The sequence below is a fragment of the Oryx dammah genome, unplaced genomic scaffold (genome assembly GCF_014754425.2).
Source record: "Oryx dammah isolate SB20612 unplaced genomic scaffold, SCBI_Odam_1.1 HiC_scaffold_25, whole genome shotgun sequence".
NCBI lineage: Eukaryota > Metazoa > Chordata > Mammalia > Artiodactyla > Bovidae > Oryx > Oryx dammah.
Genome location: NW_024070209.1, coordinates 97,147,193 through 97,270,030, shown reverse-complemented (window position 1 = coordinate 97,270,030; position 122,838 = coordinate 97,147,193). Strand labels below are relative to the sequence as shown.

Sequence of the window (122,838 nt, the reverse complement as noted above, 5' to 3'; positions counted from 1 at the left end):
TATCGATTAATTTGTGAGCCGAAACCCTCCATGTGCCTGTGCATCATGGCAGTATCACCATTCCTCACAGGCCAGAAGGGTGATTAAATAGCTAATTCCCACCCGTAGGAGAACTACTGACTTACACCCATTCCCTCCCCATTCCCTGCCTCCAGAACCCGAATGTACAGTCCAGCATCCCAGATGTTTGGGGGTAGAAGGGCTTTATGAAATCTAAGATTTCAGCTTCCTTCAGGAAAACAGAACTGGAGGGAGAAGGGGCTTTCCCTGAGTCGTGGCAGCAGAATGAGGAAGGCTGGAATGGGGGCATCCTGACTGGGAGTTCTTGCCTTTTCTCAACAGTGGGAACTACTCACTTCTTTCCAAGTTTTGGAATATGGCCCCAAAAGTGTGTGTGTGTGTGTGTGTGTGTGTGTACATGTGAGGTGGGTGGGGCAGGAATCTTTGAGGAGGGCCTAGAAGGCAGTTGTCTGATTCCGTGGGCAGAAGAGGAGGGCAGTGTGCATCACCACCCCACAGTAGGCTGGAGGCCTGGGGAGCCTGGTCACTGAATTTGAAATGTCTGGGGCCCTTTGCTTCATGAAGCTTTTACCAAGTTCAGTTCAGTTCAGTTCATTTCAGTCACTCAGTTGTGTCCGACTCTTTGAGACCCCATGAATTGCAGCACGCCAGGCCTCCCCATCCATCACCAACTCCTGGAGTCTACCCAAACCCATGTCCATTGTGTTGGTGATGCCATCCAACCATCTCATCCTCTGTCGTCCCCTTCCCCTCCCGCCCTCAATCTTTCCCAGCATCAAGGTCTTCTCAAATGAGTCAGCTCTCCGCATCAGGTGGCCAAAGTATTGGAGTTTCAGCTTCAGCATCAGTCCCTCCAATGAACACCCAGGACTGATCTCCTTTAGGATGGACTGGTTGGATCTCCTTGCAGTCCAAGGGACTCTCAAGAGTCTTCTCCAACACCACACTTCAAAAGCGTCAATTCTTCGGCGCTCAGCTTTCTTCACAGTCCAACTCTCACATCCATACATGACCACTGGGAAAACCATAGCCTTGACTAGACGGACCTTTGTTGGCAAAGTAATGTCTCTGCTTTTCAATATGCTCTCTAGGTTGGTCATAAGTTTCCTTCCAAGGAGTAAGTGTCTTTTAATTTCATGGCTGCATTCACCATCTGCAGTGATTTTGGAGCCCCAAAAAATAAAGTCTGACACTGTTTCCCCATCTATTTGCCATGAAGTGATGGGAGCAGATGCCATGATCTTCGTTTTCTGAATGTTGAGCTTTAAGCCAACTTTTTCACTCTCCTCTTTCACTTTCATCAAGAGGCTTTTTAGTTCCTCTTCACTTTCTGACATAAGGGTGGTGTCATCTGCATATCTGAGGTTATTGATATTTCTCCCAGCAAGCTTGATTCCAGCTTGTGCTTCTTCCAGCCCAGCGTTTCTCATGATGTACTCTGCATAGAAGTTAAATAAGCAGGGTGACAATATACAGCCTTGACATACTCCTTTTCCTATTTAGAACCAGTCTGTTGTTCCATGTCCAGTTCTAACTGTTGCTTCCCAACCTGCATACAGGTTTCTCAAAAGGCAGGTCAGGTGGTCTGGTATTCCCATCTCTTTCAGAATTTTCCACAGTTTATTGTGATCCACACAGTCAAAGGCTTTGGCATAGTCAATAAAGCAGAAATAGCTGTTTTTCTGGAACTCTCTTGATTTTTCCATGATCCAGTGGGTGTTGGCAATTGATCTCTGGTTCCTCTGCCTTTTCTAAAACCAGCTTGAACATCTGGAAGTTCACGGTTCCCGTGTTACTGAAGCCTGGCTTGGAGAATTTTGAGCATTACTTTACTAGTGTGTGAGATGAGTGCAATTGTGCGGTAGTTTGAGCACACTTTGGCATTGCCTTTTTCTGGGAGTGGAATGAAACCAAGAGAGCCTGGATAACATGTTGCATTAGAACTTATGCAGCAGCCAGACTTGGGTTCAGTTCACTAGTTGACTGGCCTTGAATAAGGGGCTTAACCTCCTGGGCCCAGATTTCCTCTTCAATAAAATTGGGTCAATAACAGAACTGATCCCTTTGGGCTATTGTTAAAGCACTTAGCACATAGTAGCTGCTAGGTAAGGGGCTGCCATGTTTCATATGTAATGGATAAATATATATATTTTTGGCCGTGCCCAAGGGTTATGCGAGATCCTGTTTCCCCTACTAGGGATCAAAACTGTGTCCCCTGCAGTGGAAGCACGGAGTCTTAACCACTGGACTATCAGGGAAGTTCCATAATGGATTTTCAATAATCATTTATTGATTACTTTGTGAGCCAAAACACTTCATGTGCCTGTACTTCATGGAAGTATCACCATCCCTCTGATGAGAGGTACTGTTATCATAAGATATACAAGGGGCATGCATTTGTGCTGTCTCTCAGTCGTGTCCAACTCTTTCCGACACCATGGACTGTAGCCCACCAGGCACCTCCTTCTATGGGATTCTCCAGGCAAGAATACTGGAGTGGGTTGCCATGCCCTCCTCCAGGGGATCTTCCCGACCCAGAGATCGAACTCGCCTTTCTTACCTCTCCTGCATTGGCAGGCGGGTTCTTTACCACTCACGCCACCTGGGAAGCCCAAGATATACAAGGCACCATATGTTAAAGGCACATAACAGGTACTCACCAAAAGCTATTAGCGCTCTTCTCTCATATAAAAAGGCGGGGGGTGGGGAGAGTACAAAAAAGGCGCTTTACAAGGTACCGCACAAGTTTTTGCTACAGTTGTTACGTCACCCTTGGTGGTCATAATCCGTCATTTATTATTCTTTCGGGGCTGTGATGGTCCCTCAGTAACCGTGGCCATGGAAACGCAGTGCGCAGTCCCAGATTGGACGGTTCGCGGGCTCCCCCTGGAAGCCGCCTTGCAAAGCCTACGTGAGGGACCACGCGGAGGGCTTTGGAGACGGGAGCGAGGGGCGCTGGGAGTTGTAGGCCGCAGGAGGTGGCCGACGCGGAGCGATGCACGTCGGGAGTCGTAGTTCTCCGCAGAAGCGGTCGGCGGCCCCAGACCCAGCTTCGGCCTCACCCGGATGGCGGCTGCGACGCGCAGCTGCCGGCCCTGGGGCTCGCTCCTCGGGCTGATCTGGCTAGTCTCGGCCGCGGCCGCCTCCTGGGATCTGACTTCGCTGCGCTGCAACTTCGGCTCATTCTGTGAATGTGACTTCCGGCCCGACTTGCAGGGTAAGGAGCCTAGACCGGAGAGCCGGACGGACTAGGGGAGACCTTAGATCCCGGGGTTGTGCCGAGGCCAGACGTGGAGAGTAGACCCAAGGGCAGACCCCACGAGACTTCCAGACGGCCCGGGTTGGAAGTGGACCCGGCGTTGAGGGACCCTGAGAGCCTGGGGCACAGGACTTGGGGCGAGGGTTTAGGGATGCCTGTTTGGAAGTCAGGATGGAGAGATGCCTTTGACAGCAGAGCCCTGGGTAGTGGTCGAGGTTAGGCGGTTTAGACCTCCGCACTGGACTGGCCCATCAGGGGAGAAGCCTGCCTTGAAGGTGGGCAGGAGTCTGGGGCCGACCCTCTTGACAGCTGGCAACCATTTAGGGCTGAGCTGCGATCCAGAGGGCCACCTGGTGGGGGTGCTGCAGAGCTGAGTCAGCCTGAGGCAGAGGACACCCGCCACTCGCCCCTCCCCACCCCCACCCCCGCCCCGCCAAGGGCCTCACTCCCTTGGTCCCAGAACCCAGATTCCCAGACATGACTTTCCTCCTGAAACTGTTCCGCTGCGGACGTGTGTCTTCATCTCCGACATTGTTATTCTTGTGGCCCTAGGTCTGGAGTGTGACCTGGCCCAGCACCTGGCGGGCCAGCACTTGGCCAGGTCGCTGGTGGTAAAGGCACTGAAGGCTTTCCTGCAGGATCCAGCCCCCACCAAGCCGCTGGTCCTCTCTCTGCATGGCTGGACTGGCACTGGCAAGTCCTATGTCAGCTCCCTGCTGGCACACTACCTCTTCCGGGATGGCCTCCGTAGCCCCCACGTGCACCACTTTTCCCCAGCCATCCACTTCCCCCACCCCAGCCACCTGGAGCGCTACAAGGTAGGTGGATGGTGTCCTGGCCCACCCTCTGCCAGCACTGTAGGGTGACTCCACTAGGGTGGAGTGAGTCCTGAGCCCGGAGAGGGGAATCCCTTGCTCCAGGCAACACAGCCAGTTAGCCTCAGCCTTCAGGACCCATCCTAAACAAAGCTGAGGGTGCTATCACCTGGCAGGGAGTTCTTGATTTAATACCTGGGGGCCAGTAAAGTACCTTCGTGCCAGGGTTGTTGTGAGGGACGTGGGATTATAGAATCGGAGGTGTTATTTATCGAGCACTTAACCTTTGCCAGACAACCTGCACTGTCTTCTCTCTGTAAAGCCCTTAGAGTAAGGGCTTTTGAGGCTCGGAGCAAGCACTCAGGAAATATTAGCTCTTTCGACTATTGTTGTTGATTGCAAGGCACATTCCAGGATGATCTGTTTCAGCTGTCACAACTCTGTTTTGAAGGTCAGGGAGCAGGAAGGTGCCTTCCCCTTTTCTAGAAAGCAAGAGGTGTCAGGGAAGGACCCCCCTGACAAGGCAGGTGTGAGGCCTGGGTCTGCGTCCCTGTTCTCTTGTTGACTTGCTGTGTGAGCTTGGATTTACTCTCTGCCCCTCTCTGGGCCACAGTTTCACCATCAGCCTCATTAAGGGATCGGTGCTCTTTGGGAGACCATATCTTCCCGAAAAGATGAATTCTTTTTAATATTTATTTTTAGTTATTTGGCTGCATCTGTCTTAGCTGCAGCACGCATGAGCTTTGATCTTTGTTGCAGCACATGAGATCTTTAGTTGTGGCATGTGGGATCTAGTTCCCTGACCAGGGATTGAACCTGGCCCCCTGCATTGGGAACACTGAGTCTTAAGCCACTGAACCGCCAGGGAAGCCCCGTTAATTCTTGTTTTGGGAAGGAATCTGGGGTTGGGGAAGCAGCTCCAGGCCCCCTCATACTCTTGCCTCTCTCCCACAGAAGGATCTTAAGAGCTGGGTGCAGGGGAACCTCACTGTCTGCAGCCGCTCCCTCTTTCTCTTCGATGAGATGGACAAGCTGGCCCCAGGCCTGATAGAAGTCCTACGACCTTTCCTGGGCTCCTCCTGGGTTGTCTATGGGACCAACTATCGCAAAGCCATCTTCATCTTCATCAGGTGGGGCTAACTTTGCAGTAGGCATTAGTGCAGGAACACTTGTCAGAGGTCTCAGCTATCCAGTCTAGTCCCATGGTCCCATAGCAGAATACTGTTCCCCACCCAGGGCCCATTTGGGTTCCCCCCCAAAGTCCCCCGTACCCTCCCTGGTGACACCGTCATTCAAGGTGTTTAACTCCCCTTTGACATTCTCAAAGCCTGGGTTCAGTCCCTTAATCCTAATTTTTTTTGTGGCACTCCTGCTGGGTTAAGAGTTTTCCCTCTTTTGTGGCCAAGAGGACACAGGCCTGGAAAAAACAGGACTAGGAACCAGTCCCACCTCTGAGAGTTCCTAACTGTGTTTCTTCAGGCAAATCACTTCACTTCTCTGAGCTCCCATCTCCTTTTCTGAACAGCAGGGCCAATCTTAATGCCCTACTGTCCTCCTCGAGGCTGAGTGAGGGAAAGTAGGTAAGGGACTTAAAAGTGGCCTATTAATAGAAACTGTAAAGTGCATGGCACAGATAGGCAAACTTCCAGGGTCGTGGTTATGGATGAGCTCAGGAGAGGGAAAGCGGTTCCTGGGGCATTTCGAGTGAGTTTGGCTCCTGCTGGCACTGAGCTGGGCCCCTGGTTCAGGTCCCCTTAGGAGGCATGTGGGAAGCCAGAGCTACATCCTGCCCTCACTGTCTGCGTCCCCCATGGTTTTAGTAACACCGGTGGCGAGCAGATCAACCAGGTGGTGCTGGAGGCGTGGCGCAGCCGCCGGGAACGTGAAGAGATCGGCCTGCAGGAGCTGGGGCCGGTCATCTCCCAGGCTGTGCTGGACAACCCGCACCGTGAGTTCAGCTGAGGACCCCACGCTAGAGGGGCTTCCAGACTGGAGTCTCACTCCCAGATCACACCCAGGGCTGGGCTGGACTCCCTGGGGGTGGGTCAGGCTCTCCCAGGTCAGATGCTCAGCCCACCAACCCAGTATTTTCCAGCCCAGGCTTTGGTGCTTGGGGCTGAGGGACAGCCTCCCCTGAGCCCAGCACCCAAGCAGGGCTGGGAGGATTCAGGTCAGCAACCTTCCTGCACTTCCTTCCCTTGGGGGGTGGGCGGGGGCCTGGCTGACCCCTGTGAAGCACAGCCTCTTCCCATGGCTCCGCCCTGCAGATGGCTTCTGGCGCTCGGGCATCATGGAAGAGCATCTCCTGGACGTCCTGGTGCCCTTCCTGCCACTCCAGCGGCACCACGTGAGGCACTGTGTGCTCAACGAGCTGGCCCAGCTGGGCCTGGAGCCCAGGGATGAGGTGGTCCAGGCTGTGCTGGACAGCACCACCTTCTTCCCCGAGGACGAGCAGCTCTTTTCCTCCAATGGCTGCAAGACGGTGGCTTCCCGAATCGCCTTCTTCCTCTGACTCTCCCAGGTGGCATCCCTGTCCTCCTCTACCTGGCCAAGCCGTGAAGGAAAGCCCTGGACCCTCTGCTGGAGGGTCCCTGGTCCTGCAGAGTGGGACCCAGAGCATACTGTGAAGATGAGGAGGGCTGTTGGCTGGGCCATGAGACAGAAGGCTGGGGCAGGCCCTGGCTATTCATTGGTCTGAGGGCAACTTGGCCTTTGCCTCCTTCCTCAGGGAAATCACCGGTCACGCCAGAATTTCAAGGAGCCTTGACTGCAGCCTGAGCCTTCTTAAAATGTGAATTGTAACTCAGGGACAGTGGCTCGTGGCTGCTCCCTCCTTTCTCACTCTGTTCCTCTGGCCCTTGCCCCAGTACCATAACCCCACGCCCCGCCCCACCCCCCGTGTCCCCATATGGTAAAACCAGGCTGAGACTTCTGTCTCCGTGAACAGAGGGACTCAAGTTCACACTGGAGCCGAGCTTTTCAAGTTTTTAATTTTGTACATGAAGAGAACAAATACAATAAATTTAGTCACGGGACCAGAGGATGTTGGCCCAGGTTCTGATTGCTCCTGAGGGAGGCTGCAGCACAGAGCAGAGCGGGGAGAATTGCCCTGCACTGCAGCAAGAAGTGGAGGGCTGAGCATCCTGTTCAGACAGCAGCCTCACTGCCGGGGCTGGGCTTCTGTCTTGGGCCCTGGGCGGTCTGCATGTTGCTGAGACTCGGGTTCAGTCCCCAGGTGACCTCGGTCTTGCTGGAACCTGCGCTTGTGCTCTGGCTCTGGGCTGCCTTGGACTGGCTGGGCTTCTGACTCTGAGCCTGGCCCTTGGTGGGCTCAGTGTTGGAGGGGCTCCAACTTGAGTCATAGGAAGTGTTGATCTTGCTGGGGCTTTGGATCATTCTCCAGCTTTGGTCCTGGGTGGCAGCTGCCTTTCTGAGTCTCCAGCTCTGACCATCGGCACCCTTGGACTTTCTGAGCCTCCGCCTTGAGCCCTGGGTGGCCTGGGTCTTGTTGAGCTTTTGCCTTGGGCTCCAGGCAGCCTCTGTCCTGCTGGGCCTCTGGTTTTGAATCTGGGTGGTGTCCGTCTTGCTGGGCCTCTGGCTGTGGATGAGGGTGGCCTCCGTCCTGCTGGGCCTCTGGCTTTGAATCTGGATGACGTCCGTCTTGCTGGGCCTCTGGCTGTGGATGAGGGTGGCCTCCATCTTCCTGGGCCTCTGGCTTTGAATCTGGGTGGTGTCCGTCTTGCTGGGCCTCTGGCTTTGAATCTGGGCAGCGTCCGTCTTGCTGGGCCTCTGGCTTTGAATCTGGGTGGCATCTGTCTTGCTGGGCCTCTGACTTTGAATCTGGGTGGCGTCCGTCTTGCTGGGCCTCTGGCTGTGGATGAAGGTGGCCTCCATCTTGCTAGACCTCTGGCTTTGAATCTCAGCGGCGTCCGTCTTGCTGGGCCTCTGGCTTTGGATGAGGGTGACCTCCGTCTTGCTGGGCCTCTGGTGGTGGCCTGGGGTGGACTTGGTTTCTCTGGGGCTGTAGTTCAGGCTTAGGTCTTTCCTGCTGTCCCCCGAGTCTGAGGACTGTGTCCTTAGCAGTGAGGAGTCAGAGACTGTCCCAACAGTGGTGGAAGTGCTCCTGTATTCCTGACCCATACTGGACGTCTCTGTCTCCGAGGTGGACCTGGTTCTGACTGCGAAGGATGTGTCCAGAGAAGCTATTAGGCTGCCTTCCCCAGACAGTCCCAGGAAAGGGAGGCTTCTAGGCGTCACCTTTGCCTATGACCCAAAGGCCTCGTATGGCCAAGGGGGAAGGCCTCCCAGATCTCGCCAAGCCCAGCCCTCCTGGCACTCTTAGGCCTACAGGGGAGTCATGGCCAGAAGATAAAGGGCAGAGATGGAGGTCCCCACTGTCCAGCACTGGCCTCCACTCTGCTGGCCGCCTCTCACCCTCTGTGTCCAGCCACCACCAGCACCTGCAGGGACCTGGCCCTCTGCCTGCAGCAATTCTCTGTGCTCTACTCTGCCCACACTTCCCCTGGGTCCTAAAAACCCTTCCTGACCCCACTCCAAGGGGGGGCTAAATGCACCCACAGTTCTCAGGACTCCCCTCCACGGTATGGCTCCACTGTCCTAGCTCTCTGTGTCCCTGTGCCCCTTCTTCCCTTCAGGACCAAGCGCTCCCTGGGGCAAGGACTGTGCCATTCATGCCTGCACTGGTGCCCTGCACAGGCTCGGCCCTGGGCACTCAACACATTTGCTGAATGGCAGGAAGGGGACTAGACGCCCCTACGTCCATCCCTCCCAGACCGCCCACAGCTGCTCCTGGGACTCAGAGCCGCATTCCCGGTTTTTTTATTTTGTCCCTTCCATGCTGGCACCTGGCGGAAGTGAGGATAGAAGCCCCCTAGACATGCATAGGCTCTGTGGGGTAGTTTCAGGGAGAGGCCAAGGGGGCAGAGAGAAGAGGGACAGGGTTGAGCAGGGAATGAAGGTGGAGCAGGCAGCAACGATGAAGTGCCTCGAGTGAGAGCTGGCTGCCCAGGCTGTGTGCTGGGCATCCCCGAGGGTTCCCTCGTTCCCCGTCCCTGTACCCACCACCCTTGACCCGCACCCCCAGCAAAGCTGGGATAAGCCCTCCTGCTCCATATATATACAGCAGTAAGCAGCAGAGGCCAGATTCACACCCAGGCCTGGGAGCCTCTGACACCTGACCTTTGCCCTCCCTGCTGCATTGGCCCGTGCAGGGGGACTTACAGCCCAAGGTGGAGCCTAAAGAGGTCTGGCTGATGTAGCTGTCGGTCAAGGATGACTCCTTGCTGGGGGCTGGCTTCAGCTTCTCCTAGGGTCAGAGACAGGCTGGGCAGTTGGCAGGCCATGGGAGGCCGCAGCTCTAGAAGGCCAGCCACTTAGAGCTCCTCGGGGGCTGCAGTTTAGAGCTGGATGGGGATATGGAGCAGTCGACTGGACAAGAGTGGGGGTGGTGGACAGGTTAGACAGGTGTGGCGACATGAGAAAAGCAGTGTCAAGAGGCTGCTTGGTCCTCATCTCTCTATCTGCAAAATGCAAATTCCAGTGTGGGAAAGGCTTCTGTACGCTGTGAAGTGCTGCGCCCTGCCAAATGGCTAGAGAGGGGCCGAGGAGCTTCTCCGCACCTTCCCTGCCTTCATCTCCCGGCACATCTGGGAGGGAATGCTCATTGTTATAATTGCCTGGACCAGGAAACACCTAAACAGCCTGGCACTCAGCTAAGAGGCACACAAGCAGAGCTGGAATCCAGGTTGGGGAGGGCAGGGGGAGAGTCCACGGCCAGGCCCTTGGCAGCTGGTCACAGCTGCAGGCTGCGGCGGGGAACATGTGGTAGTGAGATGGAACGGGCAGGGCTCTGGAGCACTAAGCAGGGAGCCCACGATGACTTCAGGGCATACAGAGACCCAAGGTCTGTAGCTCTGTCTCCTAACATGAGCTGGAAAAATGTAGAGCTCGCCTTTCCCATGTCTGACAAGGGATACTGGCACTCCAAGCATTTCAATGGTTAAAGTCTCCCTTGGACATAATTTACTTGCTGTCCATCAGCAGTGTATCAATAAAATGGTAGGATAGCCACAGGATGGAACTGTCCACAGGAATGAGAAGGACCAATCAACTTGGATGCCTCTTACCCACTTGGAAGCTTAATGAACAGAGCCAGAGGCAAACAGGCAGGCACCATCCTCCGTCGAGAAGGACCAGTGCACTTGTCGGCAGTGTTAGGGATCAGAACAGCCCTGATGGAGGAGGGGCCCAGAGCCAGGTGAGAGGGGCTTCTGGAAAACTGGGAATGTGTTCTTTTTTGAGCTGGAGAATGGAGTCATGGGGAGTATTCAGTTTGTGAAAATTCATCAGTTAGCTGAGGATTCATGTACTTTATGTTCCACTCAATTAAAAGTTTTTAGAAATGAATCCAAGTGTTAAAATTCTGGGGGTTTCCCTGGTAGTCCAGTGGTTAGGAATCCGCCTGCTCATGCAGGGGACACAGGTTCAATCCCTGGTCTGGGGAGAGCCCACATGCCACAGGGCAACTAAGCCGGTGCACCACAACTCCTGAGCCTGAGCTCTAGAGCCATGACCTGCAACTACTGAGCCCGTGGGCCTCGAGCCCATGCCCCGGGACAAGGGAAGCCCCTGCCATGAGAAGCCTGCACACCGCAGCAAAGAGGAGCCCCCCTCACTGCAACTAGAGGTAAAAGAAAGGGAAGTTGCTCAGTTGTGTCCAACTCTTTGCGACCCTACGGACTGTAGGCTCCTGCATCCATGGAATTTTCTAGGCAAGAGTACTGGAGTGGGTTGCCATTCCCTTCTCCAGGGGATCCTCCTGACCCAAAGATCAAACCCAAATCTCCCACATTGCAGGCAGATCTTTACAGTCTGAGCCACCAGGGAAGCTGAGTGTGGGCAAAGTGTAGGAAGCCTCCCTCTGTGAGGGGCCCCCATTCTCACCTGCACTCCTTCAGGTGTACCCCTTTACTGGTACATTCTCCACCTCACAGCAACATGTCCCCAGCCCAGGTCACATAGCAGAGTGGTGGCAGAGCCAGCCTCTAGCCAGCCTGCAGCCCTCAGCCCTGGCTTGGGGTACGGTCCTCCCTGCACCTCCAGGGAACCCAGCCCTGGCATGGGGCACACTTACCTTCTTCCCAGGAACCTGCACCTCTTCCTCTGGGCCTTCTGGCTTTGCCTGCTGGAACTGGAGAGGGGCCTCCGTCTCCTTGGGGGTCTCCAGTAAAGGTGGCTCCAGCTTCCAAGAGAGGATCAGGGCCCGGGCCCTCTGTTCCCGATCCTTGAGCCGCCTGCCAAAGCGAGTTGTCAGAGTGCTAGGTAAGCCTCTCTGACTCACCCTGCCCTTCCTAGGACTGGATGGTGGCCTGAAAAGGCAAGTAGGTGCCTTGAGCCCCAGCTGTGCCCCAACTCTGGGCCTGTGGGCCCTCCTGTAGAAACTTACCCCAGGATGTCCTGAGGGGTGCTGGTGTACACGCTGTGCTCCACCATTCGCTCCAGCTGCAACCTAGCCAGGTTTGCCACCTGGCTGCTTAGCACCTCTTCCACTGACATGCCGGGGAAAAGGTTGGCCATCAGCGGAAGCAGCTGCCAGGAAGGAAGGTGACCAGAGTAAGGTGTGGGCCAGGACAGGGGCAGATGGTGTGGCACTGCCCTGACTGGCAGAGTCCCTTCTCAGGGCCGAAGAAGAGAAGGGTTTACAAATTCAGCATCAGTCGCTCAGTTGTGTCCAACTCTTTGTGACCCCATGAACTGCAGCAACCCGCCAGGCTCCTCCATCCATGGGATTTTTCCAGGTAAGAATACAGGAGTGGGTTGCCATTTCCTTCTCCAGGGGATCTTCCCAACCCAGAGATTGAACCTGGGTCTCCTGCATTGCAGGCAGACTACCATCTGAGCCATCAGGGAAGCCCTTTTATAAACTGTTGTTTCCAAAGGGCCAGACCCTTTGGGCCCGAACTATTGGGAGATCTTGAGAAAGGAACTATTACGTGAGGGAGTTCTGAGTTTGATCATGGGTTCTAGAGTCAGCCAGAGGAGGGTGTGACCTCCAAGCTCTATAACCTGGGGCAAGGGAACTGACTTCTCTGAGCCCTACCCTCTTCCCTCTGTAGATTATGGGGTGACGATAATGTTACCTGTCTCGCAGGTGTTAAAGAGGGTTAAACGGGAATATAAGCTGAAGTGGTTAGAACAGTGCCTGGCTCTGGGTTACCTGCTCAGTTGTGTCCAACTCTTTGTGACCCCATGGACTGTAGCCTTCCAGGATCCTCTATCAGTGGAATTCTCCAGGCAAGAATACTGGCGTGGGTTGCCATTTCCTTCTCCAAGAACAGTGCCTGGCACATAGTAAATGCTCTGGCATCATTATTGTCTTAGCCACTCAGTCGTGCCTGACTCTTGTGACCCCATGTACTGTAGCCCATCAGGCTCCTCTGTCCATGGGATTTCCCAGGCAGGAATACTGGAGTGGGTTGCCATTGCCTTCTCCAGGGGATCTTCTGAACGCAGCAACTGAACTTGTGTCTCCTGCATTGGCAGGCAGATTCTTTACCGCTGAACCACCAGAGAAGGTACATATACTATGTATGCTCTGGCATTAGCAGTGCTTATCACTGCTAAGAATCCAGGTTTCTTTTAGGGACAGGGTGTATCTTTAGGTGGTCAGAGGTATTGACTCTGGAGCCTACCCTCCTGGCCCAGGAAGAACACACCTTGGGTTGCTTGGGGTCAAGGAGCAAAACAGTGGCAACATCCTGGCGAGCTCCAAAAATGTTCTGCATGAGCTGCCGGCTCCTGGCACGGTACAGGTAGTACTGGGGCTTCTGGGGATTGTGCTGGATGGCCATTGAGAAGTGGTTCTCTGCCTTCTGGAACTGCCTGCAGGATACAGTGGGCCACAGGGTGCTCTGAGCTGGGCCACCTGGGAGGAATGGGGGCTGCTGGACCTCCCTGGGGAGTCTGGGGAAAACCAGGCTAGTTTCTGCTCCCTGCCACCAACACCCCTCTTGATGGACCCAACACTTAAATGCTAGTGTAAAGTCCCAAAATAAGTGAACATTTTTATGATCTTGGAATAGGAAGGACTTTCTGAATGTCATAAACCCAGCAGCTAAATATGAAAAAAAAAAAAAACTAATTTGACGACAATTAAATCCCATTATTTAGTAGCTAAAGCACCACAAAAGAAAGCAGCAAATAGGGAAGAATATTTTGCCACATAAGGCAGATAATAAGCAAACTTTCTAGCCTACAAAGAACTCTTATAACCAAAAAAGTTTTTATTGGGCAATTTAAAACCAAATGGGAGAACAATTTAGGCAGACCATAATGGCTAATAAACACATGAAAAATGCTGTCCTGTACCCACAATTTAAATATGCAAAGTCAATCCAATGCAAGAGAACCTTTTTTTTTTTGCCTACAGATTAGCAAAGTTAAAAAATAGTGTTAATACTCTGTGCTAGGGAGGTTTGGGGAAATGAAGACTTTCTTTTACTGGGGGAAGTTTATATCGGTTCGTTGTTTTTTTTTTGAGAACAATTGGGTATCATCTTTAAAATGTTAAAATTTCACACTCAACAATTTAACTTCCAGCAATCTAACTGCAGAATTACTAGTATGAACGGATGGAAACGTATGTCTTGGGTCTCATTACTGCATTATTTATAATTTTAAAAAAAGGAAAACAGCCCACATTCATCAGCAGACTATTGTCTAGAGAAGTTAATTGTGGTACTTCCGCCGAATGGAATACTTTGCAAACAATAAAAGAGAACGAAGTCATCCTATATGTAACAGCCATGGGAAGTAAAAAAGCCTATCAAATATTAGCTTAGCACGATCTCACTTTTGTAAAATGATAGCAATTGTTAATATATGCGTAGAAATCAATCGTGAGGACTCTTTACCAAACTTACCCAGATAGGGGAGGCGTTGGGAGACAGGTATTAGAAGGAACTTCCATTTTCTGAGTCTTATGCTACTGAATACTTACTTTAAAAAATAATAATAATAAAAGCCTAATTACCATAACAATATTCAAAGAAAAGTGAAGGATTTTTAGTGAAAACTTGGAAAATAAAATAGATATTTAGGAGACTTAACTGGGAGAGCAGAGACGTCTTGACCCAGGGAGCCCAAGCAGGCGGCTTCATCCCAGACTTCCCCGGCCCCGCCCATAGCCCAGTATGCCCCGCCCACGGGGCCGCCCCACCCACCGTCGGCTCACACCTGCTCTGATGCTCGCAGAAGCCCAACTTCTCCTGCAACAGGCCCATGCGCAGGTGGGCGCCCTCGTCCCTCGGACTCAGTGCCAGCGCCTGCTGGTAGTCCGCCTCAGCAAAGGTCAGGTTGCCCAGCTGGAAGAAGCAATCTGGAGCGCGGGGACTGAATTGGGGATCGCAAAAACCCAGGGCGCGGGAGCAGCGGCCCAGTTGGCTCCACCCCCTAGGAGGCGGGGCCTGCAGCTGATAATACCCGTGGGCGGTCGCCAGCACCTGCAGCGGCTTTTCGGCGCAGCTGGGCACCTCTTTCTAGAAGCCTGATCTGAGCATTTTGAAGGACTATGTAGCGAGATGGTCTCTCAAACGTTTCCCCGCGCCCCCAACCCCGTAGTGTCTCCGTGGGACACTGAGACTCCTCTTCGGCCCCTTCTCCCTCCCTCCCTCCCTCGGGGCCCTCGAGCGCCCAGTCCAGGCCTTAGAGAGGCAAGGGGCTCACGCAGGGCTCCCCGGGACCCCACTCACCGCCGCGGTTGATGTAGAGGCCTTTCTCCTGCTGCTCGTCCTTGAGCGCCTTGTTGAGCAGCAGCACGCTCTCCTGGTAGGCGCCCTGCATGTAGCAGTGCACCGCGAAGTCGTTGTAGGCCAGCAGCAGTTGGCGCTGGGCCTGCTGAACCAGCTCCTTTTGGTGCTCGCTCATCATGTCCAGCGCCTTCAGGAAGTCCTCCACTGCCAAGTCAAAATCCTGGAGCCGTCGGTACATGGTGCCCCTACGGGAGAGGCATATGAGAGCCAGAGCACCCCCACCGGCTTGGGGTGTCCCAGAGAGTGGATGCAGCTGGGGGTCCTCCGACCTCTGGAGGTGGCAGGGCGGCCTCCCTGCTCCTGTATTAGATTTGGCCTGTGCGGCTCCCTGATTGCTACTGAACTAGCTTGGTGATTCTACTTTCCTTTACAAATAACTTCTCTCTTTCTTTTTGGGAGCAACGTGCCTGCCAGCCTCTCTGCTAAGGCTTTTTGTACACAAGATGAATGTTTTACCTCCACTGTTTGCTTATTGAGAAAACCCAGGGTCAGGGAAGTTAAATGGCCCAGAATGAGGTGTTGAGCCCTTGCTGGGGAGGTAGGGGGCGAAAATTCAAACCTAAGCCTCCTCTCTTGGGCTGAGTTGGGCTAAGCCTCCCAGTATAAACTGTTCAGCAGGCTTGGGGCTCCAGGATTCCCAGGTTAACACGCTGCTGCCTGCCCCTTCTCCAAAAGCAGTAGCAGAAACCACCTCCCATGATCCTTCGGTTCTGATGGCGAGCAGGGAAAGACCATTAGAGACTAGATGGGGAGACTGAGACCTGGGGAGTGTCATGGGCTCTCCTGAAATCACACAGCACATCTGAGGCAAGGCAGGGCCTGGGACCCAAGACAGCACTTCCCCACCCAATACCGGAAGAGGAAGAAGCTGGGGTCCAGAGGGTTGTTCTCAATGGCACAGTTGATGCACTGCAGCGCATGTTGCAACTTGCCCTGCACGGCCAGGACCCCAGCATCTTGGCGTGCCTGCTCGGCCTGGACCACCATCACCTGGAGCAGCACCTTGGCCTGTGGGTGCTTGGGATCCAATAGCAAGGCACTGTGTAGGTCTCGATAGCAGAGGTTGGGCTGTGGGGGTGCAAGGCAGGGATGGCGTCAGGGCTGCACCCAAGCTGAACTCTCCCCTGTTCACTGTGGGGAGGCAGACCTCTGGGCAGGCCAGCATCATGCCACCCATCTTCAGTGCCCCACCCCCACCCCTCCATTGCTGTTTTGCCTTTTCTGTCTCTTGAAGGAGGAAGGGAGCATTGTGGGAAAATCCTATCCAAGGCCCCATCCCTACTGGTCCCTTTCCAGATGTGACCTCAGGTGAGCCAGGTCTGCCTCAGTGGTTTTTGCTGTAAAATGGGGCTACAGATGCCTCCTCCTTGCAGGACTTCTGCGAGGGTCCTTGAGGTAGGGGGAGGTCATGGTCTCCGGATTATGACCATCATGTCCTCCCTGTCCTCCCCGGTACACCCTCCCGGACACCTCTGACCTTTAAGCCTAAGATGACTCTAACCAAGAACAGATTCAGGCCTGGGCATGAGCAGAAAACATCCCTAGGCCAACACCTTCCACTGGGTGAGCAGGTCAGTTAGTCATTCAACAGTTTTAGCAAGCACCGCATGTCCTGTGGGGTAATTGGTTGAGGGCAAAAGAGGCAGTGTAGACACTGGGTGGGAGGTGAAAGATGGCAGAAGTTGAGACAGGGCTTTGGAATAGGTGGACTTGGGCTCAAGGGGAGCAAGTTAGCCAGACCATCTGAACCTGCTTCCTCATCTGCGAGAAGAGGACAGTGGGTTGTATCTAACCTCAGAGGGTTACTGTCAGCCTTAGAGACAAATGTGAGTAAAGTGCTTAGAATGTGTCTATGCATTGTAGGGAGCAGCTGCAATCCCAACACTCAACAATAATTGTCAATAATTACTGGTCTACTACCTTTGAAGGAGACTCTCCCATTGAGTCACCTGTGGGACACAAGAGCCCAGCCCCCAGCAGAGGGAGGCTCTTGGTTCCAGCACCCTGAGGACGCCCTGCTCACTTTAGCCCATCACGTTCCTCCCCTTCCCGAGTCTCCCTCCCCCACCCCCCAAGCACCCTGGCCAAACTGGAACAACAGGCCTTGTTCTGGATGCCTCTGTTTTCCACACTCTCACCTCTCCAGCCCCCTAGTCAGTCTCCAGTCCTGCTTCCAAAGTTCTGAAGAACTTGCCCCCCTCCTTGCCACCATCCTGCCCATCCTCCCCGAGCCCCACTCCTATCCAGATGGATGGTACCCAGGCTTCCAGTCTCCGGATTTGCCCCTCTGCAACCACCCCCCCAGCCCACATGACCCCTGGCAGCCAAAAGGAATTGTCTAAGGCCCACTGCCCCAGGGAGCACCCTTCTGAGGTTCCTGCTGCTCCCCAGGAAGAAGTCAGGGTGCCCCAGTGTTCACGAGATCCTGCCCATCACTCACTCATCCCTGCAGCCCCTCCTTCCTTGTGACCCCAAGTCTCACATCTAAGGGATGCCTGGTGGCCTCTGATGGTGCTTCACATAATTAGGAAGTCAGTCCTTGTGTAATTATTGGCTGGGGGCCATTTCCCCTGACCTGTGAGTTCCGTGAGGGCAGAGCAGGCTGAGGCTTCTCACCTTGTGGTTTTCAGGGATTGGCGCAGGCCTGGCAGAGAGCCAGGGCTGAATGATGCTGGAACAACTACTGGACTGGGCAGGAGTGGTCAGTGCTGGTCAGGGTTCAGGAAGGACAGGGCTCCCACCACACTGGGGGCTGTGGCCTCTGGGCTGGGGGATAGCCTAGCCTCCTCCTATAATCTCAGCACCCAAACAGGGAGGAGGTCCACCCATCGGCCCTGCCCGCCCTGCTCTACCTTCTGGAAGAAGTTGTAGAGCCTTGCCCGGAGGATGTAGACATCCGCATTGGTGGTGCCTTGCTTCACCTCCTTGGTGACGAATGAGAGGCATTCACGATGCTTTTTGAGGGCCAGGAGACAGGCCATGCTGTGGGCGGAGGGCAAAGGTGCTTGGTCTGCCCAGTGAGAGGAGCAGGAAGGGGACGCTGAGGGGGACAAAGGGTAGGAAGCTCTTGATCAGGGTGCTCACCATCGATACCGGAAGCAGAATTTCTCAGGCTGGAGCTCAGAGGCTTGGGAGAAGACGGTCAAGGCATCCAGAAAGGCACATTGCTCAAAAAGGCACTGGCCCTGGTGACACAGGGGATTGTCAATCCTGCTTGTGACCCCAGCCCAGCAGCCTCCATGAATTGAGGGATGGCCATCACTGGGATAGAATGACAAGGGATGGGGACAGAGTCCTTCAGATCAGAGAGAGATTTTAAGAGAGAGAGATACAGACATAGAGAGATACAGAGCTGGGTAGACAGCAAGACACAGAAATATACAGTTAGTGACAGAGAGATAGCAATACAGACGTAGGAACAGGGAGAAAAGAGAAAACCCGAGAGGTGGATCAGAACAGCAGGTCTAACGGTAACAGGCTCCTTCCTGGACCAGGGCTCCAGGTGCCAAGCCCTGTATTAAGAATACAGGGAATTTCTGTATTCTTAGGGGTACATATAACTTAGGGAGTTCCCTGGCTGTCCAGTAGGTAGGACTCAGTGCTTTGACTGCAAGGATGTGTGTTGGGGGACTAAGATCCTGCAAGCTGCCCAGGTGCAGCAAAACACAAAAAACCCTAAATTTGTCTCATTGGGACTAGATAACATTCCCCTTTTAGATGAAGGAACTGAGGCTCAGAGAAGCGAAGTGACCTTTCCAAGGGCACACAGAAAGAACAAGATCGGCCTCAGGACCCCCACAGACAGTTTAAGCATGTGGTCTGGTTTTAAGAATGTTTCTTTTGTCATAGTTGAATAATAATAATTATTATTCCTATTATTTTGGCTGCACAGCATGGCAGTGGGATCTTAGTTCCTGACTAGGGATCTAATCCAGGCCCCACCCCACCCTGCAGTGGAAATGCAGCATCCTAACCACTGGACTACCAGGGAATTTCCAGAATTGAATTATTGACATTAAAAACCAAGACATCAAAGTTGTGAACATGGGGGGAAAATCAGGACTTTTTTTGGGATTTTATGGCTTAACATCATCTTTATTATGCATTACAAATGGGGGATACTCTTGTCTTTTTAGTGCTGGGAGCCTGTGGACTCTAGGGCTGTGCTGTCCAGTACAATAGCCATAGCCATACAAATTCAAATTGATTCAAACTAAATATCAGTACAATTCAAAAATTAGTTCCTCAGTCACACTCTTGTCTTTTTAGTGCTGGGAGCCTGTGGGCTCCAGGCCTGTGCTGTCCAGTACAAGAGCCATAGCCATACAAATTCAAATCGATTCTAATTAAATAGCAGTACAATTAAAAAATTAGTTCCTCAGTCACACTCGCCACATTTCAAGGGCTCAACAGTTCCACGTGGCTGGTGGCCATCAGAATGGACAGTAATCATCGTGCCAAGTGATCATTCACTACTGCAGAAAGTTCTATTGGATGTACCTGGTGGTGGACGAACCTGGAAGGTAGGAGAGGTCATGAGAAGGAGTGGCAGAAGGGGACACAGATGCAGGGACAAGAAGGTCGCCAGGAAGTCAGGGCTGGCTCCAGGAGCAAGGAAAACCCCCAGAGTAGGAGGGAGAGCCAGCAAGCCGGGGGGGGGGGGGGGGAGGTGAGTGCCTTGTATGGGCCTAGGGCAGCGCCGGGCACCTTCAGGTAAAGCACCAGGGCGAGCCGCTCCAAGTAGTCATTGTTCTCTGGCTGGGAGTGGTAGGCCTTTCGAAGGTTCTGCGCGGCCGAGGAGAAGTCGCAGAGCTGGATATAAGCCTCGGCTCTTAAGGCATAGAATTCTACCTGAGGGAGAGGGGACTCAGACTGCTGTTCCCCTCCCCACGATCCGCCCTGAGGTTTGCCACTCGGCTACCACAGGGACTCTGTGGCCCTGAGAGGTGAAAGTGTAAGCGTGGGACAGCAACTGCCCGTGCCCACCCAAACCCTCCCTCTCACCAGCTGGGGGTCCAGGTGGAGGGCGCGGGAGAAGAAGAGCACGGCCATCTCCCAGTCCTCTTGCTCCAAGCAATGATGAGCTCGGTGGTAGCTGTGGGGATCAGGGGGCCACAGGCAGGGGGGTGGCTGGCCCTGACTTGGGACCAGCCCAAGACATAGAGCTGGGGCTTTGGGAATGGGTTGCAAGGAGGGGGGACTTGGGTAGGAAGACAATAGGGGTAGACAGAGACCCAGGGAGAGGAGGATGGCCATTCTTGGAGCTCATCCAGCCTTTTTTTTTTGCTGCTGAGGTGGAAGAGCCCTATTATACCAGCTGAGCTCGCTGAAGCTCAGAGAGGGAGAGTAACTGGCCCAAGGCTGCACAGCATGTCAGTGGCTCTGCAGGGAAGGAACCTGGGACCCCTGGGCAAGGGAGTCACTCACTATTCCCTGACTTTGAGGGGCACGGTTAACCCTGTAGCCTTTGGTTTTATATCATCAAAGTTCTGGAAGATTTGGCTGGTCCCAAAGATGCGCTGGAGGGTCCCCTTTGGCACAGGAATCACCCATGGCTTTGGGATGTGTTGTGAGGGAGCTTTGTCATGCTCCAAGACCATCCTGGAACCAAGCAACAGCAAGCTGGAGCAAGCCTCAAAGACAATCCCCACTCCACTGACACACTCTCCTCGGGTGTTTTACAGGATGGGGGAGGGGGTGGAACGGGGGCCTGGGAGGAGGCGCAGAATGGGGTCTGGCGGCCCTCCCAGCCCCATTCCCCTTAACCTCTCTCCGGTCCTGCCTCTCTCTCCTGTGGTCAAGATCTCACACTCACACTGCTCTCTGCTCTCCTCCTGGTTCCCCTCAGCTTCTACCAGCTACCGACACCCAAAACTCTTGTCTGCAGCTCAGGCCCTGCCCCAAGCCAAAGGCCCTGGGGGTCCAGCAACCTCTTGTGAGAAGATCTGTGTTCCATTAGTCCTAAGTCCTGTCTATCCCACTTCCCACAGATCTCTCAGACACCTCCTCTTCTCTCGTCTGAGTCACTGCCATCTCTGTGTCTATGCCAGCTCCGGGCACCCCTCCGACCTCCCCTCCAGCCGCAGGTCCTAAGACCTCTGTTCTCTGCACAGCGCTAGGGACTTTACAGAATCGCACAACTGATCTGGCCTCTCCAGAACGAAAACCTTCCCTGCGAACGCATACGTGGTCACTTCTCCCGCACCCTTTGCCTTTGCCTTACTTAGTCTTCTCTCGCACCTCTCCGGAGTCTGTCATGAGGCCCCTTCGGGGAGGACCCAGGGGCCTGGACCAGCTTACTCGCGATCCTCACTTTCCTCTTGGCCCCCTCCTCCCGACGTTGCTAGGCATCATCTCCAGGACGCCCACAGGCTCCGCCCCTCTTAGCCACGCCCCCAGAATCCCGAGGCGTCCAATCCCTGAAATCCAGTTTCAAACCGAGACGGAAAGAGGCTGCGGGCTTAGTGGCTCAGTCTTGTCCGACTCTTTGCGACCCCGTGGACTGTAGCCCGCCAGGCTCCTCTGTCCATGGGATTCTCCAGGCAAGAATACTGGAGTGGGTTGCCATGCCCTCCTCGCGGAGATCTTCCCGACCCAGAGATGGAATCCAGGTCTCCCACATTGCAGGCGGATTCCTTACCGTCTGAGCCACCAGAGAAGCCCAAGAATACTGGAGTGAGTAGCCTATCTCGTCTCCAGCGGATCTTCCCGACCCACAACGCTCTAAGAGTTGACACCTTGCAGTGGCTTTAGCAAGTTTTTATTAGCTGGGGAAGGCAAGGAAAAGGCTTGCCGGCTTTCCGCAGCGAGGCAGGGTCCCAGGGGTGGGTCAAAACAAGGCACATTGCTTCCCAATCCAGTGGTCACACAAGGGCTCCGCGAGCCCCACGACAAACCCCGCAGGAGACGGTGACGCGGCACAGCGGAATGCGCGGGGATGCCCTGACTAGGCCACCGCCCCGCCACTTCCGCCCCTCAGAAGGGTGGCGGCCACGTGGCCCGCCCCGGATTGGGCGTTAGCGGCTAGGGGCTGGCTGACGTCAGGGGGCGGGGTCCGCGTCCTGAAAGGGGGCAGCATGGGGCTGCCTGGCCTCTCGCACGCCGGGCTGTGGCTGAGTCGAGCCATGAGCCGCTGCGTTTTGGAACCCCGACCGGCGGGGAAGCGGTGGCTGGTGAGTGGAGTGGGGGAAAGCCCCATAGGGACTCCCGGGCCTTAGCTCCAGTTCTGCCACAGTCTCCCGGACAGAGTTCTCCCCTTTCCTTGTCTTGAGTTTTCTTATCTAAAAATGGGTCAGATGCTCCGATGGGGCTCCAGACTTCCAGGAACTCCGCTCCTGCACTGCGGGGCCCTGTCCACCCACACCTGGGGGCGCTTCCACTTGGCCTTCTGGAGTCTTGGAGTTTCTTGGACTCCTCCTCTTGGCCCTAACCCACTCCGGCCGTTTTCCATTCACCTTCCTCTGCTTTGGGGCCCCTGGCGGGGGCGCGCTGGGAGATAGATTATGGGGAGAGTTGTCGGGCCTCAGTTTCCCTGATGCCCCCCGCAGGTGGCAGGCCTGGGAAACCCTGGACTGCCTGGCACGCGGCACAGCGTGGGCATGGCAGTGCTGGGGCAGCTGGCGCGGCGGCTGGGGGTGGCGGAGAGCTGGGCACGCGACCGGCGCTGTGCCGCGGACCTCGCCCTGGCCTCCCTCGGAGATGCCCAGCTGGTCCTGCTCCAGCCACGGAGGCTCATGAACCTCAACGGGCACAGTGTGGCCCGGGCGGGTAAGTTGAGGGCCCCACGTGTGTGCCGCCCAGGAGGGCGCAGGGGCCCGGAGGGGGCATTTCTGGACTGCAGCAAATCGGTTCACCTAGAGCTCCAGGTACCTGTTGAGCTCCAATTGCTGCCTGGCCTTGGGTGACTGAGAAATTGAGAACCTCAGTTTCTTTATATGTAGTGGTGGTTTAGTCGCTCGGTCATATCCAACTCTTTGCCACCCTATGGACTGTAGCCCCCCAGGCTCCTCTGTCCATGGGATTCTCCAGGCGGGAATACTGGAGTGGGTTGCCATGCCCTTCTCCAGGACATTTTTCCCAACCCAGGGACTGAACCCATGTCTCATGTCTCCTGCATTGGCAGGCGGGTTCTTTACCACCAAGTGGGGTTAATTGTGGCCCCTCCTCATGGGAGCCCAGAGTCGGGACAGCCTTCCTGGGCGGATCAGTAGTAACTGGGGCCACTGTTTCCTGGGCCAAGCGGAGCTGTTTGGACTGACTGCTGAGGAAGTTTACCTGGTACACGATGAGCTGGACAAGCCACTGGGAAAAGTGGCTCTGAAGTTGGGAGGAAGCGCCAGGTGAGGCCCTGAGCTGCTCAGGTTGGGATACGGAAGCTGACCTCCAAGTGGGGGTAGAGGTGCCGACCCCAGGCTCGGCAGTGGATGGGGTGAAGGGTGCTGACCCAAGGAAGCACTAACTGCCCCCTCCTATCCCTTGAAGGGGCCACAATGGAGTCCGTTCCTGTATGAGCTGCCTCAACTCCAATGTGAGTCTGCCCCTCCATCCTGCACTGAGTTGGGTGGGCTTGCACAGGGCCCCCACCACTCCTTCTTACCAGAGCTCCCTGGGCCCCTCTGGCTCCCCCACAGGCAATGCCACGACTGCGGGTGGGCATCGGGAGGCCGACCCACCGGGACGCAGTGCAGGCCTACGTGCTGGGCCGCTTCTCCCCTGCTGAGCAGGAGCTGCTGCCTCCAGTGCTGGAGCGCGCTGTGGACCTGCTCCTGGACCACATCCGCCAGCGGAGCCAGGGGTCTTCGTCGGGCCCCTGAGGCCAGTGGACTTGGCTGTTTGCTCAACTGTCATGCCTGCACCCACCCACCCATCCACAGAGGTGCCACGCCAGCCTGTGGGGTCTTTTTTTTTTTTTTTTTTAATATCACTCTTCTCTGGGCTGCCCCAGGCTGCCTATGGACTAACGCGGGGACTGTGGCCAGAACAGTCCTTCTCTAGGATAGGAAGTTGATCTTCTCTCCGTGTCCTACTTTGAAAGTAGGGAAACTTCAGGAAGACTAAGCTTTTTGAACCTTTTCTGAGGAGCAGAGGTGTGGATCTGTAAGAATAAAGGTGCCAGCTTAGAAGCTGAAGCTTCCGAGGGGGGGGTGGGAACCCCCTGCCTGTGGAGGAGGGGCCCACAGGGTCCAGCAGGCTCCCCTCCCAGGGGATGTGTGGGCGCGTCTGGGTCCACTGAGGCCTTGACACACCTTTCTTCAGCCCATTTTACAGATGGGGAAGTGGAGGCTTAAGAGAGGTCCAGCCACATCCACAGAGCCACACAGCTGCAGTGTGGAAGAGCTGTGATATACACCCAAGGGTGGCCCTCATTCGGCTGTCCCTGGGGGCCCCTGGCACCCTCACCTCAGGGCTGCTGTACGCCTGTAAGTTGCCCATGCGGGTGGTATGTGAGAGCAGCCTGAGGTCCTCAGGGTTGGGTGGGATGTGGATCCTTCGAGGTACCAGACCCAGGTCCCCAGGCCGGTAGGGTACGATGCTGGACAGCTGCTGCAGCAGAGACCCTGTCCTGAGTAGCTGGGTGCTGCTGCCCTGGCTGTGGGGAGGGGACTGGTGTCACCCCCTCCAAGTCTTAGACGAGGAAGCTGAGGTGCAGAGCAGCTCCGGGGAGCCAGGCTTCTGGCCCCGGCTCAGCCGAGGACAGCCCTTGGACGAGTCCCGTAGCTGCTTCCTCTGGGGTCACTCGGGGTCATGCACTCACCCCTCCCTGGGCAGGCCACAGGGCTGGCTCTTCCGGTGCAGGGCCTCGGCCATCTGGGGGCTCGAGACCACGGCCGAGCCGAGCATAAGCAGCAACTGCTGCAGCATCTCCTTGCGCTGCAGCTGGAACACGACGTCGAAGTCACTGTCTTCCTTGTTAGGCTGCATCTGCTGAGAAGGGGAGGGGTGGGCCTACCAGGTCAGGCCCTTTGTGGCCCCAGCATCCACCGCTGGGAAACTCCAACCCCAGTGCCTGTTAATCTCAGTATTCCCTGGCTGTAGTGGAATACCCATTCTCCAGATGGGAAGACTGATGACTTCCAGGGCCTCAGAGGCCTTCATCCAGTTCCTTTGAGACCTCAAATGGCTCTTCAGCGTGGAGAATCGGAAAAAGACAGATCTTCCAGGAAACTCTCAGGGGAGAGAGGGGCCCTGGGCCTGGCTTGGCCATCTCTGGTAGTCTGCGTATCTCTCTAGTCCTTGATTCGCCCCCCCATCACCACCACTTCCACCCGCATCCAGTTCACCTGCACGATGTCCTGTAGGAAGGAGGTGGCCTGGGCCAGGGCCGTCTCCAGGCTTGCCCGGACCTTCTGCTCTTTGCTCAGTTGCTGCTGGAGCCGCTGCCCCTCGGCCTGCTGCTGCTCCAGCTGCAGGTTCAGCTGGTCTCTTTCGTTCCTGTGTCCAGGACAGGACAGGTCAGCCTCCTCCCCGGCCTAGGACAAGGGGCCCTGCCTTTTCTCTCCAGCCAGCCCTGGGCCTCAGCTTGTGTGACAGACAAAGCCTCCAGGCCCCTGTACAGAGGGGGAGTCGCTGGCCCGTGACCGCTGAGGGGAGGTTCCCGCGGCTCTGCACCTCAGTGCCTGATTCTCCTGCTGCTGCTTCAGGAGGTCCTGCTCCAGCTGGCCCAGCAGGACGCGCAGCCTCTCGGCCTCGGCTGTGCCCTGCTTCAGCTCGTGGCACTTCTCCGTCAGCATGAGGATGACCTGCGGTGTGGGCAGGTGGCCATGCTCTGGGCCTCACCGCAGGCCCTCAGCCAGGCCCGCATCCCCCAGAGAGGCCGGCTGGGGCCCTGGGAGCCCAGCACCCGCTGGACTCACCTCAGGGCTGCTGCGCACCTGTTAAGTCACCCATGTTGGGGGGGGCCCCGGGGATGGGTTCCCTTTCAACCAGTGATGGGGGCTCCAAGTCAAATACAAACCAGCGATGGGGGCCAGAGCCCTCCCAAGGAGGGCCCCATCGCCTCACGGCTGCCTCACCCATGCCCTGACCCCAGGTCCACCCTTGCAGGGGCCGTATTTGCCCCGAGTACAGGGCCCTAGGTTTCCTTGCTGCTCTCCGTGCCAAGCCTCCTGGGGTGAGGGCTGGGAGTGCACACCTTCTGGTGTCCCCGGTTTTTCCTGGCCATGAGCTTCTGGGAGTTCTCCAGCAGCTCCAGCTGTTTGCACAGGTCGTCCCGGTGGCCCCGGAGCTGCTCGTTCTCCGCCAGCAGCTGCGTGCCCTGTCGTGTAATCTTGGTCAGCTGCAGGGTCACCGTGTTGTTCTCTGTGATGGCCCGCTTGGTTGTGTCCCACATCTGGCTCGTGGCCACCTTGCGGAACTCCGTGGCCACCATGTTCACACGCTGGATGATCTCCTTTCTCAGTCTAGGCAGGATGGGTGGGGATGAGGCGGGGTTTGGGCAGAGGGGGGTCCCCAGAGCACCTAGACCTCTCTGCTCCGTCCGCCACAGGAGGGGCCAGGGCCACCAGCAGGAGCTCTTTATTATAGACTCTGTACTATTTTGAACCATGTCCATATATGATGAACCATTAAATATAATTTAAGTCGCAAAAAGTGGCACAAGGAAGTCCAGGGATTCTCCAATGCCTGTGTGAGAACTGGGAACCTATTTCTTTTCTCTCCACAAATCAGCCACAGTTTCGAGGAACGGCAAGTCGGGGCATCAGGGAGCTAGCATGGTTCCCCCCTGCCCAGATAGAAGGCACAGCTGTCGGAGGCCTGAAGACCTGGCTGTACTTGGCCTCAGTGAGGGGGTCCCGTGCCCAGCAGCAGCCTGCCCACCTGTCCTTGTCCAGCACCGACTTCTTCTCCAGGTTGTGCACGTAGTCCTTGTATTCGTTCTCCTGCTTCCGCAGCTGGTCCTCCAGTGACATGAACTTTTGCATGAGCTCCTCTTTCTGCAGCCGGAACTCCTCCAGGGCTGCCAGCTTTCCCCCTGCCCCACCACAGGGCACGAGCCTGGTGAGGGGCTGCCTCGGGAGGGCAGGGTCCCGGGGGTGGGGGCAGCAGGGCTTTGCGTGATGATGCCCCCCACCCTTCCCCATCCAGTAGGGCCAGTCCCCCGTCCCCACACATAATCCTGCCCGCCTTTATGGTTCAGTCTGGAATGCCCTTCCTCTCCTCCCCAAGTCTTTCTAAGCCTGGTTCAGGCTCCACCTCCTCCAGGAAGCCCCCCTTGACACTCTACTCTCATGAAGGTGACAGTGATGACAGCCTCTGACTCCAGACACCTTCTCTGAATCAGGCACTCCTGCTGTCAACTGAAAGGCACAGCCCCCCCTTGCCAGCTGGGTGACCTTGGGCAAGACACTCCACCTTCTTGAAGTGCTTCCTCACCTACCCAGTGGCAGGTGGTGTTGGTGTTTCCTGCCTCAGGATTGCTGGGACCATTACCATGGAAGATACGTGTGGGAGGCTGCATGTAGCTGTTGTTGCTCAAGGAATATGTATCATCCCCATTTCCCGAGTGGGAAAACAGGGTCAGAGAGAATGGCTGGCCCAAGGTCACAAAGACAGTGGGAGAGCCCAGAGAGACAGAGCCTTGGGTTTCCCACCCGCTGTGGTGTGTGCCCGTAGGCTCACCGGCCAGTGCCCCTCACCAAGGATGATGTTCTCGGTGGTGAGCTGGTCCTTGGTCTCCTGGAATTCGTGGCGCACCTGGGCTAGCTGTGCCTCAAAGGCATCCTTCTCTATCTCCTTGGCCAGCTGCAGGCTCTGGAGCTGCTCATTGAGGTCAGTGATCTCATCCACCCGCTGGTTGAGCGTGCGCTTGAGGAAGGCCACAATCTCCTTCTTGTTGTTGGCCAGCTGCTCAAACTCCTGGCGAAACAGCTTCTCCTGCATAGCCAACTCATCCCACTTCCGCTGGTACCTGAGGTAAATGTGGGGCAGAGGTCCAGGGGGCCTCCAGGCAGTCAGGCTGCTCCCGGGACCTTCCCATAGTGGGGCATTGGAGGTTCCAGCCTCATCTCCCCTGGTCAGTGCTTGTGACCGCAGCTCTTGCCGGTGCTCAGTGCTTTACCTGCATAACATCACTAGGGTGTAAGCTCTGTGAGGGTGGAGCCTCTGTTAATGTTCACAGTTGTGTCCCCAACACCTAGCGCCTGCTATGTAGTAGGTACTCGGTGTGTTTGTTGAATCCACAACAACCAAGGAAGTAGGGACTATGATGATTATACCCATTTTACAGGTGAAGAAACTGAGGCGCAGAGGGATGAAGCATCTCTGAGTTAGTAAATGGAAAAACCAGAACTTGAACCCAAGTCCGTCTGATACCCTAAAGTTAAGGGTCTTAAGCATAATGCTTGCTGCCAGCTCTGTGCCCTGCTTAATACTTTCACACTTCATAACCCCAAACTCTGCACCTGTGATCTTCCCTTCACTGAGTGAACCCCTGTGTTGCCACCTCCGTGGAGCCTTCCTGGCCCTGAGGCAGCATTTGTGGTCCTCTCTTTGGGGCCCTCCTGTAGACTGACCCTTGTCCCACTGGGAAGTCAAGACCTAACTCCTCGCATCTCTGTATTTTGAGGGGCCTGGCAGAGGAAGTTGGCAAATAATAAGTGCCCAATAACCACCTCTCGAATGCATTTTCCCCAAACACATTCCATCTGGTGTTTCCAGCTTGAGGGAAGCATGTGAATTTTTAAGAGTTGTGTAAGCAATTTTCTAGTTTCCAATGGAATAATGGGTAGAAGCTATTTGGAAAGATGTTTAACTTCATGACTAACTCAACCAACATCTTCTGAACGGAAGCATGGTGCAGGGTGCAAAGCTGGATGACCCGATCTGTGGAGCAAGGAGGCGGACTGGCTTAGGGAAGTCAGGGCCCAGGGCTGGCCCAGAACCTCTTCCCTGGAGTACCTTCCTCTCTCCCTGAGCCTCAGTCTCTCCACCACTTGTCATGGGGATGATTGGAGGGCCTCTCTCATGGGACCACTTTAGGGACACAATGAGTGCCAGTCCAGGAAGGTCTCAACATCAGCTGTGAGTATTTGTAGCAACATGTGAGGAGACCTGTCTGATAGTGTTAGTCACTCATTCGTGCCCGACTCTTTGCAACCCCATGGACTGTAGCCTGCCAGGCTTCTCTGTCCATGGGATTCTCCAGGCAAGAATACTGGAGTGGGTTTCCATTCCCTTCTCCAGGGGATCTTCCTGACCCAGGGATCAAACCTGGGTCTCCTCCTGCACTGCAGGCAGATTCTTTACCATCTGAGCCACCACCAAAGGGGTGTGTCTTTTGAGGGTCACCCTGAGACTGGGCTAGTGCATCATAACTGAGAGGAAACTAGTGCAAGAATAAGAAAAGTGGGCAAGTGCATGTCTCAGGAGAGTTAGAGAACCCCCCTCCACACACCACCACCCACCTCGCACAGCCCTCCTCGTTGACATTTGGGAAAACAGTGCTGGCGTGGACAAGTGGGCTTGGCAACTGGAAGAGCCAGTGGGGCCCATAGCTCAGGTGATCACGGCACAGGCATTGTGGAGGTAGTGGGGGGCAGGTGGGAGGAGGGGCACGTGGTCACCTGCCTGCCAGGGGGCTGCCATCTCCAATTCGTCCCTCCGATTGAACTCTGCCCTCTTATGTAAAACGCCTGGTCCTGGGGGGCAAATGTGAGGCAGGAGGGACGTAGTCCTTGCCTGGGGAGGGGTTAGACTCTTAACTAGGCACTGGGCCCCTGGAAACTCTGGGAGCTAAGATGGGGCCAAGAAATCCATTTTTCTTCAAAATCATGAAGCCTCCCAATGTTACCTTTGAGGAAACTGCGGCAGGGATGGGGGGTGGGTCTGGACATCCCCTGGGAGGCCAGAACACAGGGGCCCCCACCGACTGAACCTGCACAGTGGCCAGCTGTGAGTCACTCCCTGACCTGGCAGGACCACCCTGCCTGCCCACCCACCGGGCCAGCCTGTCCTCCAGGTTGCGGATCTGGATGTGGTAGAACTCTCGGATCTCCTCGCTTATAGGCATTTCCATGGGCTTGTTGGCCAGGTTGGGATCCTTCTTGCTACCTTTCTTCTTCTTGAGCTCGGGCTCTTTGGCCCCCTTCTTTTTAGGAGCCATGGCTGGCGGCAGCCACTACTCCAGGGCCCCTTTAAGAGGCCAGGTGGTTGCTAAGGAAGTTCCTCACATACATAGCAACAAGCTTAAGATGTGAAGCCAGGCTTAAAGGGACCTTCCCTCTTCCTGGCGAGGATGGGCTTCAGGGACCAGCCTCCTGCTCCAAGGCCAACAGCGCCACAGAGACCATAGGCCTGGGTGTCTTAGACCATGGTGTCTCAGAGACCAGGACGCCAGGCTCACTGGGCACTCTTTCGGGCTCAGGGAGACCCTTCCTTCCCTCAAGAGGAAATTGGTGACATGGGAATATTACAGTGGGTCAGAGCCCTAGAAGGGCTTCCCTTATGGCTCAGATGGTAAAGAATCCACCTGCAATGCAGGAGACCCGGGTTCAACCCCTGGGCTGGGAAGATCCCCTGGAGAAGGAAATGGCAACCCACTCCAGTATTCTTGCCTGAGAATTCCATGGACAGAGAAGCCTGGAGGGCTACAGTCCGTGGGGTTGCCAAGAGTCAGATACAACTTAGCGAGTGAACCAGACCACAAAGTCCAGCAGGCCCTCTGGCAGCCGGGTCTCCGGAGGGGAGTGGGCGAAGTACATACAGCCCAGCAGACTGCAGTGTTAGCCCAGGTCAGTGGCCTGTGGACTCACAGCACTGCCATCTCTAGGAGGTTCTGGAGGGAGGAAGCCCAGCCCCAAGGGAGACAAGGAAGCCAGCTTTCTTTATAGTCCACCTCTCATATCCATACACGACTACTGAAAAAAACATAGCCTGGACTATGGTTTCTGTTTTATAAATAAGTTAATTTGTACCTCCAGACACTTTAAATGATTGTTTCTTTCTTAAGAAATCATCTTTACTAATTGTTGTTTTGCCGGAGGGAGGGTCCATTGAGCTCCTTTCCTGTGCCATTCCAGACTCCCACCCAGGCTATCTTATTCAGCTGATAGATATTTACTGAGCACCTACTAAAGAGATCAAACCAGTCCATCCTAAAGGAAATCAGTCCTGAATATTCATTGGAAGGACTGATGCTGAAGCTGAAGCTTCAGTACTTTGGCCACCTGATGCGAAGAACTGACTCACTAGAAAAGACCCTGATGCTGGGAAAGATTGAAGGCGGGAGGAGAAGGGGACGATAGAGGATGAGATGGTTGGATGGCATCACCGACTAGATGGACATGAGTTTGAGTAAACTCCGGGAGTTGGTGATGGACAGGGAAGCCTGGCATGCTGCATTCCATGGGGTCACAGAGTTGGACACGACTGAGCGACTGAACTGAACCGAAGTTCACTGAAGAAAAACTAAACTGAACTGAACTGAACAAAACAGAAACAGTCACAGATGTAGGCGAAGGGCAGGGGGATGAATTCCCTGGGATACATTCGGAGATTGGGATTAATATACACTCACTCTCCAGGCAAGAATACTGGAGTGGGTTGCCATGCCCTCCTCCAACCCAGAGATCTTTCCAACCCAGGGATCGAACTCACATCTCTTATGCCTCTTGCATTGGCAGGCATGTTCTTTACAACTATCGCCACCTGGGAAGCCCCATATATAAGACAGATAACTAACAAGGACCTACTGCATGGCACAAGGAACTCTACTCAATACTCCGAAATAATTTATATTAGAAAAGAATCTAAAAAAGAATGACAGAAGTGTATGTATAACTGATTCACGCTGCTGTACACTTCAAACTACTAACAGCAACACTGTAAATCAACTATACTCCAATAAAAATAATAAAGTGGAAATTGTTCTAAGGCATGCAGTAAATGCAGAAACATTTAAGAAAAATCTACAGACTCTCTGCAAGTATGAGTCTAGTATTTGAGCAGTGATGCACTTCCTTATCAGCTGTGATATATATTATTACATATTATATATAGACACACACACACACATGCATATTTGCATTTTGCCTGAGGCCAAGGTGCAGACACAGACGCCACAACATGACACCGTGTTTGACATCATCACAGATGAGGGGTTGTGCCAGATACAGGAGTCCAGCTCCTCCTTGCCTGAAACACCTACTGAGACTGATTCTCTTGACCCAAATGTGGCTGAACAGTGAGTAGACATCACCTCCATTTCCTGAGTTATCATTAAGTGCCTGGGATTGTGCCTTCTCTCTTTTAAAAAAAAATATTTATTTGGGTTCACGGGGTCTTAGTTGCAGCACACAGGATCTTTTCACTGTGGCATGTGAACTCTTAGTTGCGTGTGAAATCTAGTTCCCTGACCAGGGATTGAAGCCAGGCCCCCTGTATGGGAGCTTGAGTCTTAGCCACTGGACCACCAGGGAAGTCCCTGGCCTTGTGCTTTCTCATCAAAGGATTAGGAAAGCTTGGAGGCAGGATCGAAGCCTGTCTTTGATTAAGGGAAGGTGCCTGAGAACAGTGCTCAGGGCAGGTGGTCCTTGAATAACACCAAGTGCTCGGGGAGTGGTCAGTGTTGAGCCTTGTCAAGTTTCTGGGCGTATCTGTCAGCAGCCCTCCTGATTGCAGCACCTCTGTGAAGCTTTCCTTGCCTTGGGCAACTATATTAACCCACTTAGGCCGCCATAACAGAATGCCGTACACCAGATGACTTCAACAACAGAAATCTAATTTGTCAAGTTCTGTCTGGAAGTCGAAGGCCAAGGTGTTGGCAGGCTTAGTTTCCTGAGGCCGCCCCTTGGCTTGCAGACAGCTGCTCTCTTCCTGTCTCTGCATGTGGTCGGCCAACCCTGGGCATGAGCACCCTTGTCTCTCTGGGTCCTAATCTTCTCCTCTTATAAGGGTACCAGTCAGGTTGGATTATGGCCCACCTTATTGGCCTCATTTTAACTAACTTGTCTAATGGTTTGGGGCTTCTCTGGTGGCTCAGATGGTGAAGAATCCGCCTGCAGTGTGGGAGACCTGGGTTCTACCCCTGGGTTGGGAAGATCCCTGGGAGGAGGAAATAGCAACCCACTCCAGTATTCTTGCCTGGAGAATCCCATGGGGTCACAGAGAGTCAGACACGACTGAGCAACTTTTCACTTTCATTTCACTGGATTTCTGGCACAGGTCTTCTAAAACCCTTGGAATTTCCTGAGAGGCATATCTTCTGCTCTTCGTAACAAGTCCCTTCCCACATAACCGAGTTTATGCTGCTGAGGTTAAGAGGGGAGGGGCAAGAGCTTCAGGGTGAGGGCTGCTCATCAGAAACACCGGGCAGAGGATTAGAGGGTTAGAACTTTCTGCACCTCCCACCCCCAACCCTTAACCTGTGGAGAGGGCAGAGGGGATGCAGACTAAGTTTCAATTACTAGTGGCCGATGATTTAATCAACTCTGCCTATGTAACGACACCTGCATAAAACCTTCTAAACAAGAGAGTTCGGGGGGAACTTCTGGGTTAGTGGGCAAAGGGAGGTGCTGGGAGGGTGGTGTGCCTGGAAAGGGCATGGAAGTTCTGGGCTAACCACCCCACCCCACCCCCGCCAAGTCCATACCTTGCCCTGTACGTCCCTTCCATTTGGCTGTTCTCTGGGGGTATCCTTTGTAATAAACCAGTCACAGCAAAGAAAGTGCTTTCCTTCATTCTTTGAGTTGTTCTAATGAACTATTGAACCCAAGGAGGGGGTTGTGAGACCCCTCGAATTGTAATCAGCTGGGCAGGGTAGCATGGGCACCCCTTTGATGTCTGAAGTGGAGGCAGTTTTGCGGGACTGAGCCCCTGATCCGTGGGACCTGCACTCCCTGAATAAATAGTCAAAAGTGACGAAACTGTCAGACACCTAGATGGAGCCAGAGACTTGGAGAAATGGTGTGAAAAGTGATACGTATTTGGTGTCAGGAAAAAAAAGCTCACTCCCCTCACCAGTTCTGTGTAATGCAAGGTTTACCTGCGTGTACTCCTCTGGGCAGGCATGGCCAGGAAGATGCGGGCTCCCTCTCCTCTCAGCTCCTAGTCTGGGGCTCGTTTCTCCCTGGAAGGGGCAGACGGCCACCCTATCTCACCTTCCCCTCCCCCATGTTGCAGGATGTCTATTGCCTATCGGCAGAGCAGATACCTGCCCAGACAGAAGGTAGAAGTCCCACTCCAGGTGTGGCAGGTTAGGAATACCTGTACCCTGGTGGCTCTCACCTCAGCCAGCTCCTAGGATGGAGGTCCCACACCGGGAGGGGCAAGCTGAGAAGAGCAGGGACTGCTACGCCGGAGCCCACTTGTACAGCAGGCGTCAGGTTTGTCCCTAGTCTGGGTGCAGTAGCGCATGGCTTCTGCTCTGGGGAAAGGCAGTCTGTAAGGACAGGGTGCTCCACAGCTCTGCCCGAGGGAGCTGATTTTATTTGGATCAGAGCTTTGAAAACTCCTTGTCTAAAGGCGTTATCAAAACCAACAGAGATCTTGGTGGAGAGGGGTTAAGAGAAGGCTGGTAGCCCTGTGATGCAGTCTGGTTTGCTTTTAAAAAAAATGTTTATCTGGCCATGGGAGGTCCTAGTGCAGCACACAGGATCCTTGGTCTTCATTTCAGGATGTGAGTTCTTCAGTTGCGGCATGCGAACTCTTTAGTTGGGGCATGTGGGGTCTAGTTCCCTGACCAAAGATTGAACCTCGGGCCCCCTGCATTGGGAGCTTAGAGTTTTAGCCACTGGACCACCAGGGAAGTCCCCAGCACCTGGTTTTTACAGGGTTCTGGTGGCTCAGACAGTGAAGCGTCTGTCTACAATGTGGGAGACCTGGGTTCAATCCCTGGGTGAGGAAGATCCCCTGGAGAAGGAAATGGCACCCCACTCCAGTACTCGTGCCTGGAAAGTCCCATGGACAGAGGAGCCTGGTGGGCTGCAGTCCACGGGGTCACAGAGTCGGACGCGACTGAGCGACTTCACTTTCCTTTCCTTTCACTTTGGCAGCATTTCCCTTGGTGCCACTTTTCCTCCGAGGAGTGTATTTCTGCTGTCTGTTGTTTGGGTTTCTCTGCCACCTTTAGGGATGGACTTAATTGGTTTAATTCTAAAATGTATTCTTTTGTGATTGGTATTGGGGGAATTCGCTTGGCTTATGGATGAGGTCACCACGCTTCATTTGCAATTGAAATATTTCCAGTGTCACCATGAGCCTAACGTAAGGGTCCCCCTCTTCACGCTGGGCCAAACTCATCAGTCTCCCCAAGTCACCAACAGGCTTCATGCCTTCCAGATCTGAAAGTCCACGGGAAGGCTTGGTGGTGTGGCGGCAGGAAGAGAGGAGAACACTAAGACTGATGCAGTAGCCTCATCACATGCCCTGAATGCACCGGCACCACAGGCTCACGGAGGGCGCCACCTACCGAGACGCAGCCCACCGTCTCCGGGGCTGAGCGACAACCTACATGGAGAGACCCAGGACGACGGAAGAACTGCCAGCTCTCAGGCAGTGTGGTGCACACTCCGTGGATTGTCTGCAGACTCCAGACGGCTCTAGATCCTAGTGTAAGTCGCAGTGACCTGGATCCAGAAGGCTCCAAACCACATCAGGGGGCAGCTGGGCTCCCCCCCACTGCACCATCGATGAAGCCTTTCTCCTCCTGCTCCCCAAAGAGAAACCGGGCGGCAAGTCAGCCTGGACACCATGAATGGGCGCTGATTTATTTCTTTATTAGACTCGAGTGCTTTAGTACAGAACGGTACAGAGATGATACACGTTTGTGCTTCAATACTTTCAAACACTGAGATTCTGATAATTTCAAGGTAAACAAGTTTCAAGACAGACTAGCTTTTTTTAAAATATCCTTTTGATAAATTATTTTTTATATAAATAACAGAGAAAGGAAAACCAACGTGTTGAACAAACAAGGTCCTGAAGCATGAGCGTCGTTTGGGCAAGGGCAGGGGACAAAACAAGCAGTTTTAACAGGAAGAAACCAAGGCAGGTCCTTACAGTCTGTCCTAAGGAAATAAGATCTCGTAGGAAGGAGGGGCTAGGGAGACAGACCTGAAAACTAATCTGAGTGCAAAGGGGGAAGATTTCAAAGCCTTGAGAAGAGAACGCCACGATGCATCTAACGGGGCGGGCGGAGGATATATTCTGAAAGGGAAGAGGGGGTGGCGGAGAACTAGCACACACACGTTTGCAACGACGATGCCGCAAGACAGTAATATACACACACGGGCTGGGGCGGTTCAAGGGCGTGGGGGTGGGTGCGGGACATTTTTTGTGACTTCCACTGTCGGTATAGTTCACAGCAGCAGCAGAACAGAGTGTGCTCCCTTCCGGAGAACAAGCCGCTGAGTCCTGAGGATGAGGAGACATCCTTCCTGCGTTGGCCTCTTTGATTTCTGCATCAACAGCTAAGTTTTATACAGCTACGTCTTTATACAGAGAGTAAAATGATTGTTTTCTTCTTACAAGCATGACGACATATGACCCCACACTACACAAAATAAAGTATTAGGGAGTATCTTAAACAGAGGATGATCTGGGGTGGGACTGGGGTCTGTGTAAACCCAGCAGGCTACTCTTCGTGTAGTTTGAAGCCTCAGGGGCACGGACAGGAAAGGGACCACTGAACCAGGAGCCTGCAGGACCTTCCCAGTCCTAGTCTGTTGCTGAGCCGTAAGCTCTATCCAGGCTGACCTCACTGAGAAAGAGGAGCTCTGGTGGTGGGGGGGGGGGTGATGCCTGGGGAAGGATGGGGTCTGAAGGACCAGGTCTAACTGGAGACCCAGGTCCCCAGTGGAAGCCTGCTCCTCTCTCATCCAGGCATGGTGATAGACCGCAGACAGGACCACAGCGCTGTGGCCGTGGTCAGGAAGGGCGCTGAGACAGGGCACCCAGCCTGACTTCCCATGGCCTAACCCCCAGCCCCTACCCCCGACACCAGGGGATGGGGGGAGCGAGCCCCTTGGGGAGAGAGAGCAGAGGTCGGCTCCAGGGCAAACCTCTCGAGATGTCACCTGAGCTTCACTTCCAAGCTCATGTGAATGAGAGCCGGCACCAAGGGAGAGGAACTGGAGTGAAGAAAAGAGACACCCTCAGTTTGACATACTCCAAGAATGGAAAGCTCAGTGATTCCCAACACAAACAGGAGCGACCCCAAACAGGTTCTTAAAAACACCCAAATGTCTACCTTCCCATACGCAAGCAAATGTGCACACGTCACGCTGGGCTATGTACAAGGTCATAAAATCATGACTAATGGGGAGGAAGTGTCCATTCACCCTAAACGGTTCCAGGAACCCGGTGGCAGCATGGCCCACACCCCAAACGTCTCCTCCAGGATACACATAGAAGGGACTCTTTAAAAAAAAATAAAATAAAAAAACAATGCATTCTTTTGTTTCAGACAAGAGGGCATCACCAAACACGAAAACGCAGTGGCGACAGTGCCGGCCGGGCGTGCAGAGCTGGGGGAGGCGATGGAGGGAGGAGGGGGTCAGCGAAGGGACCGAGGTGGTCGGGGCTGCGAGCACTTCGGGGAGAGGGTTCGTTTTTGTTTGGAGGGGCGGCTTATTTTTTAACTGCTTATTTCTTCATCTGTTTTATTCAGTTTCTTCAGCGTGTCCAGCAGTTTCTGTGGGGTGAGAATGTGCGTGGATCCTGGGGAGGCAGAAAAGACCTGTGAGCTTGCCACCTCTGGTTTCAAACACTTTTCCCCTCCCCTGCCCTTGTCCATTCCCACAGCTGCAGCCGCCCCTTCCCCTCCCCTGGCCTCGGTCGAGTGGACACAGAGAGGGGAGTGGGGGCTGGGGTTTGGGGCCACGTCACAACTGGCCCGGGAGACATTTGGGGGCCGTGGGTGAACAAAACACCTCTTCTGGCTCAGGCAGGGTCCCCCGGGCTGTACCGATGAAGGCGCTGTCTCTCCATCTGGGCTCAGTGCTGTCTGCCAGGGGACAGGGCAGCCATCCTAATTCTCTCCTGAACTCAAGGTGAAGCCAGGGAGAGAAGTGCCAAACCACATGGTGGGGGAGAGGGAGCTGAACGGGGCAGGGGTTCGCAGGGGGGCTGTGTGTGGAAAGAGAGGTCCAGGTCGGGAGGAAGGGGGTGGACAGAGCACCCAGGGGAAGCCACTGCGCTCTGGGAGCCAGCTGGCTGGGGCTTCGCGGTGGGAGGGACCTCAGGTGTGAAAGGGGGAGGGCTGGGGAACCTGAGGCCTTACCTTGCAGAGACCCGCACATTGTAAGAGATTAGAAATGCTTGCAAAAATTTAAGCTAATGGAATTAGATATAATTCTACTGCAAAAATAAATAAAAATAAATGAAGTCCTTTTTTCATAAAGAGAGAGATCTAATAAGTGCAGTAAAAAAAGATGCATGGATCGTGTGGTTTGGACATGGACTTACTCAAAAAAACAACAGAAGTGACTGGTGTGTGAGCATGAGGCCTGCACGCATGCAGCAGAAGGCTTCAAAGAAAGAGATCCTGGTGGGAGAGAACTGAACAAAAGAGACCCGTCCTTGAAAATGTGCCTCCCTGGAGACGCGGGCAAGGGCGCAGGCCTTCCTGGGAAGAGGGGACCAGAAACCACAGGAGGCCAGATTTCCACCCTGAGGGTGGGCAGAAGAAGGCTTTGGCAGGCTCCTTGGGAGTGATTCCAAATAGCAGGGTCCGTACACCTTTGACCACTACTTGCACAGCTGACCCCTGATGGCTGGCACTGCAGACCAGGAGAACACTGGAGAAGCCATCTCTGGTGTGAGAGGCTTCTCTGCAGCTCAAGCCCCAGCCACTGCTCTGAGTGAGGAACCAGTCCCTCCCTGGCTGCTTCCCCGAGGGGCCGAGCGTGATGTCCCGAGTGAGTGTGCAGCCTGTGCCAGCCCTGTGCCCAAAGCTAACTCTTTCTGCAGACTCAAGGCTCCTTTGGCAAAGGCGACACCAGTTTCAGCAGGGTATCCCCGTCTCCCTCAAAGACACTCATTTTTGTGACCTTATGAATCTTCCTGCTAGTCCTAAAGGTCAAAGGCTGCTCCCCAGATGAGGAAACAGGAATAAATGTTACCAAATTCTGACCAAGACCACTGGCAGAATGAAAGTCTCCAAGTCTCAGCTCGATGCAGTTTAGGTGTCTACAGCTGAGAGATGGCTGCTGGGAACTCTGGGCTGGGATTACCTTGGGGGCTTCCTAGGCTATGCACAGGCCAGAAAAACCATCCTTAATGTCCTCCCCACAGCCATCTGCTGGATTCCAGGAAACAAGAGGAAAGACTTGATTTAGAGGGGAATCAAAAGGCCTCTGATCAGATGTCTAGACCATTGTGCTTCCTAACCTTGATTCCGTGCAGATTCAGGGCTGGGGGGAGGCCAGAAAGAGGTGAAGGAATCCATTCTTTAGAATGGGATATTATCTGATTGTCTGGTGCTCCCAGTCTTTCACTGAAAGCAGGAAACATCCAGGACCGAGCGAAAGTGTTAGTCGTTCTGTCATGACCTACTCTCTGCGACCCCAGGGACTGTAGCCCTCCAGGCTCCTCTGTCCATGGGATTCTCCAAGCAAGAGTACTGGAGTGGGCTGCCATTCCTGTCTCCAAGGGGATTTTCTTGACCCAGGGATCAAACCTGGGTCTCCTGCATTAGCAGGCAGATTCTTTACCATCTGAGCCAGGACCAGTGAGGCCTCTAGGGCTCCTCACACAGGCACACTCCTGGTCCCTGTAAGGTCTCTAACTACCTGGTCCCTTTAAAGGATGCAGACCAGCTGGTGTTAATCTGAAATCACCTGAGACCCAATTCCTGCCATGCAATCAGCGATATCGCTTTAATACCCTGGTCAAACTTCTCAGCACCACAAACACTGCAAACGTTCTCACTTGAACCCAAAGGTGGCCGACCATGCAGGCTCTCTAGAACCACTCCGAGGGTCCCCCTTGTTCTACATAACTGCAAATCTGAAATGTGAACAGTGATCTTCAAAACAAAGTCATTCAAAGACTGCCAAAGCTTGCGGCTAGACACAGTGAGCTCTGCCAGGACAATATCCTTCCTCCTCACTGAGAGCATCTGAAAACCAGAAGAATTCTGACAGATCAGCTGATCCAGCTGGTTCTGGAATTGCCCGAATCAATCCTGCAGACTCAGACTACCAAGGGCGGTGTCAGGGAATAGTAGGTTTAAACTGCACATTTAAGAGCAGCCCAGGTGAGTGAGATGATCCGCCAGGTGTGGGAAGACACTGGCCTTGCCCACCGGCATCCTACAGATGGGAAAAAGATGCTCACGGTGGTGGGGCATGTTGGTGGCACAGCCAGGCCTAGAAGCCATGCCTCTGCTTTCGATTCTGGGGGCCCTGTGGCCTCCTGCCCCGAGAGGGGATGTGGAAGGGAATGCTGAAACAGCAGCTGGGCACTGGGTCAGCTCTGAATTCAGATTCAAATCTGAGTCCCACTGAAAAAATGGAACTTATCTGACCCTGATCTAAAATAAAGCAAGGTATTCAACATAAAAGCAAAACAAAAAAACTTCTTCCCCCTGTAAATGCTGTGTAATAGGTCTAAGTAGGCCTTGCAGCCCCTTTCATTAGCTTCTGACCATCTTCTGGACATTCGCTAATAGTCAATCCTTTTAACATAAATCATCCACAGCACCAAGGTGCAGAGCTGATCAAAATTTCATTTCTTAGTTGGGAGGAATGATGGATTAGTGGGGACTGAGCCGAGACTTGGTGGCATCTGTACGCTTAGTTATCCACGCTATCCACTTAGTTATCCCTTCGGCCAGGGCCAGGGGGAGCAGGCCTCAGCTGCAGGACAGAAAGGGGTCAGGAGGAGAGGGAGGGGCCAGGAGGAGGAGGGGCCAGGAGGAGAGGGAAGGGCCAGAAGGAGGAGGGGCCAGGAGAAGAGGGCGGGGCCAGAAGGAGAGGAAGGAGCCAGGAGGAGGAGGAGCCAGAAGAGGGAGGGGCCAGAAGGAGAGGGAGGGGCCAGAAGGAGAGGGAAGGGTCAGGAGGAGGAGGGGCCAGGAGGAGAGGGAGGAGCCAGGAGGGTGGAGCACAACACTGGCATCCACACACAGTGCCCATGAGAACACTCGTGGGCCCACGTTCACTGCCGAGCAGGGAAAACCCATCTCTAAAAGCTAAGTTTCTGCTCACACTGATGTGTGGGACACCACCCTGCCTCACCAACACCAACACCCTGTACTGTTCTAGGCTTTAGTCACCTGGACAATTACAACCTAAGTGGGCATGTTGGACTTTCATCTGCCTTTTTCACGTCCCTGGGATGAGGACTCCGTGCCTCGCTTTTTCTTAACTGAGCTCTATAAAATACAACGCTGCCCAACAAAGCATCTCAGAAGCCAAGAACACACAGTCTGGAGTGCTCTCTCTGCTCTAATGGCAGCCAAGACACTCTCTGCTGATTGAACGTAAAACAGAAAGCAAAGGAGAAGTGTCTCCGATCGTAAGGAACCCCAGGACGAGTCCACGCAGGAGCCCTTGGGGTCTGGGTTTGCGATTCTCTCTGACCCTGCAAGGGGTCTGCCAGGGCGGCAGCCATGTCCTTTGCTGCTGCTAAGTCGCTTCAGTCGTGTCCGACTCTGTGCGACCCCACGGACGGATGCCCACCAGGCTCCCCTGTCCCTGGGATTCTCCAGGTAAGAACACTGGAGTGGGTTACCATGTCCTTCTCCAGTGCATGAAAATGAAAAGTGAAAGTGAAGTCACTCAGTGTCTGACTCTTGGTGACCCCATGATGGTAGGCTACCAGGCTCCTACATCAATGGGATTTTCCAGGCAAGAGTATTGGAGTGGGGTGCCACTGCCTTCTCCGCATATCCTTTGAGAAGTCTCGAAATACAGCAAATGGTGTCCACCTATCTGCCATCTGCATGAGAACCAGATCTCTCAGATTACCATCCTATCAAGGTGCTTCTTAAGGATGACTTTTTAAAATACTTCCTTTTATTCATCACCCACTGGTCTCGTTTTCTAGGCAAAGGCAGCCTGGGCAGGATGGCAGGTAGCCCAGCACCACGGCTAGGTTCACTGTCCTGGCTCACAGGCCCTTGCTGCTCCTCACCTCCGTACTGTCTCAGGGCAGCTATCTCTCGGCCAAGGGAAAGAAAGAGGAGATGAACAACCCCGCCTCGAGGGCCAACCTTTAGAGCAGGTCCTTCATAGATGGAGCTCATTCTTTTTAAAATAAACAAGCACACTTCTGACATTACCCAGCCAGGGTTCTGATGTCCACTCCCCAGAGAATGGAGGGAGGGCTTGCCAGAGTGGGGCAGGGCTGCCTGGTTTGAGTCTCCAACTGAATGACGGCATCACAGGTGGTCAGAGTCCGAGGGACTCTGCGATCCAGCCTCCCTGTGCTCTGTAGCCCAGTGGGCATCACCTCCCCCACTCACACAGGTGCTTGTGGCCAAGCTGGGGCTAGTCCTGGTCTGTCTGCTATTCACTCACAGGTGGCTCACAGGGCCACATCTCAGCCTGGGGGTGGGGTTGGGGGAGGGGACATTTCCAGGGTCCATAGTCAATGGAGTAGAGGAGGGCATGCACACAAGATGTGGCCTCATCACAGAATGTGTAGTGAAGCTGAGAAACGACTCATGCTGCAGTGAGGTCTTTGGGGCTAGTCTGCTCTCTGAACAGGTCAGGAGGGTTCCCAGCACGATGGAAGAGTGGAAAAGAGAGAGCAAGGAACTCTTACTCAAGGGCAAAAATAAAACCTGGATAACCTACCAAACCCACAACAGGTTCCCAGGTAACTGAGATAAAGGCATGAGCTCCTGGGAGAGGAGACGCTTTTCAAAACAGCACATAGTGTTGAGAACAGATTTCTATCCAAAGGCTCACAATCTGACTAGGAGACTCCAACTGGAGAGAGGGGTATGCTTCTCAAGTCTTGGAAGGATCCACAGGAGAATTAAAAGCAATTACTGAAAGAGCAAATGACTAATAAGTGCCGCTTTCCCTAGACGAACAGGAGACACCAGCTCTTTCCACTGGTGGCTGGAGTTCACCACGAACCAGGTGGCTTACGACCCCATCACCCCTTAGAAATTGTTCCTTGGGATAAGTGCCTGTCCTGGGCAAAATGTATTGACACATTTAGCTACCACAGACTGGGGGTCTCTTCTGGCGCCCTGTGCCAAGCCTTCCTCATCATCAGGAATTCACCCCACGGCCAGCAGGCTTAGGTGCCGTGCCTGCAGCATCCCTCCATGTCCAGCCCCCTCCAGAGGGCTGTGCATAGCAGCTGTGATCATTTAAAGCTCAGGGGGCTGCAGCTGTCTGAGCAGCAGGTGACCTGTGGCATGAGCGAGCTGGCAAGCCAGAGCCCAGCAGCGCTCGGGCAGGGTTGGTGAAGGGCAGCGTCAGGACACATTTTCAATCGGTGTGAAGAACTGCAAGCATTTTCTCGTTAAAAGAAAATCAAATAATAAACTGAAAAGGGAAAAAAAATTAAAAGAAAAGAAAAAGAGTGACGGAATAAATCAAAGAAAACCCTTCAGAGTGGAAGAGTTTCTTTTCTGTAATAAGCTGCTTTTACTTTGTTTCTTTGGCTCTCACTCCATTGTTGGAGCCTGATCCTCAAAAGATACCCTAGAGGACTCCCGGAAGTCGGGGTGTCTCAGGTCCATGAGAAATTTGGTGGGAGTGAGAATATGAGTAGAACCTGCGGGAGAACAGAGGCCGGCTGACTGCTTGAACACAGGTACGTTACAGGAGCATGCCAACTTAGGCCTACGTTTGTACAGCCAATGAGGTGCGAGAGAGCGAGCCGCATGCGCACACGCGAGGTGCACACGCGGCGCACGCGCACACGGGCCGCGGGGACGGCGGGCGGAACATGCATGCACGCACATAGCGGGCGGGGCCGCATAGCGGGCGTCAGCGGTCTGCACCAGGCCTCTCCACCCATCTGCACGGGCGACCGTGTCTCCCTGGGTCTCCACCTCCCGACAGGGGCCCTCAGGTCAGGCCAGCATGGAAGAGGGGATTACAACAGAAGCCTGGCTGGGACGCGTCGGCCCAGGAGAGCTGTTTGAGCAGAGATAATTAGCCAAAACGTTCATGCAACACGTATGCAAGCCAAGAACACAGAGAGCTCCGCCCGGGGGGCCTATGTAACCAAAAAAGGAGAAAACCCAGGGAGAAATGGTGGCCAGAGAGGCTTCTGGGAGTAGGGAGGGGTAGGAGTGGGGTGGGGATGTGCGATCTGCCCCCTGAATGGTGGGATCTGGAAGCTGAGAGTTGGGAAGACAGTGCCAGGTCCATCTTGATACACACAGGAAGCGCCACATGGACTGGTTCTCCCCAAAGTGGAGGTATAAAAGTGCCACCTTTTACTGAGCTAAGGGGCAAGGACAGTGCCCAGCCAGGAGAGGAGGTGCGGGTCATCTCTGGTCAGTCAGTGTCAAGAGGCACCCTGGGCAGAGGCAACTGCAGTTTGTTAAGGGCACAAGAAAGAAGAAGGCATCTGGAAAAAGCAAAGATTTTTCTCAATGTTTCCTCTTCCAAGCGGAGAAACTGGGGAGGCTCCTGTAGACATGAAAAGGGGGAAAATCTCCTGCTGCCTTAAGTCAGCTTTTAGGAGCTGCTTCTTCTGGAAAACCAGCAGGGATATGATAGACCCTGAAGTGGTAGGAACTGGCTGGGGCAGCCCTCAGCAGAGCCCGGAAGCCAGGCGGATACGTTTTGAGCAGTATCTGCTTGCACGCCTGGTCTGTGTATCTCTAACTGACAGGTACAGGGGCCAGTGCTCATTGACCTGTTCACGGAGCATCTTCTGGACCTGAGGCTCAAGGCCAGGAAACTGATGTGCCCCTCCACCCCAGGCTGTAAGTGGGTGCCCTTAACCCAATTTTGGTGGGTGAGGAATTCACAGCATGGAGAGGGCGGCACTTTTGAGGGGATCCGAGTGGCAGTGACAGAGCAGGAACATTGAGTCTGTCGGGGCCTGGGACCAGGCACTTCCCACCACGTGGGGCTGCCGCTCGTCAGGAAGCAGAGCAGACCTGAGGAAGGGCCCCTTCACCCCTCCGTGGCTGCCGTCCACAGATGTGTCTAGAGGCAAAGTGTTGCGGGGGCAGCGGAGAACCGGAGATAAGATGAAACACCAAAGCGTGGAATGGAGTCACGGTGCAGTGAAGCAGCCCTTCCCTCTAGAAAACATGCCCCACTCACCTATGAGCACTTCCCACTTGCCGTTGGCTTGGGTCACCTCGTAAGCACAGCGCATCTCGTTCAGGCTCACGCCCCCCAGAATGAAGATAATAAGGCGTGGACCACTGCGGTACTCCCCGGGGGCCTTGTTCTTATGCCAGTGCCCATAGCGGGCGCTGGAGAGGGAGGGAGGGGGAGGGGGAGAGAAGGATGTTATTCGTGTATCTGCATATACAGCATTTATACTTCATTATTCCATGACATAATTTCCCTGGTGGCTTAGATTCCAGTAAAGAATCGGCCTGCAATGCAGGAGACCCGGGTTTGATCCCTGGGTTGGGAAGATCCTCTCGAGAAGGGCATGGCAACCCATTCCAGCATTCTTGCCTGGAGAATTCCATGGACAGAGGAGCCTGGCAGGCTACAGTCCCACGGGGTCGCAAAGAGTTGGACACAACTGAGCAACTAACGCTTTCATTCCCTGACATAGGACTCATTCTATACACCAGTGACTAAAAACAGAGCAGATGCTTAGCAAATGCTGTCTGAACTGGACTGCAGTGCAAAATTATCAAGCACTTTGGCTGCTGGGAGAAGAATCCTCAAGAGCACCTGTGCTGTGACCCCGTCATTCTCTTAGGAACACGCAGGCAACAGACAGGTTCAGGTTGGCTTTAAAGCCAGGCTCAGCGGCTCCACCCACTGGATGATGGTCCTGGTGTCTCTCCCAAGTTGTAGAGTTCTGGGACACTCTGCTGGAAGGAGCAGCGACCGTACAGTCCCAGGCCTGTCTGCAGCTGGCACATTTGATTCACCAGGCAGATATACCCCGCAGGCCTCACAGGGCCACCCCAGCGCCGAGGAGCTAACCCGAGTGAGATCCCAAGAGCTCGTGGCAGTGGCGGGTCGAGGACAGTGCAGGGAGAAGGAGGGTCTGCCTCGAACTACATGGAGAGGAACTCAGTGCCGTGGGGACAGGCACAGGGAAGGGCCATCTAGCACCACCCGGGTGTCACCGGGGAAGGCTTCCTGGAGGAGGTGGTGCAGAGCTGCCTCCTGAAAGACCAGTATCTCAGCGGCCAGACAGTTCCCCAGTGCCTCCTCCTCTGCCCTGGCTTTCAGTGGGCCTTCCCCTTGTCCTCGGAAACAGTGAGAAATGGGCTGCTTCCAGGTTTAGAAAATTGAGGAAAACAAAAAACACGAGGAGAGCAAGGCTCCTCTGGACAATGGAACCTTCACCCTTCTTCCTGACTTACAACAGCACTGAAGTTACTTCCCAAATCTTAAAGGCCCTGGGAGCCCGTCTAGACCAGCCCCGAGGATCAGTCATTTTTTTTTTTTTTGCCTGTGAGATCATTTGTCTGCTTTTTTGCCTGTGAGATCATTTGTCTGCCTTAGTCAACAGTCTGGCTGTGACACCACGTGGGATTTTGTATTCTACTCCAGTGTTGGCAATAAATATTTAGCCTCCACTGGCATCAGGGTAGGGCAATGTGCCATGCAGGCCTGAGAGTCCCGACGGAAGAGGGGTGAAGAGAGAAGACAGGCAGGGAAAGTATGTGTAGAGGGACGGAGATGCATGTTCTAGAAAGTCTGACCTGGGAACCTCGGCCACACAGAAGAGGGCAACAGAGAGTCAAGGGGACCTGTGTTCGTAGTGTGAGAGTCCCAGGGACTGGCCTGGACACATGGCCCACAGAGCATAGCAGGAAAGACTTCTGGATGAAGACAGCAAGGTGGTGAATGAGAGGAGGAGTTTTCAAACACACACACGAGGCATCCTGGGGAGCCGAGGAAAGAGAGAGAGGGCTGGAGGACTGGGAGACGGAAGCATGGGCTGCTTTCTGCTCACACCTGCAACCTGAGACATGTCTGAGCATCAGCAGGCACATGGATAGGAAGGGGCGGGGGCTGTAATTTTCCATTATTTTCTGTAACATCTTTATGGACAGGTAATTCATGTATCATACAATTCACTTGTTTAAGTTGTAGAATTCTCTGGTGTTCAGTATAGTCACAGAATTGTGAGCCATCACCAAAATCAATTTTAGACCATTTCATCATCTCCCCCAAAAGAAACCCTGTACCTAGCAGCAGTAACCCCTGTCTCCCAACCCTCACCCCTGTTCCCAGCAACCTCTTATCTACTTCTCTCTTGAGACTTGCCCATTCTAGACATCTCGTATAAACAAAATGATGGAACAAGTGGGCTTTAGTGACTGGCTTCTTTCACTTAGTATTTTCAAGGTTCATCCATGCTGTAGCATGGATCAGTATTTCATTCCTATCTTTGGCTGAATGATACCCCACTGTATGAATGTACCACATGGTGTTTATCCATTCATCAGCTGATGGACAGCAGGGTCATTCCCACTTTTGAGCTATTATGAATAATACTGCTCGGAAGGTCGGTGTACTGTCATTTTGAATGGGGTGTTTAGGGAAGATGGGACAAAGTAATAACTGATTAAGGACCTGGAGGAGGTAGCAGCCGTGTGGATGTATCTGGGGACAGATCATTTCAGGCAGGGGGTGGGAAAGCAAATGCAGAGGCTCCTGAGGCAGAATTGAGCCTGGCATGTTTTGAGGAGGCTGATGTGGCTGAAGTGGAGGAAGAATAAGAGAGGAGTAAGGAGTGAGTCGAGATGGAACAGGAAGCCACGAGGCAGAGGGCCTCCCGGGCCACTGCAAGGACCTGGCCTACACCCTGGCTGTGACGAGAAGCTGCGGGAGGGTTCTCGCGGGTCACGCGGGATCACGGCAGGATTGCCGTGTAGCGGCCGTCCAGCCAGACATGGTCCTGCTCGGCCCTCTGCCCTTACTCATATCTTCACTCACCTCACAGCGGTGGTGCTGAAGGAGGCAGAGGAGCGGGTGGAGATGTACGGGTAGTGCTTGGTGTCAAGTTTGTCTTCAATAGTGTCCTGGAAAGAAGAGACAGCTTTGAAAAGGGCTGATGGAACCAAGGTAAGACGATTCCAAGGACCAGTCACTTAGCCAAAATCACGGCCAGCTTTGCAGGAACCGGAGCTCCTCTGCTTGCTGGGGGGTGACTGCTGCCCTGCTGGGCGTGGAGCAGATGCCCTGGGACTGGTGGGTACGAGGAGATGAGTTTATAGGTCTGCTCTTGAAGAGAAGTTATTTTTTTAAAACCCTGACTTAATTTTTCTTGCTTCTCTTTCAGTTTATTCTTTTTTCCCCCTTTTATATTCCATGTGAGGTTATAAATGTCCCATTCCTCCAGTAGGCTCCTGACCCTGGCATCCATCTAGTAGCCACTACGCACAGGTTTCCAAGGGCCTATTGTCTGGTGGGTGGATTCGGCTCCCCACCCTCTGCTGCAGAGAAGTCTCCACTCCCGACAGCTACCGTGTGGCGCCCACACACCCCTCTTTGGAGGACTGGGCACGGAGAGGAAGAAGGAGCAGAGAGCAAAGGAGGGAATGAGACGGGGGGTTGGCCTACTCTGCCAGGCGAAAAGATGTCACTGGTTTCTAGATGTCTCATGTTCACCCATCCTTTCCGTTTGTGGGATGTAAAAATAGGAAGCTGACGCACTCTATATATTTAAAATATAGCTATTTTCACATACAATTCAGTGGGAACACCTGGACTGCTATGAATTCACAAAGGGATCCTGGGCAAGTCTCTTCATTCTCGGGACCTCAGTCCTGTCCAAGGGCAGCAGCTGGACAGACCATCTCCAGGCCCCACTCCAGAGCTCCCGTGGGGCAGGGTTCTACACAGTTTCCTTGATCTTGAACTACAAGGGGGAGGGGAGGGAGGGACACCTGGGCTGCCTTCCCTTCACAGACACAAAACACCTGCTATGCACAAGGCATGGTGCCAGAGGACATGCCAGTAGAGGACGCAGGGCCAAGGTCTAAAACGAGGACCGAGCCCAGCGAGCGGCACACCCACACACAGACCAGCTCTGACACCCACTGCAGGAGGCCAGGGAGGCCTCTGTGGTGCTGGGCGCTCAGCTATGTGGCGCTCAGTGTGTGGGGACAGTGAGACCAGACGGGGACTTTGCAGAAAGGCAGGATTCAGGAGGTGCAAAGCGAGAACGTGCAGGCAGGGGATGAGTCTGAACAGAAAGGTGCTTGCCAGGGTCTCTGGCTGACGTGACGGGACCAGCGGGGGGACCTGGGGTCACTGTCTGAATGCCCTCCCTGCTGCTGTGTCCTCGGCGTGGAGCTCGCTACTCATATGACCTTCAGGCACGGCGATACCATCGAGGGGGCCCTACTCTGGGGCTGAATCACGTGCATCTGGGGAATCGGCATCTGGCTGACTGTCTCCTGGGGCGGCTCTGCACAAACCCTTTGAGGCCCAGATGCAAAGCCCCAGGTGTCACTGCCACCTGAGGGCAGGTGAGGCTGGAGCCCCTGGGCCCTGCAGGTCTCGCATGCTCGTCCCAGCCTGTGCTGACCTCCATGATGTCTTTGATGATTGGGGTCCATCGGGAGAGCTGGTAGGTCTGCTCGCTGATACGCTCCTTCCGCTCCGGCTTGCTCCTGCGACGCAGGGTAGACTGAAGGCAGACACATGAGAGGCGGCTCTGAGTCAGCAGCTGGGCCACACGGCCCCGCTGGCCCCAGGGCTCCCTGTGGGGAGTCAGCCTCGGAGAAAGGCCAACACGTGGAGAGGTTTTCCCGGAAAAGCCCAGACTATGCCCGTGGGCTCCAGCGCAAGAATCTGCAGCAAACTTGGTTCTTTAAAGCCTTAAAAAATGGCCAATGTGGGTCAAACATATAAAGACCATTTTTTACAAAGGCAAGAAGTTAAAAAAATAGTTTGTTGTCAATTGTTGGCGAAGACTCTTTCTTGAGAGTCCCTTGGACAGCAAGGAGATCAAATCAGTCAATCTTAAAGAAAATCAACCCTGAATACTCATTCGGAAAGACTGATGCAGAAGCTGGCACTCTAATACTTCGGCCATCTGATATGAAGAGCTGACTCACTGGAAAAGACCCTGATGCTGGGACAGACTGAAGGCAGGAGGAAAAGGGGGCGACAGAGGATGAGATGGTTGGATGGCATCACTGACTCAACAGACATGAGTTTGGGCAAACTCAGGGAGATGGTGAAGGACAGAGAGACCTGGTGTGCTGCAGTCCATGGGGTCGCAAAGAGTCAGACACGACTTGGCCACTGAACAGCAGCAGAAGAAAATCCTGCTCTGGTGAGACCTGTCCTTTGATTTTGCTTCAGCAGCACAGGGTGCACTGAGAGAATCACCTCCATTCTCGTTTGGCCCCTTTGTGAACAAGGGTCTGAAAACACCAAATGACCGCCAGTCACAGGCCTCTGGTCTGGTGGCTCCAGAACAAAGCTTCTGACTCTAATAAGATTCCAGAAGGAGCCAACCTACAGCCTGGTTTTATCAGCACAGACTCCCTGCAGGAAGCAGGGTTCCTACAAGCGAGGTTCCTGGTGGGGGGCCCCTCCCGCCTCAGCCTCTTCTACAGCTCACTGCCTGGGCCCCTAAAACCTGCCCCAACTGGGTCCCGAATCATTGCCAGAGTAGCAGACTCAAAGGTCTCAAGACAGCCTGACAGCAACTTCATAGAAGATGCCAAGTCTAAATGTCCCAACGGCTGAGCCAGGCTGACTCAAGACATGCAGGATGGAGCTAGTGTGTTTTGGGCTGGTTCACAGGCACAGCTCAGCTTCGAGACCATGTGGTGCCTCTTTGATGTGCCCGCCTGGCTTCCTGGCACTACACCTTGATTCTATTTATACCTCTACACCTGCCTTCCTCTGATTTTATGTTTTCTCTTTCTCAGTGTTGAGTGTATCATAAGCTGCGATAAGGAAGTTAGGGGAGAAGAGATGAGAGCCGCTGCCTCCCCCGGGCTTCCCCCACAACACGAGGCTGGCGCTCACATCTGTGACGATGGGCACCCCGAGGTGTGCCATATTCGTGATGATCTCGCTGTCCTCCGGCGGGATCTGAGCGTGCTGGATCAGTTTGTTCAGGTTTTCCTCGGTGATGCCTGCGAGATCAAAACCCTGATCACCATACCAGCCACTGTGCACCACACACTCAGAAGCAGAGCCAAGTGCCTGGGGTAGGGGATGGCGCCCCCTATCCTCCTTGGCATCAGTGGGAACTAATCCGCTCACTGTATCTACTTTACTGTAAGACAAGGCAGGGCCAGGACTCCTGTTCAACTCTAGCCACTCTGTCCTGGGCTATGACCACCAGCAACTGCCCCTCCTGATCTGTCTTTCCGTCTGTCTCCTGTTTCTCAGCCGTCCCCACCATCCCGGGCCCACGTCACAGTCAGCTTGGACAAGAGAGTATCCGTGTCCATCTTTTTGCACAGTGGACACTTATGGGCAACTATATGTGGGTAAAGATCACTTATTTATGGGCACAGATTGGGGGCTTCCCTGGTGGTCCAGTGGCTAAGACTCCAGGCTCCCAGTGCAGGGGGCCTGGGTTTGATCCCTGGTTGGTGAACTAAAGATCCCGCATCCCACAGCAAGACCTGGTGCAGCCAAAAAAAAAAAAAAAAAATAGATAAAGGCACAGATTACAAATGTGGGGTAAAAGTCTCTGGCGGAAATGCTCCAGTAAAGTGGCCATACAGCTGACAGACTCTCCCCGCTGTCCTCACCCAGCCTCTTCTCATTATCCTGGCCCTCTGACTAACTCTAGAACCACTGGGGGATACACAGCCTCTAGCTGCAGCTGATCTGCCTACACTTCTCCAGCTGTAAAGAGCCCCTCAGACCTTCCTGTTAGACACCCTTTTCCTTGTCTTTTGAGCTGTTTTTCACTTTGTTCTCTCCCTCCCAGCTGCCTCATTTTCCCCAAGAAAAGCCCTGTCTCCTCTGTCATATCCCGCCACTCCTACCATTCTTCAAAAAGATGTAGAGAAGGATGATGCGGATTTTGTCGTAAGTGCTGACATTCGCATCCAGCAGAATGGGGACGATGGCTCTCATGGGGTCCTTGATCTTCTCCCCTTCAGCATCCGTGCCCATGGCCAGGTCCTGCAGAAAACACACCATGTTGGCCCCATGGCAACAGTCTGGATAGACGGTAATTATTAGAAAACGGGCTGTCCGTGAATGTCTGGGATGTGTGGCTTGGTTGGGGAAGGTCAGCGACAGGTGCTTGAGCTCCCCCACATGCTGCAGTTAATTAGCACGGGTCTCCATGGCATCGGTAAGAGCTGAGGAAAGACCCAGATTTCACTTTCCAAAACCATAGACCACATAGATTTGCCATGTTGTTGAAAGGTAGGCTTTTCCCTCCAGGTGAGTGCCAGTGAGCCTGAGCTGATTCCTCAGGGAAAACCTCAATCCCGGTAGGTCCCCAGGAGGGACATAGTCCTGCAGAGGGCTCGAGGCTTCAGGGGATGAAAAACGTCAGTATTGTGAGATGCCTCTGCCTGGCTAGACTCCTCCTGCTCTGCTTCCCCTGGCACAGAAGGGGGAGTTTTTAAAAAACTATTCTGGGTTTTTTAAAAAACTCTGTTTTTAATCTTCCAACACTTTTAGGGGGAGGAGAAAAAACATGGGCTCCTAAACCTGCACATCTCACTGAGGGAGATGAAGGAAGGGGGAGCTGACAACAGATGAAGATAAAGAGTGGAGTAAGCATAGTCTCTGCCACCCCCCCATCGCCCATGACTCAGGCAAGAGGCAGATCCGTTCTCGACAGGCCTGAGAAAGCAACACATAGGTCTCGGCACATCATGAGCCATCTGGTCTTGTTCTGCAACTTTCTCTGTAGCTCTTACAGAAGTTGCCAGAAGGTTGCCTTTTTTCTCTCCAAATCCCAGGAGTCCACAACAAGTATGATCTCAAGTTGGGGGATCTCTGCCCAGTGTGGATCAGAGGAAGGCAGGGCCCCCCCTCTCTGAGGCCCCTTCAGCCCTCAGTGAAGCCTCAACAGACATCTGCTCAGCACGAGTGACCCTGATACTCCCTCAAAGTCAAATTGAATGTGACTAGTTCAACAAATACCTCTGGGCACTTCTGAAAAAATGTAGACTTCCCAGGGTGAACCTCAACTGCATTTGTACCGGTGTAGGGATAACCTGTCTTTTGGAGAGTCACGTTCTGATGGTGAGGATGCCTTGTGTTTGCAGAGATCCCTGTGAAACTGATGGATTTCAGCAGGACTACTGAGAAAGTCCATGAATCACGGCTCATCTCAGAAACCTAAGCCCAGCCTGTCACATCAAACCAGGGGATTTAGATCTTAGCCTCACACTGAGAACATGAGTTGTTTTTTCTGTGAAAAGAGACCCTTTGGCTGAGGTTTCACATCATGGGATTCCCCCCTTCCCTTGGACGCACACCCCGGATGAGAATTATCACACACGAGGAATGCAGTGCCAGGATTAGCGATTCCACACGACACTCCTGGAAAATGTGGCAGTTTTGTTATATCCCTTCACAGAGGAAAAGAAAAACAAGCACATCAAATGAATCAGTGACAGGGACAGAACTCTGATCGTAACTGTGATCAGGGAGGCCGTGGATGGATTTCTGTCCTTCGGTTGCACTGCCCCCTTTCGGCCTCTACGTCTCCAAGCTGGTGCGGCCACAGCAGGAGGAAAGGACACTCAAGAGTTAACATCCAGCCAGCTCTGTCAGTGCAGAAGTCTCTTCTGCTATTCCAGGGAGCATCTGGAAAGTCAGACATGCAAACCCCAAACGGCACGGCATTCCGGACCACTCTAGTCCCTACCATTGAGAGGAACTGCACTGGCTCCAGAGTGTTGAGACAACAGGATCTAGCAGGCTTTCCCATTTCTGTTTCCTATGATTCTGCGGGATGTTCAAGGTAGGACGTTAACATTCAGCTGGGCAAGTAAACCAGCCTGGCAGAAGGAGAAGGAAAGGGCCCTACCTGTTCCACCCGGCAGAGTTTATCCACAGTGCCTTGGTAATGCTTCATGCAGTCCTCGGCGAGGTGCAGGTGGGTCGAATACTAGGACAAAACAGAGAGTGTGTGGTCAGGGAATCTCTCGCTGACTCACGCAGCATTTGCTGAGTAGCTGCTGAGTATGAACACGGTGCTAGGTGCCTAGGAGTCCCCAGCCTCATAAAGGAGATGAAATATGCGTTCAAGTAGAGAACTGTGTGTCGGGCAGAGGGACAGAAACACCTTCGACAAGAGTCAAGAGGAAGGAGAAGTCCTTTAAGGGGGCAGGGTGGTGTGAGTTTCACATGTATCCACAAATCCTTTGATACTCCTCCCTCCAGCAGGTGGCGCTCAATACCCCTCTCCTTAAGGCTGGATTTAGCGACCACTCAGGCAGTGAATGACTAACACACAGGCAGAAGAGCGCTGCTTGACTCCCAGATCACAGTGACCTCCTCTGAGCTCAATCTTGCAGGCCCATGGGGTAAGGAATTGGAAGGATACAGAGAGAAAAAGATGAGGAGAAAGTCTTCGGAAATAAACTCTCTATCGCCAACTTTCATTTTTTTTTTTCCTAATAAAAACTGAAGATGGGGGCTTCCGGTCAAGAATCCACCTGCCAAAAGTAGGAGACTCAGGTTCACTCCGTGGTCCGGGAAGATTCCACATGCCGGGGAGCAACTAAGCCTGTGAGTCACAACTACTGAGCCTGCGTGCTGTGACTACTGAAGCCCACACTCCCTAGAGCCCATCCTCTGCAACGAGAGAAGCCACCACAACGAGAAGTCGACACTCCACAACTAGAGTCGCTCCCACTCGCTGCAACTAGAGAACAGCCCGCACAGCAACAAAGACCCAGCATGGCCAAAAATAAGTCAATTAAAAGATTGCAGATGACTAAAAACTTGTGGATTTCCGTCAATCCGTGAGTGTCATGGGGCTTTGAGGAGTCTTGGCAGCTGTTCATATTCATAATCGAATGGACCATTTTGGATCATCACACCTTCTCTCTGGCCGCAAAGAGTCTGGCGCGATTGAGCGACTGAAGAGCGGTAACGACATACCTTGCTGAGCTCCTTCTGGTACTGGGGCATCTTCTTCAGCATCTGGGACAGGTCCCGCATGGTGGTCTGTGGGGAGAGGGAAGCACGTGGTCTCACTCCGATGGCCCTGAGCTAAGAGGGTGGGCGGGGGGGTGGGCCCAGGACAGGACAGCAGCTAGCACCGGACTCCTGAGCACACGTTCTGTAACCCGCCCCCAATGCATCTGTTAAACACGAGCATATGTGTTTAGATTTCCATGTCTCTGGCTCAAAAAATTACTGATCCAAATACTGTGACTATCTTATAGGTGGGGAACTGACCCCCAAGTCTAGCAATTATGTTTTGTTTATTGGACCATAAAGTAACTAAGCTTCAAAGTAACAGTTCTTGCCAGGAGAGAGCAATTTTTCATCTCTACACTGCTTTTCTGCATACTCGGCTCAAGCAGTCGTGGCATCAATTCACATTTCATCTCTGTAGAAAGGCCAGAGTTGTGCAGACAGGTAGGAAGCAGTGAGGTGAGAGAAAGCTGGAATCTCACCCTGGCAGGTGGAAGGGGTCTGCTGACTTTCTAACTGGGCGACTGACCTAATCCCATTCATGTACTCAGCAAAAAATTATTGAATGACTACTACATACCAGGCACTTTTAGGTCCTGGAGATACAAGGACAAAAACAGAAAAGAATTTTTGCTTTCATGGAACTAATGCATAGCAGAAGAGTCATTATAACTGAGTGGACTGGCACTTTTGGAGGGACTCACAAGTGTGGGTGCACAGAGCAGGGGCGCCTCCCATTGTCAGAGAAGATAACACCTGAGCCAAAGGACAGGGACCGCATAAGGCAAGGCTGGGGAAGGAGCTCAGGCATGGCTTCAGCCGTGGTGGGTGGCAAGGAGGAGGGCGGCAGAGATGAGAGTCCGTGGGGCCTGATGACCTGGGTGCTGTTAAGGCGTGTCCACGGTGGGGCTTGATTCTACTGGGATCGGGAAATCACTAAATGATCCTGGGCCAGGGAGCAGCACAACTAGAGTGGCGTTTCTAAGAGGAATAAACACCTCTGATAACCAGCTGGGAGGAGAGGCCCAGGTGAATTGGGATATGAACTCTGTTGCTACCACAAGCTAAAAAAGGTTTTAGCGAGTTCTTCTGGCAATGTGTATTGTGATCCAGAGCAGTAAATGTTAATCCTCAGGGTAACAAAAAGAAGCTCTTTATAAATATTAAAAGATGCGGGTTCCAGGTCTCAATCTTGAATACAAAAATAAGACAAAATGGTAAGAGATGAAGAGAGGACCAGGAACCCCTCCGAGCCCCCAACTCACCAGTCCTATACTGAGGTGTCCTCCTTGCCCCTAGAGAGAAAGCAGGGATGAACCCAAAGGGCACTGGAGTATGGATATGGGTTTACCTTCTCACCAGTATTCATTCTCTTGCTGGAAGAAAAATCCTTCAGAGAACGGGTGACTTCCCTGGAAGAGAGAAGGAGGCAGCTAAGCTTCAATGTGGCACCCAGTGCCTCTATATCGGGGTCCCCAACCTCCGGGATCTAATGCCTGATGATCTGAGCAGGAGCTGATGTAGTAATAACAGAAATACAGTGCACAGTAAATGTAAGGCACTTGAATCATCCCCAAACCATCTCCTGACCCTGCAGTCCGTGGAAAAATTGTTTTCCACGAAACTGGTCTCTGATGCTAAAACGGTCACGCAACATCCTTCCTTTAGGAGTATGCGGTGACTTTTCCTACCCTAAGGTATAGATTTAAAGTGATTTTCTAAGAGGAGAGAGAGATACGTCATTTTCCTAATACTCTAAACCAGGGGTCTCCAGAATTGGGTGTACAAGACAATTTGTGAGCAGAAAAGAAAATGTTAGGACATCTATGTATATAATTTTACTTCATCCTTTTCAAATTTATGTTTTTATATATGCTATCAAATATACACATTAGTATGATAAAGCATATACTGAATGCATAAAAAAGATAACTGGAAATGTGAAGTAACATTTTTCTAAAGTTGAATGATCCCCCAAGGTTTGGAGAATACTTTTCTAAACAACTATCCCAGGCTATAGTATTTTCTCACTGTTCCTTGTGAATTTCCTGTGGATATTATCAACTCAATGTAGCAGAACGTGTCCTTCTGCAAAAGCAAACTTGTTATCTACAGTTTAACAGCCTATTAAAAACTTTCCAGAGTTAGAAACATTTTGAAACATTTTCAGAGCAAGGTACTCCCTCCGGTATAGAGATTAGTATATGCATTGACTCTTGCTGAGAAAAGTTTAGGTATGACAACAGAGAGGAAGGGGACATACCAGCTATACATTTAAAAACAAAAACCCCGAACTGTATGTAGTAATCTTTCAATGGAACAAACTGGCTTCAAGTGTTTAGTGTTTATAAAGCATCTTGAAATGAGAAAAGCTACAAATGCTTTCTAAAAACCCTAAAAGTAACCCTAACACGGAAAGGGTTTTCTAACTTCATGAGATTGGTATAGACTGAGCTCAGATATCAGAAGGGATTCATCATCACTGGTTAGAAGGTAGGTGACTTATCAGAAGCAAGGGACTCCTGCCTGCACTTGTGAGCTCTGCCCAAGGTGCCCAGAGAACGCACACTGGCACCCAGCACCCGCGATCCCCCGTGTCGGTGGGGGGAGCCCTGGGGCCCGGGGCAGGCGCAGGGCAGGCTCTTACTGGGACACCTCCGCGATGTGCTTGTGGCGCAGTGCTATCCAGAGGTCGTCGTCCTCGTCCAGGAGCACCTCCTTCACCCGCGCCTCCCCGATGCCGCTCGTCTCGTACCTGGACAGGAGACGTCCCACACAGTTCACCCAATGCCCTGGTCTGTAACGAATGACTGAACAGCAAGCACTCTGATCATCTGAGGCGTCACTGTCTGCTGCATCTAATGAAGCTAATGGTTTCCTGTCTTTTTTTTTTTTTTTTTTTTTTGCCACAACACTAGGGATCTTAGTTCCCTGACCAGGGTTGAACCTAGGCCCTCATCAGTGAGAGGCATGAAGTCCTAACCACTGGACCACCAGGGAATTCCCAAGGCTACCAATTTCTAGGGCAGGAAGAGACCTAAAGGTCTGATCAGAGTAAACTGACTTGAAGTTCTGTTTTAAAACCCTCGGGGTCAGTTGTTATGTACTCCACTGGAGCCACCTGGCTCAGGTGTGAAGTCAGGTTATAGGTGGTTTTGGAGGTACTTGTAAAGGAAAGGTGAGGATCACACTGTTCCTCCCTGGGAAAGGCCTGGGACACCATCCTTAATGTGTGGGATTGATACAGCCTTTGGCAGCTGCCTGCAACAGGCCCTCAGCAAACTGTCACAAGTACAACCGTGAACATATAAGGGAAATAGAGAATTATAGATACCAAAGGGGGAAAGCTGAGATTCAGTCATATTTTTAGAATCTTCATTTTGAAACCACTATCTTTATGGCTGAGGTTATAAAGTCAATGACACGAGAACAATATAGTCTGTTCCCATAAAAAGAAAAATATGTTTTTAGAGACTGAGTTTCTGATGTTTGCTACCAAGAAAACTGTTTACAATGAAGTAAAGTACAAATAAAACTCAGCAATATGGGACTTCCCTGGCAGTCCAATGGTTAAGATGCTGTGCTTCCGATGCCAGGGATGTGGGTTCAATTCCTGGTTGGGGAACTAAGATCCCACGTGCCGCATGGTGTGGCCAAAAATAAATTAATTAATAAATTTATTTTGAAAAATTTGGTAAGAAACTCCTACTGGTATATTTTATCATCATATTTCATGGTCTGTAGTTAAGAAGTTTTAACTCTGAGTAAGATACGCTCTTACACAAGTCAAGCACATCCAAACCAGCTGTGGTGGCTTCCCTGGAGGCTCAGACGGTAAAGCGTCTGTCTACAATGAGGGAGACCTGGGTTCGAGCCCTGGGTTGGGAAGATCCCCTGGAGAAGGAAATGGCAATCCACTCCAGTACTGCTGCCTGGAAAATCCCATGGACAGAGGAGCCTCGCACACTACAGTCTATGGGGTCGCAAAGAGTTGGACACGACTGAGCAACTTCACTTTAAACCAGCTGTGAACTGAAGTGACATTAGCTGTCAACTAAACATCTCAAGTTCTTGTTCCCCCCAAACAGGCAGAAGTTTCTACCTGGTGGTGCAGCTGCACTTTGGGAACTCACAGAAAAGCATGCAGGTTTATTAGTGAGACTGTATGGGGATGTCCCTGGTGGTCTAGTGGTTAAGGGTCTGCCTTCCAGTGCAGGAGATATGGGTTAGATCCCTGGTCAGGGTACTAACATTTCACATGCCCCAAGGCAACTAGGCCTGAAAGCCCATTCGCCACAACTCGCAAAAGCCTGCCAGCCACAGCTAAGACCCAATGCAGCCAAAACCAAGTTAAAAAAATAAAAAGACTGTATGAATGTGCCTGCTTTTCCTAGGATTAACAACATCTGTTTCCTTAAGTTAGGGTGTGTCTGGTTCATTTGCAAAGCTGCAGTCACGTGTACTTACTTGTATACGTCATTTTCAATAGGCAGCAAGTCGTAACTCATAGCCTGAAAAGTCAGCTCATGCAGGACAGGGGAGCTGGGGTCGAAACCACGGTCCAGGATGAGGAGCTGGGAGCGTGCCTTGTCTGGGCCCTGGAAGGAAGGACAGCCAGAAGGGTTTCATGAGCCGCCCCATACAACTCCCACTTCTCTGACTAGCCCTCCCGTGAAACATGGCAGCAGGATGTGAACTCTGACCCAGATAGCACTCAGTCCATTTACTGCTGGACAAGGAGGCCAGCACACGCCATGTGAGAATCCAGTGTGTCTGTTTCACAGGAATAGGGTCCTTTGACGCAGATCCAAAATGCAGGGTGCAAAGTGAGTTTACGAAGGAGAGCACCACCTGGGTTCGGCTATTAGAAGGGGGACCCATCACCCAAACCAGCCAGCTTGGGACAGAGTGGGTTCCCAGAACCTGGGGCTATCAGTGTGTAAGTCATGATAGTGATGGGCTAGTTCTGTGATGCATGTGATAAAATTTCACAGAACTGCACAAACACACACACAAGCACACGTAAAAACTAGTGAAATCTGAGTAAGGTCCCGAGATGTAGCAACGTCATTTTTCTGGTTTCAACTGTGTTCCACTGAGGGGATTCCCATGACACAGGGCTTTCAGTGCTAACACCGGAGAAGTCCTAGTGAATAGAAACAAGCTGGTTGCTCGGCTCCACTGAACAGAACCTGTACCACCTGCCCGAGGGCTTGGGCGTTTGCTTCACTGGAGCTCAGTACGCACAAACAGGGGCGCTCATGCACACACCCAGTGAGCAAAGGAAGCCAGCTGTGCCCAGGCTGCCCCACAGACCCTGTGGTCCCTCAGCAAGAGAACCACGTGGGCCAGGTCAGACTTACCTCCCCCATCGTCGGGTCATCAGCTTTGTAGGCGTCAAGCTTGTCCTGGATTAGCTGAGCCAGCAAAGCGTTGTCCTTGTATTCCCTGACAAGGGAGGAGGGATGGAGGGTGAGCCACCCTGTCCCAACCGATGGCACCGTCTGCCCTCAGGGAGGGAGGCAGGACAGTGCGGGAGGGCCAAGGGAGAGATGAGCTTCATTGGTATTATTCTTTTACAAGAGAATAAAACTTAGATTACATGTATGGTTAAAAAGGAAAAAACAAAATACTCAGCTCAGTGCCTGGAATGTAAATGATTTTCTAGTTCCTTAAAAAAAAAAAAAAAAAAAAAAATCCAAGTGGAAACAGAGGGGGTCTTTCCAAGCAGCTCCAGATAAAACAGCCACACTTCAGCAGAGGGTCCTGACCACATGTCCCTTCCCCACCATCAGGCTATCTCAACCTGACCTACTTGATCTTCAATTCCCTCAGTTCAAATTCCCCTGGACCCTGTTTTGTTTTTTTTGAAGTGACATTTCTGCTGGCAGAGCTAGAAAGATACAAGTTGAGAACCTCTGGACCCTCCCTCTTGGCTGAGCCTCCAGCGCCTCCTAAGTTCCTCTGGGTGATGTTTATCATATGGCTGCTGCCCACAACCTGGCCACTCTTAGTGCAGAAGCAGCTCCACCCCCAGTCCCATCCTCTCAACAAGTGAGCTCCCAGCCCTCATTTCTTAACTTCTGCCAGGTGTCTGTCAGTGAGGACCCTGGTGGGAGGAGGGTTCTCCTACGGGTGCCCATCCCCAGAGACAAAGAGGTGATGAGGCGCCTTGGCACTTCCCGATCAGGCCCTCCACTCCTCTGGCAGTGTCCCCCCTTCTGGTTGCTTCTCCTTGCATGACTGTGACCCCTGCACTCCCACACCACGGTGTTCACTCCCTCATAGGCTGCCCAGTGATAACCACTGAAGGGCATGACCCCAACGTGGCACCCAAGGCCTCCAGAAATGGTTTCACCTTGCCCCGCTGCTTGCACGTATGCAGGGTGAGACTACCAGCCCTTCTCAAACTTCCCCTTTATTTTCCAGGGTCATGCTTCTGCTCATCCCAACCGTCCACACAAAATGCCCCTGGCTCTTCATCGGTCTACTGAAATCCCGACCTGTCCTTGGCTCAGATGCCGCCTCTGCTCCGAAGCTGGGCTTGCTCCTGTCTGGATGCCCAGGCCCGTGGCCTGCACTGCCCCAAGGCACTGGTCCCGCAGGCCTATGTTGCAGGTGTGTACAGCTCAGCTGTACATTATGCCAGTACACATTTTACCTGCCCGCCTGGGTCAGGGGCTTCTAAGGGTAGAGGCTGTGTCTTCAGGTTAAGCCCACCAACCTAGCACTTAGCAAATAGCAGGTGAATGATGAGTGAATGACTAGATCAAATCTGAGGACTGTGTCCTTTGGAGAATTATTCTCCTTGTATTTTATCTTACCCTGAAATGTCTTTTTCAAAGAGTGTATTTGTTTTAAGACAGATTCTTTACCATCTGAGCCACCAGGGAAGCCCCTTTTTAAGGTTAGAAAGATTTAAAAAACTGAGGGAAATCTGGGTTACAGTTATGTGGGGGTTTGTGCTTGGTTATATGATATAACTGAATATATGTATTCCATGCCCTTTTCTGCATGTATTAGTATAGTTCACATTAAAAATTTAGAAAATAACAAAAACACTGGAAAATAATCATCAATGTGAGATGCTCAGATCTTGACCCTCTGGAGACAACTGCCAGAAAATGGGAAGGCCAGAGGAAGTTCCTCATTTGAGGACAACTTCCTCGCTTGGGGGGGGTCACCGAAGGCAGCCTGGGGTGCAGCCTTACCCCCGGTACCGCACGGCTGGGTACTCTTTCAGGGTGGCACACAGAGTTGCGATCTGCTCCGCCAGGCGCTCCAGGATCGGATTCTTCATCTGAGCCTTGTGGGGACTGTAGAAGCTTTGGAAAGAGTCAGCAGAGTCCAAGGAATACACCTGAGAAAGGGGAAATATATATATGTATATACACGACAGAGGAGCCTGGTGTTCTGCAGTCCATGGGGTTGCAAAGAGTTGGATATGATGCAGCGACTGAACAACAACAAATATATATATATATTTCCAGAATGGTGTTCCCGCCAAGCCTCGTAGTGAGGCTACAGAACAAGTTTTCATTTATTCTACAAATACAGCTGGGCCATCTGCTGGGTGCCAGGCCTTGTGCACTGGGAACTGCCAGTGGCCAAACCATCACTGTCCTCTAGGAGTGTGCAGTCTTGCAGGAGAAGGCAGATGAATAAACAATGAACAAAATGAAAAATAAATTTTATGGTATGTGGGAAATGGGTAAGTGTATGAGAACAGAAGAAGCAGAGAAAGAATGCCTGAGGGCTGGACAGGGAGGACAGGAGGCCTCCTTGAAGAGGGGACATTTGAGTGAGGGCTTGAAGGAGGTGCAGTTTCTTCCCAGGGGGCTCCCTGAGGAGAGGCTGGTCAAGCCAAGGCCCTGAGGCAGGCATGCCTGTGTCTGATGACTGATGAGGAGCCCAAGAGAGAGCAGGGGAGGGGTCTTGTCAGACCACACAGGCCATTCATTTAAGTTTAAATAAAAGAGGGACAAGCTAGAAATTGTGCTGTGACTGTGGCAAACAAAGGAGCTTTGTATGGATTTAATAATTTCCTATCCTCAGAGCATGTTCTTAGTATTTTTCTCTTTTATCCTTTTTGGAAGGTTTTGGAGGTTTAAAATTTCCTCTTAAACCAGCAGGCTACCAGCCATCAGTATTCTCTCAGAAGAATCTCTTGATGTGAACTACCCTCATCTTGAAAATCTGAGGTTTAAAAAAAAAAAAAATTTATCACTTTTCAAAAATATATGGTGGAGAAGGGTATGGCTACCCACTCCAGTATTTCTGTCTGGGAAATCCCATGGACAGAGGAGCCTGGTGGGCTACAGTCCCTGGGGTCATTAAGAGTAGGGCACAACTTAGCAAGTAAACAAAAAATATGTGCACGTGACATACAATAAACCAAACATCAAAAACCAAAAATAGATGACATACAATATGGTTGAATATGCTCAAGTTGGATTTTGGTCAATCCAGGTGGTGACAGGGCTCACGCAGAGGAAAAAATAATTCCTGCCCTTGGCTGAGAATAGGCTTTAGGCCAAGTGAGAAGGGAAAGAGACTGTCTTTTGAAAATATTCACACTCTATTTTTTCCATGTCTTCTTACCTAAGAATTCGTCTCTCTCTGGCATCTAAAGCCCTGATATGCCACAACCATCTCTTACCTCTACAAAATGCACAGAAGTTGTGCTATTTTTTGCTTCTTGACGAGGAGGAGGCATTTTAACAAATCTTGAAATACTATGGCATAAATTTTGTACATTCTCTCACAATCAGCTTCACTTTTACTGGTTTAACGACTTTTTTTTTTCCCCAAGGGGAGCAGTTTTGGCACGTGAAGCGTTAATGGCTCATGACGAAGGCTACCATCTGTTCCTCCACACGTGACAACTGAGGTTATCTCTACATAAAAACAGCCTCCTTTGCAGCAGATGGGTGTTGTCTGATCCGTTCCCCTCCTCTCCTCCCAGCTTTTTCTGGATTGGCTACTTTTTACTTATTCAAAGAGTCAGCTAATAGGCGTGAACACTGAGCGAGGATGAAATGAACACCAAGAAGGACATGATGGCTGCAAAAAGTCAGAAATAACTGGAGAGTAAGAATGAGGCACCTTGGGCAGACCCTCTAAGGACGACTATTTCCATTACATAAACATCCACTCACAAGACATCATTGAGTAATTCCTTCCCCCACTCTCTTTACTGCACCCCTGCCCCACCCTCTCCGACCTGGCTGGAGTTCCTGAGAGAATAACCAGGACGCAGGCTTTCTCTGCCCGTCTCCTCGCAGGCTCACCTGGGATTCATATGGGAGAAACGCAATGTTGATTTCCGTCAGAGTCTTGATGACTTTGGCTGCTCGAGATTTTACCAGCTCGTTAAACAGGGCATCTGGACAAGCTGCCAGGATGACAAAGACGGTAGGGTTTCCTGTCCACTTGCTGGTTCATTTCAATGTTTGCACACGTCTGGTGAATTCTTTATTATTAGGATTTTTAAAAGGCAAATAGGAAGTTCATCCCATCCTACAACCTACTGCCTCTAGGGTATAAAAGGAATGCAAAACCACCTAGGAGGCCCTCCATGTAGAACAAAGAAACAATTGGCAATAAAGGCTGAGATATTGAGAGCTGATTTAAAAAACCACTTTCTGATATTAAGGAGAGGAGAAAAAGAACCAGGAGAGGTCAAGAAGGGATCAGGAAAAGGTCTGTAACATAAACGAACACCCCACACCTGAGATACTTATGAAAAATAAGAAAAATAAAATCATTGGGCAATGTGATGCAGACACTTCCGCAGGCCTTCTAAGGAACTCAGCTGCACAGGAGACCCACTTGGTGGGGGAACCACAATTTCTCAAGACCCTCCTGGGCCAAACAAACAGCTTCAGGTCCCTAGAAATGTGTTACTGTTTTATTATTACTAATGCCATCTACCTGCCTCCTTTGCCATCCATCTTCAGAGCATATAAAACTGTTCTTTGCAAGGCCCTTTTCCCATTTTCTCAATGGTGAGTTTTGTGGGGTTTTCACCAGAGAGAACATGGGGTGAACTGTTATTTTCACACACTCAAGCTATCCAGCCCTATTCATCTCTCTTTGCCGTTAACAAAGACTCACCAAGATGCTCCTGCGCTAGGTTCCATGCACAAAACCTTCAAAAAGCAAGAAAACGGATCCTAGGACAATGATAAATTCTAATACAACACCACCAGGTCAGACTGTCTTTGTATCAACAGTTGAAAAGTAGGTGGAAATGCAGTGCAGTTTATAGTGATATCTGGAAGGCTATCCTGTGAGCACCAAGGCTGGCACTGGGAAATTCTTCTTGGCATTAAACACGCTAGCCCGAAGGACTGCATGACCTAGTAGGTTTTGTATTTGTAGGCATTTGTTTTTCTCTCTTACACAATTTGTCTTTTGAAGAGAAAATGAAAGATCAGGACAAATGTGGGAACAGTTCATTTCTTCACTATGGGCCTGACTTGGTTTGGGGTCAGTCTGGCTGTGCAGGAATGCCAGCCTAAAAGGCCAGGGCGGCAGGTGACAGCCATACTCACAGTCAGTGAAGAAGACGTGTGCAGCCCGGTACTTGGCGGTCGGCGCGTCCTTAAAGTCACTGATGAGAGAGTGGACGGACTGTGAAGAGGGGAAAAAGGGAACTGACTCCGATTCTAGGAGCAGATGGGACCCACATCTGAACAGGGTCAAATCCACGCTGGTTTCGAGCTACATGCATGAGATAGCAAGGGATTTCTGACTATAATTCTAACTCATGTTAGGCCGTAACTGAGTTCTGAGGACGTGAGGATTGTTTCAGAGTGTGCACTAACGAAAGCCTCTCTAGTTCATTCCAGAATGACAGCAGCCGTTCTCTGCAGCCACCGTAACTTGGGTTCCTAAGAACTGACCCACAAAAGAGCAAAGTGCTCAGAAATCTGCTAGGAGACTCATTGCGATGGAGTCCTGGCAACTTAGTTGCATCTCCAGAAACTCACACGTAAGCCAGTTTTTTTTTTTTTAATGAAATGAAAACATGAAAACTGTGGGGAATTTACATAGATCAAGACACCTAAGACAGCTAGCAACCAAGAGCAAGGAGGTGGGCATTGTTTAGATGCTGATTTGAACCAACCACCCAAAATGGTAAGACAAGTAAATCTAAACTCTACTGGATATTGATCAAATAAATCTGGGAATTTCCTGGTGGTCCAGTGGTTAGGACTCAGTGCTTCAACCACAGGGGGCCCAGATTAGGAAACTAAAATCCTGCAAGCCATGAGGGTGCAGCCCCCCCAAAAAAAGAAAGAAAGAAAGGAGAAAAGAAATCTGAAAGTGTGAAATACCCAAGTTCTGGAGGTGGATCACTAGATAACGTGATCTCCTGCCTAGAAAGGAGTAAATGACATTGGCCCGGCCTGGCTTTCTGCAGCAAGCCTAATGCACTCTTCATTATTCACCAGCCCCCTCCTTCCCTGCTTGTGGATTGCACACTTAAACAGAGCAGTGTGTTAAATGCCTGCTTAACCCAGAAATGTCAGACACAGTGCCACACAGACACCACGCCAGCACGTGTTTGACCTCAGCTCTTCCAGGAGGGTTTACCTTCTCAGAGGGAGTGATGAGATACACAGCCTCCAGGCTGGGGAGTGGCTCTCTGCGCTTGTTGATGTCTTCCACAACTAGACAACAAAACAGCAGCCCATGGTGAATAAGAGAACAGAACTGGTGAACATGAAACTAGAAGCCACAGAGAGGCCACCTTCCAGCTGGCGCGACAAAAATCGGCAGAGTGAGGAGGAGACTCGACGCCCCTTCCCCAGTGACCACATTTCTGTGTCTCGCCGTGCTCAAGGTGGTAGAAAACCCAAAACCTCATCACATGAAATCCCGCCCACTTCCCATTTCAGTTCAAGGAATTCCCCGATCTGCTCTGATTGAAAACGGAAACTGCTATCTCATTCTGTCAAGAACAGACTTTTGCCTCTTCCTTCAGGTTTTTTTCTTTTTTCCTCATCTGTCCTAGATAATCCAAGTTCCTTTAGAATTTCCATGTTGGGTTTGTTTTTCAACAATTGGATTGTTTTATCATTTTCCTCTGTCTATCAGATGAAGACATTCCAAACATACTCTCTGGATTAAGACTGTTCCTCTCAATAGTTCAAAAACTAAACAGCAAATTCTGCTTGAAGCAAACCATGGGTGTCTGATTTGCTGGTTTCTTTTACAGAATGTCAGCGAGGGGAAAGACAACCTTCTGGGAAAGGCATCATCTCACTCGTCCCCTGATAAAGCTTAGGATGCATCCTCTATGCTACACTGTCCTCTGGTACAGAGCAAGCAGGAAATCTAACGGTGCTCTTCTTTCTATGAAGGTGATGTCAGCAAATAAAAGCATCCCTTTAGAAGTATCCCTGTAACAGTTACAAAGACTTTTTACCCTGAATAATATTCAAATTAAATACCAAAATTTCTCAACCATCTGTGTTATCAGGGGTTACAGATTTTTAAAACAATTTTTAATTGGAAGAAAATTACTTTAAAATGTGTGTTTGTTTCTGCTGTACAACAAGGCTCATAGATTTTTGAATTTCATATGCCAGTAATACCTCCCCCCAAATATTTTAGGGGGGTGGTCAAGGACATTTGAAGGGAAGAGTCTGTGTGTAGGAGGGGAGAGGTGAACCCTCATCTGCCACAGGATAATGTCTAGCATGATGAATCCAGAGATGATCGTATAAGCATTTATTTAGAAATATCAAAAAGATAACCGGAAGAAAGAGCAAAGGGGCTGCCTCTGGGGTGATGCACTGTGGGGAATAGTGGAGGAGGGAGGGAGGGAAAGGCAGTGCTTTCTTCCTTGCTAGAAGCTCATAAGCTACATTTGTTTTTTTTCCTATATTTGCATTTTTTCCTTTGATAAAGAAAAAAAAAAGTTTTAGAAGTTCAATGAAGAAAATAACTTTGCAAGCTCAAAACAGGGGCAAGCCAGGTCTTGGATCACTGAATGACAAAAGTCACACCAAAAATTCCATACTCCCATTTACAGGACTATGGCTTTTGGTGACAGAAAAACTAGATTTGGAAATGTGTGTTTATTTTTTTGTTTTCTTTTTTTTTTAACTTTTTCTTTTGGTAGAAATGTGTTTTTAAAAATAAAGGAGTCACATTCCAAGTGTGGTTTGTAGCACACATATTGTTTTATATATATATATATCGATGGGAGCTGCATTGTAAGAGACACGTTTCACTCAACGTTTTTTAGGAGTAAAACAAAAAAGGTTAACTTCCTAGTTTGAAATAATACCTCAAAATAGATTGCTTTTCTATCAGTGCTGTTTCACAGATTAAAATACATGATCTCTCCTGAAAGGAGCCCCCAGGTAAGACTTGAGCTGTTCACAAATGTGAAAAAGAGCTTGGGACAGAAGCCAGGAGGGCTGTGTCCTAGTCTCAGGTATGGCGCTGCCCAGGGACCTTGAGCAGGGGATTTATCTTATTTCAAAAACCTATTATTGTGAAATTCTAACACACACTCCAAAGGGTGAATTAAACATAAATATACACGTAATTGCACAAGCACCACCCCATCAGGAAGCAGAACACATCAGCACTGCAGAAGTGCCCCCGCCTTTCCCCCTTCCCTCATCATCCACACCTCTCCTTTCCCCAAAAATAGAACCACCACAGCGACATGAATGGCGAGCACTTCCCTTATGGTTGCTTGACTCACTTATCCCTATATTTCAAAGCAGTATGGCTTAGCTCTGCCTGTTTTAGGATATTATGTAAATTAAAGCACATTGTTAAGGACTCTTTCGTTATCTTGTTTCTTTTGCTCAACATTGTTTATTAGATTTATTCACATTTTGGAATGAGCGAGTAGTTAATCATTCCTTTTCTTTGCTGTGTAATATTCTGTTGTGTGACTGTCCCACAATTTATTGTACCATTCTACTCCTGATGGACCTTTTGGTTGTTCCCACTGTGGGGCTACTATGAGCAATAATCTGTGAGCCTCCTGGGCACACATGCCTGAGTTGTCTAGAACACACATCTAACCGCAGACATGCTGGCTTACAGGGCCTGCATGCCTGAACTCTCCTAGACACCTCCAAGGTTTTTGAAAGTAGCTGTACCAACTCATCGTATCAGAGTTCCCTTTCTCCTATATCCTATCACTTGGCATTATCGTAGTGTAAACACTCCAATCTGAGTACAGAGCAGTATCCCACTCTGGTTTTAATTGCATTCCCCTGACCACTAATGAGGGTGAGCAAGTTTTCATGTATTTACTGACCATTTGGATTTCTTCCTTTGTTAGGTGCCACTTTTTTTCCATTGGCTGGCCCGCCTTTTTTCTTAACTGAGCCTTCCTTTTGGCATCCTTTCACAGATACCTAATGGGCACCTAACATTGGATTGGAACCTAGGGATTTGGTGATGAACAAGAAAACCTGGGGTCTGAAGTCAAGCAAGACAATAACGAACAGGGAGGAGAAAGAACACCCCACCACACTCACTTGTTATCCCCTCGGTCATGATGTCCGTCATCTTACAGCAGGAGGAGAGCATCCTCATGCTCAGCTGGTCCACCACCAGCACCTGGAAGCAAAGGAAACAGTTCACACCTGGAAGCAAAGGGAACAGTTCACAACCTGGGGGGCACCTGCTGTGACGCTCGCCTCCGCTGACCACATCAGACTTCAGGAAGAGCCCAGAAACACAGAATTCTGAGTAATCGAGGTTTCCTAGGGGCCAGAAGTTTGCCAAAATACACGCTAGCCTTTATTTCCCTACCAAACCTAGGCTTCTAAGAGAGTCTGATCTCACTAACATGACTTGATTTTTTAAACTTAAAAAAATTGAAGTTTTTTTGATGACAAAGAAAATAATTACTCATAAAAATGCAAAAGAAAAAGAAAGTTCACACACAGCACCCACACTCAGGGCAATCCATATTTTTTCAGTGCATAAACTTTCTCTTTAAGGGAGAACGAACACTAGTGCCACACTGACAGGATGGAAGGCGAGGACTTCATTGCAGACATCATCGGGATGGACAGCACATGTGTTGTCCAGGAGTAAACTCTACCTCAGTCTAGAAGAGAAGGACAAGAACATGTCGTCCTGGTTGAAAAGCATCATACCTGCAGTTCTTCAGCAAACCTTTCCCATCTCCATCTGACCCACAGTGGAGAGAGGAAGCTAAAATAAGGTTATTTCTCTTCTCCTTCTTCAAAGATATAAACCCAGGCAACAGGAGCTAGAAAAATGTGGGCCCCAGAGCATTTTGCTGTAGCACGAGGACCAATCAGGTTTCATGAGGCAGCTTCCCCAAGGCTAGTTTAAAATTCTCATGTCCACAAGTCCATTACTGACGGGAAGGGTGAGAGAGAAAGGCAGGCAGAAAGAGTTCCCACCTGCTGGCCTCCCACCCTGGGTGTGAAAATGAATGCTCTAGTTAAAATGTGATCTCATGTTTATGAGGTAAGGGTGAGACTTTAAAGCTTCCTGGTACCAAGCTGTTCCAAGGCCCAATGAACTTGAGGCTCCAGACTGCAGAAAAAACTTGGGGGCAAGAATAGTTAGCATAAGCCCTTCGACAACACATGCAGAAGTTCGAGTGTGCCCTCCTGGTCACTCCAATGCCTAGTCCCAGACGATCAGAGCGTCCTTCAAACTCTGACCTCCTGGATGGACGACAGCATGATTCTGACTTGTATCATCCACTTCCAGGACTGAGGTCATAATCAGTTAGATTGACTTAAATATTTGTTTCAGGTACACAACAGTTTCCAGCATTGCTCTCAATGTTAAATGAACAAACAAGCTGACTTGGTTTGTCTTGTGTAGCTACAGACAGACAGGAATAGGCCAGATGAGGGCTTTTTAGACTATTGCATGGGCTCCATGAGAGGCTTTAGGACCACTGGAGGGGCAAGAAGGGTCCCCTCTTGTCTCCCAAGCAAAATAATTCCACCTTCTGCTTTAATCAATGGGTTCCAGGTAAGATCCTGTTTGAATTAAAGGGTTCCACTGCTAGAATGCCCCACCAGGTGACCTTAAAGATAAGCTTCCCGACCTAGAGATTTCCTAACCAGAATCATATACATGGGAGGCACAACAGACTACCTTTTGCCAGTTCAGAAGCTTTTTGTATTCTCTGGACGCAGCAAAGGTCCTCATTTCTCCCCTGCATGCCTCTCCCCAGTGCCACCCCATTCGTATTCTTCCCCATGAACTCACCTTCAAGGTCATTCATTGTGCTTTTCCACTTACCTTCCATTCTCCCTTCTTTTTCACCTTCTTTATCACATCATGCATGATCTCTAAAAAGGAGAAAAAAAGGAAGGAAGGAGGGAGGGAAGACAGGAGGGAGGGAAGGAAGGAGGAGACAAGATTTCATGTAATTTCAAGGACTTCCAACCCCTGCCTATGAGACGAGGTCATCTTCCTTCCATAGACCTTGTTCTCCTGGTCATGCAAGTCAACCAATCTGTCTACTGGGCCCTAATCAATCCACCATAAGGACAGTTCTCTTCCTGTGTCCTCGATTCACTGGTTCTCAGACTTTCTGGTCTCAGGACCCCTTTATGTTCTTAAAAATTGAGGACCCCAAAGAGTGTTTGTGTATATGCATAAATAGCTATTGTCATTTGCTGTATCAGAAGTTAAACTGAGAAATTTTAAAAATATGTATTAATTCAATTATAATAACAAACCCATTCTATGGTAACATAGTTGCATGCCATTAAAATGCTATATGTATTTTCCACAATAAAACAATTTTACTGAGGATACTGGCATTGTGGTACATTTTTGCAACACTCCTCAATGTCTGTTTTCATAGAAGACAGCTGGGTTCTCCTAGCTGCTTCTGCAATTTATGAATTATATAGCATTTGGAAAACTCCACTGTGTGTTTGCAAGAGAAAAGAACAAAGAGGCAGATAACATTTTAGCATTATTATGAAGGTAGTTTTGACCTCAAATTCCCAAAGGGTCTAGTGTTTCAGAATCACTGCTTTAAGATGAGTGAGTAAAATTCTGTGACAATGCCCAGGCCACATAAACTACCCGCCTAAGCTCCAAAAACAGATGTGAAGAGCAGTTGTGATATCCTTCCAGTTCTAAGCACATCTGTGGGATGCTCTCAAACTCCCAAACAACATTTTTGTGAGCCACAGTTTCTGTAATGCCATACCACACCCAAGTCTACCTGGCCACGGAAAGTCACAGGAAACAGCGCTTTGCTACTCTTTTCAAACCCAGATCACTCACAGGCCTAGAAGGAGTCAGAGGCTAAGAACTGTCTTCAGCAAGTGTGCTTCAAACATTTAGCTTATTCTCCAAAGCACAATAGTCCCCTAACTCTGCTTCTATCTCCAGTAACCTGATTTGTCATAAAAGTATTCTAAAAATTTTAAGAGCTTTTTACCTGATTATAAAAACCCACACAATTATTGCAGTAAACTTGGAAAACACAGAAAAGTATAAAGAGGAACACCATGTGTTCCTTGCACGCTATAAAAAAATCAAATAGAAAAATCATTTGTAATCTTGCCAACCTGAGACGCATAATTGACAGTTTCCTACTCTCTTTTCCCATGAACTTTTACACAGCTGATAACATGCTGTATATATAATCTCATATCATGTTTTTTTTCTCATTACAAAAACTCATTTCTCCATGTTAATAAAAATGCTTCCTAGGATCTTAAATGCCTGCATCAGTTCAGTTCAGTCGCTCAGTCGTGTCAAACTCTTTGCCACCCCATGAATCACAGCACGCCAGGCCTCCCTGTCCATCACCAACTCCCGGAGTTCACTCAGACTCACGTCCATCGAGTCCGTGATGCCATCCAGCCATCTCATCTTCGGTCGTCCCCTTCTCCTCCTGCCCCCAATCCCTCCTAGCGTCAGAGTCTTTTCCAATGAGTCAACTCTTCCCATGAGGTGGCCAAAGTACTGGAATTTCAGCCTTAGCATCATTCCTTCCAAAGAAATCCCAGGGTTGATCTCCTTCAGAATGGACTGGTTGGACCTCCTTGCAGTCCAAGGGACTCTCAAGAGTCTTCTCCAACACCACAGTTCAAAAGCATCAATTCTTCGGCACTCAGCGTTCTTCACAACCAACTCTCACACCCATACATGACCACAGGAAAAACCATAGCCTTGACTAGATGGACCTTAGTCAGCAAAGTAATGTCTCTGCTTTTGAATATGCTATCTAGGTTGGTCATAACTTTCCTTCCAAGGAGTAAGCGTCTTTTAATTTCATGGCTGCAATCACCATCTGCAGCGATTTTGGAGCCCCCAAAATAAAGTCTGACACTGTTTCCACTGTTTCCTCACTTATTTCCCATGAAGTGATGCCTGCACAGTACTCCCTAATCTAGTCAGCAGTTTCTCAACAGTCATTCAGATTATTTCCCATGGTTCAGTGTGGTGAAAAACTGGGAACAAATATATCCAATAAGCCAGTGGTTAAGTTAATTAGGTTACATTTGTGCAATGGATACTATGTACCTACTAGAAATAATGATCTGGAAAATACACACTCCTTTACTCAGCATCACTGTTCACTGGTCACTGGACCCAGCACCAGGGATGAACAGCAGCAGACATGTCTCTTCGGAGCTCACATGCCAGTGACAGAAGCAGACAGGACAGAAGGGCGATCGCAGCTTCTCCTCACCAGTGCTGAGGCAGACAGGTAAGGGCAGCGGTAGAAAAGAAAAACCCTAGTGTGGGGGTCTGGAGAAGGCGATGGCACCCCACTCCAGTACTCTTGCCTGGAAAATCCCAAGGGCAGAGGAACCTGGTAGGCTGCAGTCCATGGGGTCGCTAAGAGTTGGACATGACTGAGCGACTTCACTTTGACTTTTCACTTTCATGCATTGGAGAAGGAAATGGCAGCCCACTCCAGTGTTCTTGCCTGGAGAATCCCAGGGATGGGGGAGTCTGGTGGGCTGCTGTCTATGGGGTCGCATGGACTCGGACACGACTGAAGCGACTTAGCAGCAGCAGCAGCAGCAGCAGCAGCAGACAAATGTATGGATACCAAGGGGGAAAGTTGGGGATGGGATGAATTGGGAGACTGGAATCTACATATATATACTATTGACACTACGTATAAAAAAGATAACTATTGAGAACCTAAAAAAAAGAGAGAGAGAGATACGGGAGGTATCAGGATTTAAAAAAAAAAAAAAAACAGGAAAAAAAAGGCGGGGTGGGGGTGTGGGGGTGTGTGTGGCACTTCCCTGGCTGTCTAGTGGTAGGATCCCATGCTCCCACTGCAGGGGGTGCAGGTTTGATCCCTGGTTGGGGAATGAAGATCCTGCATGACAAGGCAGAAAAAAAAGGGGAGGGTGGGATCCTGCTCGGCCTCTCTGAGGAAGACCCCAGCCCCTCAGAAGCTGGGAAGGGAGCAGGGGGAGGCACAAAGGCTGGAGGCGGAAAAAGGAAAAAGAAGTTGACAGCTTCTTGGAACTAAAGCTGGAGGCCAGATCATGCGGGACCTTGACGGGAGTCTGATTTTATCTGAAGGGCATTGGAAAGCCACGGAGGGCAGGGACGTCATCTGCTGTATTGCAGAGATGAGACTGAAGGAGGGGCGCGGCGAGAACTGAAGCAAGAGTACAGTCAGGACACCTTCCCAAGGGCCCATCCATGGCTGGTGGCAGCGGAGATGAGGACTGATGCGGACCATTTTTAAAGCCTTTATTGAATATGTTACAACATTGCTTCCGTTTTATGTCTTTGCGTTTTTGGCTGCGAGGCATGTGGGATCTTAGCTCCCAGACCAGGGATCGAACCCGCAACCCCTGCATTGGGAGGTGAAGTCTTAACCACTGGGCCACTAGGCAACTCCCAAGAAGTGGGTGAATTTCCTTTTATTTGGAGGTAGAGCCAATAGGGCTAGCTGCTGAATTGTGTGTATGGGAAAATAAAGAAAAGAAACACAAAACTCCTAGCTTTTTCATTTAAATAAAGAAATTGATGTAGACACAAAATATTTAGAGGGAGAAGAGAACTGATCTGTTGGAGAATACCCAGTCTTTTTTTGACTAAAGATTGAGATGACTAAGATGTCTGAGGTGGAGATACAGGGTAGGGGAAGCTTGAAAGATTGACCTTTAGCCACAGTTTAAAATCTGGGTGTTATTATCAAATAAAGGTAGGAGGTAAGTTTGGAGAAAGTCCCAAACTCTTGGCCTTTCCTAGGAGCTCAGTGGTAAAGAATCTACCTGCCAATGCAGGAGATTTGGGTTCGATCCCTGGGTCAGGAGAAGGAAATGGCAACCCATTCCCTTACTCTTGTCAGGGGTTGCAGAGTCGGACATAACTTTGCAACTAAACACCACCAACAATAAATATGCTGAGCTTTTGATAAATTCTACTGAATTTTTTCCCAAAAGCACAATTTACACCCTCATCAGTGCTCTGACTGGCTCTCCAAAATAATGTACTATTAATAGCTGATAAAACATATATTGAGTTTTGTTTGCAAATGTGACAGTGGAAGAGGGTATCATTACACTATCTTTTTTGTATTACTGAGGGTTTTTTTTTTTTTCCTGTTATACAAAATTAATTTAAATTCAAGTCACCTTTTGATAGGTGAAGGCAGAGATATAATCAGAAAATCAGAACAAGGATCACAAGTCCTAAAGACTGAGAATACACTCTGGGTTCAAGCCTTCTTGCCTGGTGATTCCTGTTCTGAAATTCTCAGGGCCTGTATTTGTCGTATTGTTGTCAGCCAGTTCTAATCCTGCCCTACATTTTTCTAATCCAATACCGAAAAGGAAACAAGGATTAGAGCCCATTTTAGCATTAAGAATCAAGTAGGTTGGGCTACTTCCTCACAAATAATCCCTGGCAATCACATTTCAACTGCCTTAGAAGTCTTCTTTGTGTGGAGAGAAACAATAAAGCCTTCCGAGGCTGGTCCAGCCAGAGGGTCTTGTTTTTGCATTCCAAACCACGTGATTTCCAGGTAAACCGTCCGCTCCACCACCACCTGGCCTGAGCATTTGGCACAGAAGACACCAGGGCAGTATTCTTGCCTGGGAAATCCCATGGACAGAGGAGCCTGACAGGTTATAGTTCATGTGGTAGCAAAGAGTCAGACATGACTTAGTGATTAAATAACAACGCTAGGGCAGCTTTAACTTCTGCATAATTATGAGAACCATGGCCCTGGTTACTCCTTGGAAGAAAAGTTATGACCAACCTAGACAGCATATTAAAAGCAGAGACATTACTTTGCCAACAAAGGTCCATCTAGTCAAGGCTATGGTTTTTCCAGCAGTCAAGTATGGATGTGAGAGTTGGACTATAAAGAAAGCTGAGTGCCAAAGAATTGATGCTTTTGAAGTGTGGTGTTGGAGAAGACTCTTGAGAGTCCCTTGGACTGCAAGGAGATCCAACCAGTCCATCCTAAAGGAGATCAGTCCTGAATACTCATTGGAAGGACTGATGCTAAAGCTGAAGCTCCAATACTTTGGCCACCTGATTCGAAGAGTTGACTCATTTGAAAAGACCCTGATGCTGGGAAAGATTGAAGGCAGGAGGAGAAGGGGATGACAGAGGATGAGATGGTTGGATGGCATCACCAACTTAATGGACATGAGTCTGGAGTGAACTCTGGGTGTTGGTGATGGACAGGGAGGCCTGGCGTGCTGTGTCCCTCACGGCCAAAGGGAAAGAATGTAGATTTCTTTTCAACCATATCCTGCAGGTGCCGGGTGACTCCCAAACTCAACAAATTCCTCCCCAGTCCTGAGAAAAAGAGCAGGTGGTCTAGATTACCTGGGACCTGCTCAGACGCACCCAGTATACCAACTGGAGCCCCAAAGTGCAGGCTCTAGGGATAGCTGCACGCCCCTCCCAAGCCCCCACCCCCTGGAGAGCCCTGTCCTTACCACCCCAGGCACCCACGACTGCCCTTGGCAGTGACACGTCAGGGCACCTAAGCCCATGGCACACCAAGACGTCGGAAATAGCATGACTCATACTAGACGGGCTGGAAGCTTGGGAGAAGTGGAGGTGTCACCAAAACCCTCAGAACTATGGGGGATTCAAACAGTCTATGCTCTGTGCCCACAGAGGTCCACACTGCCCTGCACTCAGGCACCGGAAGTTTGGTGCTTGACTGGAAGGAGGAGCGCCTCCCCTCTGTGGAGGGGTTTAAAGAAATGTAAACTCAGGCCACAAGTGCCCTCCACTTTGACCAACACAGAGACAGGGAATTTCTTTAGTTATTCCAGCTCAGTAGTGGTGGTTCTTCGGAAAGTCGCCCTCTTAAATAAACTTTAGTTGTGTAACAGTATAAGGCTAGTTCTACTTCGGCTTCATTGACTGTGCTAAAGGCTTTGTGTGGATCACAACAAACTGTGGAAAAGTTTTAAAGAGATGGGAATATCAGACCACCTTATCTGCCTCCTGTGAAACCTGTATGCAGGTTAAGAAGCAACAGTTAGAATCGGACATGGAACAAGGACTGGTTCCAAATTGGGAAAGGAGTACCTCAAGGCTGTATATTGTCACCTTGCTCATTTACCTTATATGCAAAGTACATCATGCCAAATGCCAGGCTGGATGAAGCACAAGCTGGAATCAAGATTGCAGGGAGAAATATCAATAACCTCAGATATGCAGATGCTGCTGCTGCTAAGTTGCTTCAGTTGTGTCTGACTCTGTGTGACCCCATAGACAGGCAGCCCACCAGGCTCCCCCGTCCCTGGGATTCTCCAGGCAAGAACACTGGAGTGGGTTGCCATTGCCTTCTCCAGTGCATGAAAGTGAAAAGTGAAAGGGAAGTCGCTCAGTTGTGTCCAACTCTTTGCGACCCCATGGACTGCAGCCTACCAGGTTCCTCTGCCCTTGGGATTTTCCAGGCAAGAGTACTGGAGTGGGTTGCCATTGCCTTCTCCGTCAGATACGCAGATGACACCACCCTTATTATGGCAGAAAGTGAAAAGGAACTAAAGAGCCTCTTGATGAAAGTGAAAGAGGAGAGTGAAAAAGTTGGCCTAAAATTCAACATTCAAAAAACTAAGATCATGGCTTCAGATCCCATCACGTCATGGCAAATAGATGGGGAAACAATGGAAACAGTGACAGACTTTATTTTCTTGGGCTCCAAAATCACTGCAGATGGTGACTGCAACCATAAAATTAAAACACGCTTACTCCTTGGAAGAAAAGCTATGGCAAACCGAGACATCATATTAAAAAGCAGTGACATCACTTTGCCAACAAAGGTCCATATAGTCAAAGCTATGGTTTTTCAGTAGTCATGTATGGATGTGAGAGTTGGACCATAAAGAAGTCTGAGTACCAAAGAACTGATGCCTTTGAACTGTAGTATTGGGGAAGACTTGAGAATCCTTTGGACTGCAAGGAGATCCAACCGGTCCATCCTAAAGGAAATCAATACTGAATACTCACTGGAAGGACTGATGCTGAAGCTGAAGCTCCAATACTTTGGCCACCTGATTTGAAGAGCCAGCCCATTAGAAAAGACCCTAATGCTGGGAAAGATGGAAGGCAGGAGGAGAAGGGGACGACAGAGGATGAGATGGTTGGATGGCATCACTGATGCAATGGACATGAGTTTGGTGACAGGAGATGGTGAAGGACAGGGAAGCCTGTTGTTCTGCAGTCCACGGGATCACAAAGAGTCAGACACGACTGACTGACTGAAAAACAAGGCTAGTTACTCAGGCAGACGTCACTCCCACCCTCATGACCAAGAAAAAAAATGCCTAAAGCAGCCATGTGCTGTGCTGTGCTGAGTCACTCAGTCATGTCCGACTCTCTGTGACCCCATGGACTGTAGCCTGCCAGGCTCTTCTATGAGGATTCTCCAGGCAAGAATACTGGAGTGGGTTGCCATGCCCTCCTCCAGGGGATCTCTCCAACCCAGGTCTCCCTCATTGTGGGCAGATTCTTTACCAGCTGAGCCAGCCACCAGGGAAGCCCAAGAATACTGGAGTGGGTAGCTTTATCCTTCTCCAGTGGATCTTCCTGACCCAGGAATCAAACTGGGGTCCCCTGCATTCCAGGTGGATTCTTTACCAGCTGAGCTATCAGGCAAGCCCAAAGCAGCCATACTCCAGTGCAAATTAATTTTAAAAAAAGAAAGAGAAAATGCCAAGGGAAGCACTAAAATTAGACAGACCAGGGAAACTCCAGGTTCAGGCATTTGTCAGCTGTGGACATTGAGCAAGTGTAAAATTTTTTAGGTTTCAGCTTTCTCATCTACCAAATTATAATACTCTAATGACCTGTTGTGAGGGTTAACGAGACAATATGCCTGGGAAGGTATCTGGCAGGTCCGAGGCACAGAACAAAAGGCATCACTGTGATGTCACCATAAAAATATGTTATTCATACAGACAATGAAATAAGAAAATTATAACACTTCACTTCCACCAATCAAGATTTTTAATATAATATAAAAATCCTATAAAAATATATATTTAAAATACAGTTTAAAATAATCACCAAAATATTTAGGTATCAAACTCTACATGTATTTCAGCAGAAACTTCTAAACTTCCCTGACCCACAATAAACATGTGAATATGCTTTGGAATAATGGCACCAATGTATAAGATCAAATTGCCAACATCTGCTGAATCATGGAAAAAGCAAGAGAGTTCCAGAAAAACATCTATTTCTGCTTTATTGACTATGCCAAAGCCTTTGACTGTGTGGATCACAATAAACTGTGGAAAATTCTGAAAGAGATGGGAATACCAGACCACCTGACCTGGCTCTTGAGAAATCTGTATGCAGGTCAGGAAGCAACAGTTAGAACTGGACATGGAACAACAGACTGGTTCCAAATAGGAAAAGGAGTACGTCAAGGCTGTATATTGTCACCCTGCTTATTTAACTTCTATGCAGAGTATATCATGAGAAACGCTGGGCTGGAAGAAACACAAGCTGGAATCAAGATCACCGGGAAAAATATCAAAAACCTCAGATATGCAGATGACACCACCCTTATGGCAGAAAGTGAAGAGGAACTAAAAAGCCTCTTGATGAAAGTGAAAGAGGAGAGTGAAAAAGTTGGCTTAAAGCTCAACATTCAGAAAACGAAGATCATGGCATCTGGTCCCATTACTTCATGGGAAATAGAGGGGAACAGTGGAAACAGCATCAGACTTTATTTTTGGGGGCTCCAAAATCACTGCAGATGGTGACTGCAGCCATGAAATTAAAAGATGCTTACTCCTTGGAAGAAAAGTTATGAGCAACCTAGATAGTATACTCAAAAGCAGAGACATTACTTTGCCGACTAAGGTCCATCTAGTCAAGGCTATGGTTTTTCCTGTGGTTAAGCCTCCACAAAACAGAAAGATGTGAGAGTTGGACTATGAAGAAGGCTGAGAGCCGAAGAATTGATGCTTTTGAACTGTGGTGTTGGAGAAGACTCGAGTCCCTTGGACTGCAAGGAGATCCAACCAGTCCATTCTGAAGGAGATCAACCCTGGGATTTCTTTGGAAGGAATGATGCTAAAGCTTAAGCTCCAGTACTTTGGCCACCTCATGCGAAGAGTTGACTCACTGGAAAAGACTCTGCTGCTGGGAGGGATTGGGGGCAGGAGGAGAAGGGGACGACAGAGGATGAGATGGCTGGATGGCATCATGGACTCGATGGACCTGAGTCTGAGTGAACTCCAGGAGATGGTGATGGACAGGGAGGCCTGGTGTGCTGCGATTCATGGGGTCGCAGAGAGTTGGACACACCTGAGCGACTGAACTGAACTGAAATGTTAATATAGAATTGAACAGAAGGAGCCTTATACCACTTCTAAGGAAAGAGATAGTGACCTCTGCTTATCCAGGAAGAGATGCATTAATGCTGAAGCACAAGTGAGAGGCCCCAGACAGTAAGATATTTCATGTCACAACAGGGACACTGGGCTGTATTTCGAAGTTGCCATTACTTAACACTGTTCTAAGAATTGCCTTAGACAAGAAAACAAAACAAGGTAAGAAGGACACAGAGTTATCTGCCTACAGAAATCATGAGAATCAACTAAAAAACTAGTAGAAACATTAAAACCTTTAGGAAGGTTGTTGTTGTTTAGTTGCTAAGTCATGTCCGACTTTTTGCAACCCTATGAACTGTAGCCCACCAGGCTCCTCTGTCCATGGGATTTCCCAGGCAAGAATACTGGTTGCCATTTCCTTCTCCAGGGGATGTTCCTGACCCAGGGACTGAAACCAGGTGTCCTGCATTGGCAGGCGGATTCTTTACCACAGAGCCACCAGAGAGGTCACAGATACAAAATAAACACATAAAAACCAAGAGGACTTTCACATGGCAACAATAGGCAGACTCTAGGAAGGCAGCCCCACTGCTTCCTAGCGCACACGGGCTGGGACTCCACGCCCTGTCAATTCTACTCTACCTGCTGCCGATAATTCTGCTCTGAAGCAACAGGAAGTCTGTCCCTCTTTCCCCGATGGCACTTCAGATATCTGAGGACAGCAACCAAGACTCTCCACCTGTCTTGCTCTGGGCTGAAGATCCTCCCAGCTAAACAAGTGTATCTTCCCCGGTAGACTAAGTTAAGCCTTCACAAAACAGAAAGAAATGGTTCAAATACTTGAAAACAAGCCTTCCTGGTACTCTCAAGTTCCTTCTCTTAGTAGGACACATGCACAGAGAAACTGTTGGCAACTAACCACAAACCTCTGTAATTAAATAAGTATATATATATATATATATATATATATATATATATATATTTACTTGGCTGCGCCAGGTCTTATTTGCAGCATGCAGATTCTTTAGTTACAGCATGTGGGATCTAGTTTCTGGACCAAAGATTGAACCCAGGCCCCCTGGGTTCATGAAGTCTTAACCACTGGACCATCAGAGAACTCCCCAAATCTAATTTTTTTGTCTTTATGATGTTTTAAATAACATAGAAGCAGCACATTCTTGATGAAAAATTAACAATAGAGAGATGAATAGCTACAAAGTGACCTTCTCCTCACCCCTACTCCTGAGGGGAAACAAACATTCATGGTTTAGGGAATGCTCTTTCAGATCCTTTGCCAGGCACACCCAGGCAAGCGCGAGGCTCTAACACATAAACCCACGGCTCCTTGGCACAGGCCTGGAAGGTGAAACTTTCTACGATTCTACTTCTTTGGTGGGTAAGAACACTTCTACTGGAAAGAATTTTAGAGACCATCTAAGGACAGAGTCTAGGTCCTCATTTTGGGATTGAGAGGCTCCTATGAAACACAGCCACAGGAACTGGGCAAGGCCACCAACTGGTCCTAGCGCACACAGGAAGCAGGTCTCTGCATCCCCATCCAGATGCTCTTCCCACTCCACATACTGTCTCTCAGGGGCCAGCATGGACTGGCCTCCGCACTGGAACCCGGTGTGCTTTTCTTTGTTATCCTGCAGCGATCACCCTGACAAAGTAAAGCAAACCGACGCAGATGGGTTTTGGAGCCAGATGGGTAAGGTTCACATCCCTGCTGCTCCTCCACTTCCTAGACTTGGGACAAGTGACTGAATCTGTGTCAGTTTCCACATCTATAAAATGGGGATGACCACACATGCCTCACAGAGCTACTGTGAGGAGTCAATGATCTGATGTGTGTGAGGCACTTAGTTCAGTCTTAAAATGGTCCTCAGCACTGTCAGCTACCGCCAGCACCATCAGCATCTTTTAAAGGTATCTGACTCTCCTAATCAGGGAGAATCCAGTGATTACTAATTGGTTTCTTATTGCTTCCCTGTGCAGTTTGTGACACGTCTTCCGTTCTCCAGTTTGCTTCTCTCCGTTCAATGACAATGGCTTATTGAACATTTCCGATGTGCCAGACATCATTCCAGGCATTGGAAAAAATCATGATGAACAAGCTAAACAAGATTCCTTCCCGTAAGGTGCTTCCATCTAGTGTGGAGAGGAGAGACAGCCAATACACAGAGGAGACAGGATCATTCTAGAGAGTGGTGAGTGCTCAGGGGACGTTTTATCTTTTTATAATTTTATTTATTTATTTGGCTGTGCTGGGTCTTCATCGCTTTGCTTGGACTTGCTCTAGGTGTGGTGAGTGGGGGCGGCTCTTCGTTGCGGTGTGGGGGCTTCTCACTGCAGGGGCTTCTCTTGCTGCGGAGAGGCCCTAGGCTGGCAGGCTTCAGCAGCTGCAGCTCGTGGGCTCAGCCCGTGGGCCTTTGTTGCTCTGCAGGATGCGGAATCTTCCCAAACCAAGGATCGAACCCATCTTCCCCTGCATTGGCAGGCAGATTCTTATCCACTTCACCATGAGGGAAATCCAGGGAGGACATTTTAAAGGTTAAAGAACTAGAGCGTGATGAGGGTTGGGGAGAGAAGGTCCTCTGAGGGGGTGATGAGGAGGGATCAACCTAGTGAAGATGTCAGGGGGAGAGTTCTCCAGGCACAGGAAGAGCAGGTGAGATGTCCTCAAGTCCGGGTCAAGGATGGGATGGGCTAGGAACAGAGGGACTAGCAAGCTTGGGAAGGGAGAGAGTAGCCCCAGGTGGCTGAGAAGGCAGCAAGTGCTCGCCAACGATTCCACAAGTCACTCACTCTATCTGGCTTCTTACTCTAGGCTTCACTTACTCCCTTTCAAACATGATGACACCCTCCCTCTCCCTGCACCCTCCCTCTACCTGTCTCTGGTATCTGGCATAAAATAATGATTTAGCATATGCCTGCAGGATGAATGAACCCCTCCAAATGGCAGAGCAGAGCAGCGCTTGCTGGGAGTGAAGAGCAGTTCTGTTCAAGGCTGAGGAAGGTGAGTCCCAGAGCCGCCACTCTCCTGACAGCTCCCCAAGAGGTCTAAGGAGTACAGACGTTCTTTCCGGGGTAAAGAAAGTGTTTGAAAATGGCTTGTGGTGATGGATGCACAATGGTGCAAATTTGCTAAAAGCCATTGAACTGTACCTTTTAAGTGGGTGAATGGTATAGTATGTGAATTGTATCTCAAGAAAGCTATTTTTAAAAAATCATCAGAGGGACTTCCCCGGTGGTCCAGTGGTTAAGAATCCGCCTTCCGATGCAGGGAACGATGCAGGTTTGATCCCAGGCTGGAGAACTAAGATCCCACATGCCTGGAGGCAACTAAGCCTGCTTGCCACAGCTACTGAGCCTGAGAGCTGCAAAGAAAGATCCCGAAAGTGCAACTAAGACCTAACACAGCCAAATAAATAAATATTTCTTAAAAAGTCATCAGCGAATTTTAGAGGAAAACTTTAAACTCAAATAACAAATGCAGGTTTGCTTAATATGGAACTGTTCCATAGCGTCTTCACCTGAAGACAGGTACCCTGGCATACTTCTGTAAGGTCTAAAATTATAGCCTATTATAATGTGTATCTGAATTGTACTTTGCAGAAGCAAGAGACCAAAATAGAGACCTCAAATTGTCAGGCATGGGGCAAGAACTGGGTCCTGCTCCCTATTAACTCAGGGCACGCATGCTAAGTCGCTTCAGTCGTATCCAACTCTTTATGACCCTATGGACTGTAGTCTGCCAGGCTCCTCTGCCCATGGGATTCTCCAGGCAAGAATACCTGAGTGGGTAGCCATGCCCTTCTCCAGGAGATCTTCCCAACTCAGGGTTCAAACCCATGGCTCTTTTGTCTCGTGCACTAGCAGGCGGGTTCTTTACCACGGAGCCCCCTGGGAAGCCCCCCTATTAACTGCTGAATGACACTTGCTTGATCTGAGAATATTCCTGCTGAAGTCTGCTTTTTGGGTGGCAGGAAGGGGAGAGAAGGGAGGAGGCCCCAAGCATTAGAGGGGGTGGAGATGGGCGGACGAGGGTGTGGCTGAGTTGCTCTGGTGAGCACTAGGCCAGATGTTACAAAAGACACACATGTTCAAAACTTGGGCCGCTGCCAGTATCTGAGGGGAGCGTGTGATGATAAATGCCTGCTTTCCGAGAAACCAAATCCTAACCTCACACCCGTAAAGATGCTGGACAGTGATACAGGAATGACTGCTTTCTCTTTCATAGGAAATCCTCATTTTCTATCTCCCTCCCCACCCACCTTTCATAAGGTTTAGAGTCAAATGGTCAAGGGGCTAAAAGGTTTCTAACAGCTTCATGGACCTTAGAATTTTGATTGGTAGGAAGAAAATCTCAAACTGGGAACAAAAGAGGCAGAGAATAGGAGTTTCCAGCCACACTGTAGATACCATGGTCACTTCCCCTTAGCTCCAACCAGAGCTAGTTTCTTCTTCCTAAGGTTGCCTGCACCATGGATAAAAGGAGCTGTGAAGTTACCAGATATACTCGGAAAAATCAAAGTGGGATTCCAAACAATTCATCTCATCTTCAAATCAATAGCTTAAGATAGTAAATACTATTTGTTTATATTAATATGTTGAAACAAAAAGATCATAGACAAAAAGAAAAATGGTGAAAGGGCAATTAATCTTCCAGGACAGAAAGCACTACCATTTCTCCTAAGTATTGTTTTCTGTTTTATTTTTAAAGTATTTTTATTCTGACTGCTCCGGCTCTTAGTTGTGGTGCTGGGGATCTAGTTTCCTGACCAGGGATGGAACCTGGGCCCCTTGCATTGGGAACTTGGAGTCTTAGCTGCTGGACCTCCAGGGAAGTCTCATAAGTAGTGTAGAATAAGGCTGCTTTAAAAGAAAAGACTCAAGAATGAGGGCCAATTTTTGTACAAGATAGTGATAAGCATGAAATTATTTGGGAAGGATTCTATATTTAAGAAAGAGAGAGAACGCACTTTGCCCTCACGTATTACCAACAGCAGCAGACCTCAACGATTAATATTCCATTTCATCTGCCAGCCTGTATCTGTTCCTCTGTAAAACACCTTGTCCTCTATCTTTACAGACTGCAAGAATTCTTTCTTGAACTGCAGGGATAGAGAATAATAGATATTTATCTTGATCCTGGCAGGAACCCAAGATGAGGCTAGTATCTTAAATTGGTAGATATAGCATCTAATGGCTCTGAATCACATTTCTTGACTTAAATGGGAGTTACCCTAAGGACTCAAGGGTTAGAAAAAATATACTTTGGAAAAAAGCGGAGAAGAGTGTTTCATGTCATCCCAGAAACTTAGAGCAGACAACAGTCTAGTGGTTCTCAATGTGGAGTGATTTGCCCTCCAGGGGACACCCAGCAACATCTGGAGGTGCTTTTGATTGTCATGATTGGAGGGTGCTGGGGTACTAGCGGGGCTTCCCAGGTGGTGCTGTGGCAAAGAATTTGCTTGCAAATGCAGGAGGCATGGGTTTGATCCCTGGTTTGGGAAGATTCCCTAGAGAAGGAAATGGAAACTGCTCCAGTATTCTTGTCTGGAGAGTCCCATGGACAAGGAGCCTGGCGGGCTACAGTCCACGGGGTCACACAGAGTCAGACACGACCAACTGACTGAGCACACACACTTATGGGCATTGAGTGGGGAGGGACCAGGGATGCTGCTAAACATCCCACAACGCACATGCTCATACAGGCCAAGATGTCAACAGTACTGAGGCTGAGAAACCCTGATCTAGTCCATTTTATAAAGACACCGAACCAGATAGCAATCAAGTGACTTCTCCATGGCAGCGGTGGTAGAAATCATCTTACTTCCAAAGTCTGAGATTCTGACTGGCTCTAGGATTTAGCGTGTCACAGATCTTCAGGTCTCAGATATTTAAAAATGTGTAATCTCACAGAGCATGACAAGGCCACAAGTGCAGTGCTGCCAGTGGATAGGTGTCCAAGGACAGAAGACAAAAGCCTTGGGGGGAAGCTTCCGGAAGGCAGGAAGTGCTCCCCCCACCCACACCACCCAACACACACAAAGGTCTAGTTTCAGGAGGGTTGCTACCTTCTCCCAAATCCAGGGGGCTGCTTACAATACGATGCCAGGAGAAGAAAACATCCTGTTGGACCTGGGCTCAGGGTCACGCACAGGAAGAGGGTGGAGCCCGGAAGAGAAGAAACACTGAAAATCCAGACGAGATGGCTGAGTTTGTGGAAAATCTTCACCAAACAGGCATACTGGGTGATCTTCTCCAGTCAGTCTTCCACACTCTATAGAAAACAGAATCTGCTTCTTACGTTTTCAACTGGTTTATTAGTTCTGCAATCCCATTTTTTAAGAATAATTTAAAAAACTTATTTGCTTTTGGCTGTGTTGGGTCTTTGTTACTGCGTGTGGGTTTTTCTCTGGTTGCAGTCATCTGGGGCGACTCTCCAGCTGCGGTGCGCCGGCTTCTCTTGTTGCAGAGCACGGGCTCTAGACGACAGTCAATAGTTGCGGCGCTCAGGCCCAGCTGCTCCAAGGCGTGCGGGATGTTCCCCCATCAGGGATCGAACCTGCATCTCCTTCACTGACAGGTGGATTCTTTACCACCAAGCCACCAAAGCAGCTCCAATCCCACTATTTTTTGTTTTATGTTTCCTTGGCCCGCTTTCCATTTCACTCTGCTGTTTCACATTACCTCCCATCTGAACTCTTGGTTCATTATTTTTATGTTTGAGGGTGATTTAAATTATTTTCCTTATACCTGTCTTCTTCCAGAATAAATTCTTTACAAGTGTTTATGCCACAATTATGTCATTTTTCCACATCAAATGTTTACAAAGTTCCTGTGTAGAGTTTTTTTTTCTTTTTTTGCTCAAATTGCCTAGATCAGAGGTAATTCTCTCTTGCTGTCTACTTGTACCAAAATGCCCAGGTGGGCCATTTTTGCCCCCTCCTCATTTACTGAGGCATGATTTGAAGACTGCCTTCAGAATGAGTTGTTTCCACATTGGGCCAGTGCCCTTTCTCCAGTCTTCCATTAGGGGATCAGTAGGGGAGAGATGACTTGTGAAATTTGTCTCTCCAAACTGTAATTCAGCAAAATATTCTGAGCCAAAGACCACTCCATTGAAGGTGTATATTGGGGTCCAGGAGGGGATACCCAGTATCAGAAACAAAGACTTTATACTTCACTTGATTTCCTGCTTCACAGTGAACTAATGAGCTAATTCAGCATGAAATTCCTGGATTTGGAATGTCCCAAATTTTAAAAAATTTATTTTTAATTGGAGGATAACTGCTTTACAATGTTTTGCTGGTTCCTGCCGTATAACAATGTGAATCAGCCATAAGTATACATATATCCCTCCCCGCTGAACATCTGTCCCATCCCCTCCCCCAGCCCACCCCTCAAGGTCATCACAGAGCACCGGGATGAGTTCTCCGTGTTATAAAGCAACCTCCCACTAGCTGGTTAACACAAGGTCAACACAGGGTAGCGGTACAGACATTTCAGTGCTACTCTCTCAACTCATCCCACCCTCTCCTTCCCCCACTGTGGCCCGTGGGGCAAATTCAGCCTGCTGCTTCTTAGCTTAGACCTTAAGCTAATAACGGCCTTTACAATTTTAAAGGGGTAGAGGGAAAAGAAGCAGCAGCAGAGATCACTGATGAGCCACAAAAACTGAAATATTTAAACACACAGCCCTTTGTAGAAAAAGCTTCCTGATCCTGGTCTTGCTCAATGGATAAGAACAGACAAGTATCAAGGCAAGTTTCTACAAAGTCCAGAACACCAGGACACAGGGAAAGATTCAGAGGCGACAATACGGGACATGTACGAAAAATCAGGAAGTCAATGATTCAAAGGCACCTTAAAGGCAACAATAAAAACCAAGATGACAGTGGAGCCAAGCTTTCAAAAGTCTAAAGGCAAACAATTTCCAACATAGAATTCTATGCTCCTCTGAACCATTAGATAAAATAAGTATTTTCAGACATCAGATTAAAATAGGTATTTTCAGACATGCAAGGTGATGAATTCTTTCAACTTTTTTGAAAATGTTTACCTTGATTTGTTGCTGAGACATATATTCTCTGGGTATAAAACTCTAGATTAATATTTTGTATTTTTCAGTCCTTCAAAAATACTCCTCTGCTGTTCTCTAGCTTACGTTGATTCTGACAAGAAATGTGCTGCCATCTTTGCCGCTCTTCTGTACACAGCGTGTCTTTGCTCTCTGGCTAATCATTTTATTATTACTGCTTTTAAGCAGTTTGGTGTATGGTGTGCTCTGGTGTAGATTTCTTCATATTGCTTATGCCTGACATTCACTGAACCTCTTACATCCGAAAGTTCATAGCTCTCATCAAATTTGGAAAATGTTCAGCTAACACTTCTTCAAATATTATCTCTGATCCTCCCATTCTTTTCATCTTTATATGTATTAGACTCCTTCACACCATCTCCCATCTTGTTGATACTCTCTTGCTTTAATTCCCTTGATCTTTTCTATGTTTCCCTTTGAATATTTCCATTGAATGTTTCCATTGCTTTGACTTCAAGTACACTCATATTTTCTTCTCCAATGTCTAACCTGTAACCTTAACTTTTACCAAAAAGCATTTGTGTAGAGAGATAAAAACAAAGATGGAAAGAGGTTAACAGTTGTGAAATCTAGGTAGAAGGTAGATGGGTAATCATCATACTGTTCTTTCAAATTTCCACTGTGTTGGAAATTTTTCTTAATAAGGGATTGGGGTAGAGGAAAAATGAGGATTCCTCTCTATGAGAAACTGACCAGATCTTTAAGTCTCAGTGAAAGTTTGACGAAGCTTATTACTCTAACTAGATTCACAGGGTCGCAAAGAGTCGGACACGACTGAGCAACTGAATAGAACTGACTGAGAGTTTCAAAGTTCCTTAAAAGATAAGTAGGAAAAAGAGACAGAGACAAGCCCATGATGCAATCAAAACATTTAAGTTCAATAGGATACCCCCGGCAAGATTATGTGAGGTAAACCAAATCTGAAAACTCTCAGTGACCACCTGATTGCCTCATCTTAAAATCCTGAAGCACTTTTATCCAAAACATGGTGAGGTCTGTCGACTGAGTAATTTTAAGCGGTTTGTCTCACAGTAATCTATTGTTGAAAGCCTATAGTGTGAAACTCACATGGAGCAGAGGGAGTCTCTTGTTCAGCACTGTTTTATTTTCTGCAAATCCCTAGCAACTAGTACCAACAATACCCATGTGTCCAGGGACCAGGGAAAGGCCTCTCTCCTTTGCCTCTGGGCTACACCAATGCTCAGGAAGATGGGTAAAAAAAATCCATGAGAGAAGAGGGTCAATAAGCTTTCTTCACCCTGTCACTCCCAGAGTAGGCGCTCTGAAGACCATCTAAGCTTAAAGGGTCTCCCTTCCGCCATCAGCTGACAAACAGAAGTGGCTTTGTTCTTACTGCCATTAAGGAAGTTCATGAGGATCATCTGAGACTAGAATAGAACCAGCTGGAAAGTCCTGAGCTCCCTCTAAGCACAGTATAAGCAACCTTCCTGCCCTCACTATTGTAACACTCCTAGTAGCTTATCCCTGTCATTGTGAATCTATGCTGGCACAGAACATGGAAATAATACTGTCTTTCCTCAACAGCCACGGATAAGGAAGACCTGCCAATGTCATTCATCGAGCAGACTAGGACAACTCGACTTCCTGCTCTAGATGAGTCTGGACCAGATTCTCCTACGATTTCTTCCCAGAGCCAACACTCCATGATTTGATGGCATCTTGACACAGCATAGCACACAAATCCTCAGAGCCTTGCATTACGACTGGCTACAATCATTTCCTCTTTCTTCCACAAAACAATCCTGAATAATGAGGTTCAGACAGCCAGGGACTGACTTTAAGACACAGGGGAAACACCACAGTGAGAAGAAGTTCTGAAAAGTTTCCAGCTGCCAAGCCCCTCAGCCTAGAGAGTGGAGATTCATCACTGAATGAAGCCTCAGGCTTGCTCTGGGATGATCTGAGTGCGGGCCCCGGAAGCCACCAAATCCGAGATACTGTTTGGCTAGCCTCCCTTCCCACCTGACTCTCAAGCCCCGCTAGCTATTCTTCTTGTGCCTGGGTGTAAATGTTGGAATCCCCTGGGATGGGAAGTGGGGGAACCCAGGCCCCCTTGTCACCCTGCACCCTTTCCTCTGTGATCTGACCCACTCCTACAGCTTCCAACAGCTAAGGACGCCCCAGCTCCAGTGTCTGGCCCAGACCTCCTATACCCCTGCCCTTAATGACAGCCCATAGGGTCCAGAAACACAACACCCACGAAAGGGAACCTTTCCCAGCAAACCCGTTTCTTCTCCTTCATTCATCTTGGTGAACAGCATGGCCTACCATGGGCTGCAGAAGCCAGAAAACTGGGAATCTTCCCCAACGCCATCTCCTCACCCTCTGCATCCGATCGATCACCATAACCTGACGTTTCTACCTCCGAAGACACCTTCAGGTCTCTTTACTCCTCTCCACCTGCCACTACTGCTCCAGCCCTGGCAGCGATCCCCATCCCCACCATCACCACCAGAGCTCCTACCCCAACCCTCCGTCCAGTCTCCACACAGCGACTCGAGGTCTTTCTCAGCCAGAACCGAACCATGTCTCTCCCCAGCTGAAAGCCTTCAGCGGCTTCCCAGTGCTCCTGGAATAGGGATATAGGTCCTTCATAAGGGCAGAAAGCCCTGAGCACCTCTCCAACTCCTGTCTGCATACTCCCTCAGCTCCAGCCAGGCTGAACCTTTCTCATATTCTTGCCAAACCTGGACACTTCTCTATGGGACTTTACTCTCTCCCAGACCCCATCAATATCACCCTCCTCCTGGCCAGCTCCCCTCACCTCCTCCAGGTCTCCCTCAGCCTCCCTCCTTCCCCTGGCCTCTTTGGGGGCTCCGTCATGTGCTGTACATCATCACACCACAGTACCCCCTCTTAAGGCGTTTACCCGATGTATTACCACAGCCTGTGTGAATCTCACTAGGACCAGGTCTCCTCATACACCATCACCTCTGCTGCCTTCAACACAGCTTCTGGCACATAGGAGAGAGTGCAGAAATATTGGTTAAATGAACAAAAACATTTGGTCCCAGAGGCCTCAGAAACATGATGAAATGGAAACAAGCCATGACATATGGTCCTGGGTTTCTCTGACATCTCAGCAGTCCTCCGAACAAGGACTGACTGCTGGAGACTCTGATTTAAACCAATTTTTTTTCTAAAGCCTTTTTTTTTTTTTTGATATTTGGTTGCACTGGGTCTTCATTGCTACACGGACTTCTCATTGCGGCGGCTTCTCTTGTGGAGCACACGCTCTAGGGCGAGCAGACTGCAGTAGCTGCAGCAGAATGCCTCGGTATTTGTGGCTCATGTGCTCCAGAGCACAGGCTCAGCAGCTGTGGTGTACAGGCTTAGCTGCTCTGCGGCCTGCAGGATATTCTCAGATTAGGGATTGAACCTGTGTCCCCTGCATTGGCAGGTGGATTCTTACCCAATGTACCACCAGAGAAGTCGTCCAATGATTTTTTAAAATTTTGTTTGTTTTCCTATCTCTATAAACTTTTTTGTTCCTAAGAATAAAATAAGCTTTCCTAGTATGATAATTACTTAATATCTCATTCACTTCCTACCAGTTCAGCTCTTAGGCCAAATCATTAGTAGACATTTAAAGTGAAATGTCAATGGCCTGTGAGAAACAGAAGGAAAGGAATTCTGGAGATCTGCTCTGTGACAGCATCTAATTTGAGCCATCAGTAGTTCTTACTCTGCCCCAGAGACATATATTAAGATCAGATCAGTGTATCTCAGAAGCAATTGCTTTAACCAACACAAACTTTCCCAAAGAGCACTGAGTGGGCAACAACTGGCTGTTACCTGGCAATTATCAGATCCTGTGCCTATCAAAACTATAAGAGATGTGCCTCCTTGACTCTGCTAAGGTTTTATTCATAACCTTGAGCAGACAAGCTTATCTCAGTAATTATAACTGTAAAATAATAACAACCCCTTACAGAGACTCATTGTTTTCTGAACAATTGTTTGTATTATTATTTAATGCAGGCATAAAAGAATTCTGTGATGCTGGGATTAGAATTTCCAATTGAAAAAGAGGTTAAATAACACATCCAGGTTACCCAGTCACTAGGGGTTGGAACTGGGGCTGTCAGCTAGATGTTCTGTCTGACTAGAACTCTTTCCACTCCATGACACCACCTCTCATTGATCAAAAAAAATGTTTTTAATTAAAAAAAAAAAAAAAAAAGCCTGGTGACAATAAGCAAGTAAAACTCATACTTGCTGAAATTCAAATGAAGTCTTGATGACTTCCTTGGTGGTCCAGTGGTTAAGAATCTGCCTTCCAATGCAGGGAATGTGGGTTTGATCCCTGGTTGGGGAACTAAGATCCCATATGCCAAGGGGCAACTAAGCCTACAAGCTACAACTACAGAAACCCACATGGGGCAAGGACAGCCTGTGCGCTGCACAGCCAAAAAAAAGATAAAAAAAAAAAAAATAAAAGAAGTCTTGGCTATCTCACCTTAACTTTAGTTCCAGCAACAGCCCTGCTCAGAAGCAATTGACTGGAGCAATCAAATCAGAGGATGGCCCTGGGGGTTGTACGAGCACTTCTCATAGAGGCAAGCCACAGGACTAAGGTTCACGATTTATGGCTGTTGAGTTGCCAGTGATAACTATAAGATTTGGCCTAACTACTCCACTAAAGAAAAGATTCTTCACTAGCAGCCAAATACCTGTTTGTCTAAGAGGTGCTGTGTGCCAAGAAAGCCAGAGGGAAAATCTTTTAGTGCACATTCAAAAAGCCCTTTTTGGCTTTTGTGGCAGATATGCTCTCTTACATCTGATGGGTAACACATGGATGATCCCTGAGTCCCAAACCACTTCTTATGGAAATTTTACCCCAGATTAAACTACTTATCACCCTATCACAAGAGTAACAGCTAGTCCACAACAAAGAATACTGCATGTTAAGAGATTTGGGAGGGGTTATAGGGAGGGAGCCTATGGGATTCGGTCAAAGCTGTACTCAAATGAAGATTAATATCCTTAGATGCTTTTATTAGAAAAAATAACCAAGTGTTTGATTCAAGAAATTAGAATAAGAACACATACACACAGACACACACCACAGAAGGAAGAAACAGATTTTTCAAAAAGACAAAACAATCAAATCTCTTTCCATGAAAATACTACTACTAACAGGGTAGAATGAGAAAAGATCACAACTACTGATGCAGAAGATATTATTTAAATTATACAAATCTAGGTCAATGTTAATAAGTTTGAGAATTTTAGGTTGAAAGGCCTATTTTTATAAGAAAATAGAAATTGCCAAAATTGATTCAATTGATACTGAATAAATAAATAGTAATCAAATACATTTAAAAGACTGGCAAATATTTATCCTCTTTCCCCTAAAAAGCAGCAAATTCAAAAATTTTTATGGATAAATCATTCCTAACATTCAGGGAAAGGAATGTCCATATTATTTGATCTATTCTGGAACACACAAAAAAGATAAGAAACTTCCCAATTCAATACATTGAAGGAGTGAGAAATTCTGATGCAGAAGATCTGGAAAAGATGAAAGACAGAGAAAGAGACACACAGAGAGAGAGGAATTACATATATATAAAATATATTTTATATATATAAAATATACATATAAAATACATAGTATTTAGTTGTTCATTCCAAATATTTATTGAGTGTCCACTATGGGCCAGCACTGTTTTAGATGCTGGGGCTATAGTAATGAACAAAACAAGTCTATGCTCTCATAGAACTTACATTGGGCTGGTGGAGGCCAGGATAAGCAGACAAATAAAACAGTAAGTGTGAAATGTCAGATTTGACAATTCAGCATGGTGAAGGGGATGAAAATTATATAAATTTCAGTTTTATATAATCAGAGGAGAGCTCACTGGTAAGGTAGCCTTTGACCAGGGACTTAATTAAGGGAATAAGCACGTAGATACGTGAAAGAACACTTTAGACACAGATAACAACAAATGCAAAGCCCTGAGATGGGAACATACTTGGAATGATCAAAGAGCAGCAAGAAGGCTCCAATACTAATGAATATAAATGCAAAAATATTAAGCAGAATTTAATAAGCAAAATAATAAGCAGAATAAATTCTGCATCAGAATTTCTCACTCCTGAAAAATAGTGCATGTCTATCAAGAAAGTTTATTTCAGAATATAAGGATTGCTCAATATTATAATTAATTATATTACATTACTAGATTAAATGAGAAAAACTATATGGTCATTTCAAAAGAAACTAAACCAGTAGTTAATCCTGATTTTAAAAACAAAACAAATTTGGGGGTGGGTAGGAGAGAAGGAGGGGAATATATGTATACTTATGGCTGATTCACAATGTTGTATAGCAGAAACCAGCACAACATTGTAAAGCAATTATACTTCAGTTAAAAATAAATTTTAAAAAACAAACAAAATGAAACAAAAACTCAAAATAAGCTGGAACTGAAAGGAAGTAAGTTGGATATCACTTCCTTATGGAAGCTTTCTCTAACCTCCCTATGTTTACATCAGACTAATGTCTTGTATCATTGTAATTCTTATGACAATTGTAACTAACAATTACTTGTATTAACTGTAAGACTACCATATTAGAATCCTTTTTAAAAGTGAGGCATTTCAAAAATATGACACTTTTAATTAATAAACTCAGAATGAAGATTCAATTGGAGCATTCAACAATTTTTAAAATTTAAATGAACTGTCTGAAAGGGCACAGGATGACAGTTGTAACAAGAATAAGTCATTTCTACTAAAACTAAACAGAAAAATAAAGAAGGTAGAAGATTAAGGAAATAGGCAAACTGGTCAGATTGAAGTGTATACTTATTCATCAAGGCTTTCCACCCTTACATTTAAGAGGTAGAGTAAAAACAGTAATTTAAAATGAAAATAACATGTGGATTAAAATGCAAATTGAACAATCTAATTTAAAAATGGGCCAAGTGTTTGTGTAGACACCTCTCCAAAGAAGATATACAAGGTCAATGAAAGTGAAAGTGTTAGTCACTGAGTTGTGTCTGACTCTGTCCATGGAATTCTCCAGGCCAAAACATGGAGTGGGTAGCCATTCCCTTCTGCAGGGGATCTCCCCAACCCAGGGATGGAACCTAGGTCTCCCGCACTGCAGGCAGATTCTTTACCATCTGAGCCATCAGGGAAGCCATAAATGGTCAACAAGTACATGAAAAAATGTTCAGAATCACTAGCTATTCAGTTCAGTTGCTCAGTCGTGTCCGATTCTTTGCCACCCCATGAATCACAGCATGTCAGGCCTCCCTGTCCATCACCAACTCCTGGAATTCACCCAAACTCATATGCATTGAGTCGGTGATGCCATCCAGCCATCTCATCCTCTGTCCTCCCCTTCTGCTCCTGCCCCTAATCCCTCCCAGCATCAGGGTCTTTTCCAATGAGTCAACTCTTCACATGAGGTGGCCAAAGTATTGGAGTTTCAGCCTCAGCTGAACACCCAGTGAACACCCAGGACTGCTCTCCTTTAGGATGGACTGGCTGGATCTCCTTGCAGTCCAAGGGACTCTCAAGAGTCTTCTCCAACACCACACTTCAAAAGCATCAATTCTTCACCGCTCAGCTTTCTTCACAGTCCAACTCTCACATCCATACATGACCACAGGAAAAACCATAGCTTTGACTAGCTGGACCTTGGTTGGCAAAGTAATATCTCTGCTTTTTAATATGCTATCTAGGTTGGTCATAACTTTCCTTCCAAGGAGTAAGCGTCTTTTAATTTCATGGCTGCAACCACCATCTGCAGTGATCTGGGAGCCCAAAAAGAGAAAGTCTGACACTGTTTCCACTGTTCCCCCATCTATTTCCCCTGAAGTGATGGGACCAGATGCCATGATCTTCGTTTTCTGAATGTTGAGCTTTAAGCCAACTTTTTCACTCTCCTCTTTCACTTTCATCAAGAGGCTTTTTAGCTCCTCTTCACTTTCTGCCATAAGGGTGGTGTCATCTGCATATGTGAGGTTATTGATATTTCTCCCGGCAATCTTGATTCCAGCTTGTGCTTCCTCCAGCCCAGCGTTTCTCATGATGTACTCTGCATAGAAGTTAAATAAGCAGGGTGACAATATACAGCCTTGATGTACTCCTTTTCGTATTTGGAACCAGTGTGTTGTTCCATGTCCAGTTCTAACTGTTGCTTCCTGACCTTACATAGGTTTCTCAAGCGGCAGGTCAGGTGGTCTGGTATTCCCATCACTTTCAGAATTTTCCACAGTTTATTATGATCCACACAGTCAAAGGCTTTGGCATAATCAATAAAGCAGAAATAGATGTTTTTCTGGAACTCTCTTGCTTTTTCCATGATCCAGCGGATGTTGGCAATTTGATCTCTGGTTCCTCTGCCTTTTCTAAAACCAACTTGAACATCTGGAAGTTCACGGTTCATGTATTGCTGAAGCCTGGCTTGGAGAATTTTGAGCATTACTTGACTAACATGTGAGATGAGTGCAACTGTGGGGTAGTTTGAGCATTCTTTGGCATTGCCTTTCGAAACGCAAATCAAAACCACAATGGAACACCACTTCACGACAACTAGGATGACTATAATAAAAAAGACAGATAATAACATGTGCTAAGCTATTATGAAATAGGAACCCTCATACACTGCTAGTGGTGCAATCACTTTGGGAACAGTTTAGCAGGGCCTCAAAAAGTTAGTTACATTTCCCAGCAACTCTATTCCTAGGTATCTACCCAAGAGAACTGAAAACATATTTCAAAAATAATATAGCATAAATTTTTAAAATCCATGAATATAATATATCTTTTCATCTATTTAAGCTTTGATATCTTTCATCAGTATTTGTAGCTTTCAGCACGCAGATCTGGAACACATTCTTTTTGATTTACACCCAAGTATTTCATGTTTTTTGTTCTACTCTAAATGATACTAATTTAGATTTCAATTCCTAATTGTTCATTGCTAGTATATAGACATACAATATATTTTTGTAAATTGACTTTGTATTCTGCAACTGTGCTAAACTGTCTGCAATTCTGCTTACCATACTGTTGCTCCCTTATTTGTGAAGCTAAGAATTTTTATTTTCACTCTGAAATATAGAAAAGAAACTAAAATACTAAAAGTAAATTTAAAATGTCAATTCTCAAAGTGATCTGCAGATGCAAGACAATTCCAAACAGAATGCCAGAGGAATTTTTTTTTTTTTTTCAGAGGAATTTTTAAAATAGAAATCAACCAGCTCATTCTAAAATTTATATGGAAAAGCCAATGAACTAAAAGAACAAAACCAATTTTAAAAAAGAAAAACAAAGCTGGAGGACTCACAATATCTGGTTTCCAGTCTTACTTTAAAGCTACAGTAATCGAGTCATAGTGGGTTAGTGAAAGCATACATAAAGATCAAGGAAACAGAACAAGAAGTCCAAAAATTGACCACCCAAAGATGGTCAATTGATTCTCAACAAAGAACAACGACAATTCAATAAAGAAAAAGGATAGTCTTTTCAACAAATGGTGCTGGAACAACTGGACACTCACAAACAAAAATATTTACATGTACACAAAAATGAAAACCAAAAACATTTACATATACACAAAAATGAACCTTGATCATAATTCACAATATATAAGATTAACTCAAAATAGATCAAAGACTAAATATAAAGCCTACAACTATAAAACATCCACAGGAAAACAGAAAAAAAAAAAAACAAGAAATCTTTGTGAATTTGGATTATGTAAAGATTTCTTAGATAGGATACCAAAAGTACAATTCATAAAAGAAAAACTGGATAAACTGGACTTCATAAAAATTTAGAATTTTTTCTATTTGAAAAATACTGTTAATAGAATGAAAAGACATGTCACAAACTGTGAGGAAATATTTGCAATTCATGTATCTAACAAAGACATATACCCAGAATACATAGAAAACCTCTCAAAAAAATCAATAATAAGAAAACAGATAACCCACTAAAAAATATGCAGAAGATTTAGATGTTCCACCAAAGAAGATACAGATGGCAAATAAATACAAGAAAAAATGCTTAACACCATTAGTCATTAGAAAAATGACAATTAAAATCATGAGATACAACTAACTAGGAAAAGGGCTAGAATTTTTTAAACTGACAATACCAAGGACTAACAAGGATGCTGGTAAAAACTGTAAAATGGTTATACCACTCTGGAAAATAATTTGACAGTTTCTTGTAAGGTTAAATACACATTACCACACAACCTATTAATCCCACCCCTAAGTGTGTGTGTGTGTATATATATATATATATATATATATATATATCCAAGTGATATGGTCACACAAAACCTGTGAATGCTTCTAGAAACATTATAGAAGCATTTGCAATTGCCCAGAGCTGGAATAATGTAAATGTCCTTAAGCTGAAGAATGGAGAAACAAATTGTTGCATATTCATACAACAGATGAGCAGCCAGCAATGAGAAGGGGCAAACTACAGATACATGCAATATGGATGATTCTCAAATGCCCTAATGGTAAGTTAAAGAAGGCACATTCAAAAAGCTTTGTAGGGTATGACTCCACTGTTAACGACATTCAGGGCTCACCAGGGGCTGGGGGTGGTAGCACAAGGGAATTCAGGGAGTGATGACCTGTTCTGTATTTTGATTACTGTGGTGGTCATATGATGGCAGGTAAATCTGAAATTTGAAGAACTGTTCACTAAGAAGGGTAAATTTTACTTAGGCAAATTATTTTTTGTTGTTTAGCTGTTAAGTCATGCCCAGCTCTTTTACAACCCCATGAACTGTAGCCTGCCAGGTTCCTCTGTCCATGGGATTTCCCAGGCCAAAATATTGGGGTAGGTTGTCATTTCCTTCTCCAGGGAATCAGGGCTGGAACCCACCATCTCCTGCTTGGCAGGTGGGTTCTTTTACCACTGAGCCACCAGGGAAGACCTATGCAAATTATACCTTAAAATGGAAAAAATATGACATATATTTAATATATTTCAAGTATGCTATCTAAGGTTTCTTTTTTTAAAAAAAAAAAGTATAAGAATGAATGAAAATTGCTTCAATCTAAGTGTTCTCTCAACTTCTGACACGTCCTATGACTCATGGCCCCATCTGAAAAAGGTATGCATTTTACGTACCCACAGTCTCCTCCAAAACTGAAACTACATTCTCTTCCTAAAGAATGTGATTCTTATAAACAAATGTGGGGACAAACTGCTAATAGTTAGGAAACAAGAAAAGCAATACATTTTGTAATTCTTGAATCTTTGAAACACTCTGACAAAACTTCAGGGAACAAGAGTAAAATTTGGATTTGTAAATTACAGCATGGATTGACATAACTAAAACATCACCCATTAACATGAAGTAGACAGAGAATGGGGGGGGGGGGTTTCGCAGGGGATGGGGTGGGGGGGTAGAGAATGAAATTCTCCTTTCTCTTGCAATCTCTTTACAAAGTAGAGAGCAGAAAAAACAAAACCCTACATTTATAGACAGAAATTAATGGGGTGAGCAGAATGGGAAACAGAAGTTGCGTGTGGTTACTAATCATCCATGTTCTTCAAGTCTCTTCTTCCATTTTCCAGCTCATCTGCACTTCACTCAGGAAGTTTACCCAAGACTTCACTTTCTCCCCCAAAACTGTGGCCCCACAGGATATAGGCAGCCTGTCTCTTCTTGAATTCCTCTAACATTTGTACTGACACTCTTGTGGATCTTGTCATAATGATAAGATTGACTGAAAGAACTGTTTCATTGTTCAGTCGCTAAGCTGTGTCCGACCCTTTGCGACCCCCATGGATTGCATACAGCACACCAGGCTCCTCTGTCCTCCACTATCTCCCCAAGTTTGCTCAAACTCATGTACATTGAGTCGATGATGCCATCCAACCATCTCATCCTCTGTCATCCCCTTCTCCTCCTGCCCTCAATTTTTCCCAGCATCAGGGTCTTTTCCAAAGAGTCAGCTGTTTACATCAGGTGGCCAAAGTATTGGAGCTTCAGCATCAGCCCTTCCAATGAAGTTTCTTGGATGATTTCCTTTAGGATTGGCTGGTTTGGTCTCCTTGCTGTCCAAGGGACTCTCAAGAGTTTTCTCCAGCACCACAGTTCAAAAGCATCAAAAACTGTATTAGATGCTATACCAGCACTATTTCTTTTAAAACTCATAGAACGGGACTTCCCTGGTGGTTAAGTGGTTGAGACTCTGTGCTTCCAACGCAGGAGATGCGGGTTCGATCCCTGGTCAGGGAACTAAGATCCCATATGCCACGTAGCAAGGCCAAAAAATAAATAAAAATATTTAAAATAAAATAAAATAAAACTCATAGAACCACAGAAGGTAGGTGCTATTATTACCCATTTTATAGATGGAGAAACTGAGGCACAAAAGGATTCCATTATTTGCCAAAACCACACAGTTAACAGTAGTAGCCCAGAATTTTATTCCAGGTGGTCCAAATCCAGAGTTCTTTCTCTGAATCATTATACATAAAGATTCATCCAACATTCATCCAACATTTATAAGGACGAAGTACTATTTGTCATACTAAAGACAGATTTAAGAATAAGAGGAGATCCTATTCTCCCCTCAAAGAGCTTCTGGTCTAGTTGGGTGAGACCACAAAGAAGCACGATAACTGGTTATACCCTAAGTGTGTCACCAGAGTGACATGAAAGGGGGCACAGGATTGTCTGTGTCTGTCACAACAGTGTGAAATGGTCCAATATTTGAGTGTCCCTGTATTCCCTCATAATTCCTACCAGGCTCTGAACAGATCTTTGTTGAATGAACAGCTAACACTGACCCATATCCTCTACTTTTGTTGTACCTGTACCTGTTGTCACCCACTGAGCATGGGTCTTTATCTAATATATTCATCCCTGTTCAGTTCAGTTCAGTTCAGTCGCTCAGTCCTGTCCAGCTCTTTGCAACCCCATGGACTGCAGTATGCCAGGCCTCCCTGTCCATCACCAACTCCTGGAGCTTACTCAGACTCATGTCCATTGAAAGATATGACAAGAAAGATAGGACAGGAAGCCACAAACTACATTTATCTTGCTCTTGAACATATCCTTAAAAACACTGATTCATTCCATGAATATCTACTGACAGCCAACTATGACCAGCCACTGACAGTTTTTGGTACGGGATACAGGGATGAATCATGTAGTCATGTATGGATGTGAGAGCTGGACTATAAAGAAAGCTGAGTGCCCAAGAATTGACGCTTTTGAACTGTGGAGAAGACTCTTAAGAGTCCCTTGGACTGCAAGGAGATCCAACCAGTCCATCCTAAAGGAAATCAGTCCTGAATATTCATTGGAAGGACTGATGATGAAGCTGAAGCTCCAATACTTTGGTCACCTGATGTGAAGAACTGACTCATTTGAAAAAACCCTGATGCTGGGCAAGACTGAAGGCAGGAGAAGGGGACAACAGAGCATGAGATGATTGGATGGCATCACCAACTCAATGGGCATGAGTTTGAGTAAACTCCGGGAATTGGTGATGGACAGGGAGGCCTGGCGTGCTGCGATTCATAGGGTCGCAAAGAGTCGGACACGACTGAGTGACTGAACTGAACTGAACAGGGATGAATATATTAGATAAAGACCCATGCTCTCCCAGAAGCAACATTCAAGGGGATGAAACAATCAAACAAGTACCAAAAGCAAAAAACAACCCAAAAAACTAATTTTAAGTGTAATGAAAAAAATAAAATTAGGGAGTATGATAAACAGTGACTATGCGGTGTTAATTTTTAGACTGGGAAGACCAGGTTGTGAAGGTGACGTTTAAACTGGGACTTTGGTTAAAAAAATCTTTGGTTTATTTTTTTAGAGGAAAAAAGCAAAGCTAGAAACAACTTCCAAAATTAGGAGTCAAAGTTAACAGAATTCTTTATGTCACTGACAAAGAATTGCAAAAATATTTCTTCCAAAATTTTTACCTGACTCAATTGTTATAGAAATGCTGTTTACACATTCACCAATTTCATGTAAAATTACCCTCTTTTTTTTTGTAAACAGTGGCTTTATTTCAGAAAATAAATTCTGACCATATGACATATTGGTGTTTTTTTTTTGATACTTGCTTCTAAAAAAGGCCATTGCGGGGCAGGGGGGGGGGTCTACCTGCATGAAGAAGCATCACAGTAAAAGGATACAAAAATGTGATGTCCAGAACACTTGCTTCCAGGACTTTGTTTTAAAAGCACCTTATTCAAATATAACATCTGAAGGAACATAACACTCAACATAACATTCCATATTTCACAACCCTTTAGAAAGCGTATTGGAAGGAAATGGTATACCTAGAAAAATGAAGAAAGTTATTATTATTATTTTTAACTAATGTTGCAAGGAAATGGACACCAGGTTTTAGGAAATTAATTAACGCTGATTTTGGCAAGTCATTTAACTGCTCTGAGCCTCCATTTCTTTCCCACGGGTAAAATGAGAGTATTGACCTTAGAAGATCCCTAGGGGTCCTTCCAGTCCTAAGCGCTTTGATTGGCCTTTAAAATAGAAAGTACGTGATTTGGAACCTTTACCGCATGGGGTAGGCAGGTGTTGTCGTGGACACTTTTTTAAAAAACTTGCTCATTTGGGTTTCAGTGTTTATAACAATTTTCTCCTGGAGTAATAGGTCAGAGAAGGTTGTAGAACTGGGAATATTTTGTATATATCAACGAAGAGAGTGAATAAGAAGAAACAGTGACGCCCAAAAGGACCATCACAGTCAAAAATCCCATCTGACAGCCAGAAAGAGACAGAGGAATTGCTCTAATTGGAGAGAATCGTTGGAAAGGAAACTGTCATTTCCACCATTTTCCTTCTATTTCCTTTCTTATCCTCTTCCACTGAGAAAAGTCCACTTCTAATTCTCTCTCGATTCCAAAAAAGACGGCAAAACCCACAGCAATCGTCTCCCGTTAGCACCAGAGACGCCGTTTTCCAAATATGACCACCGTCAGCCCTCACTCCGCTGCAGCCCCACAATCTCCATCATCCATTTTTTAAAAATCCATTTAAGTCAAGCCTTTCATCCAAACCCACGAACGACTATTTCCTCCCTGTAACAGGGGTTTGCACGGCCCGAAATCAAGCCCCGGCTGAGTCCTGCGAACAGGGAGTCCGTAGACTGCGGTGCTGGGCAGGGCAACTCCTCCCGCGCACCCTAGAGCTCTCCCAGTCTCCCGGGTGATTGAAGACGGTTCAGGACCCTGAGAAGACCCCGCCCTCGAAGCCAAGACCCCGGCTCGGGAGGAGGAGCCGGGTGGCCTCGGCCCCGGCAGAGCCAAGCCTTTGGAAACAAACAGGCTTCTCTCCCGCTGCAAGGAGTTGGCTCCTGGGCGGGCGAGCGGCGCGCCTGAGCGCCGCGGCGCGCGGAGCCGCCGCTCCCAGGTGGGTCTCTGCGGCCGGGGACCGCGGCTCCGGCTCCCGGGAAGGGATATAGGGGGAAGCGGGCAGGAGGACGCAGGCCGAGATCTGGCACGTCACGACTCCACGGAGGAGGGTGGGAAAGAGGGAGGGACTGGGGATGGAAAGAGGAGTGGAATAGAGGAGCTTGGGGGAATAAAGAAGGCGAGAGGAGGAGAGGGGGAAATGGGGAGAAGGCACTCGGGGTGAAGGAGGGGGATAGAGGGGAGGGTAATAGGCCGCAGGGGGGCAAAGGCGAGGTGAAGGGGGAGACGTGGAGCGATGGGAGTGGAGGGAGATGCAGGTGAAGACCGAAGAGAGGGATGGGGAGAAGAGGGGAGGGGTGCGACGAGGGGTCAGGGATGCGGCGAAGGCGCGGGGGAAGGAGGAGAAATGCGGGGGAAGAAGGGACGAGGGCCGCAGGAGGCCGGGAGGGACTTCCCTCCGAAGAAGGCGGCGCCGGGATAACGGGACCCTCCCAACCCGGGAGCCTCAGGCCGAGCGGGCAGCGAGAGGCCAGCGCGGAGGCGGCGAGGGGGGCGCGCTGCGGGCAGGTACCGAGCCGTAGCCGCCGCCGGCGGGGAGGAAACCCGACTCCACTTACTCTCTCCGACCACCGCCTTGAGGCCAATGGGGGCCATCGCGCCGCGCGAGTCTCTGGGCTCCTGGCCTCCTCACGCGACGCCCGCAGACACCGCCGCCTCCCGGGGTCGTCGGCGCGCTCGACTGGATGCCACCCGCCGCCCCTGCAGCCGCGGCTCGAGAACGACTGACGCGCGGGCGCGGCGCGGGGGTGCGGCGCGATCCAAGCCAGAGCGAGGCTGGCGACCCGCCGGCGCGCGCTCGGGGGCCGGCCCGGCGGGAGGGGCGGGGTCTCGCGCCAGCCGTCGGCGTCACCCGCGCACCTCCGCCAATCGCACTGCGGCCCGGAGGCTCGGCCCCGCCCCCCGAGATGCGGCTGGATGCGAGGCGGTCCCTGGCTGGCGAGAAAGCCGCGCCCTCCCCCTCACCTCACGCGCAGCGCGCGCGGCCTGGCAGTCGCGCGCTCCCGGCGCGCTGGGTCCTAAGGTCCTCTCCGCAGCCTCCGCACCAGAATCCCCGGCCTCCTGGGAGCTTTCCATCACCCCCCTTCACTCCCCCTCGCCCACGAAAGGAACTCGGAAGCTAGATCTCTTATTAGTAGTACCCACTCCCCAAGACAACGTAACGTGAGCTTTATTGACACCATCTCTATCTCTTTGGGTACCCATATCCATAAATCCACCATCCACTGAGCTCTTAGATGCATCAGCTCATTAAATCACAATAATTGGGCATTGTTTTTAATCTCCATTTTTAGGTGAAAAAAAAATAGGCTCAGAAACTGAGCACTAGACTTTGTCTTAGGTTGTGCATCATTCATTCGCAAATATTTATTTTTCTCTCACTACTGTATGTAAACCACTGTTCTAGGCATTGGATCTCCAACCATGTACAAGGCAGACAGACAATCCTAGTCTTTGGGCAACCAAAGTCTAGAAATACCTAGGTCCCAAATCGAATAGGACTATGCTGTGGAACAACTCTGGTCAGTATATCTTTCCTAGAGTCCAAGTTTACCAAAGTGGTCCCATGTCAGTTTTTGCTAGATTTAACTTATGGGGGAGATCGCTTCTGAAATATGAGACAGGGCTCCCCTCTGACTTCAAAGAAAAATGAGTTAAGCCAATCAAAAGTCAAAAAGGACAAGAGAACTAGTCTTAAAAATCAATGAATACTTATTACATTCTTGGAATAGCTCTGTGAGCTAGGTCCTTTTCTTAATATTGTTAAGAAATATAACATTTTAGAGATGAAGAAATTGAGACTCAGGGAAGATAAGTGCCTTGCTAAAATCCGTCTAGTCAAGGCTATGGTTTTTCCTGTGATCACGTATGGATGTGAGAGTTGGACTGTGAAGAAGGCTGAGTGCCGAAGAATTGATGCTTTTGAACTGTGGTGTTGGAGAAGACTCTTGAGAGTCCCTTGGACTGCAAGGAGATCCAACCAGTCCATTCTGAAGGAGATCAGCCCTGGGATTTCTTTGGAAGGAATGATGCTAAAGCTGAAACTCCAGTACTTTGGCCACCTCATGCGAAGAGTTGACTCATTGGAAAAGACTCTGATGCTGGGAGGGATTGGGGGCAGGAGGAGAAGGGGACGACAGAGGATGAGATGGCTGGATGGCATCAGTGACTCGATGGACGTGAGTCTGAGTGAACTCTGGGAGTTGGTGATGGACAGGAGGCCTGGCGTGCTGGGATTCATGGGGTCGCAAAGAGTCGGACACGACTGAGCGACTGAACTGAATAGGTGACAAATGAAAGATCTAATTTTATAATCTGAATTCTGAACCATTATTTTCTACTGACTACTAAAGAAGTTGAGGCCTAGAGGAGGACATTCCTAAGGTCACATAGTGAACACTGCAGAAGCCAGGACAAGGGGCCACACATCCTAGTTCAGCCACCAGCCCCAGGGCAGGAAGATCTGACCATCTTCTCATCCTCACCCCAGTCTACCCTAACAGAACCTTCCTGTGGGTTCCTAGAGAGGGACAGGGTTTATGTGTCGTCTCTTCATATCTGATCTCTGCTTTTTACCCAGGGAAGGTACTGATAGCCTTGGGCTGCCTTTGGAAAAGTAGGAGATAGTTTGTAAATTGTGGGGACCTAGGACACACCAGTGATGCCACGTGCTCCCTCCTTGACATGTCAACAGACATTGCCCTCAAGGAGCCAGTAACCTAGCTTAGGAGACAGGCAGGAATCAAGGAGTTACTGTTCTAGTAAGTGCTGAAGCTGAAGGACAGAGGTTCTGAGGGCAAATGACAGAGCACCTGACCCAGTGGACAAGGTAGGGTGCAGTCAGGGCAGGCTTCCTGAGATGAGCAAAAGGTGGCAAGAGGGGACTGGGAGAGTGTCCTAGGAAGATATACAGAAGGTGTCAGAAACGAGTTTGACTTTTCCAGGAACAGAGAGGGGCTAATGTGACTGTTAGGGACAGTGTGGAAGGAAAGCTCCTGGGGTAGACCTTGCTGCAGAGCTCCAGGACTTTCTGGTAGCCTGGAATCTGCTGCAGACCTCTTCAAAGGCCGCAGAAAATAAAACATAGCAGCTCCTATTTCCTGTAAAAGAAAGGGCAAAGAAAGAAATTATTTCCTGCCGATGTGTGCCTGAGATGTTTACTAGGGATGGCAAAAATCAGAACGGATGTTGCTTTAAATAGGATGGTTGGAAAAGCGAGTAGGGTGACAGACTGTGGACTCACTCAGGAACCCCTGACTCAGGAGTGTCAGATTGGAATCTCTCGGTGAAACCTGGCTCAAGACCTCTTGACATCTCTGAGCTATTATTATTCCGTTCTTCTGGGGCACAGGGAGGTCAAGTCACTTGCCCAAGGTCACACGGCTCTAAACGCAAAAGCGGGACTTGCGATCTGACTTTCTGATGCCCAGGGGAGAACGTCCGCGCCCAGGCGCAGCCCCAGTGTCCTGACTTAAGGACAGGTTTGAATGCGTGGACCGCAACCTCTTGGGAATCTGGACCCACGCGGGTCCACTACCCCGCGCCCTTGGCCAACCTGAGGGCGGGGCGAGGCTGCGGACCCTCGATGCCCTGGGCTGGTCCGAGGTCCCGCCCGCCCAGAGGGCAGGTGCGCTGGCAGCTGCGCATGCGCGGCCTGCAGCCTCTGCAGAGCCGAGTGCTAGCCAGCTGCTGGGGGTGGGAAGAGTCCTGTGATTTACTCTCGAGTCACGTGACGGCGTAGAGTCTGCTTGCGGCTTGGCCACTGCGCCAGGAGCCGGGCAGGTGGGGAGACAGATGTAGAACGGAGAGGGGAGAAGCTGGCGGTCAGGGAATGGCGATAGGGAGCCTCATGGAGGGACTGAGAATGAGGGCGGGTGGCGAGGGGGTCGAGGGGCGGTGAGAGAGGGACCCAAGAGTAGGCAATGGGGCGGACCAGGGAGAGGCAAAAGCAACTGGGTGCAGCTGCCTCCGCCAAACCTGTTAATTTGGGCCCCCCACGAACAAGGGGCCCATTGGAGTACCCTGGGTCCTGAGTCCGAGCCTCTGCGACAGTCTCGGGCTTGCACCTGCCTCCCTTCTGCTTTTATGTTGCATCCCCCCCCCCAACCCGCGTTTACCCCTCTCCCGCCTCCTGGTGTCTGGGCCTTTAGATTCTGCTGCATTCTTTTAAAAGCATTTTCTAAAGAATTCAACAAGATAATGTTTATAAGGTTCTTTATCTAGTAGAAACTATCAAAGACCCAATACCCTTAAGCAAAGTATATCGTTAAAAATGACAAAAGGAGTGTGCGTAAATCAGTGCTGAATACAGTTTTGGAGCTTTCCAGTGTCCTGCCTTTTTAGTTGCTGTAGTTCCACTGGCAGAGAATGAAAAAGTAATTGTCTCTAGCGAAGCCGCGCTCCCCCCCCCGCCCCCTGCTCCCCACCCCTTGCCCCCCACCTACAAAGAGCCGCAGAACCTGGAGTGCTTCTGTTTGGTACACCCTTGCTGGAAAGAATGTTAACAGTTATTTTGTGTTTGTTTGAGGTCGGAATACAGTACCAAAAAGGCTTTGTTTTTCAAAGCTTAGGCCAGAGTGTCAAACTCAAAGGCCTGTAGGGGCCAGGCAGATGTAACCATAGATGTGGCTAAAAGGGAAACACATGCTTAGTGGGGGTGGGAAGGAAGAGGTCCTAACTCAAGCTCCAACCACGGCTGTACATGCAGTGACCAAGGATCATGACTGTAAAAATTTTAGCATCTCCCAGTAAGTTGAACTGTTGTAATGGATTAATTTTTTTTTTTTAATAAATCACACTGGCTAAACAAAACACATCTGAGGGCCATATTAAGCCCCCAGGTTACCTGCATGCAAACTCTGGGGAGCTAATACCTCTTCCCAAGGGGGAGGTTGGGTTCCCCCAAACAGCAGGTTCTGAGGGGGCACTGACTTAGCCCACATGCACATAGAGTCCCTGAGTGGTTAGGGCTTTTGGGGAGCAGGGTGTGAGAGCCTGGGCACCAAGCATCAGGACCTTCCCCCATGACCTTGAGAGCCAGGAATGAGTCCCTCTGCTCAGCCTGCTCTGGGGCAGCAGATTAGGGCCAACCACTTTTGAATGGACTGGTGAGAACTGTGGTGGCAGCCTCTGAACACAGCTGGTGTGAACAGGTCACTTTTGCCTGGACTGTGAAAGTCCCATAGCCCTGATACAGCCCAGGAACAAGGGGAGAGCCACACAGAAGTACCCTTCAAATGAAGTCTCAGCAACCGCAAACAGCCGGGGGCTTCAACCAAATTGTATTCAATTCTGGGAAATAAATATGACATTGTTTACATCTTGTGTATCAGAGAACAATTCTTGCTTTTTACCCATTAAATTACCAGGGATCCCAGAGGAAGAAATGTTCATTCCAGCTGGAGAAACAATTTGGTGTAGATATGGTTTGCTTTTGGCTGGTGGGGACAGAAAGCTTCACGGAAGAGGTGGCATTTGAGTTGAGCCTGGAGGCTGAGAGAGAACATTAAATCCAATCGAAGGAAAGAGCCTGGGCCCACGGTTCCCAAACTGTGCGAGGCAGCCTGGGGTGCCACGGCAGGTAGGAGCACAGTGGAATGTTTTAAATATTGGAGAGAAACACAATGATACTTAACATGTGTTGGACACTGGAAACTACTGGCTGGAAGCAGTTCACAGTTCAACCATTAGACTCTGCTACATTCGTTTCTATGACAGTATGTTTGGAAAGCTGAGTTTTCGACAATTGATATGGTTAAGAAACAAATAACTCACGACAGTCTTTATGGAAGCAGAGTCCAAAGTCTACATCTGAGGAGTCCAATCAGATGTGATGGAGTCCAAAGTCTGAGAAGCTACAGATCTTTTTAGTAAGGAGTGGTGGTTAGTTTAGAATTATAATAAAATGAAAGAATACACTATGAGTCCATGCATAAGTTTCAGAAGCAGTCTAATCTATGGCAATAGAAATCAGGATAATAACTATCTCTTGGAGGTGGGGAGCAAGAAGCATTGACTGGGAAGAGAAAAGTGGGAGCCCCTGGGGCTCTGGAAATGTTCTGTGTCTTGATCTCGGTGGTAGCAACGTAGGTGCATATTTATGTAAAAACGGACTGAGCTTCTCAATTATGCACTTTATTGGATGTATATTACATGTCATTTTTTTAAAAGGGCTTCCTGGAAGATGTGTTGAAGTGCAACTTGAAACCAGTTTGGATGATTATTATAATCATGTATAGAATGCTTACCATATATCTATCAGGCATGCCATTTATTGAGTGCTTATTATATGTGAGGTACTGTGCTAAGTATTATATGTATTATTTTATTTAATCTTTACAGTGGTCCTAGAGGAGGTAAATACCCCTCCCATTTTATGGATGAGAAAACTGAGGTTTCAAGAATGCAGTTGACTTGCCTGGATTACACAGTCAGCCCAGGTTTGCCTGGTGGATGAAAATTCAATTAATAGTCAAAAAGGAAAAAGAGAATTTTATTCAAGCCAAACTGAGGGTTGTAACGCAAGAGACAGACTCAGAAGCTTGGAGAACCATTCCACCTGTTAGAAGTCAAAGGTACAGTCATGTACATTTTTTAAGATGAAAAGGAGTACATCAAGGCTGTATATTGTCACCCTGCTTATTTAACTTCTATGCAGAGCACATCATGGGAAACGCTGGGTTGGAAGAAGCACAAGCTGGAATCAAGATTGCCGGGAGAAATATCAATAACCTCAGATGACACCACCCTTATGGCAGAAAGTGAAGAGGAACTAAAAAGCCTCTTGATGAAAGGGAAAGAGGAGAGTGAAAAAGTTGGCTTAAAGCTCAACATTCAGAAAACGAAGATCATGGCATCTGGTCCCATCACTTCAGGGGAAATAGATGGGGAAACTGTGGAAACAGTGTCAGACTTTATTTTTGGGGGCTCCAAAATCACTGCAGATGGTGATTGCAGCCATGAAATTAAAAGACGCTTACTCCTTGGAAGGAAAGTTATGACCAACCTAGATAGTATATTAAAAAGAAGAGATATTACTTTGCCAACAAAGGTCCGTCTAGTCAAGGCTATGGTTTTTCCTGTGGTCATGTATGGATGTGAGAGTTGGACTGTGAAGAAAGCTGAGTGGTGAAGAATTGATGCTTTTGAAGTGTGGTGTTGGAGAAGACTCTTGAGAGTCCCTTGGACTGCAAGGAGATCCAACCAGTCTATTCTAAAGGAGATCGGTCCTGGGTGTTCTTTGGAAGGAATGATGCTAAAGCTGAAACTCCAGTACTTTGGCCACCTCATGCGAAGAGTTGACTCATTGGAAAAGACCCTGATGCTGGGAGGGATTTGGGGCAGGAGGAGAAGGGGACAACAGAGGATGAGATGGCTGGATGGCATCACCGACTTGATGCACATGAGTTTGGTTGAACTCTGGGAGCTGGTGATGGACAGGGAGGCCTGGCGTTCGTGATTCATGGAGTTGTAAAGAGTTGGACACAACTGAGCAACTGAACTGAACTGAACTGATCCTACATCACAGGGCTTCCCGGGTGGCAATCGTGGTGAAGAACCCACCTGCCAATGCAGGAGACATAAGAGACGAGGGTTCATTCCCTGATGCGGGAGGATCCCCTGGGGGAGGGCATGGCAACCTACTCCAGTATTCATGCCTGGAGAATTCCATGGACAGAGGAGTCTGGTGGGCTACAGTCCATGGAGTTGCAGAGTCAGACACGACTGAAGCCACTTGGCACATACACACACATCATACATCAAAATGACGTACTAATGTTTCACATGAAGTTGACCGAATGCGTGTAGTCCAGGTAAGCCCAAACAAAGTGAGCAGTAAGTCACCATGACCCCTTACAGAAGTGGGAAATAATGCTAGTCTTCTAAGAAGTTACACTGCTGGCATCAGAAGAAAAGAAAAATAAATGATTTCTGTAATCAAGTAGGCACTCCCATCTTTGAGGAGGTCTGGTTAATGGGTAATGCAGAGACACTTCACCCTGAAGGAAGGGAGGAGGCCCACACAGACACAGAGAGAATTTTGTGTTTAAATTTTCTTGTCCTGGGGCTTCCCTGGTGGCTCAGCGGTAAAGAAAGAATCCACCTGCCAGTGCAGGAGACACATGTTTGATCCGTGATCCGGGAAGATCCCACATGCTCTGAAGCAGTGAAGGCCCTGTGCTACAACCCCTGAGCCCGTGCTCTAGAGTCCACTCTCTGCAATAATGAGAGCAGCTCCCACTCGCCACAACTAGAGAAAAGCCCTCGCAGCAGCGAAGACCCAGCACAGTCATAACTAAATAAATAAAATTATTTAAACAAATTTTCTTGTCCTGCCTTAAAATGTAAATTCTCTTTCATCAGTCTGACCCCCAAGTCCAAGCTCTTGGGACCACCTGCTCCCACCTCCTGAGCTCCTTGGAAGAGGTAGGACTTGGGTTGCAGAGGACGAGGGAGGAGAAACCAGAGATGGCTCTGAGCAGAGATGGAGGGTACATGGCCCCTTGCAAAACTCTGTAATTAATTCTGGTTTTATAATTTTCTTCTTCTTTTTTTAGCCCTGCCGTGTGGCATTCGGGATCCTAGTTCTCCATCTAGAGATCAAACCCAAGTCCCCTGCAGTGGATGCACAGGGCGTTACTAGACCACCAGGGAAGTCTCTGTTTTATTATTCTTAAAGAGAGCCTCCCATATTTGTCGAAGCTTTAAGCTCTGGCTCTGAGGGTATCTGGGAGAACCTTTGCCGCGTCACTGGATTGCAGTGTCACCTTAACCCCCATCCCGGCTCATGACAAGGTGCCCTGAGCTCTTCTTTAACAGATGCACCCCTCCAGAATTAGTATTTGGTAAAGCAGACCCTGATAAGCTCTCAGTACCCACGGTGGCACTAGTGGTAAAGAACCCACCTGCCGAGGCAGGAGACATAAGAGACGAGGGTTCAACCCCTGGGTCAGGAAGATCCCCTGGAGGAGGGCATGGCAACCCACTCCAGTATTCTCGCCTGGAGAATTCCCATAGACAGAGGAGTCTGGCGGACTACAGTCCATGGGGTCACAAACAGCTGGACACGACTGAAGTGACTTAGCACACACAGCCTGAGAAAAGCAGGGATGCTCGCTCCCCCCACCCCCACCCCCAATTCAAATTAAACACAAGCTGTCTTTCTGGTCCCTCTGGCTTCTGGCCTCCTCTCCCCTCCCCTCCTCCCTCCCTCCTTTCCTTCTGCCTACCGTCTTCCCACCTCACTTTTCCCCACTCACTCCTCTCCCTGACAGCAGCGGCCTTCCCACCTTACTCCACAGAATCAGGGCCAAGAGACTTCCCCACCCTGGTACAGACCGAGCTGGACTCTGAGCCTTGGTGGAGCCAGGAGTCCAGTGCTCAGGGGCCTGCCTTCCTGGATCCTCAGCCAGTCATTTCTTTCCTCTTTCCTGGACAGCAGTTTCCCCATTTCTCATATGCATAATCTGGTCCTCAGGCTCCTTGTCCTGAATCGCACCAGCTGCCTCTCCCTCTCTCTGAGTCAAGGGGGTTCCCCTTGGGGATCTGACTCTCCCTTCACTACCTGCCCACCCTGAAGGTATCTTAGGTGCTTATCCCTGGGTCAGGAGGGGAGACAGGCTTTGGTCCTGGGTCTCATTGTCCAGGGGCTCAAGGTTGACTACCCAGACCTGTAGGGCATCCCATGTGGGGTGCCTTTGTGAGGTCCTCTTAACCCCTACTCCTTTCCTCCTTCCCTTCCAGGCTGTGACCCTCCCTCAGCTGTTGAGAAGCCCCTCCTTAAATGCACCACAGCCATGCCCTGCTTTGAGCAGCTGTTTCGTATACAAAACCAAAATAGCAGTTATTTTGGTGAATGGATCCCCAACAATTTGAAGCCATCTGTTTGGGACATCCCACCCTGGGGCCTAAAAATGCCTGCCGCCTTCCTTGGCAAGAGCACAACAGCCGAAGAGCAGTTGGAGCATATTTATAAGCAGTTCTCTGCCCTGTTTCGCTGAAAGGCTGCAAACACCCCCTACGCCCCCAGTCCTCCTGCTGATGGGGCCTCACAGAAGACAGGAGGCAGAACTTTGCATTCTGCATCCTGGGTTACAGCTTGCTTTTTTCTCCTTGGAATTTTCTTCGATGCTAAAAAAAAAAAAAAAAAAAAAGCACCACCAAAAACCTCCTTTACTCTGAAGATGAAATCTCTTGTCATAGGACTCTTTCTCTGAAATCCACTTCTCACCACCTCACCATCCCTATTGCTGACCCAACTTTTGAACCTCATTCCTGCTAAAAGAGTGCCCTGCCCATCTCCTCCCTTGAGAAGCAAGGTAAAATCCTTTGCCATGCCCAGCATCGTTCCTGATTCCTGTGATTTCCCCTCTGACTGCTGCAGGAAAATCCTGGAATGATGTAATTGAACTATAGTGGGGTTGGGCTTTGTGTATTTTTTCCTTCACTTTTCATCACCCAAGTCGCACAGTATACTTTTATTGTTAAAAGTGTCTCAATAAGGAAATGAATTCTTCATGCTAAACCTGCCTGAGACATGAAGTTGTAACCAGATAAAAATTGACAGCCTTAAATATTTTTATTATTAATAAAAGACCAAAGATAAGTGAATCAAATATTCACTCTAAGAAATTAGAAAAATAGCAATCAAATAAAAGAAAGAAGGGGCTTTTCTGGTGGTCCAGTGGCTAAGACTCCATGCTCCCAATGCAGGGGGCCTGGGTTCAATTCCTGGTCAGAGAAGTGAGAGTTCACATGCCACAGCTAAGACCCAGAGCAGCCAAAGAGAAATAATTTAAAAATTAAAACATTCTCTTTTAATGTACAAGAGAAGAGGAGAGAATGAGATGAAAGGTGACAGAAATGAAGTAGGACCGATACTGAAAAGATAAATAAAATTTGTTTGAAAATACAAATAAAATGAGAAAAATCTTTATTAAAGACGAATCCAAAATAAAAGAGAAAGCAAAAATCTGCAACATTAGGAGTGAGAAAGGCAGTATAAAAACAGATATGAATGCTATTAATCACTTAAAATATTATGGTAACATGAAATATCGAAGGGAAATGTTTTTCAGCAAAATATAAATTATCAAAATTGACCTAAGAAGTAGAAAATTTTAACAGACTGAGAACTATGGAAGAAATTAGAAAGATAAGTAAGGTGATTACATTCTGGTGGAGAAATTCACATATTGAGGTATGGGGACATCATTTTAGCTTATATATGGTTCACCCTGAACTTGGTGTGAATTCAATCAGATTGATTCAAGGCCTATCAAACACACACAGCACATCTACTTTAATCATTACGGTAAAGAATGTCTGTTTGCTACCTAATAGCTCAGTGAACTTTACTCAATGCTCTGTCTCTGTTCAGTGGCTAAGTTTTATCCAACTCTTTGCAACCCCATGGACTGCAGCACTGCAGGTCTCCTTGTCCCGCACTACCTCCCAGAGTCTGCCCAAGTTCATGTCCATTAACTCAGGGATGCTATCCAACTATCTCATCCTCTGCTGCCCTCTTCTCTTTTTGCCTTCAATCTTTCCCACTATCAGGGTCTTTTTTAAGGAGTCAGTTCTTCGAATCAGGTGGCCAAAGTACTGGGGCTTCAGCTTCAGCATCAGTCCTTCCAATGAATATTCAGGGTTGATTTCCCTTAGGATTGACTTGTTTGATCTCCTTGCTTGAGGTCACCCAGAACTTGAGGCCACCCAGAATCCAATGCACTGTGGTGACCTAAATGGGAAGGAAATCCAAAAAGGAGGGGATATAGGTATACATATAGATGACTTACTTTGCTGTACAGTGGAGACTGGCACAACATTGTAAAGCAAATATACTCCAATAAAAATAATTTTTAAAAAAGAATGTCTATTTGGAAGATAAGAATATAGCGTTCATGCTAACACTCCCTTGGAAATAAGGTTCCCTCCCCTGATACCAGGGTCCTGCTGTCTTGCTGTGTAAATACTAAATCTGTCTATTGCAACCTTGAAGGAATGTAGTCCTGTCAAGTTGATGTATGTTCTTTGTTCTGTAAGTTAGAAAACTGTGCTGGAAACCCACTTCAACAGAGCAGTCCTCAGAGCTATTGAGCGGCCCCTCCTGTGCTGTCATCCTCAGCTTGACTCCAATCAAACTCTTTCCTTTTCTTTATTATAGATTGATTGTTGATTATTTCTGTCAACATTGCTTGGAGTAGGCTGCAGGGTATCAGAGAAACCACCTGCAGTCACATAGAATCTACTTAAAAAAATTTTTTTGGTCATGCTGCTCAGCACTTGGGATCTTAGTTCCCTGACTGGGGATCAGACCTGCACCCGCCCCCTCAACACAGTGGAAGTGAGCCCCTCGAGCTCCGGGCTTCACAGCACCCTTCAGATGCTTGGGCGAGTTCTATCTCATTATCTGAACCTCATTCTGGACAGCCCTGAGTCGTTCTTTTTAATTGAAGTATAATTGACTTACAATATTGTGTAAATATTGTTGCAGGTGCAGGTGTATAGCAAAGTGATTCAGTTATACGTATATATCTATATTCTTTTTGAAAAAATATTTTCATTATAGTTTATTGTAAGATATTGAATATAGATTCCTGTTGTTGATCTACTTTATATATGTTAACTTACATCTGTTAATTCCATCGGACAGTCCTGAGTTTAATCTGAGCTATTAAAATTTTAAGACTTGGATTCTTAAGAGGTATCAGTACCTTTCCTGGGTGGTAGGGATGTGAAAGGACTGAAGCTGAAGCTCCAGTACTTTGGCCACCTGATATGAAGAGCCAACTCATTAGAAAAGATCCTGATCCTGGGAAAGACTGAAGGCAAGAGGAGAAGGGGGTGACAGACGATAAACTGGTTGGCTGGCATCACCGACTCAATGGACATGAGTTGGAGCAAGCTCTGGGAGATGGTGAAAGACAGAGAAGCCTGGTGTGCTACAGTCCAAGGGGTTGAAAATAGTTGAAAACAACTTAGCATCTGAACAACAACAAAGGACTTGGGGAGAATTTCCTAGGCAGGGGCCTGGGGAGATGTTCCTAGACAGAGGAAGCCTAGAAGGAACTTTGGAATGAACTGGGTTGGGTGACCTTATTTAATTTGGCTTAAATTGGAAAGATTGTGTATATATGGTCTGAATAAACTGCTGCGGTGGTCTGGACAAACTGCGGTGGTGGTGGTTGTTTAGTTGCCAAGTTGTGTCCGACTCTTGTGATCCCATGGACTGCAGCCCGCCAGGCTCCTCTGTCCACGGGATTCTCCAGGCAAGAATACTGGAGTGGGTTGCCATTTCCTTCTCCAGGGAATCTTCCCAGCCCAGGGATCGAACCCGCATCACTCACATCTCCTGAATTGGCGGGCGGGGTCTTTACCACTAGCGCCACCTAGTGGGAAACTCTCGAACAAACTATTTGACAACTGAACAAGAGACTGAATTTGGTTCAGAAAAGGGTGTCCTCGGGCAATAAGAACCTATGTCAGTGTCTGAGGATTAACCATGGTGATGAGCAGCGGTTGCACAGGGTACCTGTCATTACACTTGAAGTTATTTACAGCTCTCCCAAGGATATACACACAAGCACTGAACTGTTTTTTCAGTGCTCGAAGTTCCTGCTTTGGATTTAGGAGGCAGGCTGAAGAAACCGAGGACACAAAGAGCAGAACCAACTCAAGGGTGACACCTTGAGGAGCTAAGCTCACAAGCAGCACACGGATAACCTTGGAAATTGTTCAGACATTATAAAAAGATGAAACTAAAAGAAAATGGGAAATCACGCCTCTAAAGCTGGGCAGGAGAAGGCAATGGCAACCCACTCCGGTACTCTTGCCTGGAAAATCCCATAGACAGAGGAGCCTGGTAGGCTGCAGTCCATGGGGGTGCAAAGAGTCAGACATGACTGAGTGACTTTACTTTCACTTTTCACTTTCATGCATTGGAGAAGGAAATGGCAACCCACTCCAGGGTTCTTGCCTGGAGAATCCCAGGGATGGGGGAGCCTGGTGGGCTGCCATCTATGGGGTCACACAGAGTCGGACACAATTGAAGCAACTTAGCAGCAGCAGCAGCAGCAGCAGCAGCAAAGCTGGGCAGCTTCTGGACGGGCAGCCACCCACTAGAACTCCAGCTGGCTCCCTATACAACACCTGCGAAGTCCATACGATGCAAATAGTTGGTCAAATGGGAAGATGTAACAGAAAATAAATTATGTCTCGGGTGCTCAGTCACTTCAGCCATTTCTGACTCTTTGCGACCCTATGGACTATGGACTGTAGCCCATCAGCCTCTTCTGTTCACGGGATTTTCTAGGCAAGAATACTGGAGTGGGTTGCCATGCCCTCCTCCAGAGAATCTTCCCAATCCAGGGATCAAACTCCATCTCCTGCATTGCAGGCAGATTCTTTAATGCTGAGCCACCAGGGAAGCCTAGTCTGAAGTGGTCAAAATCTGGAACATTTGACTCACCAAAATTAGTTAACTGGTATGCACAATAGAAAAGAAGTCCTCTATTAAAATTACATAATAGGATGGGGAGTGTACTTCTGTTGGTAGTTAGAAGCTTCCAAGCATGGTAATGATGATGACATCTTTGCAGGAAGCTACCCGGAAGTTGTTAGAAACTGCTATTAAACTGGAGAAAAGCTCAGAACCTACCCTCTCCCACTCTCCTCCTCCTTCCTCTCCTTCATTACCTTTATATTCTCTCCTTTGTGAACTTCCATATCCTGACTTGTCTCCTCCACCTGCTCCTGTACCTCCAAGGGAGAAGCCGACTGGAAGAGGTGAGCTTGCCCTTATGTATATTCCTTGGACTAGAACTGAACCTACAAATGTAAGTAAGGATTTCTCAGACCCTTTACAAGATCCTTTAGAATTTGCTGGGGAATTTGATCTGACGTTTAGGACATGTGAGCTAGGATATTCAGATTTATCTCAGCTTGTGCATTTGCTAGTATTAGAGAATGAAGCTGAAGAATGGCCACAAGAGGCAGAATGGAAGCTGCCTATGGAAGATTTTCACAAGCGTGAGCCTGCAGAGTTTCACAGATGTAGAGAACTTACTCATATCTTGTGCCAAGACAGCCCCAAAATTTTTCCTAGGAGAACAGATTGGGCAAAGATCCACCAATGTAAACAAAAGCCTGGAAAAGCTACTTTCCTCGGAGTGGTTTGAGAAAACTTTCAATGAGCACTCCAGAATGGCCCCGAAGAGTTTTCAAAACCATCAGAATGATGCTTCCCTGGTGGCTCAGTGGTGAAGAATCACTTGCCAATGCAGGGGGCACAGATTCGATCCCTGGCCTGGGAAGATCTCATATGCCGAGGAGCAACTAAGCTGGCGAGCCACAGCTACTGAGGCTGTGGTCTGGAGCCTGGGAGCCCAAACTACTGAGCCCACACGCCATATCTGCTGAAGCCTGCGTGCCCTAGAGCCAGTGCTCCTCAATAAGAGAAGCCACCGCAATGAGAAGCCACCACACCACGGCAACTAGAGAGCAGCCCTACTCTCTGCAACTAGAGAAAAGCCCTCGCGGCAGTGAAGACCCAGAGCAGCCAAAAATAAGTAGATTTTTAAAATTATTTTAAAAATCATCAGAATGATCCAGTTCTGAATTTAATCTTTTTAGGGACTTCCCTGGCAGGCGAGTTGAAGCAGTTAGGCGTCATTTCGGGAGGCTCTGAAGAGCTCCGGTACCATACATAGTCCTTTATGACTGGGTGCAGAAGAGAATTCAGCGAGAGGCAAAGTGATAGATAAGAAGTGATTCATTAGAATAGGATGCTTGTGAAGGCTTCCGAGTGGGTGGGCGAGGGTGTGCTGCACCCTGAGAACTTACTGGGCTACAGTTTTGTAATCAAAGGAAAAGTGGGGAGGGGGAGAAGAACTTCTGTGTCTTTCTTGAGTAGACGTCATGCTTCTATCATCAGTTCCACCTCCAAGTTGAACAAGGGCGTTTTCTTGTCCCTACATGGTCAAGCTAGGTCCGCAGGTCATTGTTTTTACGTGTGCGGAGAGCATGTCTAAGGGATCGTTAACTTAACTGAGCTCACTGGGCAGGATCATTAACTTAACTGAGCTCACTGGGCAGGAAGTAGGGCTCACGCCACCATTGTTTTATTGTTTGGGGGCACAGCTTGTGCTTCTGTTGCATGGTTTTGTTGCTAAGCCAGCCTGCTTGGTTTTGTGGTTAAGCAAACCTGCTTCCTTGAGTAATCCTTAACGTACAGGGGTCTCTCATAGTTTTCTACTTACAATCCCCTAGTGGGATTAACTATTTAATCACCTATTTTGTCCCTTTACTCCATCCCTATCGCAGTGGTTAACACTAAGCCTTCCAATGTAGGGGGTGTGGGTTCCATCCCTGGTCAGGGAGCTAGGATTCCAAGTGCCTTGTGGCCAAAAAACCGAAACATAAAACAGAAACAGCATTATAACAAATTCAATAGATACCGTAACATGGTCCACATTTAAATAATCTTTTTAGAAGGATTAGATGAAGAATTGGCAAAGCTAGTTAAAAGGCATGAACCAGACTGGGCCACAGTACATACCGATACGCTTGTCACTATTACAGACAAACTATCTAAAATCTTCCAAAAGAAAGAAATAAAGGAAAAGAGTCACTAATATCAAGAATGTACAACTGCAACAGCTTAGGGGCTCTATGAAAATACCTTTTTCTAATTCTGGCCAAAAATGAAATAACCATACTTGTTTTTATTGCAAGAGACCTGGTTATTTCAAACAAGATTGCCATAAATTTCAGTGGGATTTGGAACACGGCAAAACTGAAAAGGAATAGGTGTGCTCTGAGGATCATCAGAGGGCCTTCCTCCTCCTCCTCCTCCTTCTCAGTGCATTAGGGGAAATCAAAATAACAACTGGAGGGAAAACTTCAAAAGCCCTTGTAGATGCTGGGGCTCTGTTATCGATTCTTGAAAGTGAAAGTTGCTCAGTCGTGTCCAACTCTTTGCTACCCCATAGTCCATGGAATTCTCCAGGCCAGAAATACTGGAATGGGTAGCCTTTCCCTTCTCCAGGGGATCTTCCCAACCCAGGGATTGAACCCAGGTCTCCTGCATTGCAAGTGGATTCTTTACCAGCTGAGCCACAAGAGATGCCCAAGAATACTGGAGTGGGTAGCCTATCCCTTCTCCAGGGGATCTTCCCTACCTAGGAATCGAACTAGGGTCTCCTGCATTGCAGGTGGATTCTTTACCAACTGAATTATCAGGGAAGCCCTACCCTTATTCCCTATCCTCTCCCTCTGAGTAAACAATCAGTTCAAATGGTAGAGGTTTCTCATTTATCTATGCAAGTTTAAAAATCAGAATCTATGATCTTTCAGTTAGAAACTATCACAGGGAAATGTGTTTCTTCTAGCAAAATGTGCCAGAATTCATTTAATAGGATGAGAACTTTTTAAAACCTACAGTGCTCCTATAGCCTTTCACTCGAAGGTGAAATGTTTCTAGACTCTGAAAGTTTAGATGCTGATCCAAATCTATTACTGAAACGTTGATGATTATAGAATCAATGGCTCAAACAGGCCAAGAAAAAAGTTGATGACCTGTCGTCACAAGTGCCTAAAGAATTATAATCTTCTTCCTCGGATATTAGAAAAATTAAACCAGTTACTCCAGGAAGATAAAGGGGCGACAGAGCATGGTTGAATGGCATCACTGATTCAATGGACACGAGTCTGAGCAAACTCTGGGAGATAGTGAAGGACAGGGAAGCCTGGTGTGCTGCAGTCCACGGGGTCGCATAGAGTTGGACATGACTCAGCAACTGAACAACAACTCCTGGTAAGATGACTGTTAATAACTCTAAACCTCTACCTAATATTCAACAGTAGCCACTTTAATCATGGGCATCAAATGATATATAGTGGTAGTGAAAGTCGCTCAGTCATGTTTGACTCTTTGTGACCCCATGGGCTATACCGTCTGTGGAATTCTCCAGGCCAGAATACTGGAGTGGGTAGCCTTTTCCTTCTCCAGGGGATCTTCCCAATCCAGGGATTGAACCCAGGTCTCCCGCATTGCAGGCGGATTCTTTACCAGCTGAGCCACAAGGGAAGCCCATCAAATGAAATAAGGCCTATTATTTACGAATTTCTTAAGAGGGGACTTGTAATTCCTTGTACCAGCCCTTATAATGCACTTATCTTAGCAGTCTGAGTGTGTGTGTTCAGTCGTGTCTGACTCTTTGCAACCCTTTGGACTGTAGCCCACCAGGCTCCTCTGCCCATGGAATTTTCCAGGCAAGAATACTGGAGTAGGTTTCCATTTTCTCTTCCAGAGGATCTTTCTGGCCTCAGGGATTGAATCTGCATATCCTGTGTCTCCTGCCTTATAGGCAGATTCTTTA

General features: G+C 48.9%; 5 protein-coding genes and 2 long non-coding RNA genes across 13 annotated transcripts; 4 read left to right on the top strand and 3 right to left on the bottom strand.

The window, feature by feature from the left end:
- Positions 1–3,038: 3,038 nt before the first annotated feature.
- Positions 3,039–7,135, top strand: TOR2A (torsin family 2 member A). Of its 3 annotated transcripts, XM_040225225.1 has the most exons (5): positions 3,039–3,238; positions 3,833–4,098; positions 5,050–5,225; positions 5,916–6,043; positions 6,363–7,135. In XM_040225225.1, exons 1-5 carry the CDS (start codon positions 3,088–3,090, stop codon positions 6,605–6,607), a joined length of 966 nt encoding a protein of 321 aa, XP_040081159.1. In that variant the 5' UTR covers positions 3,039–3,087; the 3' UTR covers positions 6,608–7,135. The 3 variants fall into 3 exon arrangements, with proteins under 3 accessions (XP_040081159.1, XP_040081161.1, XP_040081160.1); XM_040225227.1 differs by lacking the exon at positions 5,916–6,043 and having other exon boundaries at positions 3,067–3,238; positions 6,363–6,498; XM_040225226.1 differs by lacking the exon at positions 3,833–4,098 and having other exon boundaries at positions 3,155–3,238.
- On the bottom strand, positions 7,068–21,432 carry TTC16 (tetratricopeptide repeat domain 16). The gene is made up of 14 exons (XM_040225235.1): positions 21,165–21,432; positions 20,352–20,525; positions 19,929–20,019; positions 19,632–19,775; positions 18,009–18,109; positions 17,777–17,906; positions 15,778–15,992; positions 14,865–15,109; positions 14,350–14,491; positions 12,831–12,996; positions 11,561–11,703; positions 11,249–11,408; positions 9,337–9,421; positions 7,068–8,273 (listed from the first exon to the last, which is right to left on the bottom strand). Exons 2-14 carry the CDS (start codon positions 20,522–20,524, stop codon positions 7,243–7,245), a joined length of 2,826 nt encoding a protein of 941 aa, XP_040081169.1. The 5' UTR covers position 20,525; positions 21,165–21,432; the 3' UTR covers positions 7,068–7,242.
- Positions 21,433–21,979: 547 nt separating this feature from the next.
- On the top strand, positions 21,980–24,046 carry PTRH1 (peptidyl-tRNA hydrolase 1 homolog). The gene is made up of 5 exons (XM_040225229.1): positions 21,980–22,096; positions 22,472–22,691; positions 23,164–23,263; positions 23,406–23,451; positions 23,555–24,046. Exons 1-5 carry the CDS (start codon positions 22,001–22,003, stop codon positions 23,735–23,737), a joined length of 645 nt encoding a protein of 214 aa, XP_040081163.1. The 5' UTR covers positions 21,980–22,000; the 3' UTR covers positions 23,738–24,046.
- CFAP157 (cilia and flagella associated protein 157) lies at positions 23,811–30,068 on the bottom strand. Of its 4 annotated transcripts, XM_040225191.1 has the most exons (9): positions 29,861–30,068; positions 27,560–27,831; positions 26,742–26,895; positions 26,056–26,323; positions 25,533–25,663; positions 25,205–25,355; positions 24,679–24,848; positions 24,324–24,513; positions 23,929–24,018 (listed from the first exon to the last, which is right to left on the bottom strand). In XM_040225191.1, the coding sequence occupies exons 1-9, from the start codon at positions 30,022–30,024 to the stop codon at positions 23,947–23,949; spliced, it is 1,572 nt and encodes a 523-aa protein (XP_040081125.1). In that variant the 5' UTR covers positions 30,025–30,068; the 3' UTR covers positions 23,929–23,946. The 4 variants fall into 4 exon arrangements, with proteins under 4 accessions (XP_040081126.1, XP_040081125.1, XP_040081123.1 ...); XM_040225192.1 differs by lacking the exon at positions 24,324–24,513 and having other exon boundaries at positions 23,811–24,018; XM_040225189.1 differs by lacking the exon at positions 23,929–24,018 and having other exon boundaries at positions 24,177–24,513.
- Positions 26,831–28,590, top strand: LOC120852042. The gene is made up of 3 exons (XR_005718458.1): positions 26,831–26,921; positions 27,090–27,836; positions 28,150–28,590. It is a non-coding gene; the product is annotated as an uncharacterized LOC120852042 (long non-coding RNA).
- A 5,725-nt stretch (positions 30,069–35,793) lies between the features above and the next one.
- STXBP1 (syntaxin binding protein 1) lies at positions 35,794–105,213 on the bottom strand. Of its 2 annotated transcripts, XM_040225183.1 has the most exons (20): positions 105,019–105,213; positions 71,360–71,409; positions 69,601–69,682; positions 66,683–66,759; positions 65,638–65,716; positions 64,372–64,475; positions 62,293–62,441; positions 60,445–60,529; positions 59,549–59,679; positions 57,729–57,836; positions 56,433–56,493; positions 55,043–55,108; positions 53,964–54,044; positions 51,955–52,093; positions 50,978–51,087; positions 49,521–49,622; positions 47,924–48,009; positions 45,107–45,261; positions 43,470–43,595; positions 35,794–37,577 (listed from the first exon to the last, which is right to left on the bottom strand). In XM_040225183.1, the coding sequence occupies exons 1-19, from the start codon at positions 105,053–105,055 to the stop codon at positions 43,486–43,488; spliced, it is 1,812 nt and encodes a 603-aa protein (XP_040081117.1). In that variant the 5' UTR covers positions 105,056–105,213; the 3' UTR covers positions 35,794–37,577; positions 43,470–43,485. The 2 variants fall into 2 exon arrangements, with proteins under 2 accessions (XP_040081117.1, XP_040081118.1); XM_040225184.1 differs by lacking the exon at positions 43,470–43,595 and having other exon boundaries at positions 105,019–105,207.
- Positions 37,576–38,252, top strand: LOC120852041. Its single transcript, XR_005718457.1, has 2 exons — positions 37,576–37,693; positions 37,808–38,252. It is a non-coding gene; the product is annotated as an uncharacterized LOC120852041 (long non-coding RNA).
- Positions 105,214–122,838: the final 17,625 nt, after the last annotated feature.

Bases quoted from the DNA above. Each gene is read 5' to 3' on its own strand.
- TOR2A (XM_040225225.1), top strand. From the start codon at position 3,088: ATGGCGGCTGCGACGCGCAGCTGCCGGCCCTGGGGCTCGCTCCTCGGG. The intron at 3,239-3,832 runs GTAAGGAGCCTA...TTGTGGCCCTAG, and splicing joins CTTCCGGCCCGACTTGCAGG to GTCTGGAGTGTGACCTGGCC. The intron at 5,226-5,915 runs GTGGGGCTAACT...CCATGGTTTTAG, and splicing joins GCCATCTTCATCTTCATCAG to TAACACCGGTGGCGAGCAGA.
- TTC16 (XM_040225235.1), bottom strand. From the start codon at position 20,524: ATGGTCTTGGAGCATGACAAAGCTCCCTCACAACACATCCCAAAGCCA. The intron at 18,110-19,631 runs GTGCCCGGCGCT...CTGTGTCACCAG, and splicing joins CCCTGGTGCTTTACCTGAAG to GGCCAGTGCCTTTTTGAGCA. The intron at 11,409-11,560 runs GTAAGTTTCTAC...TCGCTTTGGCAG, and splicing joins ACCCCTCAGGACATCCTGGG to GCGGCTCAAGGATCGGGAAC.
- PTRH1 (XM_040225229.1), top strand. From the start codon at position 22,001: ATGGGGCTGCCTGGCCTCTCGCACGCCGGGCTGTGGCTGAGTCGAGCC. The intron at 22,097-22,471 runs GTGAGTGGAGTG...TGCCCCCCGCAG, and splicing joins CGGCGGGGAAGCGGTGGCTG to GTGGCAGGCCTGGGAAACCC. The intron at 23,452-23,554 runs GTGAGTCTGCCC...GCTCCCCCACAG, and splicing joins TGAGCTGCCTCAACTCCAAT to GCAATGCCACGACTGCGGGT.
- CFAP157 (XM_040225189.1), bottom strand. From the start codon at position 30,024: ATGGCTCCTAAAAAGAAGGGGGCCAAAGAGCCCGAGCTCAAGAAGAAG. The intron at 27,832-29,860 runs GTGGGTGGGCAG...CATTTACCTCAG, and splicing joins CTGGAGGACAGGCTGGCCCG to GTACCAGCGGAAGTGGGATG. The intron at 26,896-27,559 runs GTGAGGGGCACT...GTGGTGGGGCAG, and splicing joins CACCGAGAACATCATCCTTG to GGGGAAAGCTGGCAGCCCTG.
- STXBP1 (XM_040225183.1), bottom strand. From the start codon at position 105,055: ATGGCCCCCATTGGCCTCAAGGCGGTGGTCGGAGAGA. The intron at 71,410-105,018 runs GTAAGTGGAGTC...TCTCCTTTTTAG, and splicing joins CAAGGCGGTGGTCGGAGAGA to AGATCATGCATGATGTGATA. The intron at 60,530-62,292 runs GTAAGGCTGCAC...CTCCCTTGTCAG, and splicing joins CCAGCCGTGCGGTACCGGGG to GGAATACAAGGACAACGCTT.